Source organism: Poecilia reticulata, chromosome 13, assembly GCF_904066995.2.
Source record: "Poecilia reticulata chromosome 13, P_reticulata-male-v2, whole genome shotgun sequence".
Taxonomy (NCBI): Eukaryota; Metazoa; Chordata; class Actinopteri; order Cyprinodontiformes; family Poeciliidae; genus Poecilia; species Poecilia reticulata.
This window is the reverse complement of record NC_088842.1, coordinates 29,557,021-29,701,199: the sequence shown is the minus strand read 5'-3', so window position 1 is coordinate 29,701,199 and position 144,179 is coordinate 29,557,021. Positions and strand designations below refer to the sequence as shown.

General features: G+C 40.2%; 2 protein-coding genes and 2 long non-coding RNA genes across 5 annotated transcripts; 2 read left to right on the top strand and 2 right to left on the bottom strand.

The window, feature by feature from the left end:
* Positions 1–3,701: 3,701 nt before the first annotated feature.
* Positions 3,702–5,693, bottom strand: LOC145554707 (uncharacterized). The gene is made up of 2 exons (XR_014090693.1): positions 5,152–5,693; positions 3,702–4,645 (listed from the first exon to the last, which is right to left on the bottom strand). It is a non-coding gene; the product is annotated as an uncharacterized LOC145554707 (long non-coding RNA).
* A 9,676-nt stretch (positions 5,694–15,369) lies between these two features.
* LOC103475055 (uncharacterized) lies at positions 15,370–54,133 on the top strand. Of its 2 annotated transcripts, none has more exons than XR_535277.2 (2): positions 15,370–15,415; positions 53,742–54,133. It is a non-coding gene; the product is annotated as an uncharacterized LOC103475055 (long non-coding RNA). The 2 variants fall into 2 exon arrangements; XR_014090718.1 differs by lacking the exon at positions 15,370–15,415 and adding an exon at positions 18,011–18,502.
* An 8,550-nt stretch (positions 54,134–62,683) lies between these two features.
* Positions 62,684–125,979, top strand: cdon (cell adhesion associated, oncogene regulated). The gene is made up of 19 exons (XM_008426440.3): positions 62,684–63,191; positions 94,091–94,223; positions 96,209–96,487; positions 98,424–98,570; positions 99,561–99,704; positions 99,787–100,074; positions 100,928–101,197; positions 105,600–105,862; positions 107,553–107,727; positions 109,115–109,234; positions 110,364–110,567; positions 111,265–111,446; positions 113,115–113,220; positions 117,461–117,583; positions 117,676–117,867; positions 119,127–119,407; positions 119,493–119,572; positions 123,251–123,474; positions 125,418–125,979. Exons 2-19 carry the CDS (start codon positions 94,157–94,159, stop codon positions 125,576–125,578), a joined length of 3,306 nt encoding a protein of 1,101 aa, XP_008424662.1. The 5' UTR covers positions 62,684–63,191; positions 94,091–94,156; the 3' UTR covers positions 125,579–125,979.
* A 6,390-nt stretch (positions 125,980–132,369) lies between these two features.
* Positions 132,370–134,356, bottom strand: LOC145554497 (V-set and immunoglobulin domain-containing protein 10-like 2). Its single transcript, XM_081614357.1, has 2 exons — positions 133,959–134,356; positions 132,370–132,734 (listed from the first exon to the last, which is right to left on the bottom strand). The coding sequence occupies exons 1-2, from the start codon at positions 134,032–134,034 to the stop codon at positions 132,373–132,375; spliced, it is 438 nt and encodes a 145-aa protein (XP_081470483.1). The 5' UTR covers positions 134,035–134,356; the 3' UTR covers positions 132,370–132,372.
* Positions 134,357–144,179: the final 9,823 nt, after the last annotated feature.

Below are 144,179 nucleotides of genomic sequence, written 5' to 3'. Positions count from 1 at the left end.
TGCACAAAAACTAACATACTTGGTAAGATTTTTGGTTTTTGCAATGTTGTTGACTGTGCTGGAGGCTCTACTTCTGCTTTTCTAAGATGTGTGGTTCTATAATTGCATTTATTTGGATTTAAGGTGACAGAGACCCTACATCAGCTCATTCTGAAAGGAGCTCAACATTGGAAGAACTGAGCATTGTCAAAGAATTATTTTGTTCAGAAAATGTAATGAACATGTTTTGTATAGGCCATAGACCTATCCTAACCTGTTCAAGGAAGCATAACAGGGTCACCTTTAACACAAATTCATGAGAAATGAGCTGGTGTAGGTCAGAGGTCCATTGTCCGAACTTGCATCTTTGCAAGTCGATCAAACTGAACTTAAATGAACCAGGCGCGAACATCGTCACGGTTGGCCGGGTCGCGGCTGCCCAGATCTCTTCCTGTTCAGTGAATTGGCTGAATCAGAAATGAGGCTGAGCCTGTCAGATATGTCACGACAAGTTACAGGAGAAAAGGGAGGTTCTGCAGATTGTTTTCCACCAGCAAAAGCAGTAAAACAGAAGGAGGCCTGGGGTGATGCTGAATGCACGTTTGGTACCCCCACCCAACCCCTTCCGCCTCACCCCTTCACACCCGCCCCGGTTCTCCCTCTTTCTGCTGGGCCTTTGTTCGCGAGTCCCCGACCTCCCCGTCTTCCGGCTGGGACTGAAGTAGTTCCCGATGGCCGCAAACAGGATTAGGAGCTCCCATGGCTGTGGTCATTCTCTGCGGATTTGGGAGGGTTACTGCAGCTTGGCTGGGCTATGGTGCTTTAATTAACCTGCCACCAGGGGGCCTCAGAGCGGCCCGGCGGGTAACAAGCCGGGGTGGTGGGGGGGGGAGCTTCTGTCTTTACATGGGAATAATCCCAGAGCCCTTCTCATCAGGTCAGCTCACACTAAGCCCTGACAGCCATTTTAACCTTGACTGCACGGCTTTAGTGCCAAGTGTACCTCAGTTCGCTCAACTCTATTTCTATGTTGCTTTAATTTGGTGTTGGGACCTGATTAAAATCTTTAGTCAAGTTTATTCCAAGAACTGTAGTCAATAACTATACATTGACAAAATAAGCAATACTTTTAATCCAAAAACCGGTCTTAGTGCTAAATAATTGAATAAATAGATATGAGTTCACAACAGAGATATTTATTGTTTTTAATCTGTTACTTAGGCTTTGTTCACACAAGTCCTGTTTAATCCGCTTTAATCAAGCTCCACTTTGCTTGTCTTGAAAGTAAAGTTTGTTTGTGGAGGTGTGAATACGCAATCAAACTGATTTGAGCCAATAAAGCGGATTCTGGTCGCTTGAAAAAAAGCAGGAAGTGAACTACAGTGCAGGGCATTCTGGGTAAATACAACCAAAACAACGCATGAGTCTAGCGATAGCGGAAGAAACAGCTCATGTTTTTTTTACAACTGCTAAAATTTGATGCTACTCCATATTTGTTTATATTTTGTGAAGAAAGAAGTTACATTCAATGTCTTCTTCAGAGGTTTTTATGTCATTTCTGTCAGTAGTTCTTGGTGCAGCGCCCTCACAGGCGAGGAGGGGAATGGCTTTTCCACCAGGTTTCGTTTGTTTGACAGTGCAGTGTGAAAAAGAACCACATCATCTGAAAATGTAACAAATGTTGCAACTTTGGTCCCCAGTTGAACTGGACCGGTTATTCAACCATCAGATTGGTGCAAAGTGCAACCAAACACATTCAACTTCCAAGGATTTCAGGATCCCATGATCATCCATGGAGCTTCTTTAGAAATGTGGACGGTGGCATTAGCATCGGGGACGTCTGCTGCTCCTACATGCTTAACATTGAAATGGTATTTTAGGCTTCAATAGCTTAGCTACTAGGATAACTCCTATTTATGAAGCAACAATTTACTTCCAATGGACCAAAATAAGCAGCTTTGTCGTCCATCACTGTTATTAATGGAAGCACCAGAAACAAACGACTACATTTTGTATCAAATAGCATTTTGTATGAAAAAAGTGCAATAAAAATTTTTTACAAGTTAAAATCTACGTAATTAATGAATCAAAATTAACACATTAAAGTTGTGGCTGTAATTTATATTACATTTAGATTCATTTCCAACAGAAAGTCTCTGTGTTTCTAGGCCACATCAGCAGACTTTGTACACCTGGAAACATTCCCAGAGCTTTATGGCCAACATTTGTGTCACAACCAAATAAATTTAATGCATTTTATGAAGTATTTTTTTATATAGAAATAGAAAATTGGGAGCGAAAGGAAAAATATGGCCCAGAGTGCAAACATCTGGCCTCAGCCTAATCCCCCTGATTGCCATGTGTGCGACTGCCTTCGTGCGTCTCTCAGAGTGTGACGGCCGCTACGAAAATGGGAGTGTGTGCTTTTCTCGGAGAGCACGGGTACAGACAAAGGTAGGCCTGTGTGCCCGTTCCACTGACGACCTGTGGAAAATTCCCTGTCAGCGCCGTGCCAAGGCGCCTGGCCCTGTGAGGCGGGACTCCGGAGGAATGCCTGATCGGGAGAGCCAACATTTATCCAAGGCCAGAGAGGGTGTGAGGGGGTGTTGATCAGCGTATGAATCGCCAGGTTTTTAACTTTGCAGCTCACTTTGGCAGGAAATACTGTGAAGTAAGTCTGAAGTCCATTAAAAAGGCAGGTGGTAACATCTGGCTTAGGATTACAACGAGTAAAGATGTGAAAGATGCCAGTGTAGCATGGCATACAAGCTAATTGATCCACTCCGGACCGCAAGAGAGGTCCAGCGTGACGACAACAACAGCAGAACAAGACAACATTTACTGGTTTCTGCATGACATCTGGCAGATGACTCTCTGGCTTCCAGCTGTGTGGGCCGGGCAAAAATAATAAACCAGCCTAATTATCTCCAAAGGTTCCTGGAAGCAACTCAGGTTCTGCAGTGACAGGGCTCACCTTGTTTTGGTGGATGTACCTGTGCGGTAAACCTAATTTCTTATTAAAACTGGACAGAATCAATCAATTTGACCATTTATTTGGATTTTATCAACAACCACAGGTGGGTGGAGTAGCCAAAAAATGTACTCGGGTAAGAGTAGCACTTATTTACACATTTTTAATCAAGTAAAAGTAAAAAGCTAACGTTAAAAATAAGTTAGAGTAAAACAGTATTTGGTAAAAAATCTACTCTAGTACTGAATAACCAATCCAATTATCAATCATTTAATATTTACATCAGATGGACCAAAATATAAAGTTAAGTGGAAATTTTGGCATTTTAAGAACCAAAATGTCAATAATTCATATTAGTAACAAAAAATAACAAAATCAGACAAAAGACCATGTGTCCAAATCACTGCAGGTTTGTGTCTGTGTCTGTGGTGAATTTTTGGTTCAAACATGTTTTTTATTCAGTGGGTAGAAAATCCAGAAATTTTACTCAAGTAAGAGCAGAAATACTTCATGATAAAATTACTCAAGTAAAAGTAAAAAGAACAGAGTAAATAAAATAAAAAAATGCTGAAGTAAATGTGATTGAGTAAATGTAACTAATTACTACCCAACTCTGGCAACGAGGTAGATCAAAATGCTTTATGTTGTAAAAACACAAAAATAAAAAGCCAATCTAAACACCATGCAGTCGACAACTGAGAGACCAGAACATTTTGACGAGTGCCATCATCAAAATCATCAACACATCAAATATATTGATCGATGTTGAGTTTATTGTGGTTCAAAAGAACCTAAACAGGTGGGCTTTTAGTCTTGATTTAAAGGAACTCAGTGTTTCAGCTGTTTTGCAGTTTTCTGGAAATTTGTTCCAGATCTAGAATGGTACATGAAGTTCTCGTTTAATTAAATTGGGTTTGGGGTTGTGTTTTGGACTTTAGGCAGGTTTTGTACGGGTGTTTGGAAACCTTGAAAATGCTTGAATTTCACTTGAAGTTTTCTGAAGGTTTGGAAAGAGTTTGATTTGTATATAAAAGTACTCAAGTAGTTTTGGTCAAGTTTCTAGAGGAAGGATCTTACTAGATTACAACATTTCAGCAGGAGCTTGTTTTAAGTAAATAATTACTGAATATAAATTTTAAAACGTTCAAGATCCAATGGTAGATTAATTCCCTTATAACAAGACATTTTACCATGTTATAAATTTAATATTCTGCCAGTAGAACTAATACTTTTCTATCAACATTAAGGAATTGTTGATGTAAAACAAGCTCCTATATCTTGATAAAAAGTTACTTGTAAATTAGTTTTATCTTATTTCAAGTATACCAAGACAACTAGATCAATATACTTGGTAAGATTTGGTGTTTTTGGAGTGTTGTTATATCTCCACAGTTTTGTAATAAAGTTGTAAGGAGTTTAAAAATGTGAATGTCATCATCGGTATCCGTTTACCCGCTTCTAACCAAAAACCCCTTCCATCATTATGGCCTCATTTTAGCCACCTGTCCTGCAGCAGTTCACCTGGCTGCACGGCCTCAGGGTGTCATTCTAGACCAGGTGTCCTCTTCCACCAACTGCCCCTCTGTTGAGGCATGTTTGACCCACAGGACATTTTCAAAATACCCCGCCGCATCAGAACAGGAGTCATGCGATTCCTCCAACTGCAGGTGATGGCTGGGAGACGAGCTGCAGTGACTGCAAGCGACCAGGAACAGAACAGTGAGAATAGATGGACGTTAATAATGAGCAATGATTAGGGATGCAAGTTACCGTTTAATGAGCAAAATAATTTCTTAAAGACCATAGTTTTCTCTTGCATCAAGAAAACCAGTCATTCAAAACATAAGTGACTAAAATTTTCATAATATTCTAAGTAAAAAAAAACAAACATTAAATTTTAAAATTATTTTCCATCAGTTGCTCAAAATACTGGCAAAATATACAGAAAATTCTGACTTTCTTACATTATTAACTTATAAAAATCTATAAAATATAACAAAACAAGAACCTCTTAGGCTGCTGAATAGACAAATAAAAGATGAAAAGAGCAAAAATATCTGTAAAACCTAATTCCCCATGAACACAGAGAAACGTTCATATATAAGTATAGTCTCTTGGAGGAACGTTAAAACTTGGATCCATGAAGTGCTTTAACTCACAACAGAATTCAAAATCAATTGTATGCTTTTTCGTCATTTGACAATTTTCTCTGTTATCTTCCTCGTAGCACATCATTACTTTTCGGTTGATAAAGTTGACTGTGTTCCGTCGTGCAGCTCGGCTGAATAAAGCGCTATTAAAGGTGAAACTTACGGAGAAGGTCGAGTGTTTGTATTTCAAAACAAAGCCGCATAAAGTACATTTTTCATCTCACACCGCGCTCCGTTTGGAAGGTTTGTCTTTCCCGTTCTGTTCGCGCCGCCATCTTCGTTTCTGTGTCAACGGTCGGCTCGGCTTCAGGATGACCAGCGGCGCCCTCTGCTGGATGGCGGCCAAACTACAACACTGGTAAAAGGTCTCAGCGGAAACCAAGCGGTTATTTACGACTCGAAGTTTGAGATTAATCTCAGAAATATTTTAGAAAAAAAACCGTGCATATTTCTGAGCATCAAAAGTCGAACATTTTCAATTTCAAGGAAATTTTCAGAGTTTCAGGAGTCAAAAAATGTTGACTTTTGAAACTGAAAGATTTCCAAGATTTTTTCTAGAAAAAAACAAATTTGTAACTTTCAAATCCAGACATGTCCATGTTTATATTTATGTTACGTTTTTTAGATTAATCTAAAAATGTATGAGTTTTTTAAAGCAAACTAATTTTCAGACTCAGAAATTTCCAGATTTTTATTTATTATTTGGCAGAAATGTACTTCTTTTTAAAAAAAATGTCTATCTACAATGGCCATAATATGTTGTTGTGGTTACTAGTTAGCTGATAAAAACGAATTTTAATCTAATAAGCCACCAATCAACAGTATCTGATCAATTATTGTAGCTGCACATTGATTAGGAAGCCAATCGGAGGCCTGAGTTTGGTAAAGTTTCTGTTGTGATGAAAACGGTCCTACCTCCTGCACCTCTGCAGACTCCAGATAAGTTTGCCAAGCCTCCACCAGCCTGGCTTGAACTTTGCATCTGGTCCCGTTTAGAGCCTCCTCCAAATCATTTGCTTTAGCTCCAGGTTTCTGCTTTGGTGATGCTCCAGAAGGGCGCTAAGAAAAACTGATGGGTGCATAAAACCGTACGAAAATAAACACACGCACCTTCACAATAGAGAAGGGAAAAGGTCAGCTCTGCATTGCCCCCTCTCTTGAAGACATTCCTGCAGCACCTGCACTCACTTAATGTTTTGGCAAGAGTGGAGTAAAAAAAAAGAAAAAGAAACACTCCTCTGCTCAGCGCCTGTCATGTTTGTTCACTGAAGGAAACAAGGTTGGTTTTAATTAGAATCCCTGCCAACGACTGAGGTAATTGCTACACTGTATGTCTACGTTTCTTTTTCAAAATCTCCCCTCCTTGTTGTAGTTTCATATTTTTGAACTTGACTCATGCTCCAGAAGTAACAAAAAATATCAGAGAACGTGTTCGTGCATCTAAGCTTGATACAAAACTTGGATGATCGAGCGCTTCTTGGTAATTTGGATAATTGTTGTTATCCGGAATCCGCCTGCTTGAATCTGCATAGATCAGACTCTACTGTTTTTTTTTTAAAATAATTCCTGGGTGAGATTTTATCCTGAAGGGGTCCAAGGATCTTCTCACAGCCATGCATCCACCCAGCTTCTCCGCACCTGTATCCCAGCTGTAGCTCTGAGCAGCTCGTGAAAATTCCCACCAAATTATTCAGACAAAACTCCAACATCTGCTGTGGGAAGACACCGCCACCCCTCCGCCCCACTGCATCACACACACAAAAAACTCAGTCCATTAGAGTAATTAGTGCATATTCAACTCTGTTTATCTGGGGGATTATTTACATAAAGCCCACAGCTCAGCTTATTATACAAGATCTAAAATGTAATGCTAACCAAGTACCTCGTTGCTGCTTCAGTAGGGTTTTAATAGGGCCAGAGATTTATCATTAAATGTATTTGAGTGATCTGGAACACAATGCAACATGGACAGACATCAGCAATTACCATAACAAAACCATTTTTACTGTCCAGCTGTGGGCACCGCTAGCTAAAACGTTAGTTGTTGTTAGTTGTGCTAAACCTGAAGCACAAATCATTAGCATTAGCTCTGCGGTAATGTTAGGCTTAGGGGGTTAGGGTAGCATAGTATTTAGTGGAAGCTAATGCTACAGCAATAATCATTACCATTAATTCTAGTAACGTTAAAGCACTACACCAGTGTCGTATTTTGTGGAAGGTAAGGCTAAAACTAACAGATTAATCATAAACAATAGTTTTGCTAATGCTAAAGCACTACACAAGTATAGTTTTTAGTGGAAGCTAATGCTAAAGCTAAAGCACTAATTATAAAGATTAGTTTTGCTAAGGCACTAATCATACACATTAGTTCTGCTAATGCTAAAGCACTAGACAAGTATAGTTTTAGTGGAAGCTAGTGCTAATGCTAAAGCACTAATCATAAACTGCTATTTTGCTTTTTATAAAAAGACCTTAGCACACTACTTACCAGGCAGAGTGGTGGAGGAGTGATGGTGTGGGCTGTGTTTTCCAGCCTCAATCCTTATCACTTTGCAGCCATTTAGTCCTCCAAAATCCCCCTGAAAATTCAACCTAAGGAAAGGTTGTGCAACAGAAATAAGGGCAACAAGAAAGAGACTGAACACGCACGGCTTGTTTGGCAGGGTTGTCATGGAGACGCCTCTTCCCTCTTCCCTGAACATGAGAGCATGACTTTTACACATCTGCAGCATGAATAAACCACAACATCTGGTACAAATGATAACAAATTAGAGATGCTTGGCTATAATTAGCACCATGAAAAAACAAACAAACAAAAACACATCATGCCAAATGGTGGAGGAGGGGTAATGATTTTTTACCTGTTTTGGAGCCAGAGGACGCGGGTATCTTCTGTCTTTGAGTCGACCATGAAGCCTTTAATCTGTCTGATAGCTGGGAAAGTTATAATTAGGATTGGACCAGAATTCCCCCATGATGATAGGAGAGACAATGAAGGAAGTTAGTGAAGTTTAGTATTGAGTCTTTGCAACTGTGTCACCTAACCACAAAGCAGCTCACTCAGTTGGAGCTTATATGGGGCTAAATTGGAGCCATAAAGTTTGTTCAAGAGAAAAAAAAATCAAACTGAAAGATATTTTCAAAACTACAGATTCAAGGTTTATTTCCCCCCCAGATTTTTCTTTCTACTGAACAAGCTTTATGACCCCAATTTAGCTCCATACTCATAGACAGCAATAATTACAAATGTAACTAATTTGGAAACATTTTCTTTTGCCTGATTTTTTTGTGTCATTTATATGGATTATTGTCAAAATTTCCACAAAATTTTATATTTTGATCCATCGGATGATGTAATTTAAAAAAAATAATTGATTCATAATTTGATCAGTTACTCAGTACTTGAGTAGACTGAATATTTTTTTACTCTAATTTAAGTAATTTCTTGGATGGCTACGTTTTACTTTTACTTGAGTAAAAATAAGTAGAAGTAGTGATACCCTTACTTCAGTACCCACCTCTCCCTATGACCATTTTTAAAGTGAAATCACCAAAATAAACGTGATATTAGGCGACCAACTACTTTCTCATGTGTATAAAGTCAATAGAGAAGTGATCAGCGACGCTTAGGAAAGTTTAACGTATCGATGTTTTATTCCTTAATTTTACAGAGTCCTACCTCATCACACTTACTCCACCATGGCATTGCTTCAGGCATTTTTGATTTGTGGACCCCTCAATATCTGGATGAAGATTTCTTTTACATTTTTCTCTGTTTGTTCTCGATGGAGCCTCGGATGACTTGAGCACATGCTGAGCCTTTCAGAAAGGCTTTTATTTTTTTATTTGCACCAGCAGGGGATGGAATGGAGCCTGCTTGGTCTCCATCCATCCAGGCCCCTGCAGACCCATTAGACGTGATCTGCAGTCCAGAGATGAGACGCCACAAAGCTGATTTACTATTCACAGATTATTCATCGCCTGTGGATAAAAAAAAAAACAACAACTCCAAAACAATAATTGAATTTTGCTGCTGGAACAGCAAAAGCTTGGCAGGAACGCTTCAGGAAGTAAACTGAGAGCGAAAGACGGGTAAAAACAAACAGAAGAGACGACAGATCGGTCTGATTGTTCTGCCTGATTTCCAGTTTCTCTGATCGGGTTTCAGCGCAGATCAAAAACAGAGACAGCAGAGATTTTTTTCCTTACAGTAGGCTGATTTTCTCTCAGATATGAACTAAAATCTATCTATCTATCTATCTATCTATCTATCTATCTATCTATCTATCTATCTATCTATCTATCTATCTATCTATCTATCTATCTATCCATCCATCCATCCATCCATCCATCCATCCATCCATCCATCCATCCATCCATCCATCCATCCATCCATCCATCCATCCATCTATCGAAATTAGCGAGACAGACAGATAGATATGAACTCTGCCCGTCACATAAAGACAGTTACAAAGTTGGCCTTCTGTCACCTGAAGAACATTTCCAGCATTAGAGGATTAATGTCTCAGAAAGATCTAGAGAAACTCATCTTTACTGCAACAGTGTCTTCACTTTCTATTAAAAACACTTTAAAATACTTTCGTCAGTTCATAAATCACTGAACGGATTAGCACCACAACACATTAAAGATCTGCTGTTGTTGTAACAACCTTCCAGACCTGTCAGGTCTTCTGGTTCTGCTCTGCATCCCCAGATCCAGAACCAAACCTGGAGAAGCAGCGTTCAGCTTCTATGCTCCACAAATCTGAAACTAGACTAAAACCCTACCATTTTCGAGTTTCATTTGAATCATACTTGGAACATTTATCAACATATTTGATCATATTTCTTCATGTTTATTGCCAGTTTCATAACTGTCTACTGGATGATGTTTTTATGATGTAAAGCACTGTGAACTGCCTTGTTGATGAAATGTGCTATACAAATAAACTTCACAACATTAGCATCATGATGACCAAGAAACACAACAAATATGTATTAATGTATTTCAAATATTGCATAGAGTAAGCCAAAGTGGTTAAATGCCCCAACATTTTGTCATTTCTTCTTACCTGGTGCATTTTAAATCGATTCTAAAGTACAGAAAGATCAGATAAACTGGCTCCTGTAACTAAAGCTACATTCACACTGCAGGCCTTAATGCTCAATTCCGATTTTTATTTTTGCAAAATCAGATTTTTTGTATTTCCAAATAATGTGATCTGTGTGAACTGCACGCGCCTAAATGAGTCCCGCATGCGCAGTAGAGGGCGCAATAGTCACACACAGAGAGCGTAGAAGAAGTACTCAGTGTTTGCGGAAGTAAACGTGGATGCTAACGGTGTAGCATAGCTTTGAAGTTGTTGGTCAACCGGAGCCAACACGTTAACAACTTACTCCCCATTATAGTCCGCCATTGTTGTTTTTCTTCCTGCTTGCGAGTATCAGGACGCAGAATAGTGACGTTTGTCTTGTTTCAATGACGTTCAGGTCATTGAAACAATGACGGCGGGCTGGCCGTTCAGATTCAGGTCACATTTGAAAAGATCAGAAGCGGATCGGATATCCAAATCCGATATGTGTTGACATGAAAAAAATTAGATACAGGTCGCATTTAGGCGAAAAAAAAGGAAAAGAAAAAATCGGATTTGGATCACTTCAGGCCGCATTGTGAAGGCAGCCTAAATGATTTCTCTTGGTATGTACTTTGTGTATTTGGTTGTATTCTTGTAGTTTGGATCTGTTGTATGTATGTATGCATGTATGTAATAGTCAGAATATAATAATAATCAGAACATAATATAATAATTACAATAATTGTTAGCTGTGGCTCCAGTATGGCGGGCTGCACAGTGGCGCAGTTGGCACAGTGGCGCAGTTGGTAGAGCTGTTGCCTTGCAGCAAGAAGGTTCTGGGTTCGATTCCCGGCCCTGGTCTTTCTGCAGTTTGCATGTTCTCCCTGTCCATGCGTGGGTTTTCAGTCCAAAAACATGACTGTCAGGTTAATTGGCCTCTCCAAATTGCCCCTAGGTGTGAGTGTGTGTGTGCATGGTTGTGTGTCCTGTGTGTCTCTGTGTTGCCCTGCGACAGACTGGCGACCAGACTAGGGTGAACCCCGCCTCTCGCCCGGAACCTTAGCTGGAGAGGCACCAGCAACCCCCCCGACCCCACTGAGGGACAAGGGTGAAAGGAAATGGATGGATGGGCTCCAGTATGATTTACTTAATTTAAATTGCTCTTTTTTTTATGTATTCAGAGTTGTTGTGATCAGAGTTGTTGTGATTAGAGCCGTATAAATTAGAGCCGTTTATCTGGGAGTCAGTCAGTCGCTGCTCTCACGTCTGCAGCTGGTTCAGAATGCAGCTGCAAGACTTTTGACAGGAACTCGGAAGAGGGAGCATGTGACCCCTGTCCTGGCCTCACTTCACTGGCTGCCTGTATATTTTAGGATTCATTTTAAAATTCTTTTGTTTGTTTTTAAATCACTGCATAATCTTGCCCCGGCTTACCTCTCTGAGCTTCTTCACCCCTACGTACCCCATCGGTCACTCAGGTCAGCAGATCAGCTGCTCTTGGAGGTACCAAGATCCAGGAGGAAGCTCAGAGGGGACAGGTCAGAGAGGCCCCTTCACTGTCCACTTTTAAAGTTCGTCTTAAAACCCATTTATTTTACTTGGCTTTTAACTCCTGCGGGATCTAGTTTTAGAGTGTATGTTTTTGTTTTTAAACTGTAAGAGTTTTTATTTTTATTTTTATTATGCTGTGTTTTAATGTACAGCACTTTGTATCAGCTGTGGTTGTTTTAAAGTGCTTTATAAATAAAGTTGGTATGGTATGGTATGGTAAATGTAATTTAACCACATCTTTTTCATTTTTTCACCACAGTTGCTTTTTGCATAGACTGTTTAGTCGTGGCCACACCTCCCTCTGCAAATATGGTACACACAGGCTGCCTATTTTCTGCTTGCATGTCATGTTTGTAAGCTGTCCAACATATATACTGCTGCTGCTTCTGCGATGACGCAAGAATGACGTTTGGTCTGAAGGCCTAAAACCAGGGTTAAACACCCAGCTGTAAAGGAGTTTCTCAGAGCCTTGATATGATGTCATTCTGTTTTGAGTTTGTTTTGCTTAAAAATGAAGCAGTAATTTTACGGTCTACCTGTTTGCAAATGATTTCATGCGACAGGAGAAGGTCAGTCTGTGCAGGATTTGCGGCTTTGCTCTCCATCGGCGCTGCAGAAATGTGTATGCCAGATGAACGGAGGTGTTGGCAGGACATCGCTCATCTCTGAAGGACGGGGATGTTATACCCATTTCCTACCACCTGTGTGAACTCTGCGACGATAAATCCAAAACGCACATTGAAATCTCGGTACACACGCAAAAAAGATGTTTTTTAAAAAACATCAACAAATTGGAAAAACATTCAACAGCACAAACCGTTCCGTTGAGTCCGTTGGGTGGCCTTTTGCTCAGGGGGTGGCCCACGTTGGCAGTGTTGATGTGAGTATCAATTGTAGCGCCCCTTGGTGAACATGACCCCCGCCGCCTCACATCCAAGGACACAGAAGGTGAGCTGGACGGCGGCCCGTATCAACGTGCCGCCTGTTCCAGCTGGGGTTGTGTCAGGATCTCCTGGGCGGTGCAGAACAGGCCCGTCTTTATCCAACAGGAGCTGCGTGTGGTTCGCTATCTTAAGAGAGTCATAATCACGTCGGTGATTGGGGTGTTAACGGGCCTCCACAGCTGTTGGAGAGCAGGGAACCATGGGAAAGCATAACCAACCGCTGGCTGGTTACAGTACGTGCTAATCTCTGCAAACACACACAGGGCACATGTGTGTTTGTCCCTCTGGATACCTCAGTTTCTCACTGCATTCTGACATTCTTAGTTTTGTGCAACAAAAAAAAAAAGTAAACTATGCTTTTTTTTCCTTGTGGTTTTCTTCCAAGGAGACTTCTTATAATATGTATTTTCCAAGTCACATAGTCCCATTTTATTGCACAATCAAGGAGATATTTTACCTTCAGTTAGTATGAAAAGGCTGTATATGTCAAAAACAACTTGAACATTTTTTTATTTCACATCACAACCGTATGGGATTGTTGTAATTTTAAAATACTACTATATAGTGACACCTGATAAACCAGTTAATTTTGATGTTACATTTGACAGATACTAGACTTTATGTGTTATTCTGGCAGCTATTTTGATATAATTTTTCTATGAACACTTTATAAAAATTTGCCAGATGTTGTTGAATTTTAACAACAAACCTAAAGTTGTTTTTATCCAGGCTAACATATTCAAAAGGAGCCAGATTGGGTGGATACCTGCCCAATCTGGCAACACTGAAACGCTGACAGCGTTAAAACCAGCTGTGTCGTAGCTCTGCCTGAGTTGCTAGGTAACGGGTCTCGGGTTGCTAAGTAACGGCAGAAAATCGGGAGGTTTTCGAAACGACTCATTCTCAGGCATAAAACACACGAACTTATTGCCAAATAATGTCTTGGTGTTTTAAAAAAAAAAATTTTTATAAGCACTTGGACTGTTTAGGCTACTTTTTACTTACTTGAGTATAATTTTTGGGTACTTTACTCACCTCTACTTTCTAGCTAAACGAGCTGGAGTCCAATTAAAGCGGACTAAACGGGGATTTTCAGCTTCCAATTTTTAAGGCCTTTTGATTTTGGATCCTAAATTAGCTGAGAAGATCTGGAGGTTGTTTCAGAGAAAAGTGTTCATGACCCGGATGTGCTGATCAGGGTTAATCCCTTCAGAGTAAATATCAGCTTCCCAGTTTGTTGCTGTCAGCAGCTGCTTTTGCATTCAGAGGATCCCAGAGAGAGAGAGAGCAGGATCTGCAGTGATGTCACAGAGATGATACGGCCCGGCTCGGCCCGGCCCGGCCCGTGCCAGGCCGTTTCCAGGCAGGCAGCGCAGGCCTGGTGGTCCAGCCATGTTTACCCCTCCAGCTCCAAGCGCAGGCTTGTTTAAACAAAGTGGATGCCTTCACTCGGCCCGCGGACGTCATCAGGTCCGCCGAGCGTTGATGTGGCCTTTCTCTGGAGCACCGAGAGAGCAAGAGAGAGATGCTGGCAGCTGAGAAAATCAAACCGCAGCAGCCCGTCGTCCCAGTTGTTGGAACAGATAGATGTGGGCCAAAAACGATGGTGGAGCGGCATCAAAATCCTCCTGGCAGGCCGGACCAGCATTTTGGAACTCGGAGGCGAGTCCGGCTGCCAGGGATTCAGCATTCTTCCTCTCCAGATATCCCCAGCTCCTGCTGTTTTTCCTGTAGATTCATCACCTGTTGCCTGCGAGTAAACTCAATTCTAACTCAGAAAAACGTCGAGCGAAATTCAAGGAAATAAAATAAAAATCATAACATGAATCTGTAAAACTGCTTAAAAATCAGTTAAACTATTTCAGATGGAAGAAATATCTGCTTTAGTTGTCTTCATTGGACTGAATATAATCTTCCGGTTTTTTATTTTTGCATAACTTTGTTTTGATAGAAATAGCACAAAAGCCAGATTGCTTGCTGATGTATTTCGTGGGTGAATTTAAATTATGTTCTTCTTGAAATCTTTGATTTGCCTTTTATACGGGGGAAGAGGGGTAACCAGAGACCTAAAGATAGACTTGAGCAATAACCGAAAATTAACCGAAATTTATAACAATGACCGACGCCATTAATAATATAAATAAATTAAAAATAAATAAGTGGGCTGTACAGTGGCGCAGTTGGTAGAGTTGTTGCCTTGCAGCAAGAAGGTTCTGGGTTCGATTCCCGGAGTATGGAGCATGGAGTTTGCATGTTCTCCCTGTGCATGTGTGGGTTTTCTCCGGGTACTCCGGTTTCCTCCCACAGTCCAAAAACATGACTGTTAGGTTAATTGGCCTCTCTAAATTGCCCCTAGGTGTGAGTGTGTGTGTGCATGGTTGTTTGTCCTGTGTATCTCTGTGTTGCCCTGCGACAGACTGGCGACCTGTCCAGGGTGACCCCGCCTCTCGCCCAGAACGTTAGCTGGAGATGGGCACCAGCAACCCTCCTGACCCCACTGAGGGACAAGGGTGAAAGGAAATGGATAGATAAAAATAAATAAAAAACTAAGAAAAGTTGTTCTCTCTGTAGAGGTGTGTACAACAACGTTTTATAGTCGTAGATAGAAAAAAAGCTAAAAAAACAAAAAAAAAACCTCACAAATGTTGAGATTAATCTCAGATAATTAAGGAAATAAAAACAAGGATTTATCTGAGCTATCATTTCCAAAAACTGTGTCTACATTTTGGGTTCAGCAAGGACGTTGTAAGTTAAGTTATTTAATACTTTTGAACTCTTTCGGTTGTGTGTAATTGTTCAATAACTCTCAACTAAAAGTACACATTTTCTTCAAACACTGTAATTATAAAGTATATTAAAGTGATAATGAAAATAATTGTGAAACGTGAAACACGTTATTGAGATGAATTGCTCCATATAACTACAGGAGTAAAACCAGCTGACCAAACATGCTGGAGCTCCTTGGGTTGCTAGGTGATGGGCTGGACTTGGATGAGGTTGGTAGGTAACATTGTAGTGCCTGTTTAATGTGATTTTACTATCAGGAGATTTTTGATGTAGCTCATTTTCCTGACACCAAAAAGTATTAATTTGTTGCCAAAAAATGACTGTGTCTATTTTTTAAGCACTTGGAATGTTTTTAAAAGCAGTAGAGATCCAAACGGAAGTACAAAACGTCCAAAATGTGAATTTAGCTTAATAGGTCCAGTTTAGATTCTTGGAAGGGGAAAATTAGGACAAAAATCGGCATAAAGTCTTGCTGGGAGACCTATCCATTACGAGAACAAAGACAATTCCATTATTCCAATTTAATCTTGTTCAATCTAATTAAATAAACTCACGTAAAGTTCATTTTAACCATCTAAGTTTAAATAAGAATATTTCATAGAACCCAGCAAAGCTTGATGTTTTACATTTGATGTTTAACCAGTTGCCTGCTTAGGAAACTTAATAAATTACCTTTGCTTCCTTCCTTCTTGGACTATGATCTCATGTACTATTTAAACCATTTAGCAAGGAATTTAATCCTTGGAAAATCTCCTGGTGGGCCGGTACCGTCACCGATACAGACCTCATCCATATCAGTCAAGAGCGACTGATTGACTCGTTAGTTGCTGCCATTAATGCCACTTAGATGTTTGTTAATCAAAGCTCAGCTTCCCTTAATGGTGAGCAACGGAGTGTAGCAAGTGGTGCTATCAGAGTGCTTTGATCAAACGTCTGCCTGTTCTCTATCACCCGTTTGGCCCCAGGTGACCTCGTGTGGCCTGGTGGCGCTGGCCCGGTCAGGTCCTACGGGACTGGGTTTTAAAAAGCACAGATATCTCAGATGTTCTTCCTTCCTCCTGCCTCTCCAGCACATGAAAGCCAACAGAGGGCACACTGGTCTGATCCCAGCCACCAACATGAATTTTTGATCAATGGCTGGTGCCTCTGAAGGGCCTTTTCCAACACGGCTGCTCTCACCAGCCTCCCCCCCACGTACTCCTCCCCTTTCCTCTCAGTCTAAAGCTCAAGCAACTCCAAATGTCAGTGATGTTAGTTTAGCCATTGTACATGGCTGACCGCATCTGAATGGGTGACTTGTCCCCAGGCCAGCCCCCTACAATGGCCTCCTTTCTCAGACAGACTTGTTCTCAGCATTTTTGCCCCCTTCATGAGGAGAGGTTTCTCCCTCTGCTCTCAAAGATTTTTGGCTCTGAGGAGGATGCTGGAGCCAAAGTAGAGGCGAAGGAGCTCTGGATCAAGAGAAAGAGCCTAGAGAGAAAGAAGGTGTAGCTGAGGTAGGAAAGAGGTGCTAAAGACGACCCATTATGCTTCCCTGAGCAGGTTAGGATGGGTCTATGGACTAAACAAAACACATTCATTAATTTTTTCTCTGCACGAAATCATTCTTAGAAAATGAGATTTTAGTCTGATCAGTTCTGCCTATTTTGCATTTATGAAGATGGCTGCAAACAGAAGCGCAATTATACAACCGTACATTTTTGAAAAGCAGAAGTGGAGCCTCCTGCTCAACCAACAAGAAGACAGCAAGTGGACAACATTTGTCTTTTTCAACAGGCGCTGTACACCATCTAACCAAACATGCTGACACTCGGCTTGGGTTGCTAGGTGATGGACTGGGCTTTGCTGGGGTTGCTAGGTAACAGGCTGGGGTTGCTAGGTGACCTCCTTATTTGTGACGTCACATTCAGGAGGTTTTTTGAAACGCCTCATTTTCCAGACACCATAAAACATTAATTGCCAAAGAAACTTTTTCCATTTATTTTTTAAGCACCAGGGCTGTTTTTAGAAGTAGAGGAAAACCCAAATGGACGTACGAAAACGTCCCAAATGTGAATTTTGCATAATCCATTTAATTCAAGGAAGAATTCTCATTTCCTGCAGTTTAAGAATAACAAGTGTGAAAAAGTGTGAGAAGTAAACGTTAGGTGAAAAAGAAAGTATGTCCTCTTTAAATACAAAGTGGTTGCATATCATGATCTGGTCTTTACCAGGTTGTAAAATTTAAACAATTTATTTAAGGCTTGAGTGTACAAAAACACAAAACAGACTCTGCACTGTCATTGTTTATTAAACAAAGATGAAGCCAAAGGGAAAAAGCTGTGTGTGCTAACTACATGACATGACTTAGCAGCTCTTAGAACCACCTTCAGTAGCAATAACTTGAAATAGTAATTTTAGGATGACTTTATCACTCCCTGACATCTGTGTGGAAAACGTTTGGTCTTCCACACATGACCTACTTTGAGCTTCAGAGTTTAAATCTAAAATACTTTCAGATGAATTTATGGCTCTGTATTGTCAAGTTTCACTCTAGTTGGTTCCTGTTTTGTCAGTACCAGCCATGTTGGGTGAGTCTCCATTGGTATTGTGTTCCTCACTATGTGGGTGTGAATATGGGCTCTGATGATGTCATTTTGGGCCACCAGTTTCTTAGAAATCTCTTGGCATATGTGTTGGTGGTGGGTTGCCCAGTCCAGCTGATGCTGTATGCGGTCTTCATGCCACAATTGACATGATGCCGGCTCCGCCCACTTGCAGAAGTAGAGCAAACCAAGACAAACTGTTATTATGGCAGAGGTAACGGAACTCAATGCGTTACCCGAGACATTTTGTTTTAGTCATTTTTGCCTCGTAAACCAACACTGAGGCAAAGACGGTAGGCAAGAAAATTCTCTAACGAGTCCTACATCAGGTCTGTAAGGTTATTAGCCGGAAACAAAGGAGAAATAAACGATAAAGCCCAAGAGGGAAACCGATAAGGGACACAAAGTCTGGTTCGATGTGAGTGAACGCTGTCACACGCATTTTGCACATACAAAATGGGTGAGTAATGACTTAAATAGTATCAGCTTGTGAAAATCTGCCTTCAGGAAAATGCTTAAACATAAAAAGTAGCATAAAACGGTGCTTAAATGTAAATACAGCAGTTACTGCAGTCTGTTTTCATGTTGCCATAGAGCTACCGTTGGAATCATAAAATCCATCATAACTTCACTTATTGATCTGGAAATGATTAAATGTTTAGCATTGTTATTTTAATCACACTGAGCTGTGTTTATTTGACACTTAGCCATCAGTCTTGAGCTATGGGCTAACGTGATCCGGGCTAACGTGATCCGTTAGCCGATAGCATGGAGCTCTTAAGCTGTTAGCCAGATTACTTCCAGATAATATAGTACATTGTTTAGGTTAAAGCAGCATTCATGACAAAGGGGATACCTAAGTATAGTTTTCTTTACTCACCGCTACAGAGCTTTATTTTGTCGTTATGACAAAAATAGGATGTTTACTACCAGTTACCTTCCTGCTGGCTAACTTGTGGTAGTTCCCATCGATTAGTTCCATTCAGCTGGACATGAGGTGGGCTGCGGTCCATGATCCATTTCTTGTGTTATTCCAGACTCCTTTTTGGTTTTGGAAATGTAATGAATTGTATTCCATTCCACCCTCTACATGTTCTGGAAAACGGCTGTCTGGATTGCATATTCCCCACTGACAACTTGGACTGAGATTATCTATTATTTCCCTAAAAATCTCTCTGACCGCAACGTGTTTGCCGTGATAAATACTGTCAATATTGTCTGAGATGAGGGTCATGCACTTGCGACGCTGATTGGTCAGTTGCTGACTAATGCCCTGGAATGACTGGGGGAGGATTGCTCTACGTCAGCATGGGGGCTAAAACGTTCAGACCTCAAGGTTTGACCATGGAATAAATTGTTTAGCAACTTGCCATCTTAACTACTACGGTCTTCTTTCAGATTGAAAATGGTTGTTGAGATGTTGTTCTTCTTGGAGTTTTGCCAGTACCGTCTTCGCTCAGTGACGTAAATCGATGGGTCAGTCAACAAATGCAATCTACTGGCAATCAAATTGTTTGTGTACAACAGCCTATTGTACCACCAGTGAGGTTGTTCTAACACATGGGAAAGATCAAATGGAGACAAATCTGGCTGGAGCTAACTGGGGAAAAATTGTTAAAAGGGCCTAAAGAGCCTGCAAAACAAGCCCGCATCATCAATCCTCCACCACCACTCTTGATAGTTGATATGACCACATGCACTGTGCACCATGCTCCACTTTGGTCTACCTAAAGGACATTACTCCTGAATGTAATGGAGTACATTCTGGTGTACTCCATTGTCAGGTTGACTTTAACCTTCTCTCACTTTGTTGTGAATTAATTTTTGCCAACTCTTCTTGTCTCAGTGCATGAATGACCCAGTTTTGGTCAATCAGTTTACAGTAGAGATGGTGGTCCACTTAATGACTTCAAGGTGCCCAAGTCCCCTGGTCGCAATACAGACTTAAACTTTGTAATAGAAGTTACTTGTTACCAGTTAGCATTATAAACTGCATTTGACTGGAGTGCATTACTAAAACAAACAGGAATTCCTATAAAAGAGCTTGCATCTGTCAATGTAATTGGGTTGTATTGGACTGAAACTTTTATAAACATGAAATCTGGGTCTGGTTGTCTTGAAAAGTGCCTTCTGATGACATTTGTTGTAACTTGGCACTATATAAATAAACTAAGTTCAATTTGCTCTGGTTTTCTCCAAACATTGTGCTGCGCATCATGACCGTCTCATCTGTCTAAAGGACATTGTTGCTGAAGTCCTGTGGTTCATTCAGACACAACGTTGCAAACCTAAGCCATTCTGTGGTATTTTCTGTAGAGACAACGATTTCTCCTGGCAACCTTTTCAATAAAGCAAAACTTGTTCAGTTTTTTTCTAGCTTGACTATCGTGACCTTTAATATCATCTGATCTTAGATTGAATTTACAAGGACATTTGCTCCTGGTTTGATTGGCAGTTATCTTAAATGTTTTGTGAATATTCCTTCTCAGGCAAATCGGGACAAAAATTGGCATAAGTATCTCGCCCTGTGAACTGCGTATTAGAGATCTGCTGTCGGTTGAGTTGGTTCAGGCAGCTGGGCGTCTCCTTTTGGAGGTTTTCTGGGCATGTCCCACTGGGAGGAGAACCCAGGGAAGACCCAGCACTCAGTGGAGGGTCTATGTGTCTAGTCTGGCCTGGGAATACCCGCAGGTTGCTGCTGGACGCGGGTTGTTTGCTTTTTCTCTCTTTAACTCCTTATGGTAACCACTGCTGTATATCAATTAGTTTCTTTGCTACATCCCATAATAAGGATGGAGTTTGCATATTCTGCTGAATGTACCAATGAGCAGTGATTTATCTTCCTGGGACTTTTGCTTCCTTTACTCCCATGACCCGGAAATCCCTCTCCATCATTCTGCAGGAGCTAAAGAGGGATAAGGCCTCTGGAAAGAGCTGCGTTCTTCCAAGCGTCGCTCTGGATGGTTTTCATTATCACAGTGTGCCTCTGTGCTTCCTTTACTCATCCATTTCTCCTGCATTTCAAGGCTTCAGAGAAAACTGTTGAAGGGCTGTAACTTCTCTCTGTCAGCTGCTTCAAAGCCACATTTTGGGACTTGGATGCTGTTTGAAAGGTTATATTTTAGTTTCTGTTGTCACTACCAGCCTAAAGACAACATTCAAAGATTTGTTTAGGGTCTCTGGTTAAAATGTGCTGCTCGGTTAAGATTTGCAGATGATAAAAGCAGTTTAACCTATCAGTCTTTATTGATGGATCACTTCTTATGGAGTCAGGTGAAACTCAAAGTAGTTTACAGACGTTAAAAACAGAAGGAAAAACTTTTAATTATTTCAAATCCAGCAAAGTAAGTCACAATGTTACCTGACACACTAATATCTGGCGTTTGCAAAACAGCCAATTCATGAGCGCCATTTATTGACCTTGGTGCTGATTGGCTGAACCTTCAGGAAGACTGTAGATGTTAGCTTCTGCTGTGCTAGGACGGTTTCCATTGTGGGTATTATTGCATATTAAGGTATATTTGGTTCTTGAACTGTTAAAATAGGCAACCATGAGTTTAAAGTATTATTAAAGTAGGTCCAGTAAATATATATATTTTATAACGTTTTTTAACTGGAGCCCATTTTTATGTCATTGTCTGTCAAAGCAGGTAGAAAGTAAAAGTTGGCGAGTGGTCGGTACAAAATGTTCTGCAGCATTACGCTCCATTCTGCATATGCCATCAGAATGATTTGACTTTGTATTCAGAATAATAATCAATAATGTTTCATTGGGATTCATGACTCACTCTAAAAATTTTGAACTTGAATATAGAAATCTTCTGCCAAATCATACACTCTGAATTGAAAACAGAGCATAATTTATACCTTCTACAACACTTGTAAAGTCAGCGATGCATGAAGATTTTCTCCTGCATCCAAAATTATTCTGAACATAATAATCTTTAAAAATATTCACATGCCAAGATTGGGTAAATATATATTACAGTGACACACGATTGAAAACGTTATATTTCCAATTATGGAAGAGGCAGAAAGTTTTGTGGTCGATCCAATCTGCCTCCCAGTACAGAACAATCAGAGTGTTTGCACAAGCTGCTAGAAATATTTAACTTTAAATTCTCAGTTAACTTTTAAAACACTTTGGAGTTTTCCTTCTTAAAACTGAACTGTGGTTAGAAACCAGCAGAGTTAGATTAAACTTGTTAGACATATTATTAGGAAATAAGAAGAATAAGTTACTTAAAATATTTATTATTGCTTTCCATTTTCCAGGTTCATAAAATGTATTTTTACGTCATTGTGAAAATAAGAAATCTGTCCATCTGCACCAACTGTCTCTTCTGATGGGCCACATGTCATGACTGTAGTTATTTTTTAGACACCATTTCCTAATCTTCCATTCCCAATACATCTGCCTCAATTGACTGGCATGCTCTCTAGCATTTCCCATTTTGATATGTGGCTGAGAGAAATGGTTCTATTTCTCCAATTAAATTTGCACCCCAGGGAAACAGGAATTTATGGATTACCAATTTAAAGTCCTTGATAGTTTACTTGTTGCTTATGGTATAGCAAATTTACTCTTTTTTTTCCTCAAAATTACTCCTTTTCACTCAAAACCTTTGTTTATGTAACTTGTGACTTTTTTAAAAAAAATCTGTAAATGAATGAAATGAACAAATATCCATCCATCCATCCATTTTCTAACACGTTTGTCCCTCAGTGGGGTTGGGAGGGTTGCTGGTGCATCTCCAGCTACGTACCGGGCGAGAGGCGGGGTCACCCTAGTCTGGTCGCCAGTCTGTCGCAGGGCAACACAGAGACACACAGGACACACAACCATGCACACACACTCACACCTAGGGGCAATTTGGAGAGGCCAATTAACCTGACAGTCATGTTTTTGGACTGTGGGAGGAAACCGGAGTACCTGGAGAAAACCCACCATGCACAGGGAGAACATGCAAACTCCATGCAGAAAGACCGGGGCCGGGAATCAAACCCAGAACCTTCTTGCTGCAAGGCAACAGCTCTATCAACTGCGCCACTGTGCAGCCGAAATGAACAAATAAATACAGATAAAAGATAATATTCTGCATTTTAAAAAAAGTTGATCATGTTGCTGAAAGTGCTGATTCTGGATGACAAGTCAACAACAAAACTTATCTTTTCAAGCAGCCATTGTACAGGGCATAAAACTGATCAAATGTGCTGGAACTCTGCTGGGGTTGCCTCTAACAAAAATTCTTAAAAGATTAACTTAGTTTTTTGAGGTCTTGAGTTGTTTTTAGAAGCAGGAGAAACCCAAATGGAAGTATAAAAACGTGGAAAATGTGAGTTATGCATAATGGGTCCACCTTTAACTTTGGGAAAAGTACCAAAAACAAAAAACTTGAAATGCTATTTAAAATGCAGTTCTATTTTTATCTTAAATAAAATTTGGTGTTTGTGGGTGAGCCTGGGGTGCTGCCATCTGCTGAGCGGTCTGGGTTTTAGCTGCAGCGGCGGGGTCAGATGCGTCAACATCTGGAGGACACATGGTTAGTGAAGACAGATGCATGAGGGGTGAGAGGTCATCCTGGCTCTTTAATCCAGAGTGAAGATGAAAAGTGAAGAACAACAGACATGAACAAACGTCTGGAGTGGCTCCAGGGGAGAAGAGCGTCTGATCTGCTGCTATCGGGTCAGGATGCCATCATGTTAGCAGAGAAATAGGAGAAAAATCGCCCAGGTAGCTCAACAAATGGTTTATTCTTATTTTCTATGAATTACAATAATATATTAAATGTACTTGGTAAGCTAGCATGCTTGCGTCTGGCCTTTTTTCCCCTTTCCTCCTCACTCTGCTCAGACATGTTTCCCTCTCCCTCCCTAAAATTCCCTTCTTTCAGGGAGAGGTCACGGGGTCAGGAACTTCGACCTACCCTGGGGGCAACTGCAGGACCCCCACCCTCCCATCCCTCCTTAAGATAGGGGAAGTGGCTGCCCATTTCTTTATTTTGTACACACCTGAGTCCGTTGTTCCTCCTTGGATCGCCTGACAGAGTGCAGAAAGAGCTGCTGGATCCGGTTTCCGACTCTGTTTTGGATCGTTAGGACGGATCAGTTAGCTTTAGCGTGTGGATTCGTTGTGCAGGTGGAGGGAAAACACTGGGAAAATGTAGAAATGTCCCTCAAAAATCAGATTTTGCATTAAAAATCAAACCAATATAAAGATTATAGTTTCGTCACTTTATTTTTGGGGAATTAAATCAGGAAAAATGAAGGTGGGTGAGCCAGTTGCTTCCAAATAATTCCAAGTTTTTTCTTGCCAATTTCATTTTAAATGAAGTACTTTTTTAAATGAACTATGTAAAGTAACAAGTATTAATAGTTGTTGGTTTTAATTTGACATAATTACATTTTAAGTTGGCAAAAAATGTTATTTTACTGGGTTTTTATGTAAAATGTTTTTATGTAAAATATCAACGAGGCTCTTTTTGTAGTCCATGTCATGTCTGAAGTAAAATATCCCCTCAGCATGACAGTGTGGTGCTGCCACCACCATGTTTGGCAGTGGGAAAGGTGTGTTCAAAGGTTTGTGTAGCTCAAAAGTTAAAAGGGGCACCACAAAGTGCCATTTTGTAGCACAATCAAGTAACATTTTTACCTCCAGTTGTTGTCAAACACGACTTGAAAAAATTTACTTTGCAATTTGATGCCTTGAAATTGGGTCTCTGTCTCTTTAAGAAGCTCATGCTCTTTGTGACATTTCAGACATTTCAGCATATCATCACTTTGCTCCCTATTGTGCCGTTTACAACCGTTCTCTGAAAAGTAGTTCATATGAAGATCTCTCCAGACTCGCAGTTCTGACAGGTGTTTGCTAATTGCTGCTGCCGCTAGTCTGGAGGAGCTGTAGCTTTGCTCACATCTGATCTTTCACATTTTATTTAGTTTTACAACCTGTCTCTGTTTTAAACTTCTCCATCTCCATCTCTGCACATTTAAATCTGCTTTCCGGTGTTTTCTCTGATCTTCATGATGCTGTTTGTTCATTAATTTCCTCTAAAAATCTTCTGAAACCTTCACTAACAGCTGGATATACACTGAGAAGACCTGTGAAAACAAAAAGTTAAATTTTTTTTAGGGCTATCGGAGAAAAACTTCATGGCAAACATGGAGAACTAGCACTCCAGATGAGCTGGATCACACATCCTCAATGTGAAACACAGTGGTGGCAGCATCAGGATGTGGGGATAGTCTTCAGGAGTAACTGGGAAGCTGGACAGAGAAAATGAGAAGATGAGTGGAGTTAAAAACACTATGAAAACCTGTAAAAGCTTTGAGACTAGGTTGGTGATTAATACACATTCATATTTTAATATGACCTAGTCAAAGTCCAGTTCTACATCCAATTAAGAATCTGAAGCGAGACTTGATAATTTATATTTACTGATTCTGTGTATCAAATGGGACTAATGGTATAAAACAAATTGAGGCGTTTTAAACATTTGTTGCAGTGGAACTTTTTGTTGGGTCAAACTGAAAGTTTCTGTTTGGTTCGGTTTCTCCTGGTTTTCCTCTCTGTCTGGCCGTCGGTGTGTTTGTTCCACCGCTGGCTCGGCGTCAGAACCGTGTCGCCATGCGCTGCCTGCAGGGGCCAAGAAGAGCTTGTTCTCTTTGTTGAAGAGCTGAGGAGCTGTCTGTCTGTCTGTCTGTCTGTCTTTTGAGCTCGGATTTCAAAGGGCGGGTGCGATAAGACTCATCGCTGAGGATCCCTTTTGCTTTTTATTGCATGTTTTTCTGTTTATTCCCAGAGCAGGAGCTTTGAAACGGTTCGATGAACTAATAAGAAAACAAAAATGTCCCTGTAAACGTCTGACTTTAGGTGGTTTAGCAGGACTTTAAGCTGGATATGAGATTCCAGCCCTCAGTCGGTGGCATTCCTTTCTTCCTAAAATTCAATTATCTTTTCCCATTTCGCTGTTTTTGTTTTCCCTTATACGCTCATTTCCTGTTTTTGAGCCACACCAGACAATCAGCAAACCCCCCGATAAGTATGAGAGTATATGTGCTATTTACAGCCCCAGGGGGATACCTGTCCTCCCTCAGTGCTCCATTGTGATTACCGCAGTGACACCAGAATACCACAGAGCCGAGGTCCCGACCTCCTCCTGCCGCACCATGAAAGCCCTGACCTTTAACCTCTGCACCTGGAGATGAAGGTCACAAAACCTACAGCCGTCGATTAGAAAGTGGAGGAGGAGATGGTGGAAAAGCTGGCAGAGGTGGCTTTTAGTTATTGGCTCTTGCCCAGGGCAGCACCTCAACGGGGGAAACCAGCAGAACTATGCATCTCTACTTTTAAGCAGACCTCAGCTAAATCATTCAAAAGCTATGGCTGTCGATTAGGAAGTGAAGGAGGAGATGTTGAAATGGTAAAGAAGCAGGCAGAAGTGGTTTTTAGATATGTGGGAGATGGCTCTAGCCCAGGGCGGCACTGCCTAGTGGCTGAAGGGGTGGCTGAAACAATGCACCTTTTTTTTTTTTTTACCAAAGTTCTAAGTTGATCAAACATACTTTACACCTTAATTTGATGTTTGTAAAACTTTCATTGTATGTGTAAAAGGAGTTTTCATCGGTTCGTTAGCCTAGCAACCCCCGCTGGATTTAAGGCTCAGTAAATTGACCCAGCTTTTTCTACAGTGAGTTTTGGTTTAAAACAGAGATGGCATCTAACAAAAGCAGCTAAACTGGAGTGATTTGCATTTGAGCAAGATTGGAATCAAAATGTATGAAATTACGTTTCACGTTGACACATTTAGAATTTAAAAAATATAAAATGAATTGATTTTTCCAAGACGTTTATTCTTAAATTTTTCCAAAAAAGTTACTAATAACTGTCCATCCACTCATCTATATGTTCCCTAGTGGGTTTGTTTTGGTTGTTGGTAGGGTGGACAGGTCATGCTAGACTGCCACTGCAAAAAAAGATAAAAGTAATAACATAGAACTAATATAAATAGTAAGAGCCTGGAGACACATTTCTTTTCCATTCTTCATTTTCTTCATGTCATCCTGGAAAATCACTTATAAAACATCCCTCCCAACCCTGCTACACAGCTAAAAACAGTCAAAGTGTTTTGCTTGAAATAAAGAAAATTCATGAACCGTGAATAACATCATCCGAGGACGTCTTGTTAGCACAGCAGCGGATTAATTTACAGCGCCGGTTCCTCAAGCCGATCACATGTCAGGCTGTTGTTACAGAAATAAAAACCTCAGCACTCTCAGGCGTTGGGGAAGCAGACTCGCCGTAATCGAGCTTCCAGCTTCTTAAGCTGCTTTAGTCCATAATTACACAGCTTTAATGTTTTTACTCAAATTTAGCCGCGTAATGGTCCAGCTGGTGCCTGAGTGTAACCGAGGAAGGTGATCTGTGTGTGCAGAGGGACGGCTGCCTTTATTAGCTTGACTGACGAGAACATCACAGAATCACTCAGCGGGGACCTGATAGTCAAATTCCACTTTTTCATGTTTTTATCCTTCCATTTGGGTTTCTAAAAACAACCCAAATATTTAAAAAAAAAGGTATCTTTTTAAGTACTTATTTTAAAAAATAATATTTGGTGTATTTCCAGATACCAAATGTTTTTTGATATCTGGAAAGTAAGCCGTTTCAAAAACCTCCCAAATGTTGAGTCAGATTTAACGGGAACTGTGCCGTAACCTAGCAACCCCAGCAGAGCTGAGCTTCGTTACCTAGCAACCAAAGCTGAGTTCCAGAACTTTTGGTCACCTTGTTTTTCACTGCTGTAAGCGCTGTACAATGGCTGCTGGAAAAGACAAGTGTTCTTTTTTTGTTGACGTACCATCCAGAAACCACTTCTTGCATTCTTGTTGGTTGTGCAGGAGGCTCCACATCTGCTTTTCAAAGATGTATGGTTGTATAATTGTGCATCTGTTGTTTGAGAGATTTGAATTAATAGTTATGTTACTCTAACTTCTCATTAAATTCACTGTTTTAATGTGAATTAAAACTCATGTGTTTAAACTGTTTTAAGTGTTAAAACAGAAACTGTTGTAACTTTTCTAAATTAGGAGAATGTCATCTCAAGGCATTAATGCTCAGTATCAAAACATCGGCACTTACGGAATCATGCATTTTCCTCTTGTTTTCTCGCTTTCTTTTCTAAAAGAAGTTCCAAATGAGAAAAAATCTTTAAAAAGTGGCTTTTATTTCAGTCATCTCTTCTGTGAATTGTTTGACAGAGAATTAGTGCCAGGCTATGAACATTTTTGTTTTAATTACAAGACTGTAGTCATAATATTAGCAGAGGAAAGGCACAGTTTTACCACAACGTCTTAACATTATGAGAAAACGTCTTTTCATAAGAATAAAGCTTGGCTAACTAGAACTGGTTCCCGCCCAGGGGCCCTTAACCTTCTAACTCCGGCCCTGCGCGTGAAGACCAACCAGATTCTCTACTTAGTCAAACTGTTTTCAAACCCATCTGTTGCAAGAATAAACTTTACATTTCCAAAGTTTTTCTCCCCACTGGAACAACTGGTGTTCCTTCTGGTTTCCATCTAAGTGAGCCGACGTTGTTTGCTTTGCGCTGTCAGTCGGACGCTTGGTGCCAAGGTGCCAGTTTGAAGCGTCCGCTGCCGCTCTCCGGCTGATTGTCTGCCTGGCAACGGCCCTCCGAGACGCCCACCTGTCCATCACTGTTTGTTTGCCTGTCCTCTGGCCTGGTGGCTGTTGGCCAAACCAAAACCATCTGCCCTGCGCCTGGCCCCCGTCCCGTCTAACTGTTATTGCAGTGTAAACCACGGAAACCCCGGCGCTCTGGCACACTTCTGCATTGTATCGGAGGCGTGAAAGGAGCTCGACTGGACCGGAGATTCTCCTGCATGCTTCAGAGAATCAGGTCATTGAGCCCTGAATGGATCTTTTTCCATAAAAGACACTTAAATGTATTTCTAACTCACTTCCACATTGATAAAAACTAAAAACTGCACATTTCTGTACTGCTGTCCAGCTTTATACTACAGGAAGACTCGATGCTTTGGCAAAATAAAGTTTTTACACCTGACAGTCCGATAGTTATTGAAATAACAGCAAAAAAGGACAACATAAGTAAGCAGGGAACAGTATACAATATGTCTGACTGCATGACAGTCGAGGGTCATTTTAAGTAAATGCTGTTTAAATTGGGGTACAGATTATGTTTTGAAACCTGGAGTTGTATGGATCTATGCAGCAATCGTAAATCCTGCAAGTCCTGGTTTTAGTTTCTTTGTGCAGAATTGTTTTTATTTAAAAATTTCCCAGAAAGACGAAGAAGAAAAGGAGACCTGAAGTTTTGTTGATAAAGTGATTCTTTACTAATTTATCACAGATCATATCACACTGATCGTCTACAGTTGGGATGTTTTGCTGCTGCAGTTTGCTTTCACGCTTCTCTGTGTCAAACAAACCAGACTCTTTAATGAATCTGTTTCTCTCCTCGCCTGCGGGGGGCGCTGCAACAAACACTACTGAAAGAAGCAACAGAAAAACCTCTGAAGAAGACACTAAGCGTAACTTTCTTCTTCGCAAAATGTAAACACAAATGGAGCGACGTCAGATTTTAGCAGTTGTAGGATTTCTCTTTTATCTTTGGCAAACACAAGAAGCCATTTGTCCAGCCAGTGATAAACTAGCATGTTTGTTTTGGTTGTATTTACCCAGAATTCCCTGCGTTGTAGTCGACTTCCGGTGTAATTATACAACGGTTGAGTTCACTTCAACCGAATTGAGACCCAGGTTTCTAAGACCAGAATTAGCTTTTTTCTGTCCAAACTGGTGGTACAGATTTAGACGTAAAAAAAAGAAAAAAAAAGCTTTAATGAGAAAGAAGGTTTAATTTTTCTGTACGTATGAAACGGGTCATAATAGGTGATGATGAATTAACTAGTTTTCAGGTGTCAAAGCTTCCAGTTGCAAATGTTTCTTCTTTTGAGTAAAAACCTTAATTGGCTTTTTTCTAAGTTCCTGGTAACTTTTGGATTAATTATTTTTCTCTCTACCAAATGCAAAAGTAAAGTTGTCCCTTTTTTTAACTTTAAATCTCTCCATCGCCTTCTCTTCACAAACTGCCCAACTGGACTCTCTCTTTTTTTAAAATTTTTGCTCTTCTCTCCTCACTTGTCTTTGTTTGAAAACATCTTTCAATTTCCTGGGCAGCGGCCTTCAAAGGGAGCCGGCGGGAGGGAGCTGGGGGCTGAGTGGGATGCCAGAGGCTCGGTGACAGCTGGGAGGCAGGAGACTCCGAGTCGAGATCAGAGGGTTTGAGTTTCTGACCGCCGCAGACACACTGTCATTCGCCGGGCTGCTGCCCCCGCTGCTTTCTCACACACACACACACACACACACACACACACACACACACACACACAGAAAGTGAGAACTAACAGATGAGACCAGGCACTCGGGCACAATTTCATCTGATCAACTACCGTTAGCCTTTAGCTGCAATAATTGTGTGAAAGCAATGCAGTTGCAGCAATGCTGCTACTTTTGCTACCTTTATCACTTTGGAAGTGGTAAACAAAGTAAAAACCTTAAAGGAGTCACATTCATTAGAGATACTAAGGACAGTGTATTTATATATTAAGACGTCAAACTTTACTGTTCATTAGTTACGTACCGAAGTTTAAACCCTTCTGAGCTAATTGCACAGCAGAGTTTTAGTTTAGCGCTTTAGCTAGCTTTTACTAAATGTTTAGCACATTTAACTTCCCCCCCAAACTTTTCCTGATCAATTATGTAGCTGTAATTTACTTGACTGTTTGGTAATGTTCACTTGAATAAAGTGAACATTACCAAACAGACCAGACTATAAAGCTGGAAGTTGATATTTATGCTCTTATTTTGAAGTCTGGACTCTCTACCCAGCCGTTCTGTTTCCCCTCCTCATATTCTCTCTTTTTTCCTTTTATTTCTTCTTTATTTACTCCAGCAACCTATTATGGGAAGCTTCCAGGGAGGAACAATCGCTGCTTTTTCTTATCTTTTTCTTTGTTGGATTCTCTGAAGTTTGCCTTGGCGGTTTGACCATCTAAAATGCTGCTGTAATTTCAATAAAAGTTTTCATCACGTCGCTCCCATGGAGCAAAATCCTTCTCAGAAACACCTGTGCTGACTCCACGCCCTTCATCGCGCCGCCAAAGGTCTTCTGAGGCTGCAGGGCGACTTGCAACCTCCAGCTTTTATTCCCAGCTGATGATGTAAGTGTTGAGGGAAGAGTGAAAATAATCTTATTCAATTTACATAATGTGTTGACTTTGGAAGCGAAACCGTTCTGCTGGAAGGACCGCAGAACCTTCTCTCTGGCAGCGCTCTCGCTCAACACATTTTAGTGATTAATGTCCTCAAACAGACTTGAAACATCTGTCCCACTTTCCCATCCAACTGTGTTTGGCTGCTGCATATGGCTCTGCAGCTTTAAAGGTGACCTATTATCCTTCCTTGAACATGTAGGATGTATCTGTGGACTATTCAGAACATGTTTGGACAAAATCTTTTTGATAATGAGATTATAGTCTGCTCAGTTCTGCTTATTTTGAACCATTTTAGGGTCTCTGTCACTTTAAATCCAAATAATCTGCTACTGGCCACGCCCCCCCAATTCATCGTAGCATCGGCTAATTTGCACATGTGCTAAATGAAGTAATACCAAGGATGGGTTTTTTTTATTACTTTTTGTATGTCACTGTAATTGTAAAAATATTGATTTAAAGAGAATGACAAGAAGTAAAGAAACCATTTAAATGTATTTTTGATAGATTTTAAAGTAAATGTATGTGACTGTGTGAAGAAAGATGGCGTTATTAATGTTTTCCATTAATATAGTGAGTTCTGCAATCACACTTTTAGTTAATCTCATAAAACATCAGATTATCTTTTAAAAACGTCTCTTTTTTTTGTCTGTGAGCCCATGCTGATTGTGCATTGACAGACCAGTCCACAATTTATTACTGAATTATCATCTATGAACTACATTCCATCATTAAAAGAATTGTAACATTGTCTCGGAAAGTAGGTATACTTGTAACAATAATATTTTTAGTTATAGAAATAAATATACTTAGAATTTGTTGATGTAAATTTTAGGAATAATCCATCAGTATTTCTTCATACAGCGGTAAAACCAGCTAACTAAACGTCCTGGAACTCTGCTTGGGTTGCTAGGTGACGGGCGGAACTCTGCTGGAGTTGCTAGGTTACCTAGCCCTGCCTGTTGCTAGGTAACAGGCAAGGGCCTGCTGATTTTTTGCGTTACATTTTTGAAATGACTCGTCTTCCAGACACAAAAAAACATTAACTTTTTTAAGCACTCGGGTTGTTTTTAGAAGCAGTTGAGACCCAAATGGGAGAATAAAAACTTGAATTTCGCATAATAGGTCCCCTTTATAAAAGGCTGAGTTTGTCTTCCGGACCAGGTAATCACAGCTTTATAGCATTTGAAGGTGCAGGAACCACTTTAAAGCAGTGAATCTGTTCTGAACGGCTCAAACAAATACCCCCAGCGGTGGGTAAAGTGTTGCCAGGTCGTTCCAACGCTGCTGTAAAATGACATCAGCAACCACAGATCTCTGGTTTGCCCACGTGAAAGTGAGCCGGGATAAACCGAGGATCTGTTCAGAAGGGCTCAGAAACCTGCGCATTCCCCATGCATCTCGCTCTCTCAAGGAAAAATATGCAGGAGAAGCCTAAAGTTAGGAATGAAAGAGAGAGAGAGACAGAGGGGGAAGTAGAGCTGGAAAGGAAGAAAGGAAGAAAAAAGTAGGTGAGCGAAAGACGGGCAGAGAAAGAGAAGGGGGGAATGGTCTTTGTTAAGTCCTCCACATCTGGCTTCTATTAGGTTGTGGGGGCCGCTAAAATAATGTTTTTCACCCGACAAGCCTTTCTGTGCTATAAATTACCCAGCAGCCACTGTGCCTTCCTGGCTGAAACTCTTTCAGAGGGCCAGTTTTTGTTTCTCAGGCGGTCCAGCCCCCCTCCCCAGCCTCGCTCTCACCCTGTCGGCTGACTCCATCTCAAAACTCCCTCTCAGCTCCACCATGCTTCCTGTCTAGTTCTCAAACTTTACTGTTCTCATATTTTGGATTATTTACATCCTTGTGGGTCAGAATGCTGAGTTTGTGCCGCAGTAAAGCAGAGAAATGCAGCATTGAGACTGTTTAACAAGATTCCCCTGGATTCGTACAATCATGTTGCAGAACAAAGATCCTGCCGTCAAAGAAACAACAAAAATGTGTTTTTTGGCTGTAATTACCACTAATACAAGGAGGAAGCTTTAATAATATCATCCCAACTGTGAAGCACAGGGTGGCTGCATCAGACTTGTACACTTTACAAAATAAATTACAACATAACAACACTAATCATAAATATTAGCCCTGCTAATGCTAACGTGCTATACCACCATTGTATTTAAAGGAAGCTAATGCTAAAGCGCTAACTTCAATTCGAATTATAGGACTACAACCAAGGAGCACCAATTTAATTTGACTTTTAATAATTCGGTGCTTTAATTTGGAGAGGAAATGCAACTGCTGCATAAACAGCCTTTACCTCCTTCAAAATAAGAGCATGAATGTGAACATCTAACTACATGAACCATTCTTCAGTCTCTAACTAAAGCTTTAACACGGATGTCAAACTTTATTCAAATGAAAGTAAAAAAAAAAGACAAGTAAATTTTCCAGCTAAGCTAAGTGTGCTAGACATTTTAAAAGTTACAAAACCACTAAACAAAAAATTAGCTTTTCTATTAGCGCATTAGCAGAAGTGTGTAGTTAGGACTAAAGACTTTTATTTATCCCTCTAAATATATAATTTTTAGTCCAAAATGATTTTTTTTTATTGAGAAATGCACTTTATACTCCATGTTTTGCATTTTATTTTTCATCTTTTATCATGATCATGATTTCCCCTGGAAAAAAACATGCAGAAAATAAAAATATTACTACTATCTTCTTTGGACTGTAGTTATTTTCTAAATAATAAATGTAACCGACACGTGTTGGTTGTTTATAAGTGTTTTTGACTTCCTGCTTCCCTGGGCTGTAAATATGACGCATTTCCTACTATCTGGTTATTTATTTTGCAGATCAATACCCATTTTTGCTTTTGTTGGTATCTAGTGTTTACACTAATTGGTGAATAATTTTCTTTTAAAAGGACACATTTCTCCTCAAAAATAGGAAAGACAAGAGAACATTCCATTTAAACTAGGCAAATGTGTGTTGCTCTACATAAGGAAGAGATTTTGCAGCATAATGGCAACAAGAAATGCATAATTTTGCACAGGCTTACAGTTGGAGAAACAGATAAATCATTAAAAAATCTAGGAATGTGGCAAATGAGGATCTATGTTTATCTTACCGCCAGTTCAGATGACTATAAGGGAGGCAAACAAATCTGCACTTGTGAATTTAGAGAGAAAGTATCACCTTAACTTCTAGTTTGGACTTGTATCTCACAGCGTTTAAAATCCACACGAGGATACGTAAAAAAGTGAAGAAAAGAGAAACACCTCATTTACATCCCGTTTCATAAACAGACCTTAAACTTCACTGCTTGCATCAGATTGTGTCGTATTTCACCCGCTCAGTCTGGTCCTGTCGAGTCCGATCATTACCAGGGGTGAAGCAGAGTTCAGTGTGCAGAAGCGCATAAAATTAGTGCAGGTATGGAGCCGGAGCCATGAGGTCTAAGGGCCACTGAGGGGGCCACAGGCGGGAGGAAGCAGCTCTGGGCGGCGGGTCAGTGCTTCTTCACCAGGAGAACCAATTAGATGAATCAGAGCTGACAGCCAGAGGATGAAAGGAAGACGCCTCACTGATGTGCAAATTCAAGAAGTAACACTGACCTCACCAAACTTGATTTTGCAGCCATTAACCACCTGCTCCATGGTGCGGCAGAGGCTTCCTCAGGTGACCCCCGACTGAGCAGCACATCTGCTCTGAAACCAGAGACCACCGGGATGTGGTAGACGTCCTCCAGAAGACGAGTCGACCAGAAACACGACTGGAGAGGTTTTATGGTTGCGCTGATTGCTTCGGGTTTTTGGTGCAAAAACACAAAATTTTGCCAAATATTTTTGGTCTAGTCAAAAAGCTCAGTACCCTTAAAATAAGAACTTTTCAACAAGATCTAGGAGTTTCTTCTACATCAACAATTCCTTACATGTTTCCTTGAACAGGTTGGGAAAGGTCTATTGATTTATTACACTTTTTGAACAAAATCATTCTTAGATAATGAGATTTTAGTCTGGTCAGTTCTCCTTTCAGAATGAGCTGCTTTAAGGCGTATTGTCTCTTTAAATCCCAATAAGCTGCTGCTGGCGACGCCCCCAACTCAACCTTAGCAGACGAGCACCTACTGTTACTTTTATTTTACCTCAAACTCTCAAAAAGCAACTGTGAATAGGAACCTTTTGCCTTCTGCTATTACATTTATTTTTGTTTTTGTAACATTTAAAAAGAACCTTAATCTATTATGAAATAATACTGAATTGAAGGAATGGATGAATTTTTACTCAAAATGAAAATTGTTTGGTTTTCATTTATCTTTAAAATTGTTGAAATTGGGTGTTTGTTAAATTTTTTCACAAAATTATTCTTGGATAATAAGATTTCAATGAGCTTATTGAGTCAACAACATTACAGCAGCCATTACACAGCACATACAAAAGGAAAACCAGCTGACCAAACATGCTAGAGCCCAGTTTTCGTTGCTAGGCGACGGGTAGAGCTCCACTGGGGAATGCATCAAGTGGTTTCTGGATGGTAAGTCAGCAACAAAACACTTGTTGCTGACTTGTACAGTTCATGCAACGGGAAAACAAGCTGAACGAATGTCCTGGAACTCAGCGGGGGTTGCTAGGTAACCGGCTGGGCTTTACTGGGTTGCTAGGTAACGGGCTGGGCTTTACTGGGTTGCTAGGTAACCTGCTGGGCTTTACTGGGTCGCTAGGTAACCGGCGGGGCTTCACTGGGTCGCTAGGTAACCGGCGGGGCTTCACTGGGTCGCTGGGTAACCGGCTGGGCCTACTAATTTGTGACGTTACATTCCGCAGGTTTTTGAAACGGCTCATTTTCCAGACACCAAAAAACACATCAGCTTATTGAAAAAAAATGTCTGGGTGTTTTCTTTTAAGCGTTTTAGAAGCAGTAGAAACACAAATGGAAGTACAAAACTGTACCAAACGTTGCAGTTGATTACAGTATTTTCTTTAGAGGTAATAGAGTAAAGCCTTGTAATTTGCACCAGTTTGTGCTTGTTTTTGTCTAGAATCCCAATGAGTCACATTAAAGTTTGAGATTGTAACATGAAATAAAAACAATGTACTGCTTCAACAGGCCAACCAACTCCTGAAAACTTACGATGTTCTAAATCATCTTGAGTTGTTAATTTATATATTTCTGTTTGTCTTGATGGACGTAGGATACCCTGAGGTGAATCGGTGACTGAAATGAACCTGTGGACACATTTCAGCACGTTGTAATTCTAGCCGGTCACGGCCTGTTATCTGGGCCAAGGGGATGTCATCCCTCCGTGGGCACCGGTGCCCCAACTGTCTGTGTCTCTATTACTCCATCCCATAATTACCTTCTGAACTCCCGCCAGATGTTGAAAGAGAACCTGTTCAGATGGGCTGGCCGTCTGGAAGCCGATCTGCTCCGGTCTGAGAAACTGTTCTCCACGACTCATAACTTTACCGGCAGTGATTTATGGCGTTGCATATCTGCGGTGTCCTTATCTGGCACTGGAAAACAGCCGTTGCTTTGGCTATCTGCTATCGGGACGCCTGTGTATCCTCCGGCTGCCAGAGTTTATCTCGGCTTACAGCGGGAATGTCTAGATAACAGATGAGGAACAAGATAGACAGTTTGGATGCTGGGCTATCTCTGAGCTCGTCCCAGTTTATCCAGTTAAAAACGACCTGTCGAAGACCAGATGTGCCGTTTACCTCCATAATTCTGGAGCCCGCATTGGAAAGCACTCAGACTCGAGTAAAAGTACAAATAAACAGACAAAAATGTTCTTTAGTGAGAGTAAAAGTACCACATTAACATTACTTGAGTAAAAAAGTAAAAGTGTTCTTACTGTTTGTATATGTAGATTAAAAGTGTGCCATTTTAGTTAGCAATGCTGTAGATAATTCCTGTTCTGATTGTTTATAATCTGGGAACTGTTTACACTTGCAGTTGCATTTTGGACCAGTTAGCTTGAATAACTCACTGATTACTTTCAAACTAATAAATGGAAGAAATAAAATCCCAATGACGTGAATGTAAAAGTCAAAAGTACACACAATTAAATCCACTTTAAGTGAACGTAAAATTCACATTTGGTACTTTTTTTTAAAAATTTCCTTTTCTAGAAAAGCTCAAATGCTTTGAAAAAAAAAAACACAGAGCTGATTTTTGGCAGTAAGTTAATGTTTTTTGGTGTCTGGAAAATGAGCCATTTCAAAAACTTTCAGAATGTAAATTCACAATTCAGCAGGCACTGCCCGTTACTTAGCAACCTCTGCTGAAACCACCCAGTCACTTAGCAACGCAAGCAAAGCTCCAGTACGTTTGCTCAGCTGGTTTTACCTGCTGTACAATGGCTGCTGGAAGACACAAGTGTTTTGTTGCTGACTTACCTTCCAGAAACCACTTGTTGCATTCTTGTTGGTTGTGGAGAAGGCTCTACTAATGCTTTTCAAGGATGTATGGTTGTGTAATTATGCATCTGCTTGGAGCCATTTTTATGTGTGAGTGTAAACGTTGAGTTGGGGGGCGTGGCCCTAAAACAGGATGAAGTGAGCAGACTATAATCTATATTTAAGAATAATTTTGTACTAAAAGTGTAATGAACATGTTTTGTTTAGGCCATAGACCAGTGGTCCCCAAACTACGGCCCGCGGACCGGATCCGGCCCACCTCCACATTTGGTCCAGCCCCCTGAACAATACCAGAGAGCATTCAGATTTTTTTTTTCCATATATTGTATTTTCCGGTTTATATGTGGATTTTTCTTCAGCCACCAGGGGGCTCTTTAGCAGTAAGAGTGTCCTGTAAACTGTGGGTGTTTTGTTTTGCATGGCGCATTGCTGTTGGACTTTTAGGGAACTGCTTGACTTTTATGTTATTTAATCAGTAGGGTTGTTTGCTAGCGGTAGAGCAGATGAACACACGTGTTTGTTATGAACGCAGCATTCCAGGTTGAATTCTTCGAAGAAATGCCTGTAAGTAGCAGCTTATACTTCAAAACGAGCCTTTATGTTAACATATGAGGAATTCATATGTTAAAGTTACTTTCCCTCAATGGAATATATACTAGTCAGTCCCAGTGACCGTTTCACTAACGTTTTTTGCCCATGTGCTTTCTGGGTAAAAATCAATCGAGAAACGCGCTCCCCGCTCCCCGTCGTCAATTTCCGGCAGCGCAGGTGATAAACGTGCAACACTTTTTCTGTTACAAACTGACTCCGGCCCCCCACCAGAGAAGGGAAAAGTTAGGCGGCCCTCACAGGAAAAAGTTTGGGGACCACTGCCATAGACTCATCCTAACCTGTTCCAGGGAGCTTAGGTCACCTTTAAGTAAAGTACAGACATATGAAAATGTACTTAAGTACAGTTAAGAAGTATTTCGCTGCATCCCACCACCGACTCTGTCATTTGAAATGGAGATGGTGTGTGTGTGTGTGTGAGCAGGGAAAGCTACTCCTCCATGCAGGGGTCTAAGATATCAAAGCAGAGGGCTGAGGAAGGGTGGATGCAGCGGGCGGTTTCTCTAGGCGGGGGTGGGCTTTTGTCTCCAGGCCTCCACCAGGACGCCTTGAAAAGATCGCCGAACAGACGCATTCGTCGCGGCTCCCAGCTCTGCCCGTCTGATTGGCTGCGGCGGCCGGGCAGATGTTGGAGCGACAGCAGGGGGTTCGGATGATTCCAGCTCCTCGCTCTCACACCACGGGACGGTCATGCAGCTCCGCCGGCTCCCTCTCTCTCAAACGCAACCTGCCGGAGCCGGGGGCTCAACGCTCGCTTGAGTGACTCTCAAAGACAGATGCGCATTTGCCACTTCGTCTTCCTCGCATCAAAGATGAGCGTAAACGCTTCGGCTCGGAGCAAGTCTGCAGCTGAATTTTATTATGTGTGTTAACTGACCATGTGTGGAGCCACTTGAAGGTCCTATTGACAGACTAAACATGCTGTCAGGGGTCACAGCTCTGCGCTGTCACTGAAAACAGATTACAACGTCACATGGCGTTATCAAGATAAAGTTGGCTCCCAATTCAGGGAAATGACTAACGTTTGATCCCACCTGAGTTTTCACTAGCTTCAGCGTCTTTTATCTGCCCTAAAAAGGAATTTTAAACCTAAAGAACTGAAAATTAAACGGCTGATATTAAGTCCCAAAGTTCATGACAAACATTCTCCTTCCGCAGAGTGAAAATCTGACATGCTTGGACCTCGGCACTTATTGGCAGTTCAGTATTCACAGATCTTTCCGTATGACCCAGCTTCAAGTTACTGCCGTGTCTAAGGATATTTTCACACCCGATAGTCTGGTAGATTCAGGACGATTCGAGACCAAAATTGCAACTTTAGTTACATTTTCCACTGCTGCGGGTTCCTTTCTCACTGCACTGTGTCAAACAAATTGAAAAACCTGTTTCCCTCCTCGCCTGTGGTGGCGCTGCATCAAGATCCACTGAAGAAAATGGCAAAACCCTCTGAAGACGACACTGAGTGCAACTTCCTTCTTCACAAAATGCGAATAAAAATGGAGTGGCGTCAGATTTTAACGGTTGGGGTATTTCTTTCTTGGGTCTCTTTCGTTTGTTTTGGTTGTATTTACCCAGAATGCCCTGCACTGCAGTCCACTTCCTGCTCTCACAGTATTCTTCGGTCCACTTAGTGTTCACATACGCATCCAAACTGCACCAGAGTTCACTTCAACTGAACTGAGACCAAGGTTTTTAGGCAGACTAGAGTTTTCTTTTTGGTACGCATCAGAGTTTGATTACGCATTTACTCCTCTAGTAAACTAATATATTTGGACTAAAAACTAAACAAAAATATTTGGTAGGATTTTGTGTTTTTGCACTGTACAGTCTTTTAAATCAAACAGTAAAGCTCTTTTAACCATAAAGAAACAAGACTGTGAATTTATGGTATAAATCAATGTCTTCAAGTATGTTTTTCAGTACATAATGAAACTATATAATCATTTAAGTTGAATTTTTACTGACTTATGGTCATTAGTTTGAAATGCATTTACATCTGTACAAACAGCTATATTCCTAATTCCTTAATATTTTCTCATTCTTTGAACTTTGCTTTCTTCACAGTTGGATTTGCCATCACTTTTTGTTGAAGTTTTTTGAAGCCCTTTGTAAATTTGGCACTCAGTGTTGAGCGCATAGCACACCTCTACGAGCTCAAAGTTGGAAAATATTTGTCGGAAAGAGTTTGTTCCTCTTTTTTAATCGGACCACAAAAAAAGAAAAACAAAAAATTCTCAGACTTGTTAGGCATTTGGGGATTTTGAGCACCAGTCACAGCAGAGTTGTAGATAAATTAAGCTACAACCCGGATTTGAGCCCTGAGCCCAGGCTGTTATTTCCTTGACATTCCTGTTTGAGGTGCAGTGACGTTTAAGGGCCCGGAGATCAGGAGCATCCAGTAGAGCTTTACGGCCTTGACACTTATGCACAGCGATTGTTCCAGATTCTCTGAATCTGCTGATGATGTTATGCACGGTTGATGATGATAACTTAAAAGTCTTTGCCATTTTACGCTGGGTAGCACCATTCTGGTATTGCTGCACTTTCTTTCTGCCCAATATTGGTGGAATTGGTGATCCTCTTACCATCAGAGAGACACCGTCACTCTAAGAAGCTCTTTTTATACCCAATCATGTTGTCAATTGAGCTAATTAGTGTTAATTGGTCTCCCAGCTGTTTGTTATATGTTCAATTTCCTTTTTCCAGCCACTTATTGCTACTTGTCCCAATTTTTTTGGGATTTGTAGACACTGTGAAATTTTGAATCAACATATTTTCCTTTAAAATGTTACATTTACTCAGATTAAACTTTTGATCTGCCATCTATGTTTTATTACAAATAAAATATTGACATTTGCCATCTCCACATCATTGCATTCAGTTTTTATTCACCATTTGTTTAGTGTCCCAACTTTTTTGGAATCCGGTTTGTATTTTGGGATCAACTAAGATCCAAAAACTTGGCTATAAAATACTAAAAAGTGTAAAAATTTAGCTTTTTTGCTATTTTACTGAGACTGATTCAGAGAAATGACTGATATTTTTGTAATTGGTTGTAAAAATCAATAAACAAGAGATGGTATAAAGCTAAGTTTGGACCAGTGGCACATTGGGTGCCACTGGTCCAATTGGAACAGCCAGTAGCTACAATGTTATAAAAGAAGTGGCTTTTAATTGTGTTTTTTCAAAATCCACCTGCTTCCATTCTGCAAATTTATTTTCATGATTCTAGTTTGAGCTACTGTATGTTTACCAATCATTCATGCAGTCCAGCAGCACCAAAACGAACTTAAGGAAACACAAACAACAAAAATGAACGGCTGAAGAATAATTTAAAGAATGATCACGGTTTCTCTTGGGGTTTGTGTTTTTTCACCAATACGGCTAACTGGCAGAGATTAAAGGAGAAATGATGTCTCAAGGCTAATGCTCCTGACCTCACCTCTCTTTGAGTGAACTAATTGGTGTGATTAGAGCAAAGATTACTCCTCTGCGTGTCGTCGGAGTGATCCTGTCTCCCATCTCGGTAGCTCTGTTGCTCTTTATCCCTATCTGTGGCTGGGCTGCGGCGGGAGATAAGAGTACAGCACATACATAGTGGTCTTGTGATGCGGAGTCGAACCGGGCAGGAATTGTAATTACTCTGCTTTGCATCAGCAGACTGATTCCTGCTGAAGGGTCTGGGCCCCTCGCAAAACCCTTTCTGGCTGAGTTCAAGAGGCAGATAGGCTATCTGGAAAATCTGCAGGCTGCTGGGTTGGAAAACAGTTCCCATATTGTCCCCTGATGGTGAAAGTCAGGGAATAAACTCTCTTCATTTCCATTAAGCTGCAACGACACAGGTTTAACAAACAACTACAGATTAAAGGAAGGACTTAATTTTTAATCCCATGAAAGGAAACAGCTCCTGGTTGTTTTTTAGTCAACCAGGATCGTCTGAACACAAACCAAAGACCTAGAAAACCAAAGGGACGTCTTTGAACGGGTTACAATGGGCCTAAGGCCTATACAAAACATTTTCTGCACAGAATCATTCTTGTATAATAAGATTTTAGTCTTAAATACTGCCTGTTTTGAGCTGTTGTAGGGTCTCCTAACTCCTGTTTAGTCCACTTTTATGAACTATGGTTCGTTTGGGGGGGTGAGAATGTGGAATCGAGTTCTAATGTGGACTAAGAAAACAGCTTTGTTTCGCCTACAAACCTCGGTCTCGGTTCGGTTGAAGTGAACTGTGATGCGGTTTGAATCCATATGTGAACGCCAAGCGGAACAGAGACCGCTCCAAAATCAGGAAGTGGACTACAGTGCAGGGCATTCTGGGTAAAAACAACCAAAAAAAACATGTGAAATTTACTTTGCAAAAGATCAGAGAAATCCTACAACTGCTAAAATCTGACACTTATCCATTTTTATTTACATTTCATAAAGAAGGAAGTTGCTCTCGGTTTCTTCTTCAGAGGTTTTTGTGTCGTTTCCTTCAGTGATTCTTGGTGCAGCGCCCCCACAGGCGAGGAGGGAAACTGGGTTTATTTTTCGCAGGGCAGTGAGAAACTGAAACGCAGCAGCTGAAAATGTAACAAATGTTGCAGTTTTGGTTCCCAATCGACCCGAATCCACTTCACTGTAAGGTGTGAAAACCCTAAACATCAAAAGACCGACTGATCAATGCACATTGTTGGGTTTTTCTTTTGCAGAAACGAAACAGATGTGAGTCTATCCCGATGGGAAAAAACGTTTTATTGACAGTATGACTCGGCGAGCCGGGAATATTTCAGCCCGAACTTGGACCGGCGCCGTCAGAAATGAGGAGCAGCAGTTTGGCTTCTTGCGGCTTCGTTCGGTCGATGCCTTCATGGCCGTCTCTTTCTGCTTTACGCTGCGCGTTTTCTCCTGCCATGATTTAAAGCAGGAGGCGGGGAGGGATTTCAGAGTAATATAAATTGTTGTCAGTGCCGAAGCTGTGGAGGTTAAAGGGCACCGCTTCACAAAAAACAGACAGCAGTTGTCTTATCGAGTTGAGGATCAGCCTGCTGAGGCTCTGAAGTGCCTTTGAAGCGCGGCGCTCCCGTAGGTTCAGCATGGCGTGACTCGAGCCGAACGGGCTGAGCAGAACCATGACGGGGGAGGGGGACGGTTCTGGTTGTGGTTATCGGATGCCGGCGCAGCGAGTTGGAGAGATAACAAACCCGGAGGAGGGCGAGAAAGTCGAAATGTCCGACTTTCCGAGCGGCCCTCCAACCGAAGGTCTGAGCCAGCGATGCACATCTGTGCCTTATTTCACTGCTGGTTCAGCGTTGCGCCGGTAAACAAACCCGAGCGGACTCACAGAGGCACGCATCACGCAGAACGCAAAGGTGCAGATCTTATATTGAAGCTGCATTCCTGTCTGGCCCCCATGGGGTACATGACAGGGCTTTACATGAAAGAGAAAAGGGAGACTGCAAGTCTGAGGAGGATATTAGAAAAATACATTGGAAAAAGTTGCCTCTGGCAATTTCTTTCACTTTCAGGAACAATTTTGTACCTTTACTTCAGAGGGGGACGTGTGTTCAGGAGAGGGGGAGGAAGAACAGGAGGGCTAATGTAATGAAAACCAACTGGCAGGCCGTCACTATCTATCCATCCCGGTCCAGGGGTGCCTGGACATGGAGAGGAAAAACAGGCCCTCTGCTAATCCAGTCCAGTCTGCTCCTTCACTCTGCTCTCCGTTTCCCTCCGTCTATTTTAAATTCAGCAGAGAAATGTTTCTAAAACAAGAAGCATCTGATGGGGTGGTTCACTGAGTTTATCTCCCTGCAAAGGAAAAAAAAGCACCAAAAACATCTTAACAAGTATTTTTTTGATCTAGTTTCTAGTGCAAATATATTAGTGCACTTGCAATAAGACTAACTAAAAATAACAATATGGTTTTTTCCTTTTTATAAGTGAAATTTTCTGCCGGTGGAACTTGAACTTTTTCATCATTATTAAGGAATTATTGACTCAAAACACACCTGCTGACACACCTCTCTACCAGAGGGGGTAGTAACTAGTTACTTTTACTTGAGTAAATTTGGGGAGAAAAAATACCTTTGGGAGAACAAGAAAAAGTTGAAATTTTTCAACTGTCAAACTCTGAAATTTTCCATTTTTTCTAGAAAATTTCTGATATTAATCTCTGTACTTCTGAGTTTTTTCAAGCAAATGTTTGACTTTTCAAACTCTGAAATTTTCTTTATTATTTTTACATTTCTGATGGTTTTTTTCAGCTAGCTGTACTTTTTACTTTTACCCGAGTAGTTTTATTTATGAAGTATTTCTACTCTTGAGGAAAATTTCTGGATTTTCTTCCCATCCATCCATTTCCTTTACACCCTTGTCCCTCAGTGGGGTCGGGAGGGTTGCTGATGCCCATCTCCAGCTAGTGTACCGGGTGAGAGGCGGGGTTCACCCTGGACAGGTCGCCAGTCTGTCGCAGGGCAACACAGAGATACACAACCATGCACACACACACACTCACACCTAGGGGCAATTTGGAGAGGCCAATTAACCTGACAGTCATGTTTTTGGACTGTGGGAGGAAACCGGAGTACCTGGAGAAAACCCACGCATAGACAGGGAGAACATGCAAACTCCATGCAGAAAGACCAGGACCGGGAATCGAACCCAGAACCTTCTTGCTGCAAGGCAACAGCTCTACCAACTGCACCACTGTGCAGCCTGGATTTTCTTCCCACTGAATGAAAAACAAACATGTTTTAACCCGAAACTCACCAGACACAGACACACACCTGCAGTTTTTGTTAAAGTTTCATCAGTTTTTTTATTGAAAGAAACTGATTTGGAAACATTTAATTTTGCCTGATTTTATTTTTTGTTACTTATATGAATTATTGTCATTTTCATTCTTAAGATACCAAAATTTCCACTTGACTTTACAATCTGATTATGTAATTTTTAAATATCAAATAACTAATAATTTGATCAGTTACTCTGTGCTTTCGTAGACTTTTCACCAAATATTTTTTTACTCTTAATTGAGTAATTTCTTGGCCGACTTCTTATTCCTTGATTAAAATATGTTGAAGCAGTTCTGCTTTTACTTGAGTACGGTGTTTGGGTTCCCTGGCCGCCTCGGCTCATTACCCCATTGGGTTTGACAGGCAGGGCGAGCCGTTCGTTCTCACCACGTTTATTACCGGCTGCCTTAATGAGCACTTTGGAGCGCCACCTTCACGCTGTGATTTACAGCTTTCTCCAGCCCAGATCAGAGGCCGCGGCCCGTTGCCACGCCTGTGGAACCGGCAGCCTTTCCTGACACTTTGGGCCGGCCCGGGCAGACCGGGTTCACAGCTGGGCCCAACATGGGGGAAGGTGTGAAGAGCCGGGTTTTAATGAGCCGATGGGAGAGGCTGACTGGGAGCGATGGGCGCTTTATCGCTTCAGACGGCAGAAATTACTTTCATAAACTGAAATCATTAGGTTTTTGATTAAAAACTAAGAGCTGAGGGAAAATAAAGCTGTAACAGTGTCAATATCAAGTTTATTACAACAACCTGAGCTGATCAAAGTGCTTCAAAGCAATCACAACATCGCAGGTAGATAAAAAATGTGTCGAATAAGTAATAAAATGACTCTAGTGCTTGTTTGTTTTCATTATTTCTATGCCCACTTTGTTCAAATTTTTTTTACATTTGACACGGTTTTGCTTTACACTTTAAAATCCTTGAAAAATGTTTAATTGCCCATTTTAATATAGATCAAAAACCGAATATAAGTTAATATGCATCAATATACACAGAGGAAACCATCTACTGCAGAAGCCAACATCTGCAGTATTCCTTATTTTCGCAGTGGTCCATTTTGATTCGCCTTTCCTCACATGATTACGAGATCTGCAGAATCAAAAAATCTCTTAAGTAGAACCTGTGTGATGGCATGAAGTAGGCTGAGAAATCTCAAAAAGCAAACGTTATGCAAAAATCTAAAGGACCATAAAACAGTGGTGGCCTTTCTACCGTTAATACTGCAAGTTTCCACCAACCTTCATGATGATCCTCCAAGAGTTTTGGGAAAATATCCACATGATTTTTGTTTTATTTTTTGCCTTTGTTGTTTTATGTATAGACTTGGGATTTTGGTGCTTAAATAAAAACAAAAAGTTGCACTGAGTGTTAACCAAGACATCATCTGTGAGGTTTTATTGCATTTAAAGATGTCGTAAAAGAGACAAGGTCGCTTGTACCTGAACCATGAAAAGGCCTCTGAAATGAGATGGTTATGATGGGAAAGGCGGCATATCCCCCCGTCAGGTCAGGGTCATGTTAGCCATGCTCCCCCGCTGCCCTGACCCTGCAAACAGATCCGCCCTGAGCACCTGGGTCAATCCATTAGTCACTATCGAACCGTTTCACAAAGCCAGAAAGATATACACCTGCGGCGGCAGTTGGCGCTCTGCCGCATCCACCCGCCCTGAGGGACTTCATTCCTCCACTCGATTTGTCCCGGCTTCTTCGGTTTCATTCATTTCTAACTGACAAAACACATGTTGTTTACCTCATCTGCCTTCGCCTGAAAGTAGAACTGAAGCTTCTTTCCTTCGTCAATTTCAGACATTTCTCAAAATGGACGATAAATACCACAATATACGAAGCTAGTAAAATGTGAAAATGTGGTTTTTACTGCTTTTGAAACTACTAATAATTTTTTGGTGCCTGGAAAAGGAGCCGCTTCAAAAATCTCCAGAATATAAAGTCACAAATCAGCAGGTGCTGCCCGTTACCTAGCAACCTCATCCCGTTACCTAGCAACCCAGCCGGAGTTCAAGCATGTTTGGTCAGCTGGTTTACCTCTGTAAGCACTGTACAATGGAAAAAGACAGGTGTCCTATTGACTTTCCATCCAGAAACCACTTGCTGCATCGCTGTTGGTTTTGCAGGAGGCTCCACTTCTGCTTGTCATGATCGTGTTTCTGTGTATTTATTTTTAGAGTTTTTTGTGTTCAGTTTGCTTCCTGTGTCTCCGTCTCTGGGTCTTCCCCGTTGATTGTCTCCCAGGTGTGTCTCGTTGCCTTGATTACCCCGTGTGTGTTTAGTCTCACCTGTTGTCTGTGTTCTTCGTCGGGTCCTTGTCAAACGCATGTCTAACGCTGTCGAAGTTGGTCTTTCGTGTATGGTATGTCAGTAGTCGTCCTAGCTCTCCAGTCGTACTGTTAAGTCCTGGTTTGCTCAGCTCCTTGTTCAGTCTTCGTGTCAGTGCTACCGGTAACTAGCCGTGTACTATCGTTCTCTGCCGTGCTGCCTGTCCTGATCTGTCGACCTATCTTCTAATAAATCACCATCTTCTTCATCTTACCTGGGTCTCAGCGTTCTCTCCTCACCACAACCATCACCACTTATGACACTGCTTTTCAATGATGTACAGTTGTGTAATTGCTCATCTGTTTGTAGCCATTTTCACGTAAAAATGTGTTTATTTAAGGATCCCCATTAGTCTCTACCATAAAGACTATACTTCCTTTGCTCCAAACCACAAACATTACAATAAAATCATTATTTTACAAACATTACAAAAAAGATAAATACCTTAACAAAACAAACAAAATCAAACTACAAAGTTAAAATTGATCACCTCAACAACAGTTAACATTTCCAAACCTTAAAACACACAAAATAAAAACATTTCAACAATTTCAAAGATAAAAACAAACGGTAACAATCTTCACTTTGCATATAAATTCATCCATTATTCCAATATTATTTCATAATCTATTCTAGACTTTTGAAAGGTTATTTTTAAATGTTATATAATCAGAAATTAAGACAGAAGGCAACATGTTTCTCTACACAGCTGTTTTACAGTAACATCTAGTTGAGTTGGGGGCGTGGCCAGGAGTAGCTTATTGGCATTTAAAGAGACAGCGCCCTAAAACGGCTCATTCTGAAAGGTGCGGAATAGAGCCACAGCTGAGCAGAATGAAATCTCATTATCTAAGAACAAATATGTGCAAAAAGTGTAGTAAACATATTTTGTATAGACCATAGACTTACCCTAACCTGTTCAATGAAGAATAATCGGGTCACTTCTAGCTAAAGTAGACATTTCTATCCCACCTACACCTACATTCTCCAATAAAAGGTCGCCTATTTCATGGTGAGTCCACCGCTGAGAAGGTTATTGAGTTCATCCGACAACATGATAGAGGAAGTTCACCGACCTCCTGCTGTGCTGGGACGTTAACTGGAGTAACACAAGAGCCATTAAATATATGCCTCCAAAGAGAAACGCTTTATTTGCCTTTAACAGGCCAGTAAACCGACTTTCCGATCAGGGGACCACCAGCTTCATCGGCCTCAACCAACCAACCAACCAACCGGCTGTCCGTCTTCTGGCCGAAGGAAAACTCTGCAGTGCTACAGAGCTTCAGCCTTGATTTAAGATTTGTCCAGCGAATGTAACTTGAAGCAGTCGACTTTTCAGACAGCTTTATTTTGCTCCCGTCTGACCGGTCTTCCCCAAGGGGATCTGAGATTTATGGAACCGGGAGGGACAAGGAGACCTGCGGGATGGAGCAAATTGTTCACGGATCTCTGGCCTGTCTGTTGGGAAATGGAGAACCTTATGGAGACATAAAAATTTCCAATCATATAATCCAGATTTTATACACTATCCTCTGTTTCTATGTTCTCTGATTGGATGGCAGTAATTATGTTTCCATTACTTTGTCGATATTTCACCATTTCACAGTTGTTGTGTTTCCACTACATAAGAAATGCAGTTAAAATAGTGATGATGTGTTTGTTGGTGGAGCCAAAATGCAGATCGGAGCTGGGAGCATGAATGGGTCATAATGAATCTTCTTTAATAAAACTGAAAACTTACAAACATCACGGGGAACACAGGGAGCCAGAGTCAAACCAAAAACAGGAATCCAGGGGAAAATGACTGCAGGGAAATTACGAGAGCTGACAAAAGGGACCAGCGAGGAGAAACTGAGAATGAATTTTATTGATAAACAAAAATGAAACAAACAGGTTGATTAGAAACGGGTTGAAAGTGTGACGGGAGAGAGAGAGAGTGCCTCAGGGGCGAGAAAATAAATCAAACACTAAACCCAAGAAACATAGTTAAACTACAGCAACAAGGAATAACTAGAGACAAGAAATAAATAGATTTAAAAACACTAAGAAGGACGGAACTAAAGTAAGACAGAACCTGATCTGACCAAAGAAAGTCACCAAGGAACTCAAAATAATCAAACTAGAAGGAAATAATCAAAACAATCTAAGATTATAACAAAAATCACACGTGAATAAGTTTGTTCACGCAAAAAAACATTAAAAATAAACTGCACCATCATCCTCCTACCACTTCCTGTTTGTCTTCTTTGTCATTTCCGCCAGAAGTAACATCAGGTAGTTGATCTCATGACTTGTGTGGTGCGAAAAAAAGAGTTGCAGTTTTGTGAAATACACCAATTTCCATACATTTTTTTAAATTCCTGTGCTCACCTTAAGTAAATTTATTTTCAGAATTATAATTTGTGCAACTATATGGTGAATGGAAACGTTTAAGAATAATTAATGGAGTTCAGTAGCAGCAAAATTAATTTAATGAGAAATAAAACAACAAAAACAAAGATTGATGAATAATTTAAAGAATGATTAAGGTTTCTTGTGGGATTTGTTTTTTTATGTTTTTGAAATTGTGTTTCTATAATTGCTTATTTTAGTTTTATTTTGTTGTGATGTTCTAATTCAGTTAGTTTTGAAGTGTATTTGCTAGTTTTTAGAAGATATTAATTATTAAGGTTTAGTTTTAGTTTGGTTTTTATTAGTTTCAGTGGTAGTTTTAGTTTTTTCCCACTTTGGTTAAGTTTTAGGTGCAGAATTAAAACAGGTCCAAATGTGATTATGTTTACATCGATTGGGTAACGAATCCTCAACAGAAGATACAATTTCCCAAAAATGTATTCAGTTATTCTTGAACAACCAACTGAATCTGGTGTTTTTTCCAAACTTTTGCAGACAAGCATATCTGCAGGAGTATGGAGCGCTTAATTTACTGACAGCTGACGTAAAAACATCCATTTCAAATCAGTTCAGAAAGCTAATAAATAGATTAATAAAGACAAAAATGACGCAGATTGTATCTGTAATTTCAGTATGTTTCAGCTATAATTGCAGTTTTTTAGTTTTTTCCCCCATTAATTACTGTTTTTATTTCAGTTAACGTTTTCTCAATTTCTGTTTTTGTTGTTTTGCTAGTTTTAATTAACTGTACTAACCTTTAATTAGCACAACTTATGCATTTCTAATCCTATTCTCTGACAATTCAGTTTCTCTTGGTCCACTCCAGGCGGCAGCTCTAAACGATCACAAAGATTGCTAATAACTTAAAAAAGTTAAATGAATACTTCTCATAAGGTAGCAGTAGAATAAATAAATGATATTTTGTCACGCCTTGTCCTCCAGTAAACACCAGCCTCGTTATCTCTGCCCAGAAAACCAAACCAGCATGATGGCACGCCTGAAACATGATGCAGAGATTACGACCTGGGATGAAGCTTTGTTCCTGGATTATTTTAACACCTGTGGGAATGCCTGCCATTTCCAGAGGCCACAATGAGATAAGTTTAAACGTTCAAACATTTTGGGCATGCGCTCCGCTCCAAGCGGACAAATGCGATCTTAAAAATCTGCTGTTGTGAGGAATGCACGCTGACAACTTGGTGCCCTTGTCTGAAACAGACGCAGCATGACGGACGGCGCGTCCTTATTGACAACGCCAACTGGAAGACGTTTGTGTATTTATGAATATAAAAGTTGGAGTTTGATATTTCAGAAGTTTGTTTTGGTTATTTCTCCATCTAGAAACCATGTTAACCAGTGTTATAGATGAAATAAAGGATTTTTCTAAACCGTATGGGAAAATAATAATGTCGACTGTCGCAGTTAAAGTAAAAATATTTGGGACCTAAACCAATTGGTGGTATTTTCAAAACCAAACCAGTAGCAGAAATTTGACTTTTCTTTATCTGGTGTACGTTTATTGTCAGATGGTAACTCCTCCAGCCTCCCTAAACATTGGTAGTTAGAAAAACTCCACTAATTCAGAAATAAAAATATATATATATTTCATGATGTTTCATGGAGAGAGGTTTCCAGGAATGTGTTGCAGTCGGTTAAGTTATAATTGTTCTGTCATTTCAACTAGTACTGGCAAAGTTACATGCATTAACTCTATTTCTGGGGGGGAAATGGTCTGTAAAATGGTGACTTACGTTAATTAATTTTACATTTGATCTGTTTTTGTTTTTCTGAACACTCTTCTGTTGAGTACTCAACATAATACTTTGACCTTCAAAAAAATTTGACAAAACTACTACTATAACTAATAAAAACTAAGTTACACTTAAGCAATATTTAACCAGTAATAGCTAATAAAAACTAGCATACCCACTCTAAAAACTGATTAAAACTAACTAAATTAGACAAATAGTGAAAATGAAAGTATAATGAAAAACCCAAAACTTTAATACCTCTGAAAAAATCTGGAAAAGAAACTTATGAGAATAATATAGTTTGGCATTTCTTATTTAATAAGAGTTTTGTCATTAAAGACAAAAAGAAATGATTAAGGATGCAGCTAATTGGCTTTTCGCGCCCTGCTGATTGATATTTGCAGTCAGAAACCAAAACATGAGGGAGTGGTCACCGCACTGGAAACACGCTGTTTGCTGCACTGAGGCTCGGCTTCAGAGTGTGAAGGTTATATGAGCAGGCGGGGTGGGAGTGAAAGCGTGTGGTGACCTGGAACAGCTTCATGACTCCAGCCTGACGGCTTTTAAAAATCCACACGCCGCGGCTCTTGATTGAACCCCGCTTGACTACCGACAGCCCCGATGGGAAAGCGATTGTTTATTTAATGACTGTTATAAGGAAAACCTGGGGACAGGAAGCCCTTAAAACAGCAGAGGTTGCTGTTTATACTGGCCCTTGTGGAGGTAAACAAGCTCCCGGCCGCTCCTTCCCGCTTCAGACGCCCTGCCGTTGAGGAATGCGCCCATTCACAAGCTGGCGGCCATCTTGGAAGTTTGCCGCTAGCTTCCTGTTTCCATGGTTACACTCCAGTGCCGCCGGAGACGATAAGGACTCGGAGGTTTAATCCTCCTCATCTGGCTCATTTTCTACATCGCTTCATGCCACTTGGACTGAACTGGAAAAGCCAGTTAGCCGCAACAAGCGTTGCTTTTTTTCTTTTTTTTTTTTTTTTTTTCTTTTTACTTCACAGACTGAATCAAACAAAAAATGTGAATAAATGTGGCCACAGGCTGAAAACATTTAATCTGCTGGTCTGGTGAAGTTAAATTGGAGATGTAATCTGCAGAGAAAATCAAAAGGGCATCATGAGCCTCTGGGAGGAGAAGAAGAACTGGAGGGATGGAGTTTCATCTCTCCGCCCAGTCATGAATAAAGAGCCACCCAACCAGTTTGGGCAGTTTTAAAATGATTTAAAAACAGTTTTACAGGTTGTTTAACTGATACAAAAATAAATTAAAGAAGCATAATCCGTCTTCTTCTCTTTTTAGTGCATTATGAAGATGCATATTTTCACTCTCATAATGTAACAAAATCAATTTAGCGGATTAATTAACACTTTTTTTACTGAATTGTTAAATAAAGCAAAGAGATTTTTGTTAATTTTTTGGAATCGTTTAAATTATTAGAGAAAGGGCAATAGTTCAAGAGAGCAATATTTACATGTACAATAATTAAAAACAAGCTGGAAATGCATCACAAAGATTGAATAATCTGTTAAATCCAATAAAATATGATTAATAAAATATAAATATTAAAAATAAAATATACTTATGTATTGATTTATATAAAATATAGTTATTTAAATCATATGTAAATAAATTTAAAACGAATAAAATTAAATATGTATATTATGAATATTTATGTATTTAAAGTATAATGTATCTTTATAATGTGTTATAAGTATATATATTTACTAAAAAATTATAACATATCCAAATATGTATTTATTTTATATACGTAAATATATTTATCTTATAAAATATAAAAATATATATTTATGTATAATATAAACATGCTTTTATTTGTATTATACAAGTTTTTATATCAATACAAATATTGACATAAAATCTAAATAAATATTAATAAACTTTGTAGTCATTGTGTTTGCATGTTACTAGCGTTTATATTTGGTTAAATGTTAAAATATATTTAAAATGCTTATATAATCATACTGGGTTGTAAATATTACATCCATATTTATTTTTAAAAATTATTTATTACTAAGCTGAGAATTTTTGCTGTCTATCCCTAGTTTGTAACATTTTCTTTTTTTTTTTGACATAATCTTTTCTCCCAGTGAATCCAGTGAAGTTTCCCTCAGGCGTTTTTGACAGAAACAGCTTATTTATGAGAGACTGATGTGGAGATGGTCAGAGGATGTGCCGGGTCGCCGCCGAGCCAACAGGGACCCGGACTGATCTACTGTATGCGGAAAAGCTCTGGGAGACGTGTGAATAAGTGAGACGTTACAGACTGATGGGATTCCCAGAGAGCCAACAAACGGACAACGTGATGCAGAAAACAGATGGAGACGGCGCCGCCTCCCTCGTCTTTTACACATCCGTGAAAACACACCAATGAACGCAACACAGAGAGACACACACCTGCCTCAGCTGGATGATCTATGAGCCTCTGAAGGGAAATTTGTTTAACCTATCCTGTAAAATAATGTGATTTTTCTCACCCACATATATGTTTCCTCGCCTGAACAAAGTTTTACTTGTCTTGTGAAAACATTCACAGCACCCTGCATAGTATTGGCACCCCTGGTGACAACGAAGCTGTAAAATAAATGAATCATTTATAAGAAAAATTATTCCTGTAGTTTGTAAAACACGTAATCTCTTCAGATTATAACAGGTCTATGGTTTACATTTGAGGAAAAGCCTCAGGAAAAGACATAAATACAAAAACTTAAAGCATGAAAGAACATCTAAGCATTGTGACAGTGGTGAGCGCCACTAGCTAAAAAAAGTTATTGCTAATCATAAATATTAGTTTCACTAAAGCTAAAGCACTACAAGAACACAATATTCAGCAGAAGCTAATGCTAACTCGATAACTTCAATTCAAATTATATCTGTCCTTAAAAGACCCAAGCACCAATTTAATTTTGACATAATTTAATCTCATGCTATGCTACGCAAACACTCTGTCTGCACTGAAGAAGAATTAGTCCCTTCAAGGGAACTACAGACATGGTATCTAATTAATTTGGTTAATAATTATCCAAATTAATTAGGATAATTCATATAGCATTGAGCTTTCATTGCTTATTTACTTTTTTAAATCCAAAAATACTTTACTGATCTCAAAGGGAAAGTGACAAATTTTTCTTTTCCGTGTTTTTTTTTATCAAGGTTGCCAAAAATAACTACTCTTGAAATAAAACGGTAACAATATGCATCGCGATAAAGACGTGACTGATATCAATAGATATTCATTCTGGAGGATCTAGGCAGAACCTTGTTGGCCAAGCTAGGTTGGAGGAATCAACAGCGTCGCTCGCTCACTCTGGTTACCTAGCAACTCAATAATTCTCTGGTTACCTAGCAACGACCTGTTGAGTAACTGACGGAGCAGCAGTTTAAGGTTCTGCCTCTCTGTGTCATAACTGCTTAGAAATACAACAAACAACCCGTAGAGTGAAAACTCCTGGATAAAACAGGAAGGTTATGCCACCAGTTTGGCAGCATGTCATATATTTAAAACAATAAACTAATCAGTAATAATGGATATCGACTGATATGAAACCTTAGTATTGCGATACTTTTTTTAGCCATATCGTCCAGGCCTACGTTCAGACGACGTCAGAAGTGTGCACCTTTTCCAGACAGACAAAAATCAGAGATTTGTTGGGGTGGGGGGGAAAACAGCCATAAAGTTTTAAATATATTTTTCTCTGAAGTAAAAATTGTTCCCTCCATAACAAAACGCCCCTTAGTGTAAACACATTGGCTGTTATGTATTAATTAGAGAATATCTGATTAGTTCCTCACTAGTTTAACTAAGTTGATTTAGTTATCTGTTCTTTTAAATATTACCCAGAAGAAGCCTAAAGTAATAAATAATTATTGATATTGATTAATAAGAAACCATTATATCGCGATACATTTTGAGTATCGTTTTCATCCAGCCCTGTTTAGTACTGTAATTTTTTCCCCTTTGCTGAATAAACACATTTAAATAAACACGCTTCATTTTCCCCAAATTTACGTGGAACACTATAAAAGATTAATATAACTTAAGATTTTTACATGTTTACCAGAGTAGGTAGTAACTAGCTACATTTACTCAATTACTTTACTTGAGTAACTTTTCTAAAAATTACTTTTAGGAGTATTTTTATCATGGTGAACTTTTTACTTTTACTTGAGTTATTAAGTATTTCTACTCTTACTTGAGTCAAATTTCTGGGTTTTCTACCCACTGAATGAAAAGCAAACATGTTTTAACCAATAGTTCACCAGACACACACCTGCAGTTTTTATTAAAGGTTCATAATTTTTTTTAAAGATACTGACTTGGAAACATTTTCTTTTGCCTATTTTTTTTTATTTTTGTGCTACCTACATGAACTATTGTCGTTTTGGACTTTAAAATAGAAACATTTCCACTTCACTCTGCATTTTGGTTCATCTGATGATGTAGTTTTTAAATATTAAATGATTTATCAGTTACGTGGGTAAACTTTCTACCAAATATTTTTGTAATGTTGAGTAATTTCTTAGACGGCTACTTTTTACTTTTACTTCAGTACAGTTTTTGGTACTTTACCCCCTCTGACCAGGATTGACATTTATAGAGGAGAGATACTGACAAATTGTTTCATTTCATGTTAAAGGTTTCTGATTTGATATCATTAACAGAATCTGCGAACATAAAAACTTTGCTGTAGTATTTTGTCCCGCTGGGTAACTAATAAACGTTTAGTGAAAGAGTCTGTTTTTGTTCTTATCTGAAAGTGTCTTTTAATAGCTCTGAGGGAGTCGAGCGTCACTCGGCCTCCTGCTGTCAGAGCCAACAGACGGCGCTCTGCTTCACAGGCCATAAACACTCTGGTGACAGTGGTCAGGCTTATTATCCTCACACCCAGCCACAACAAGCTGGATGTCCCAACTTCAAACCGCCCAGCCCGCAGAGCTCAAATCCCTTGTTAGCGTGGCTCCTCAGCCAGGTGCAGAAAGTCGGTATTTTAGTGTGAGCTGCTTGCGTCTTCCAGCCAGACGTCAACAAGTAATCTCATATTGGCTAAACGTGCTGGAATCTTTCTGATCAGGACGGAGGACATGTTGGAGGCCCGTATGGGTTGAGTTTGCGGGTCAGGAGTCGGTGCTGCTTTGCCTGGGGAATGTTTCTGCTGCTATCCGAGGCGAGCTGCGCTGGACCCCAGGGGGCCAGAGACAGCCGGGCTCTGAGTGGATGAGAAGTGTCTGCGCTGTCAGCTCTGGTTCCCAGCGTGGCCTTTCTCCCCTCCTGCCCCCACAGCGCCACTCCGCTGCCGCTTTTGTGTGTGGACCGTGCTCCCTGCGGACTCGCCGCTCTCTCTGGCCTTTCACATGCGACTGTGTCCAATCACCCGGCGCTCCCTCCTCCTCTGGATCTGGAGCCTCTGTCTCCATCTCCAACCAGCGCCTGACCCGATACACTGCCAGAGAGCTGAATACCTGCCTGAAGAGAAACTGGTATGTTGGCCAGGAAATTAAATTGTGACAACATGCAAACCGGACTTTCCTCAAGGTTTCAGATGTTTGTGGGAATCTTTGACTTTTCTTCCAGAAACACGTTTGTGAGATCAAACACCAGCTGTATGGGTAAAGCTGTTGCCTTGCAGCAAGAAGGCTCTGGGTTCGATTCCCGGCCTCGGTCTTTCTGCATGGAGTTTGCATGTTCTCCCTGTGCATGGTGGGTTTTCTCCTGGTACTCCGGTTTCCTCCCACAGTCCAAAAACATGACTGTCAGGTTAATTGGCCTCTCTAAGTTGTCCCTAGGTGTGAGTGTTTGTGTGCATGGTTGTTTGTCCTGTGTGTCTCTGTGTTGCCCTGCGACAGACTGGTGACCTGTCCAGGGTGAACCCGCCTCTCGCCCGGAATGTTAGCTGGAGAGGCACCAGCACCTCCTGACCCACTGAGGGACAAGGGTGCAAGAAAATGGATGGCTGGATGGAACACCAGCTGCATTTTCATCATAATTGTGCAAATCTTTGTCTACATTCTGCTAATGTTGAAAGAACTGCATGTTGATTCAACCATCATCTAAGTTTTGATCTATTTTAGTTTATTTTATATTGAATCAAAGCTTAAGAATCAACACTGATTCCTTAAAATATTCATCTTTTCTAAAGTAACTTACTATGTAAAGCCCATTAGAAGAGTTTTTTACCATTGAGTTTATGCTGCTGGGTACAGTTATCTTTGTCTATATTCTGTTAACATAAAACAGAAAAAACACATTTTTGCCATTTTGGTGTTTCCATATTATTTACATATTTGCTCAAACTGTCACCATGTCATGGCAGTAAAACATTAGCCAGATAATCTGTAAAAACATCCATCTCATCTCTGAGCTGCTACAGAACAAAAACAACCAATCAGACCCAGGAAAAGGGGCTTAGCGCTGTCAATCATTCTCGTAAACACGCTGCTAAATGTGCAAATTGCACAGAAACAACTTACTGTTACAAGAATACAATTGATATGGTTCATTGGTGGCTACGCTAACAGGCTATGGAAGCTACTATGTATGCAGCGTTTTGGAGAAATTGTATTTGATTTTACAGAAGAGCTTTGGATTCAACACGTTCGAAAGATACACAACGTTTTATGAACTGTGCGATGCTGTGAGGGGTCTGGTGGAGCCGGCTGCACGTTGTCCAAAAAAAAAAAAAACCCACCATCCTTCCGCCACTTCCTGTTGTCTTTTTTGTCGTTTTCACCAGTAGCAACATCCGGCTGTTGTGGATGTTGATTTGTGAAAAAATGTGTTTGCTTCAATAATTTCTTAACATTGATGACAAAGTGCTACAACATGGGAAAATGTCTTGTTATAAGAGAAATAATCTGCCAGGGGAACCAGCAGCTTTTCATCAATACTGAGGAATTATTGATTAAAACAAGCTCCTGTTTCTTTTCTTCAAAAGTTACTTGTAAGTTAGTTTGGTCTCATTTCAAGTGAACTAAAATATTTGCACTAGAAACTAGACCTAAAATACTTGGTAAGATTTTGTGTTTTTGCAGTGAAGGTTCATAAGCAGCCAGATGAGTTTAGCAGGAGGGCAGAATAAATGAGTTTTTACTTTAATATACATAAACAAACCTTTATGCAAGCTATCAAATATGGTAACCGTGTTTATTAATGCAAAATAAAAGATAAGGATGTAAACAGACATACAGAGGCCATTTAAAATGATCAGTTTCTCTGATTTTACTCTCTATAGGTTCATGTTTGAGTAAAATGAAGTTTGTTCTTTTATTCTATGAAGTACTGACAACATGTCTGAAATTCTAAGCAGAAGTTTTGTATTTATTTGCAGAAAATGCTTTCATACCTCAAACAATGCAAAGAAAAACAAGTTCATATTCGTTTAGAAGCAACAATACCTCAGAAATCAGTATTTGGTGGAGGAACCAGGAGGTTTCCAGTGCAGTGGGCTCTGTATGTCCTCCATCCATAACGTTGTTTCCCAAAACCTTTCTGTGCCTGAAGGTTTGCTGAATTTGGCCTTGGCCAACCGAAGCCCCCCAGTGAGTTCGTCTAACATGTGCAGGACGAGCTGCCACCTTGCAGGAGGCTCCTCTGTCAGACGGCGAGCTGCACCTGCAGCCTGCAGCAGGGTGGGCCACCAAGCACACACTGGAACACATAAGTGCTTCTTCAGAGCTGATTATGCTGTTTACTCATGCCCATACGCACAGCAGATGACTGTTTGCCTCCGACTGCTCCCTCTCTGCTGCATTTCTGAGCAGGCGTCTCTCCAAGTCAGGGGAATGGTTTGCAGAACACTCAGGCTGTCTAAACAGCAGAGGACTTTTCAGAAACACAGTTTATTTTGTTGAGCTGTTCTCAAAAAGAAACAGATTATTCCACATTAAATAAAGATGACGCCAATCTTTGATGCAGTGTTTGTAACTGGGGTCTTAAACAGAAAGTGTTTCAACTTAGCAGAAGTCCTGAGTCATCAATTTTTCATTTTGTATTACGACCTTCAGGCTTTCTGAAGGTCTTTTCAGGTCTTTTCTTTTGTTGTTTTTCTTTGGGTTTTAGCTTGTTATCCATGTATTTTCAGTTTATGACCTGACTGGACTGAGATTGAAGTTTTCGTTTGTTTACCTGATAACCTGCTTAACTTATTATATATATAGTTATTTAGAGAAAGAAGACTCCAAAGTAAAATGAATGAACCAGTGTCATATTTAAACATCCATCCATTTTCTTTACACCCTTGTCCCTTGGTGGGTCGTGAGGGTTGCTGGTGCCTCTCCAGCTAACGTTCTGGGCGAGAGGCTGGGTCACCCTGGACAGGTCGCCTGTCTGTCGCAGGGCAACACAGAGACACACAACCATGCACACACACACTCACACCTAGGGGCAATTTGGAGAGGCCAATTAACCTGACAGTCATGTTTTTGGACTGTGGGAGGAAACCGGAGTACCCGGAGAAAACCCACCATGCAAAGGGAGAACATGCAAACTCCATGCAGAAAGACCAGGAATCGAACCCAGAACCTTCTTGCTGCAAGGCAAGCATTAAGACGCTACCTTCAATGAAGACGTCATAATTTAACAGGAATGTTTACGTGTTTCAATAGAAAGTCACTAAAATGGTTTTAAACATAGCAAAAAAACCAAACAAAAAAACCCAACTTATTTTAAATCATTTCTTTAAACACACACTGCACAACTTGGACTGAAACTGGAAACTCTCTGAGACTTAAAAAACGCCTGGAGGTCAAACACAGTTCACAAAACTACAAGAAGTCAAATAATTTAAAGGCCAAACAATCTTGAAGGAATATATTTCCAAATTTCGCACTAAAGATATTTAATTTTGCTAAACATTCTAATTCCTACTGTTATATCAGTTTTCAAATGCATTTGTTGAGATTTTTACACAAAAAATAAAACTTGTCTAGCATCAGACAAAAAACTGACAAGATAAAAATGTAAATAAAATCTTAACTATGCAAAGTAATTTCTTGAAAAACAAGAAAAAGTGAAAGATTACAGCAAAATAATTTATTTCAAAGTGGAATATGTAAAAAATAATTAAAACATGACATTTTGTATCTGAATTGTTAAAATAAAAATATAACAATTAAGAAAAACTAAACAGAAGTAATATTTATATTATTTTCATAAAAGCAGACCGCAAAAATTACCCAATAACCCCAATGCTTAATCTCAATCCAAGTTATGCAGACACTTTGTCTGCGCTATTGAAAATTCCATCCGTCTGAGATTAGCCTGGCCATGTACCAATACTTTTTTACTATTTTATTATCTAAGTGTGATATATTGTCAAACTTCTGGACTTTGGGAGACTTTGTGGTGTTTTTAATGACACATTTACACAATAAACTCGGGAGTCCATTGTTCTCTAAGTAAACAAAGGGCACAAAGTTTCCATTTGAGAGAAAATCTAAGCAAAATACTTTTTATGGCAGAGTTTAGAAACTACAATGCAAAAGTAAAACAAAATTTCAAAAAGGAATCGGAAACTAAAGTATCGATCTGATATTGATACCGATTTGGTATCAATATTATTGATCCACCCTCCTCTAACGGTCAGTTAATCTTTAGACGTGAAGGAAAACAAACATTGATAAAATGATGACGTCACAGCAAAAGTATGGACCCTGTCCTGGCACATTGTTGATCCTAACACACGCGCACGCACACACACACACACACACACACACACACACACACACACACACACACACACGCACACACACACACGCACACACACTATTTACTCTGTGTGTAAATGTGTTAGCTCACATTTGTAGCTAACACTGACACACCTGCAGATCAACAATGTATTTATTGGACTAATTCAGTAGACTTTTCTTGATTTTACACCCGGCAACAGAAGTATTACTTCTCAGATTTTTAAATTGAGTTTTTTATTTTAAGTTTTCGACTGGGTTGTTTAATATCGATTTGATTATTGGTGGGGAATTTTATATTGATCTTTTTAAAATGCTTTGGTCACATGTGTTAAACTCAAGGTCCAGGGGCCAAATCTGGCCCGCCACAGCTTTTTATGTGACCCTACAGAATCCAGACACTAAATTACATCAAGTGCCTTAACTCTGTCAATCAACCCTGTGTATGTGATGCTAAAGTTGCTAATGGCAGACAAAGAACTTATCATTCAAAACCATTTCTCAGCCGTCATCAGTGGCTATGCTAACTAGCCTTAGCATTCATGGCAGGTTCTGACCTGGGGAACTAGCTGTTGCTTAGCATAGAGAAAAGGGAAGGGTGTGAGCAGCACATACACAAGTATAATTAGCAGTGAGAAAATCTGTGATTTTGACTGGAAGAAGTCACAAAAACAATCGTGAAACCGTGGAGACACTGATGAATCTAAAAGAAGTTCAGTGTTAGTTTGGAAGATGACCCAAAATGTCCTAGTAAAAGTAAAAAGTATCCGTCCAAGAAACGACTCCAGTAGAAAGTTATTTGTTAAAAAGGCGACCCAAGTGCAGAGAGATGATCAAATTAACACTTTTAATATTTAAAAATTACATCATCAAACCAAACAAAATATAAAATTAAGTGGATTTGAAATAACAAAATCAGGCGAATAAATGTTTCCAGATCCGTTTCTTTCAAGAAAAAAAGTTTTGAAACTTTAACAGGAACTGCAGGTGTGTGTCTGAGTCTGGTGAATGTTTGGTTGAAACATCTTTGATTTTCATTCAGTGGGTAAAAAAATCCAGAAATTTTACTCAAGTAAGAGCAGAAAGTAGTAGAAATTCTCCTAAAAGTACTTTTTTCTAAAAAGTTACTCGTGTAAATGTAACTGAGTAAATGTTACCACCCAACTCTCAGTACTTACGGGCCGCAGGGATACTGAGGTTCTACTTTGTGTCACTTGGACCTGTTTGTTACGCGGTTCTTGAAAACATTCGTGATCTTGATTCGGCCCAAAATGAAAATGAGTTTGACACCCGGGCTTAGGCGATTCCTTAACGATGTCCACACGTGTGCTCAGAGGGGGGAAGGAGGAAGTTATTTTCTCGTTAGATTGTAAAACTTGTTAATGCACAGCTCCTTCCCTCCTGCCTCCTCCCGCCCCTCTCCAGGAGCCGTGCCGAGCTGCGGGGCTGGGACATTCCTGGTTTGACGAGCAGCCTGGTCGCTGCCATGATTTGCTGAGCAACTCGACACTGACTGCCTTCAAAGATGCGTGTGTGGAAGAGGCAGCAGTAAGAGACGGGGAGCTTTAGAAGTTGCACTTAACGGGACAGGAACAAGAGGTTTCGGCCCGAAAAACTCGAGCCCAGAACCAGACTGGGGGAAGTTGGCGCACCTTGGCCGCCGAAGCCGATCGCTGCTTTACGGGTCTTAAAGAAAAACAAAAGTTTCCACCTCCGAGAGTTCTCATGTTCCTCCCGTCACCGCGCACTTTGAGCCCGTTTCTAATGGAGGGCCCCGCACGGATTTGGGATCAGAATAATGCGTTTTGCCGCTGCTGAGGGACCCGACGCGTCGCAGCTTTCGCCCTCCTGGAAGAGAGGTAAGGCAGGCGGACAGGGCTCGGGGGAAGGGTCGGTGTGCGCACCGGGGCCGGAGGAGCCTGAGTGGGAATAACAAAAGAAAGGTGACGCTAAAAGGAGCGGTGGTTGCGGTGTTTGGTTAACTCTGGTGAACGGGGGCGCCCCTGCACGGCTCCGAGTTAATACACAGTTTGTGTATGAAGCCACGGCGCAGCATTATGGACTCTGCCTCTGAATGCATGCATTATGCGCCGAGCTGGCCTGGTTTTCTGCGTTATGTTTGCGTTTCGGCACTGCTGGAAACAAGTCCTTCATCTTACAAGGAAATAATGCTGATTTGGAAAAGTTCTGATCAGGAATGACGTGAACTGATCGCGTTAAGATAAATCTGACTGATGGTTTAAAACAGAAAAGCAAGTATGTTCATCTCCAATATGCCTTTATTTTGCTTTTGACGCAAATATTAAAGATACAAAAACAAACGCTTGTTTGAAGCTTAGTTGCTGAATATGAAAAATTTTTGCATTTTTTTGCTTTTCCGGAATATGAAAAGATAACATTATGATATCTGATGATTAATTAGTCAGGCTATCTGCTCAGGTAGTCCAGTTGCAGCTTTAGTTTTAAAACATCCCCCAAACTGATTGGTGTTCCTCCATTAGTTTATAAACAAACACCTGTTTGTATTGTTTAATTAACAGAATCTGAACCTTTTCTGCTGTTCTTTGCTCTTCTGGAGTTTGACAAAAAGATGATATGATGAGTAATTAGTCAGGCTGTCTGCTCAGGTAGTCAGTCCAGTCGCAGCTTTAGTTTTAAAACATTCCCAAAACCTCCATTAGATTTCACGCTTTGTGTTTTTTACCATGGGGAATGTTTCCAAACATGAGATTTAGTTTTCTTTTACACAAAGGAAATGTTTCAGCCAGCGGACTGGCAGTGCACAGCATCAAGAGGGGAAGGTTGGTGTATTTTTTATGCTCCATATAAACAGAGAAGACGCCCACAGAGTCTCTGGCATCCAGTTGGGCTTATAATAGAAAAGTTGATCAACTTTAAAACTGCTTTAAATCTGTTTTATCCCTTGATATTGGCGTTTGGTCCTTTAAACAAATTCATAAGCTTAAAATTTAGATGCAACTTCTTGCTGCTCTCTCTGGGGCGACTTAAATGAAAACAAAAGCTTAAATAAATATTCCATAAACGGCTCTATTGAGTCGTGAACAGTCGCCTTGCACCCTGGTAGAAAGCAGATTTCCTGCAGGCTGTTTTTCTGTTTAAAAAGGACAAACATGTCGCCCTGAACACACCAGTGTTACCTTTACATTTCATCACAACACCAAACACAAAGTTTGGGTTTTTTCCCAAATCTCCTCCAGAGATGGAAAACTTTTTAACCTTTCAGATAAATACTTTGATGATGTCACAAAAGGTGCAAAAAGTAGCGCATTAAGAACGCTACCTTCACTGAAGACGTCATAATTTAACAGGAATGTTTGCGTGTTTAAATAGAAAGTCACTAAAATGGTTTTAAAATCTTGTTTTTTAGACCAGAAAAAGGTTTTAACGGTTATTTTCCAATCTGTTTGAGATTTAATTGTAAGATTCCTAGCACAAATCTTACACTCAGTGATTTTAAACACTTGCTCACTCGTGTCGTCATTTACGTTGATTTTTGTCCCGCATTGCTGGAGTCTGGGGGACGTTTTCAGAGAGACGGACACCCTGAGACGGTTTTGGACCTGGAGTCTGTCTCTTTCTCTCTCACATGCGTGACATGCAGTCAGTGGGACACACATGGCTGCTCTCAGATCAAATCCCTCCCCAAGTTCAAACAGTTGCACATGCATTGTTGCGTCGGCTGCGGGACAGGAAGACGCTTCCGATGGCTTTCAGATCCCTGCGCCGCTTTCGACCAACGCAGAGAGGCTCACTCCTCAGGTCCAGCGTCACGTTTTGGTGCAAAGTGCTTTTGTTTTTGCAGTAATTTGCTTTTTTTTTTTTTAGTTTCTCTCCCTCAGTTTACCTCACTTTAACTTAATTGACTTGATAATGTTGCTAAATTACTGAGCATTTCTCGCTTGCAGCTGTTTTTTCCTCTATTTATGCTTCTATGAAAGCCTCTCAACAAATTGTGAGTACAGATACTTTTGTAAACTTTAACATGTTGTCATGAAAAACAGGACGTATGTAAAAAAAATCTGAATTATTTCAACAATAGCTGCCTTATTCTCAACCCAGTAAACCAGCTAGTTGAGTATTTTTGTCTTAATTGTTTCCTCCTCAGTAAGTCTAAGTTTTCATGACGCTGATTGAATGAGATGTCAGAGTATTTTTTATTTTTTTTAAACTGTTTTTAAAGCATTTTTTTCTCTTTTTTTGGGGGGGAATTAATAAACCATTAGTGGCCCTGGCTCTTATCAGGCCGACCCGCACAAAGCACAACCGCGCCATTAAGAGGGCCTGAATAATCTTTGAGCTATTAGGGCGCTCGTTAATGATAAACACATGTTGCTGTAGGAAAACTATGTTAAGTGGGCAATTTGAATGTAAGCATGTGTAATGATACCAGCCTCTGCTCTCATAATGGCTCTCTTGATTTTTTTCCTAATGTTCGAGAAGCCACATGCACACCAGCAACGACAAATTATGGCTGAGGTTTCATTTAAGGTAAAAAATAAATAAAAAAACAGGAAGTGAGGTCATAGGTGAGTTGTAATCTTGTAGTTATGGCTTCTACACTGTCTGTGCCTTTCTTGGTTAATGTCAAAAAAGAGGAAAAAATGTCAATAAGTGTATTTTTGGGTGATGTAATTGTCACTTTTTTATAATAACCTTAATTACCTCTTTGTTTTAATAATGCGTGATGGATTAGAGGCTGAAGACCAGGTGTGTCAAATGAGAGATAAAAGTTCAGCAATAATTTGGGGAAAACTAAAACTTCTCCAAACAGAGTGATACAGATTTTTATATACTGAAGTCCAGCTCTGACAAGTCTATATGTTGCGTTTTTTACATGGTCATAACGCCAATAAAGCAGCATTAATGTCCCATTTTTATGTTTTCACAAATTAAATTAAGATTTAATAAAGTTTTAAAAGCTCTCCGTTCAGTGTAGAGTTATAGAGATCAAGTCTGGCCAATGTTTTTGTAGTTTTTAAACTAGAGATGATCAAATCCAGTCCAGACTCTTAAACAGCTGTAAACTAACCCTAAGATTGAATCAGATGCTAACTGTAAGCTAACTGTGTTTTTACAGTGCTTACAAACCATTTGAATTCTTCCTGTCATTGTTTTGTTACTCTTTTCTTCCTGGTATCTTGAACACTCTGCACAAACAATTAAACTTTTTAAAAGAGACTCCAGTATTTATGTAACCCAGCATAACGTGCTAGGCTAATGAGACGTCCTTATTAGCCGACTGTCAACACAACAAAGTCAGCTATTTTGTGAGCATATTATCTTGTGAATTTCTTGCCTTATCATTAGGATATGATTAGAAATTTAGTACATCTCACAGTACTAGCATCACTGTAATTAGATCCAGACGATCAAACGCAGTCCAAACTTTGTAGAAACTGTAAAATAGCTCATTAGTGCAGACAAGATTCCTCAACACAGATGCTAACTGTTAGCTGCTAACAACTAGCCAGTCAGGGTTTTCTTACGTTGCTTGGATTTTGGATCTTTTTTATTTTATCTTATTAATTGTTGTTCCTTTTTCTCTGTCTATGCAACAAGATGCGGTAAAATGTGTTTCAGTGTCGTTGATAAATGAAATGGTGGCATAAGTTGATTCCACCAAGAAGCTTGAAAGCTGATGCTAACAGTGAGCAGCTAACGATTAGCTGGTGACGATATTCTCACAAATGATTTAAGATGGAAATCAGTGAGTCTGACTGATAATTTCTCTTAATTTTTCAAGCCATTAGGCAAACCTGAATGCTCATCCTAATGTGAATGGATTTGAATTTTCCAAATTGTGTTTTGCTTCTTTATTTTATTATGGCGTCAAATTCAACAGCAGCTTGTGAAACTGGCCATTATTTCAAGGACCTGCACTGTTCTTCATAGAAATGGACCGAGTTCAGGTTTTCGTCTGGATGGCTGATTAGTTTCTGATTTTTATTTAACTCATGAAAAATAAAAAATGTGCTCCACTTTTCTAGAGCCTGTAGTTTTGAATCTGATGCAAAATAAACTTTTCTGATATTTATGCTGTTATAATGTTATTCCCTCATCAAAAACAAACCTAATGTTGCTGCTTTGATTCCTTCATGCATGCATATGCATATCGGCTGTAAACGGCATAATGAGGAGCATGGTTGTGATGACCTGCTGAAGGCGAAGTGTCGTTAAGAGCAGGAGCTTCTTAAAGAGACGGACGTGAGATATCTTTTAAAGTTATGCTTGACATATACAGCTTTTCTTTTAAGGTCTTGTTGGCTCTAGGGGCCTTTATTTTGAAGGTCGTTCAACAGGAAGGAGAGGGGAAGACATGCGGCAGGCCGGGAGTCAAGCCTGCGACCACCGGCGTGACTAAGACCTCAATATGTGGGCTGTGCTTTGCCCCTGCGCCACCACAGCGCCTCCTTGCATACAGCTTTTTTATAACTGAATGAAACATATAGTTACTTGATTGTCCTGTAAAATAACATGATGCGCCTGGAAAACTCTTCATACTGCCCCTTTAAGAGTGGTTGTCGTTCATCAAAACGTGTCTCCTTAACCCTTATGATTTTATTATGTTTACCCGCAGTGCATCGGCGTACGTCCTGTTTATTTACTAAAGTGTCTGGAGTTCTTAGTTGGGATCCATGTAATTAACAAGAGGGGGAACTCGATCTCTGACGGGCAGAGAGCTCAGATACAACACAGAGGAATTTAGAGGCTTGTTTTATGGCTGGTGTTTGACCTTCCAGCCAGTCATTCCCAAACTTAAAAACCCGGCGTGGTTTGAACTTCTGACGCCTCTCATTGCTCTGCGATTGAGTCACGCTGCTGTAGTTTCTAACAGTGCTGGGGAGAAACAGTGTACAAGTAAAACTACAAGTAAACAGGTAACAATGTACTCTAGTAAAAGTGCCACATAAATATTTTACCTGAATAAAGTAAATACTTTCTTTTAAGAATAATCAGTATTGGAAGTAAGATGAAAATGTAACAAATGTTGTAATTTTGAACCGACTCTACCGGACGGTCAGGTGTGAAAACACCCTAAATGTGATATTCAGAAAAGTCAAAAGTACCCACAAGTACATATACATGAAAAATGTACTTAAGTACAGTAACAGAGTACTTATACTTTGCTTCATCCCACCAGGGGATGAAACGACTAATCAGATTTATCAGATTAATTGTTAACCCACATCACCAACCTAATGAACAAATCATCTTTTTTGGTGCTTTTGCTCATTAGCTGCCACATCAAAGTAGGGATGAAACAATCAGTCAAGTTGTGATTAATCAAGATAATTGTGTTTAATCAATTATTTAAATAATCACATACTAACTCGTTAATCAATTAATCGTTAACTGGGGTATATAGACTATTTAAACAGGCATCTAAGATAAAAACACCTTCGTCTAAATATGATAAATAGTCAAAACTCTTCAAGTGGTTTAGTTTTAGGTTCACCGGGTTCAGATTTACCAAGCAATAAAAAGTTTATTATTTAAAAAAGGAATTGAATTATTTATTTCCATCTTTTCATGTATTTCTAATAGAAAAGGCTTAAGAGGTTAAATGAGAAAGCTGTAAACTGTGCAAATTTTATTCGATTAATCGTTAAGAGTAATCGATTAATCGATATTACAATGATTGTTGGCTGCAGCCCTAACTGGTTTCTAACGCTGACATTGGTTCTGTTGGTTACTGGTGAGTGATACTTGAACCTGAGGGTCGTTTCAGACGGCCAGCGTTGGGCAGCGGGGCAGGGTGCTGATTGACAACACCCAGCAGCCTTGAGACGGGGGTCACTGGGAAAGATGTGCTGGTGACTTGAGACTGTGAGCGCTGGACTGAAAGCAGTAGCTGAATGTTTACGTGTCTCTGTCATTAGTAGCACTTCTTATCAGCTCAGAACTCGCAGCGTGGTTATTTTAACTGGGCAACACATTTCTCTCCTTCAAAACTCCTCAGTGTTTCCTCCCTCGCCCCCATCCGAGTCTGACAGACGATCCAAACAGCTTCGCGTTGAGTCTCCAAGTCGGGTTTTCAGACGACCCGTGGTCTTCGTCTGAACCCTCGCTGAAATGTCAGCGGCGTCCTCTAACCGCCTGTTCCCAACACACGACTGGATCGAGTTTCTGAAGGTTTGGAGCAGAAAAGGACCTGAAACCGGGTAATGGCTTTCAAAAGATTGGAGAAATGAAATGAGAAACATCGGGCCGTAATTGTTAAAACAAACAAACAGTTTTTGGTGCAGCAGAAACAGATGTTGGGAGGCAGCCACTGAAAGGCAGCGGAGGCAAACTGTTTGCTTCTTCTCTGAAAGATGGGTTGGTTTGTGTTAATGTAGTGGGAATACAGGCTCCTGCTGTGTGTGTGTGTGTGTGTCCCCAGCATGATAAGGGAATGTGGATCAGTACCACACACACGGCTGCTATGAAGAAGAATAAACCATCCAGGCAGCTTTAGATAATGAAAATGCTGGAACGTTTTAGTTGACGCAGTGGGGGATGATGCTGCAGCCACTGTTGTTGCTGCTGCTGCTGCTTCTGCTGCTTCTTCTTCTTCTGCTGCTTCTGCTTCTTCTGCTGCTTCTGCTGCTTCTTCTTCTTCTGCTGCTTCTGCTTCTTCTTCCAACCATTGGAAAATAGAAATCTGTCCTCTTTTATGTTTCTGGTCAGAATAAAACTCATCTGCTTCTATAAACATTTAAATCTAGTCCACACTGCAGCAGATTCTCTACTGACGATATTTATTAAACAGAGAGGGAAAATGTGTTCTGAAAACTAAGTACACCCCCACTGCTTCCATGGAGTTCACCATTTAAACTCGCTAATTGGTACCAGCTAACTGGTACCAATTAGCTGCGTTTATTAAGTGGTCATCATGAGTTTGACTTTCTATAAAAGCAACAGGTTTTACTTTGGAAACGAAGGTTTCCAAAGGACATCATCGATCTGGAAGGGGTTATTAGGACTTTTAAAACTATTTCCAGTCAACGGATGTCGAGCACGGTGGTGGAAGATTGATGATGTGGGCTTAATCAGCAGCAGGAGCTAGGTAGACTAAAAATCAACCACAAGCTCCTTTGTATGTGAATTTAAGTCAAATTTGAGTCTGATGACTGAAGCTTGACCCAAACTGGAGGAGCTACATTGGCCTAGTCAAAGTCCAAACCTGAATCTAATGATATGGGTTGAAAAAAATACCTCAACTGCTGAAGTTAAACCCCCCACAGTCCTGCGCTGCATTATCACGGTCACATGACCAGACAAATGACACCAACTTCCTCCACCAGAAACGAGTAAAATAGAAATAAATATCGGTTGATGATGTCGATACAGTTTTATTTATTGGACCGATACTGATGTGCTTAAAACAATAACAAACATCTGCCAATCCCGATGCTAGTGCTGATATATGCATCCCTAAAATCTGTTTGAGGTTGGATTACAGGAGGACTGAAACGATTAATCGATGACTGAAATAATCATTTAGTAATCAATTAATCGTCAACTGTCTGCATTTAATTGAGTTTTGCCTTTTCTTGGCCAATTCAGATACTACTCATATTGAGAGCATTATTTAAGCCAAAACTTTACAAAATACAAAAACCTTTTGCATTCAAGATAAGAACAACTTTGTCTTTAAATGTGTTTTACACAAAACTCAACAAGTAGCAAAGTTTTAGCTTCACTCGGTTCAAATTCAAGAAATGGAAACTATATTATTGCATTTTAAGCAATAAAATACTTATTTCTTCTTTAAAAAGAAATGTATTTGTTATTTTTTAATGTATTCCCAATATTGTATAAAAATGAAAAATCTGCAGAATGTGCCAGTTTTTGTCCGATTAATCGATTAATCACCTGGATAATCGATGGCTAAAATAATCGTCAGTGCAACTAGATTACATACATTTAATACCCTGTTTGAAATGGGAAATAATTCAGTTTATTTGCCTCTTTTAATGCATTTCCAATATTGTATAAAAAGGTTAAGAGGTGAATGTGCAGAATGTGCCAATTTAGCCCAAAATTGTATCCGATTAATCGTCATAATAATTGATTTACTGAAATGATCATTTGTTATTTCTCTAGATTCCATGCATTTAAGACTTGGTAAAGACCAGAGTTTTCATTAATATACCCTGACACATAAAACATTTGGTACCAAAAGAGGGTGCACTGTCTCTTTCCGTGTTTTTATGTTGGTCGGATCTTGACCCGAACTTTGCGGTTCTGCCAGAATCAAACTGAAGTCGTCCAAAAGACGACCGATGGCCGCCATTGTTCTGTCGTTTTCTTAGCTTCTCCCCTCCAGGAAGGAGAAACTCTGGCGCTGAACTTGTGAACCAGAGGAGATGTGAAGCGATTTTTCTTTCTTCTGCATTCTTTGGCTTTTCCTGTTTGCAGTATTCATTTCTGTTTCCCTTCCTGTAAGTGACCCCGTTCAGTCGGTCCGTCACCTCAGCGCCGAGGCCCCCAGGAGCCCGCCCGCCTGCCCGCCTCCTCCTTCTGGAAACCCGCGGGCGACCGCAGCTCTCTACTCCCAAAACGCCGAACCAATGAGTGCCATCTGACTGGGGCGGGTTTTCGGCAGGGACAGGAATGCCTGTGCCGCTCTGGAAGCCGACGCACAGATCAGCGAGACTATATTAAGGGCCAGCGCATGCAGGGCCTGGCTCTCCCCTTTTAGCTGACAAACAGGCTTCTTGTTTGAAGGGCTGTTTTCCTCCCAGATCAGAGCGAGAGGCAGCGTGGAGACCGCCGCTGCCTGCCTCTGGTTCTGTGGTTGCGGCTGCCATTTTGGGCCTCCCCTCCACCAACATGTGGCCCTTCAGGGAGCAGCAGAAACCCCTATTTATAAAAGATATTTAAAGTGAGCAGAATAATCTAATTCAGACTGGTTCTGCACTGCGAAAACACAAAGTCTCACCAAGTATTTTTGGTCTAGTTTTGGAACCCTTGAAACGAGACAAAACCAACTTACAAGTTACAGGATACAAGAGCTTGTTTCAAATAAATAACGACCCGTTTTGCCTCCTTGAACAGGTTAGGACAGGAATATAATCAACACAAAACGACTGCAAGCCAGCAGCTAAACCTTTGTCTGTTCCAGCAGCCATTGTACAGCGGATATAGGAACCAGCTGACTGAACGTGCTGGAACTCAGTTTGGGTTGCTAGGTGACGGGCGGCGTTCCACTCTGGTTGCTAGGCAACGGTCTGTGGTTACTAGGTGACCTGTAGTTCCTGCCGACTTGCGACATTGCATTCGGTTTTTGAAACGATTCATTTTCCAGACACCAAAAAACACTAATTTACTGCCGAAACAAAAACCAGATGGGTGTTTCTTTTTAAAACACTTGGAATGTTTTCAGAAGCAGTGGAAACCAAAAAATGTGCAAAATGTGAATTTTGCATGATATGTGCCCTTCAGTGCTGAATCAGAAATAGAACTAGTTCCAGATTATTTCACTCATCAGACACTTTCCCCATGTTATAACTGAATAATCTCTCCAGTACTTCTTCATGAGTATTAAAGTTTGTTTTTTCTTACGGACCAGAAACCAGACCAAAAATATTTGGCAGGATTTTGCGTTTTTTTGTAGCAGACACTCCTACCTCGCGGACAAAGCTGGTCGATATCTGTAAGAGATGCAACGTTTGCCGTTTCTGCTGCGTCGGTTTCTTGTGGTTGTTTCTTCCGCAGAAAACTCCTCTCGCATCAGAAACGGGTTTCCAAGGAGTTCCGTCTTTATTTTAGGGGCCAGATGTGTGGATTTATCGCCCTCTGAGTTTGTTTTGCAATCGCCGCACGCACAACAAGCGAGACATGCTACAAATGGAGACGGATAAACATTTAGACAGCCTAAATAAAGTGTTCACACTTTCTGTTTAGGAGCAAGTATTTATCTTGAGGTCCTCAGGCTTGTAAGACAGCTGGTTTGTTTGCAAAAGATTTGTGGATTCGGTGAAGAAGACTAATTATATTTTAACTTTTTTTCTTTCTTTTTTTTCTGCGTGTTTGTTTTGGTTGAGCCGTCTGCTTGTGGGGGTTCAAGTTTTCCAGTCACATAAATCCTCCCCTCCATGGATCTACAGCCGCTGCTTCAGCTTTATCATACTTTCAGAGTCCATTTATCACGCAGACGACTGAAAAGTTCTTTCTTTCTCACGCCTGCCGAGCAACAAACAAAACGGCAAAAGCAACAGTTTCATCTCTGCAGGCGTTTCAGAGCCGCTGCACTGCTTGGATGCTCATCGTTTTGCTGCACAGGTTTAAAAAAGTTCATAAAGGTTTATTTTATCTCATTTCACTCATTTTTAACACAATAGTTTCAGCTTAATAAACTAATTTGATATTTGAATTTTCTCCCATATACCGACCAGTTTATTATATGAATCTTTGGAGCCATTTTGATATTTTTAAAGTTGTTTTTTTATTTTTTTACAGTGTTTCCAAGTTTCTTCTGCAACAGGGTTCATGCATTTTTAAAAAGTCTAAAATTAAGACCTTAAAATGTCTAAAACTTAATGCGTTCATCACATCACAGGCTGCACATTTTGCTGTGGAAGAACTATTTCATCTTTTGTTTTCTATGTAGTTCTAAATTATTCCTTTCTTTCTTAATTTTTTCTCTCAGGAAACTCGTATGTCTTCAAATCTGTTGAGGCTACTGCTAGCTAGATGCTAACATAACCTTCCTAGCTAGCCAGCTAGTTTTATGGGGGTTTTTTCCCGTCTGTTATGGTTTAAGTGCAAATTTATCGTTTATTGTTGGATTTCCTCCAAACTATATGATGCTAAAAGCTTAGCACAGAAAACAGTTAGCATTGCTACTGCATTGATGTAAGTTCAGCTTTTGGTGCGACATAAACTTGTAAACACGGTGATCAAGCTCCAGTTTAAGAAATTTATTTCAACAAAGTTGTTACTCTGAAGGGAGACGAAGCTGAAAAGGAGGAACCAAAGAGAACAGAGCTGCAGCTTTCATCACTTCTTTTTATTTTGTTTTTTAATTATGTAAAGCACCTTGAAATGCCTTGCTGCTGAAATTTGCTATACAGATAAAATTTGATTGATTGATTTTGATTCTGTTGCCATAGATAAATTTAATTCATAATGGTCTTAGAAAGTCTTAAATTTGAGTTGGTGATGCTTTTTAAGTTCTGTATTTCAGAATATTTGACTAAGCCCCTCCAAAACCTTCATTTTACACTATAAAGATAACAAACTCTTACCAAGTATATTTTATCTAGTTTCTAGTGGAAATATTTTTCCACTAGAAAATAATTATTTTCTTGTTTCAAGAAAATAATTATTGACTGTTCCAAGATGAGACAGTCGAAGAAATAATGTGCAGTGGAAACGGTTCTTTTTTAAAATCAATAATAAGGAATGATTTACTTAAAACAAGCTCTTATATTTTGCCATATTTCTACCAATAATTGGCCAATAAAGTCGTCAGTTTGGTGTTTTTTTCCTCAACCAGCTCCTTTTGTTTTGTCTACAAAGACTTTATAATTCATTTTATTTGTTGTTTTGTGTATTTATTTAAAATGTTTTCCATTTCCAGTGTTAAATGTTCACTAGAACTGAAAGTTTATTAATCTTTGAGAATCTGATCATTATTAATCCATTATTACTATTATTATATAAAATGGTGTCAAAACAGCCACATTATCGTTTATTGTGATAAAGTCTGGGACGGTTTATCACCCAGTGAATGTTGTTTTCCTGTCTGATTTTCTGGTTCAGATGCTGCGGCTGCAGCAGAGCCGGCCCGGATCACCACTCTGCCTCCGCCGTGTTCCCAGATCACCACTCTGCCTCCGCCGTGTTCGGCTCTTTGTCTGAATTGTTGGTTTAACCAACGGCTGACGCGTTGCAGGATGCTCTACCTTGTGCGTTCATGGAGTCTGTTCGCATCTCCTCAGATGGTCCAGATGTTTGTGGGGATGTGAATGTGGCCTTTGTGTTCTTTCCGGTCGGCAGAGTCTGTTTTTGCAGAACCAGTCTTCTGTTTTCTCCCCGCCTGTCTCGGCGTTGAACCGTGGACGCTGACCGAAGCGATTTAGTGGCTTTGGTTGAACAGCCAGTTCTTAGGAAGGTTTTCCGCTGTTTCATATTTTGTGAGTAATGGCTCTCGCTGGGGTTGGAAGCGGCTTTGTGAGGCTCTTATAGATCAGTGTCATCCAGTCTTAAATGATTCATTGCTTTTTGTTTTTCTGTGCCTACTTCATGCCGTCGTTCAAGTCCTTTATGGTTTCCTGTTTCTTAAGTCTGGCAATCATCAGAATTAAGAAAACGATGATTAGCCACCATAGCGATGACATAACCAGGGTGGAAACACCAGTCCAGACTTTCGACAACAAAAAATGAGGCTTGTGATTAACATGTTTTAGGCCAAATTACATTTTTTATGAATTTAGCATATTTTAAGATATTAATTTTAGAAAATTATTGATTTTTTTCTGTTTGATATTGTTTTGTTTGTTATTTTAAGACGTGGAGTCGACTTCTACAAGTTTTTAAATAATTTTTCTGAAATCTTTTTTTTGTTGTTTTTTGCATGGTTATTCATTCTTTTAATGAAACGCAACAGCAATCAAACTTCTGTGTGAACGGTTGACGAAGCGCGCAGAAGAAGAACGCTGACGTCACACAGCAGCACTTTGTTTATGACGGGCGCCGCGTCTGGATCCATTTTTAAATTGTTGCGCAACTGGAGTCGACATTTTTGTCACACAATCAGAACAATATGAAGGAAGCTGAGAAGAAAAAGTGAACCTCCAGCCTGCTTGGATGTCAGAACTCGGTGTGATTGTGACCTGATGCGGTTCTTTCATTATTCGGATTTTCAGTCGTTTACGTCCCGATTTATCGTGTCTGACTTCTTCTGGTGCAAAATTACGATGCGGGTCTCACGTCAACGACGTAAAAATCAGCTAAAATGCGACATGACTGGGTGTGCTGTGGTGGCGCAGCGGTTCAGCACAACCACATATGGAGGCCTGAGTCCTCGTTGCAGCTGTCGCAGGTTCGATTCCCGGCCTGGCCGCCTTTACCGCATGTCTTCTCCTCTTATTAACCACTTTCCTGTCAATTAACTATCAAATAAAGGCCACTAGAGCCAATAAAACCTTAAAATAAAAAATGCGACATGACCGTTCAGACTGTTGAAGCCAGTCGGATTAGTTCAAACTAGAACCACATATGAAAGTAGAACAAGTCTGACATTGTCGGGGTGATGGGATTGGAATCGAGCCGTTTCAGATCGATAAGAAGACTTTGGATTTGGTTGCACTGGTGTCTTAATGGACCGGTGGATTCAGGTCTTTTCTGCAGTAATTCAGAGCTGAAAAATCAATTTACTGGTCTTCAACTCGTCTTTTTTGCTGCTTTTGTTCTTTGGCCGCCACATCAATTTTAATTGGATTAGTCGCGATTAATTGATTATTGAAATAACCGTCAACTAACTTTGGAATCGATTAATCGTTAACTGGATTACAGAAACTGAAAAAAGGCCGTTTGCTGAGAGAACATTTAGATTTGATTAAATGTTCTGAGCAGTAATTAAGCTGAAACTGTGCAACATACAAATTCACTCTGCATTTCAGATAAAAACATCTTTGTCTAAGCAAATATTTTACCCAAAACATTTTCACCTGGTTAAAGTTCACTGAAGGAAAGCTATATTGCTACATTTTGTTTGTTTTTTATTTATAAAAGGGGATTTACTTATGTATTTGCCTCTTTAGATTTATTTGTAATATTGCTTTATAAATCTTAAGCTAAATGAAAAAATCTGGAAAATGAATTTTTCATCCAACGAATCATCAGAAATAACTGATTTCTAATATTATTGCTTTTTGCATCCTGAAATTACATTAAGTTCTTGTTTGCAAAAGTAATTTATTGCTTAGTATATTTCATTATTAATTTGCATATTGTAATGTATTTCTAATATTGTATAAAAAAAACCTTAAGAAGTTTAAGGTCTTTAAGGAAAAGAGCCTTAATTGGACGGTGCCAATTTTATTAACCAATTAATCGTCAGAATAATCGATTACAAAAATAATCATTAGTTGCACCCCTACATACATTTGAAACCTTATTTTAAAAAAGACCTTAATTGTTTATTTTACTCTTTCAATGTATTTCCAATATTGTGTAAAAAAATTGAGGCTAAATTACATTTTTCTTTATCTGATTGATCATCAGAAAAATCGGTTACTAAAATAGTCGTTAGGGTAACTGAAGTACTACCTGTGGGACCGGTACCGCAGTTTGAGAACCTTTTTGTTTGTGGCGTCGGGAACCAATCAGGAAGAAGCTGAACGGAGCTTGTTGCCGTGGTTACGATGGAACCCATCGTAACCACGGCAGCTGGATCCGATCTCTTTGTTTTGATCGTTTTGGTTAACTTTGATAACTTCTGTTCGTATTCAGTTAAAACGATCACAATTTGGACCAGATTCTGTTTGAAGAAACTAATTTTAACCCACTCCAAAACGGTTATAAAGTTACAAGACAGTCAAATTCAGTTGATTTTTGTAGCGATGAAACGATTAATTGTGATTAATTGATTATTGAGTCAACAGAATTTAAAAAAAGGCAAGTTGCTTAAAAACCCCCAACATATTTAGAGCAGTAATTAAACCAAAAATAATAAAATTTTAAGTTTTTTAAGATAAAAACCCTTCTTTCTAATTAATCTGATTGATTGTTTACATATTGTAATCCTTTACACACTTTGGTACAAGGCAGTGAAATTCTGTTGATTTTTGTATGAATGAACGAAACAATCAGATTAATCGTGATTTATTTTTATTAATCAATTTTTTAAAATAATTGTCACCTAATTCAGGAGCAGATTAATTGTTAACTGGGGAATACAAACTCAAAAAGGGCAATTTACTGAAAAAACAACATATTCAGAGAAGTAAATGAGTCAAAACTGAATAAAAAATTTATAAATTTTGTATTTAAGATAATAAAAACAAACTTGTTTTTCTCAAAACTCCTCAAGTGACATTTTAGCTTAACTTGGTTCACATTATGTAAGAAAAAATGCCTGTTAAGCACATTTTCTAATAAATTATTAATTGGTTAATCCAAAAACCAATTAAAGACATGATAGCTACGTCTTTGTAGCATGGCTATAATTTCAGTAAGTTTTACATTTATAAACGCACAATGTATTCCAGTTATAGTTTTTCCCCATTAATTACCGTTTTTATTACATTTTTTGTCATTGTGTTCGTTTTGGTGAACTAACTTTGGTTGGAACGGGCCAAGAAGGGCCCACAGACGTTCCTGCCATCCCTCAGCATTACCTTTCTGTCTGCGCTGAAAGGCCTGTGAAATCAGCTGGAAGCGCCCAGAGGGCCTAGACAAAGGCCCAGGGTTGTTAGTTACATGCGCTTTGCAAAAGGTCTTGAAGGTGGCCTTGTTTGGCGGCGATACTCGGAGATCTGTTTCCAGTGTCCGAGGCGCTATTGAGTTTCCTCCCCGCGGTTAATCCCCGCTGTTCAGGACCTTGGGAAACAACCGGGCCGCCTCGCAGATTCCCAGGAAAAACAAGACGTTCCAGAACAATCGCCAATTAAGACGGGGTTTCACATACTGTACCATTCAGCGGCTCCGTCTCCCTTTCTCTGCGCCTCAGGCTGGAATTAGCGCCGTCTCCCAGGTCCCGGCCCTGGCACTCGGGGAGAGTCGGGCTTTAGGGTGAACAGAGGCGCTGCTGGGAGGAGGCGGGGGTGTGTGTGTCCTTGGTAAACAGGGCTTTGTGGGATGTGACTGTCTGATCCCCGAGGGCCTCGCCTTTCATTCCTCCGCCTGTCTGATCCCACTCCACGGCAGCGGACGCAGGGACTGTGGCGTCAGAGCGCTCTGGGGCCGCCTTGGCCTCTTTGTCACCTCCAGGACGGCTGATGCTCCGTCCGGACACCAAACACATGCTTCCATTGTCTGAGGCACCGACGCTTCTTATCGATTAATGATTAAATCTGACGTTGGTTGATCTTAAAAACCTGAGTTTTCTCCTATTTCAAGAGGGTTGACCATCTTTCCAGAACATAAGGAGTTTAATTCCTTCCCTTCTTTGGCTGAAAATCTTATCACGATAAAAACATTTTAGATTAGTCAATATTGATAATTAACGATTAGTTTTTTGTTTTAAATATCTGAAATACAGCCAGACTGGTGGTGTGACCTTTCCTGTTTTATCCAGTTTTCACTCCACACTGTTATTAATTTTCAAGAGGCAGAGCGGCAAAACCTTAAACTGCTGCTGCGTCAGTTACTCGGTAGGTTGTTGCTAGGCAACAGAAGAGTGAGTGGGTTGTTAGGCAACAGAAGAGTGAGTGAGTTGCTAGGTAACAGAAGAGTGAGTGAGTTGGTTGATTCCAGCAACCTGGTTTGCTAGCTGTGAGCGGTTGAGTGGCTAAAGCCTTGGCTCTGCCTACATCTCCCAGAATGCTGTGCGGTTCTGGATCGGAGTCCAGTAAATATTCTATGTATTTAATATTCTATTGGACCGTTTATCTATTGACATGATAACACGTCTGTGGTTATATATAGTGTTATTGACTTTATGTAGGCAGATGGAAAACGCCAACTAGCTCTCTCTCTCTCTCTCTCTCTCTCTCCGGTTACCTAGAAACTCACTCATTCCTTGGTTGCCTAGCAACAGCCTTTTGAGTGGCTGGCGCTGCAGCAGTTTAATGTTTCTCCACTGTTGCCTCATAACTGCTTGAAAACAAAAAATACAACGTCATGGATCAAAAAGTGTGGATAAAACGGGAAAGGTGACGACACCAGGCTGGCAGTATTTCAGAGATTTAGAATCAAAAAACTAATCAATAATTATTGATATCGACTGATATGAAATGATTATCGCGATGCATTTAAGGGGAACATGAACAGCTGGGAAAAAGAGGACGTTGTTGTTGTTTGTCCAAACAAGAAAGCAGCTAGCTTTTGCATTGTGGTTTCTACCTCTGTTGGATAAAATTTCTCTGCTTTCTCGTCCCAACTCCCTTCACCTCTTTCCAACTCCAACCGTCTTCCTCTCCCTCCCTCCCTCCCTTTCTGTCCTCCTTTAATAAAGTCTTTAATCAGACGGAGTTGAAGATCTGTGTCTCCACTCATTAGTTTCCTCCCAGATGGATTCAAGAAGCCCATAATCAGCCCCTCCAGGATGTTGCAACGTTTTTTTTATTCTTTCACAATAAAATTACTGATTTTGTGAAGCCCTTTTCAAAAAGTTGCAGTCAAAATTGCTAATTTTTTTAATCGTTTTTGCTAGAAAGTTTAAGTTGCTTCTTGAGGAAGTTGTTGTACCTGAAGAATTGTAAATAAAAATGAAGTTGAGCCATAATAAGAAAAAAAAATTTTTAAATAAAATTTCAAGAGTAAAGTGGAAATAATACAAATATAAGATTAAAATCATATTAGGAAAATAAATTTATAATATAAGAATTACATCATTATGGAAAAACAGTAAAAATATTACCAGAATAAAGTTCTAGTAATGCCAAAAATAGTTATATTACAAGAATAGTCAAAATAATACGAGGATAAAGTCATGTTACCATAATAATGATATTAGTACCATAAAGTTTATTCTCACATTGACTTTATTGTCATTCATGTTTCTTTATAATTTTATTAAAAGTTTTCTGAGTGGTTCTGATTCTCTGAGCTCAATTAAAAGCGAAGGATGAGGAAATCGAGGCGTGGATGTTTGCCCTCTTTTTACCGTTTGCCCTCCTTTTACCCGTTAGCCCTCTTTTTATCGTTTGCCCTCTTTTTATCGTTTGCCCTCTTTTTACCCGTTCGCCCTCCTTTTACCCTTTTGCCCTCCTTTTACCCGTTTGCCCTCTTTTTACCGTTTGCCCTCTTTTTACCGTTTGCCCTCTTTTTACCCGTTCGCCCTCCTTTTACCCTTTTGCCCTCCTTTTACCCGTTTGCCCTCTTTTTACCGTTTGCCCTCTTTTTACCATTTGCCCTCCTTTTACCATTTGCCCTCTTTTTACCGTTTGCCCTCTTTTTATTGTTTGCCCTCTTTTTATCGTTTGCCCTCTTTTTATCGTTTGCCCTCTTTTTATCGTTTGCCCTCCTTTTACCCGTTTGCCCTCCTTTTACCCGTTTGCCCTCCTTTTACCCGTTTGCCCTCCTTTTACCCATTTGCTCTCCGTTTACCGTTTGCCCTCCGTTTACTGTTTGCCCTCCTTTTACCCGTTTGCCCTCCTTTTACCCGTTTGCCCTCCTTTTACCGTTTGCCCTCCTTTTACCCGTTTGCCCTCCTTTTACCCGTTTGCCCTCTTTTTACCATTTGCCCTCCTTTTACCCATTTGCCCTCTTTTTACCGTTTGCCCTCCTTTTACCCGTTTGCCCTCTTTTTATTGTTTGCCCTCTTTTTATCGTTTGCCCTCTTTTTATCGTTTGCCCTCTTTTTATCATTTGCCCTCCTTTTACCCGTTTGCCCTCCTTTTACCCGTTTGCCCTCCTTTTACCCATTTGCCCTCCGTTTACCGTTTGCCCTCCGTTTACTGTTTGCCCTCCTTTTACCCGTTTGCCCTCCTTTTACCCGTTTGCCCTCCTTTTACCGTTTGCCCTCCTTTTACCCGTTAGCCCTCTTTTTATCGTTTGCCCTCCTTTTACCCGTTTGCCCTCTTTTTATCGTTTGCCCTCTTTTTATCGTTTGCCCTCCTTTTACCCGTTTGCCCTCCTTTTACCCGTTTGCCCTCCTTTTACCCGTCTTCCCTCCTTTTACCCGTTTGCCCTCCTTTTACCCGTTTGCCCTGCTTTTACCCGTCTTCCCTCCTTTTACCCGTTTGCCCTCCTTTTACCCGTTTGCCCTCCTTTTACCCGTTTGCCCTCCTTTTACCCGTTTGCCCTCCTTTTACCCGTTTGCCCTCCTTTTACCCGTTTGCCCTCCTTTTACCCGTCTTCCCTCCTTTTACCCGTTTGCCCTCCTTTTACCCATTTGTCCTCTTTTTACCCGTCTTCCCTCCTTTTACCCGTTTGCCCTGCTTTTACCCGTTTGCCCTCTGTTTACCCGTCTGCCCTCTGTTTACCCGTCTTCCCTCCTTTTACCCGTTTGCCCTCCTTTTACCCATTTGCCCTCCTTTTACCCATTTGCCCTGCTTTTACCCATTTTCCCTCCTTTTACCCATTTGCCCTCCTTTTACCCGTTTGCCCTCTTTTTACCCGTTCGCCCTCTTTTTACCCATCTGCCCCGTCGCCTCCCGTCCCTCCGTGCTGAACTACCTGCCGTCTCTTTCGGGTTTCTGCTCCTCGTCTCTCTGTGGATCGGAGGAATGTGTTCGCTGCGGATCGCCGGTCGCTGAGACGCGGGGCGAGTGCCGACAGGTTCAGTGTGTGAATCACGGGTCAGATTAGACCACCGTTTCAGAAAAGACTTGCTCCGTCTCTTCTGCCCCGCTGATCTGCTTCGCCCTGCTGTTTTTACATGAATCCCCGGTTTAATTTGGACCCGATCGGTGTCAGTAATCAAATCCATGAGCTTCTGTTTGCTTTCGGCGCGGCGTTGTGCAGCGAACAGGCCGGGCCCCCTGCACCAAGTTGTGACCTGTTCTTCCTCTGCCCTCCGGCTCTTTGATGCTTTTGTCCCCATTTACCCAGTACGACAGGGATGTGGGCCCTGCCCCACATGACGGGGGTAAATGGGGCTTTAAGTAGTTCCTACAGGCTGGAGGGTTAAAAAAGAAAAACAAAGCGCAGGTGCTACCCGCCTGATGACTCCGATCTGTTTCCCTCCCCTGAGGGGATCCAGGCTTTGTGTTTATTTTCTCCTGTGTCATCACCAGGGATCCCGTCGGGTTCCTAGATTTTAAGATGATTTCCTAGATGCAGGTTGGATTTTAGTGCCTGAAATCCTTAAAAAAAAATTTTTTCAAGGTTTGGAAAGGTTTGATATTCTGTAAAGACTCCTGAGAGAAAGTCAGGTGATTATGTTGTGCATAAAGGTGTCCTTTTATGTTTCCATGAATAGGTTAGGATAGATTTGTGGGCTAAAGAATTACATTTTTCTACAAAATCATTCTTATATGATGAGATTTGAATCAGCTTCTCAAGCTCCTTTCAGAATGAGATGCTTTACAGTCTCCTGTCACTTTAAATCCAAATGAGCTGTTCCTTCCTGGCCACGCCCCCAACTCGATGTTTACACTCTCCTGTAAAAATGGCTGCAAACAAATGAGCCATTATACAACCGTACATCTTTGAAAAGCATTAATAGAGGCTTCTGTGCAATCAACAAGAATGCAGCAAGTGGTTTTTGTTAAGTCAGCAACAAAATGTAGCCACTAAACGGCACATAAAAACTAGTTGGCCAAACATGCTGGAGCTCACGTTGGGTTGCTAGGGAACGGGCGGAACTCTGCTGTGGTTGCTAGGTAACGGTGCAGTGCCTGCTGATTTGTGACGTTGAATTCAGATGATTTTTGAAGCGACTCATTTTCCAGACACCAAAAGGTATGATTGTTTTTCTAAGTGCTTGGATTACTTTTAGAAGCGGGAAAGACCCAAATGGAAGTACAAAACCGTGTAAAAATGTAACATTTTCATAATACTTGCACGTTTAATTTGACCAGGAAGATAATTTACCTCAACACAAGCTGTTTTGTTCACTGTAATGAATATTTATTATTCCTCATAGCTCAATGACCTTGATCTGTGTAGTTTAAAATAAGGTGGTCTCATATTTTATGTTAGTTTTTGTTATTGGGATATTTTTGTTAACAGTAATGGCAGTAAGAAATGATGTCACATAATAAAATGAAACTGTCTTCAGTTTTATTTTACCTCCAAAGGGAAGCGCTGGAAAGATTTGAAAAGTAACGCAGCTTGAATTTACTGTGAAAAGCTCAGAGACTTGATGTAGATCAGTGGTTCTTAACCTGGGTTCGATCGAACCCCAGGGGTTCGGTGAGTCAGTCTCAGGGGTTCGGCGGAGCCTCTGCCACTTGTGTAAAGTCGTGATGACGCGCCGCTTTGCCATCACTTGCTCCAGAGGACCGCGTTACATTGCTTAGCCAATCAGAGCTGCGGAGCAGCCCAAAGAGCTCCACTCTCAACCTGAGTGAAGTTGGCCCCGCCACCTTCTTCAAATCAGACAAAATTGGTGTCAAACGTTTGTGCTACGTTTGTGCTGGTTTGTGCAGCAAAAATTTTCGTTTGTGCCACTATCATTTTAAAGATATAAAGAAATGTTTTTAGAGGTCATCCAAGGTCAACCCCTCCCCCACCTTCTTCAAATCAGACAAAATGGGTGTCAATTAACTCGGCTACGTTTGTGCTGGTTTGTGCAGCAAACATTTTTTGTTTGTGCTGCTTTGGCTTTGAAGATATTAATGAAAGTGTAAAGGTCAAAAGGTCAACCAGCCCCATAGCTTTTATGAAATCCAACTTTCTTTATATCTTTAAAATGATAGCGACACAAACGAAAATTTTTGCTGCACAAACCAGCACAAACGTAGCACTAACATTTGACACTAATTTTGTTTGATTTCATAAAAGTGGGGGGGCTGGTTGACCTTTTGACCTTTACACTTTCATTAATATCTTCAAAGCCAAAGCAGCACAAACGAACATTTTTGCTGCACAAACGAAGCCTAGTTGATTGACATCCATTTTGTCTGATTTGAAGAAGGTGGGGGGCTGGTTGACCTTGGATGACCTCTAGAAACATTTCTTTATATCTTTAAAATGATAGCGGCACAAACGAAAATTTTTGCTGCACAAACCAGCACAAACGTAGCACAACGTTTGACACCAATTTTGTCTGATTTGAAGAAGGTGGGGCGGCCAACTTCACTCAGGTCCACTCTCACCATGAATTTGAGCTTATGTCTTTCAGCAAAACTCACAGTTTTTACCAAATTCTATAGTCTAAATCTGCTCCTTTTCGGGGTTGCTACTGCCTCTAGTGGCGTGGGGGTGGTAACACAGCTAATATAATTACATTACTAAATCAGAATACCGCAAAGTATTTTGTGTGTCGGGGTATAAGAAGGGTTCAGTGAATGCGCATATGAAACTGGGGGGTTTCGGTACCTCAAATTAGGTTAAGAACCACTGATGTAGATGGAGACTTTTTATTGTGATGAGGGTGAAATTATAACAAACATAATTTTCTTCCAACAAGCCAAAGTATTGTGTTTTTTTAATATAATAGCAGCTTTTATAATAAATAGAACTATGTCTGTTGCTAAAATTGTGACTTTGCTGCTTCCAAATCAACTTTAATCCAATTTATTAAACTTGGGTAAATGCAGTAAAATTTTTAACAGAAAGTGACGCAACTAGATGCATTAAATAGAGCAAACATGCAAAATCCTGTTTAAATTTTTGGATTTACCGCTACTACAAAAAATGACTACTTCATTTGATTGACTTTACTTATTTATTTTTTTCATCTACTTTTGACTTGACGATTTTGGCCCATGTGACATAAAGTTTGGACATTAATGCACCGAGTAGTGAACTGTGTCCTGGTAGGAGACGGGAGGCAGCTTGTCCACATCATCTGATATCTATCTCATGATGGTTGATCCTGACAGCAGCCATTTTGTTCATATTTCTCTTGCACATTGGTCAAGAGCGCCAATATACAGGTCTAGAAAAAACTAAGAGCTCAGAAAACCTCCTGGTTCTTCCACCAAATGTTGATTTCTGAACTCCTGAGTTAAAACATTCATATTGTTCTTCCTAAATGAATATGAACTTGTTTTCTTTGCATCATTTGAGGTCTGAAAGCGCCGAATCTTTTCCGTTATTTTGACCATTTCTCCTTTTCTGCAAATAAATACAAAATTTTCTGCTTGGCATTTCGGAGACATGTTGTCAGTAGTTTATAGAATAAAAGAAAGATGTTCATTTTACTCAAACATAGACCTATAAAAAGTAAAATCAGAGAAACTGGTGATTTTAAGTGTCTCTTAATGTCCACCAGAGCTGTAATTTCTCTTTGTTGGTCTGGAAGTCGTGGCTCATCTAAGCTTTGCGCTGTGCTTTCCTACCAAGATGGCGCGGGGCACTTCCTGTTCAGACTTGTGAGAAATATGTTGGTTGTTGAAAATTACATTTCAAAATAAGAGCATCAACATAAATTACACTGAGATTCAGAGATGTTTATAAGTAGAGATAGCTGAAAGTTGATGCCTTGCATTAAGTAAACAGAAATCCGTTTTAGTTGGCAAACATTTGGCGTTGAGACAGAAGATGGTGCACTTAACTTTTTTTTAACTTTTGAACGCAGTCACCACACAGATCAATTATTTCTGTAAGATTTTACTGCTGGAACTAACTGATCAGTGTGGAAAAACCCACTGTGACCCCGCCCACCCCACTTAGCCACACCCCCTAGGGTTTATTGGCTCCACCCACTTTGGAGTTTTTCAAACTTTGTCAGTGACGAGGCTTTGCTAGCTACACTTTAAAACATTAGCAGCACTTGGTTCATCCTTTGGGTTCCTTTATTTAAAAGCCACTCCGAGTTTAGTCTTGAGAGGAAGCGTGGGTTTCTTTTTGCTGCGGCGGCTGTCGCCTTCAGAGGGGTCGGTCTCATGGTGTCTGTCTCCACTGAGCAGGACGCTTCATGGTGGCGGATGTCACAGGAAAAAACCAACCAGATAAGAACCAGGAATGATGCCCCTTTGTTTCCTCGTTGCGGCAGATCGACCGGCCCGATAAGGCAGCTGTGTGTGTTTACACAAGGGCATCCATTTGGAAGTTCACGGCCCAACGGATGTACGAGCCGAGATGAGAGTAGAAATAAGAGTCGGATACAGAATCATCTCCGGTGTCTTACTGTACCTTGTGCCAAAGTGCCCATGCTTGGCAGTGCATTGTTCCAGCACTGTTGTTATCATTGTAATTATATATCATTATTCCGGCAGAGGCAGGAGTTTCCAGCGCTGACATGGGGGCAGCGTGCAGAGCTTGTTGCGACCTGTGAGATGGAGAAACGCCAGCCTCTGTCTGATGTGGGTTGATGTGCCTGACTGAGCATGCTCACATTTAAACCTGAGCTGGAAATGCAAAGAATATACATCCTGAGGTGTGACTCTGAGCCCAAGCATCAAATTTCCAGATACTTGGTCAATAATGATAGGTTTCGGTGTACGAGAGGGGGTTGCATTTCCATTTTGATCAGCTTTCTTGTCTCTTTTTGAGTCAAATGTTCTGCACTGTTTGGAGATGCAACAGCTGGAATTTTGCACTTTATTTCCCAACTGTTGGACTTTTTGTAAAGCTCTTGCTTCCCGACACTAATTTTGAGAGATTATCTTTAAGAGCTGCGATAAAACATTCAAAGCAGTGGTGGTTTTCTAGCTTTGCTGGAGTAAGCCGTCTGACTTTGTTGCTGAAAGAGGTGATGTCACACCATGTGTAAGAAAGAGCAGTCACTGTAAAACTCTGGTTTACTCTTTAAAAACAGGAAAAATACATTTTAATACAATTATTAGCTTCCTGTAGTTAGCACAGGTAGCATCAGAGAGCATATTTTGTTTTTTGTGAAGCTTTTGCCTCCAGATACTAATTTTCAGATTTCTCTTTAAGACCCATAATTTAAGAGGATAATCTAACATTAAAACTAGCAGCAGTTTTCTAGCTTCCATGTCATCATTTTTTAAAATTGAAATAAAGTCTAATGTCACACCAGGAGTTTAGAAAAAACCGTCACTATAAAACGCTGTTTAAAAACCAAGACAAAATGATCATGGAGTTGTCATTTTAACCCATTCTTTAGCTTCTTGGGGTTAGCACTGTTAGCACGGTGCTACCTGCTAACTCAGTTTTGGACGTATTGTGGGAGTTCAAGCATCAGCAAATTTTGTCGCTCATTTCCCAAGATTATTTTTAAGAGCCGTAATATAAAAGGATAAAATAATGTGAAAACTAGCAATAGTTTTCTAGCCTTGCTGAAGTAAGTGGACTTTTTTTTTTTTTACATTTAGACTTTATTTTTTATTGAAAGGCTAACGTCAAACCCTGTGTTAGAATAAACAGTCACTAAACCTCTGTTTACTCTTTTAAAACCAAGAAGAATGGTCATGGAGTTGACATTTTAACCCCATCCTTAGCTTCTTGGGGTTAGCACAGTTAGCATCTTTAGCTTGTATGGGTTAACACTTTTGCCTCCAGATTCTAGCTTTGACAAATTCAGATTTCTATTTGAGTCATTTACACGAGAATAAACCAACATTCAAACTAGCAGTAGTTTATTAGCCTTCCTGGAGTAGGTGGTCTTTTTTATGTTGAAAGAAAGGATGATGTCACACCATGTGTAAGAAATAGTCTCTCTAAAACACTGTTTTACTCTTTAAAATCAAGAGAAATGATCAGGGAGTTGACATTTTAACCCCATCCTTAGCTTCTTGAGGTTAGCACAGTTAGCATCTTTAGCTTGTATGGGTTAACACTGCTAACATAAATTTCGTAGCTCATTTTCCATGTATGGTTTTTGTAAAGCTTTTGCCTCCAGATTCTAGCTTTGACAAATTCAGATTTCTATTTGAGTAATTTACACAAGGATAAACCAACATTCAAACTAGCAGTAGTTTATTACCCTTCCTGGAGTAGGTGGTCTTTTTTATGTTGAAAGAAAGGATGATGTCACACCATGTGTAAGAAATAGTCTCTCTAAAACACTGTTTTACTCTTTAAAATCAAGAGAAATGATCAGGGAGTTGACATTTTAATACCATTGTTAGCTTGTTGGGGTTAAAACAGCACAGATAGCATCACTAAGCAAATGTTTTGTAGCTGATTTTCCCACTTATGGGTTTTCTAAAGCTTTTTCCTCCTGATACTGACTCTGACAGATTCTCTTTAAAAGCCACAACATAAGTGGATACAACATTAGCATTTGTTGTTGTTGAAAGTATGACAACACACCATGTTTTAGTATAAACAGTCGCTATAGCGACTGATTTTTATAGAGAAATTAACTTTTAATGCCTTTTTTAGCTTCTTTAGGTCAGCACAGACTGATTCGTTTTTTAGTTTTAAGCAGTTATGAAGCACAGTGGCAAAACTTTATACTGCTCCCGCACAAGTTGCTCAACAAGTTGTTGCTAGGGAATCAGAGAGTGAGAGGGTTGCTAGGTAACGAAAGAGTGAGTGAGTGAGTTAGTTCCACCAACCTTTCTTAGCTCACTCTGAGAGGTTGATCAGCTAAACTCTTTCCTCTGTCTTCATCCCCCAGAATGCTGTGTGGTTTAGTGACTGTTTCATATATTAAATATTCTATTATCTGCTGATATTGCGATATTTTATTTATTTATTGTCCAGCCCTTCAGTTAGTGTTGATAACTGGCAGGTTTTGCTCACCAGTCTGTGTGTTAAAATGGGGATAAAAGGCTGGTTTGTGATTGAAACAGTAAGAAGCGAGGGTGACCCGGGGTCACCAGACACCCGCTGGTTTGTCCTCTCCCTCTGCTCTTTCTTGACCCCTGACCCCGGAGTGAGAAGGGGGCGTGAGCCAGGAGCTGGAAGAGTTTATTATTTCCTGCCTCCTCCTCCTCTTCTCTGTCAGGTTTCCGATGAAGAGACGGAGTCGGGTGACATCAATAAGGCTGAAGTTTTGACATTTAAACTAATTAGCATTAGAATTAAACTGTGCAGTTTAAACAGCACGACATGCTGATTCTGCTGTTCATTGGAGGATTTTAAAAAAACACTAAATCTTATCAAGCATTTTTCATCTGGTTTGTTGTGTAAATATCTTGGTACACTTGAAATAAGACAAAACTGACTCATAAGTAACTTTCAGTAAGATATACGAGCTTGTTTTAGGTCAATACTTTCTTAATATTGGTGAAAAATGGGGAAAATAATCTGTCTTTGGTACTAGAAGTTATTCATCAATATTATGAATTATTGACCTAAACAAACTCCTATATTTTGCTACAAATTAATTTAGTCTTATTTCAAGTGTACTAAGGTATTTGCTCTGGAACACGTGTCAAACTCAAGGTCCGGGGGCCAAATCTGGCCCGCCTTAACTTTTTATGTGGCCCTTTAGACTCCAATTTACATCAGTTAGTCTGCAAAATTCACACAAAATCAATGGATCCCAACATTTTTTTCAGATTTTTACTGCAATTTTTTCCTGAAGTTGGTGAAAAACATTGGGTCTGAGTGACTGCTGCCTCAGCCTTACCTGATGTAAAGTTACAGTCCGTGACCGATACGGCGATTGATAAAAAGTCACGTTTAACACCATACATTAGCGTAAATATAATAAAAATTCCTTACAAATATTTTTTAAATTAGCATCAGAAAATCTGTGATTTTGATTGCAAAAAAAAAAAAAAATCACTGAGTGTGAAAAGATTTTCAATATTATTTAATTTTAAGAAACACTTATTGAATCCTGAAACAAACAGCTGTTTATTGATATTTTAACAGTTTAGTGGGTTTTATCAATACATTTTGACCCTTTAAAAACATTCAGATTTTTGATACGACCCAACATGAAAATGAGTTTGACACACCTGCTCTAGAAACTAGACCAAAAATACTTTTGGGTTTTTGCAGTGTACTTACTCTACCAAGCTGCAAAAAGACAAAATCTTACCAACTAGTTTTGGTCTAGTTTATAGTGCAAATATCTTGGCACGTTTGAAATAAGACAAAACTAACTTATAATTCACTTTTCGGTGAGATTTAGGAGCTTGTTTCAAACCAATTCTTTAATATTGATGAAAAGGTTTTAGTTACATAAGCAGATAATTTCACTAAAATAAAGAAATTTTTCCCATGTTTAAGTGAAAAACTGTTTTTGTGTACTAAGACATCCACAGTAGACAGCAGACTAAAAATACTGGGTAGTAATTTGTTTTTGCAGTGTACTTTCTCTAACAAGCTGTGTTTACTTTATTCACTGCAAAAACTCAAAATCTTACCAAGTAGTTTTGGTTTAGTTTCCAGTGCAAATATCTTATTACATCTGAATAAGAAAAATCTAACTTACAAGTAACTTTTCAGTAAGATAGAAGATTGATTCAAGTAAATAATTCCTTAATATTTTTTTTAAATACTGGCTACATTGGCAGATTATTTCATTTTAAAAAAAATTATCCGATGTCAACAGTGAAATATTCTGTGATTTTCATAAATATTAAAGAATTAAAACAAGCTCCCATATCTTTCTACGTTAGTTTAGTCTTATTTAAAGTGTATTAAGACTTTTTGCACCAAACACACTTGGTAATATTTTGTGTTCTGTTCTCTATATTTGCTTTAAATTCCTATCAGTTGAGTTTTTCTCCGTCGGAACTGAAAATGAGCTCCTGCTCTCCGCCGGGAGGCTAAGCAAACTGACCTGACTGACTGTCAGGTGTTTGAAACAACTTCTCAGCCTGAAGAATGAGGGTTAGAAACCTGCTCACCTCCTGCCATCCCACCCAGGCGCCGCGCTTTTCCCCTCTGACCCCCCTCGGCCCCGAACGCCGGTGGCTGCGAGCCGCCGGAGCATCAGCGTGAATGTCACAGCTGGGCGGCCATTGTCTGAGCCGCCTGAGGCTCCGGGCCCGGTTACCAACCAGGAGCAGGGGATCAAAGCCGGGAGGAGGAGGAGCTTTCAGAGGGTTTGAGTTGAAAAGGATGGAGGAATGCTCCTAATTACGCGCCTCCTCTCATCCTCTGGCTGGTGAGGAGAAACTCGGTGGGACAAGAGGGGATATTAGAAGTGAGGAGACTCTTTATGGCTGCGTTCACACTGCAGCCTGAAGTGACCCAATTCCGATTTTTTTTTTTTTTTTTACGTAATGTGACCTGTATCCGATCTTTTCATGGCAGTGTGAACAACACAGGTCAGATTCTTTTTCGAATGTGACCCATATCCGATACGTATCCGATTCAAATGCGACTTAACGTCCTGGCTGCATTCATCCGAACTGAACGTCACTGATTCTCAACAAATCTCACTATTCTGCTCCTGATACGCGCAAGTGGGAAGAAAAACAACAACCATGACGAACTATATGAGGATCAAGTTGTTAATTTGCTGCTCCGGCCGGATAACAACTTCAAATGTAAGCTATGCTCCACCGTTAGCCTCCATGTTTACTTCCTCAAACACTGAGCTCTTCTTCTTCTTTTTATGGCGGTTGGCAGAACGCTGAGAACGTTGACGCTATGGCGCCCTCTACTGCGCATGCGGGACACTTTCAGGTCGTTTGCCCGTTTTCACTGCAGAACACATACAGGTCGCATTTACTGGCAGTGTGAACGACCCCGGCAAAAAAATCGGAATTGAGTCACTTCAGGCTGCAGTGTGAATGCACCCTATATCCTCACTTATTGTATCATTTATATTAACATTTATTTTTACTCATTGACCTTCAACCCAACTCAGACGTGACTTTACGTAATAAAAAACGTTTTTTTGTCTGTGTAATTTTACTGATGTTCTTCACTTTGTTTCTGCTGTTTCTGGTGTTAAACCGATTTATAAGTAAAGCTGATGATGATTTATCGTTAAACATTTCTTACAAGACTTTTGATTTACTGTATTCTTGGTGTGTTAAATTTGACTTATTGATGTTAAATAAAAAACGAAACAAAACTGACAGAGCTGTAGCCTCACAACCTCTAGAAAAGTTGGAGGAATCAGCTCACTCACTCACTCACTCACTCACTCACTCACTCACTCACTCACTCACTCACTCACTCACTCACTCACTCACTCACTCACTCACTCACTCACTCACTCACTCACTCACTCACTCACTCACTCACTCACTCTTTGGTTACCTAGCAACCCACCCATTCTTTGGTTGCCTGGCAACAACCTGTTGAGTAACTTACAGCAGCAGTTTAAGGTTTCCTCTCTGTTCCTTATAACTGATTAAAAATAAAAAAAATAGTGTGGAGTGAAAACTGGGGCTGCACAGTGGCGCAGTTGGTAGAACTGTTGTCTTGCAGCAAGAAGGTTCTGGGTTCGATTCCCGGCCCCGGTCTTTCTGCATGGAGTTTGCATGTTCTCCCTGTGCATGCGTCGGTTTTCTCCGGGTTCTCCGGTTTCCTCCCACAGTCCAAAAACATGACCGTCAGGTTAACTGGCCTCTCCAAATTGCCCCTAGCTGTGAGTGTGTGTGCATGGTTGTGTGTCCTGTGTTGCCCTGCGACGGACTGGCGACCTGTCCACGGTGACCCCGCCTCTCGCCCGGCACGCCAGCTGGAGATGGGCACCAGCAACCCTCCCGACCCCACCGAGGGACGAGGGTGCAAGAAAATGGATGGATGGATGGATGGAGTGAAAACTGTGGATAGAACAGGAAATGTCGCCCCCGTCCAGCAGTATTTCAGATATTTAAAACAAAAAACTAATTAGTAATTATAATATATCGACTGATATGAAATGCTTGTATCGTGATACTTTTTCAGCCATATCGTCCAGGCTAAACTGACATTTGGATTGGAAATATTATTTTTGGGTTTACCGTTACATTTCCACCAGAGCATCTATAAATATCACTAAATTCAACAATATGATTAAATGCAGTTTTTGTGTGCAGCTTAATGTAATAAATCACATTTTTAATTTAGTGACCTCCAGATTAAGCCTATTAAAATGGGAATGTTTTACAAGAACAAGATGTGTGTAATAAAATCAGTTTTCCAGCTATAAAGTCGCACCTTTTTTCTGCTTTTTAAATTTATCTAGTGTGTCTGCTTCTCTCTGCGTTTGTTTCAGGTTTTCTAAGCGGGCGAGGACGCGCGCTCCAGGCAACACGGCCGCTGGCTGGGGTCAAAGGCCGCCATGGACAGTGGCCTAAGGGTCCTCCTGTCCACTGTGCTGTGGCTCAGCCAGATTATCAGCTGCTCAAGTAAGTTTGAACTATTCTTCCCTTAAATCAGTGTTTCTCAATTCCGGTCCTCGCACCTCCCCGCCCTGCATGTTTTAGGTGTTTCCCTTCTGCCACACACCTGAATTGTATCTGTGGGTGATTAACAGGCTTCTGCAGTACCTGATGGTCATGAAATCATTTGAATCAGCTGCTCTGGAATAGAGGCACATCTCAAACATGCAGAGCCGCGGGGCGATGAGGACCAGGGCTGAGAAACTCTGCCTTAAATTAATCAAAACTGAAAATTCCCACTGTTTTTGTTCTTTAAATGCATCAGTGACAACCCGGCCCTTTAACTTACTTTCCTTTTTTTATGGTGTCTTTATAAAAACATCTGAATTATTAAGAGAAAAAAAAATCCCCTTTTTTTAGGTGTATCTTCTCTAATATATTTTTTATTAAATCTATAAATCCTTTAAGATCTAAAATTTAAAAAAATCGGTTTTAGACAAGAAAAACGGACAATATTCAAATATTCAGTTTTTAAAAAATATTTTGTTGGCCAAATTTTGATTTGACCGATCAAAACCATTTCAGGGGGCATAAATGGCCCGTAGGCCACACTTTGGACACACCTGATCTAAAGCTTAAAATGCAAAAATAAATAAATAAAATAAATACAAAATAGAAACCAGAACAGGCAGAAAACAATCAGATTGTTGTCTCTTTTGTCATTTTTTCCACATTGTCTCAGTGGGAAATCTGTGTTTAGCATTTTGAGAAAAGAGATTAAATCAATACAATTTGAAATGAGGCTGTAAAGTCACAAAATGTGGAAAAATTATAAGAATATTTTCCACATTTGGCATCCAGCAGAGAATCTGTATATTTAATTAGGGCTACAACTAACAATTATTTTACAACTTCATTATCTATCAATTATTCTGGCGATTAATCGATTAATTGTACTTTTAAAAATTGTTTTGAGATTTTTTATTTAACCACTTAGGCCTTTTTTTAATGCAACATTAGAAATGCATAAAAATATAAACAAAGTATTTCATTCCTTTTTTTAAAAGTGAAAATAAATGTTTTATTGCCTAAAATGGAATAGCAGCATTTCTTTAGAGAACGTTTTGATCATCTGCAGCTAAGAAAAATATTTACAATATGTGAAAAGCTCAGTGGTTTCTGCTTGACTTCATACAACGTGGAACAGATCTGTATATTAACTGATTAATAATTGGATATGCTTAACAGGAGGCGTTTATTTTTACAGAATTTGAACCAGGTGAAGTTAAAGTTATTCAACTTGAGGAGTTCTGGGTAGAAATTATTTACAGACAAACATGTTTTTTAATCTTAAATGCAAATTTTCATATTTTTAGGACAGTTTTGGCTTAATTACTGCTTTGAATAAGTTGTCCTTTCAACAAATACCCTCTTTTTGAGTCTTTATACTGCAATTACTGCAATCAATTATTGCAATCGATACTGCAATCGATTACTAAATGAGTTGACAATTATCTTAATAATTGATTAATCACGATTAATCGATAATTTTAATATTTTTGGTCTAGTTTCTAGTCCAAATATCTTGGTACACTTGAAATAAGAGAAACTAACGTAGAAGTATCTTTTCAACAGGAAACCTGAGCTTGTTTTACGTTTTAAGTTGACTTAATATTGATGAAAAGTGCTCTTTTTTTTCACTACCATCAGTTTTTAAACGGTGACAACATTTAATGTACCACTGCTAACTGGTGTTTGCTGCTTTTTTGTGGCACATTTGGATTTTTTTATTTTTTTTACTTTGCAGGAATAATTTAAAAACCAAATGAACTGTTAATCATCTCCAAATGGCTCCAGTTCTTAGTATTCGTAAGGAAAAGCATGTTGCCGAGTGTCGGAGCCTCCCAGTGTTGATGTTATTAGTGATAAATCCCAGACTGCATGTCGTAATGCGGTGCAAACGGATGATTCACGTTTCTGGACCCGTTTCTCCTGTCATGGTTTTTCTCCAGCTCAGTATCCGTCTCTCCGCTCTGAGCCAACCTCTGTGGTCCAGAGTCCAGGTTCTGCGGTCCGTCTGCAGTGCTCAGCGAGCCCTCCGTCGGCGGCGGTTTCCTGGCGCTTCCGAGGCCGTCCCCTGGACCTGGACACGCTGCCTGGGGTGGAGCTTGGCCGCGGCTCCCTGGTCATCTCCAGCCTCACACCCGACCACGTCGGCGTCTATCAGTGTGTGGCGCGCTCAGGGCGCGGGCCGACCATCGCCAGCCGCCTCGCCCGGGTGGCTCTAGCAGGTACGGGTTAGAGCTGGGTGGTAAATCGATTTTATTGTTTGAAAATGGGACCTCTTGTACATAATTCACATTTTATATGTTTTTGTTCTTTAGCTGCTTTTAAAAACAGCCAAAGCTCTTAACAAAACAAACACACAGCCAGTTTCTGGTGTCTTGAAAAGGAGCAGTTTCAAAATCTTACCGATTGTTAAGACACATTCAAGGGCCGTTGTTCCGTTATCTAGCAACCTCAGCTGAACCCACCCCGTCACCTAGCAATGCAAGCAAAGCTCCAGTACGTTTGGTCAGCTGGTTTCACCATTGTATGCACTGTACAATGGCTGCTGGAAAAGAGAACAGTGTTTTGTTGTTGACTTGCCATTCAGAAACCACTTGCTGCATTCTGATTGGTTGTGTAGGAAGCTCTACTAACGCTTTTCAAAGATGTACAGTTGTATAATTGCACATCTGTTTGCAATCATTTTCATGCGTGAGAGTAAACATTGAGTTGGGGACGTGGCCAGCAGCAGCTAATTTTGATTTAAAGCGACAGAAACCCTAAAACAACTCAATCTGAAAGGAGTCCAAAACTGATCAGACAAAAAAAAAACTTATTTAAGAATGATTTTGTGCAAAAAATATAATGAATATATATTTTTATAAAACCTTAGACTTATGCCAACCCGTTCAGTGTCTTTAGTCAGAAGCTTCAACACAGACTGCTACAGGAGATTTTTCCTGCTTCGCCATTTACTGTAATTCTTTGAAGACTTCTGAGTTAACGACATCTGGGCCTGTCACAGTAACACATTTTCTGGACAATAAATTGCCCCAGAAGTTATTTCAATAAACATTAATATTGTTGTTTTGAGATCATTTTCAAGTATTCTAATGGTAATAGTGCAAGAACACGGTTTCAAAGATCAATAAACTTTAAATTCTAACACTGCAACTGGAAGACATTTTACATATCCAAAATAAATAAACTAAACAGAAACAAAAAATAAAATGAATTATTAAGTCTGTAAACAAAATTATCCTTCAAAAAAAAAAAAGCACTTGAATGAAGACCCCCGCGACCCGACCCCGGATAAGCGGAAGAAAATGGATGGATGGAATGAAGACTTTAGTCATCCAACCTTTGGTAGAAAGAGAGAGATTATTGAGCTTGTTTTAATTTATTTATTGCTTATTGTGACCTGCCTAACCACATGATTTAGTTTCTCTTTAGGATTAATATTAGTATTTTTGTATTTCAGAATTTTTAAGAAAGCACAGAGTGCTGGAACTCAGCTTGGGTTGCTAGGCGATGGGTGGAGTTCCGCTGGGGTTGCTAGGTAACGGAGCCGATTTGTGACTTTACATTGGGGATATTTTTCAAACGGCTCCAGGCACCAGAAAACGTTAACTTATTGCCAAAAATCAGCTGGGTGTTTCTTTTTTCTTCTTTTGTTAAGTGTTTGGGTTGATTTTAGACCCAAATGGAGGAATAAAAAAGGCGCTACGTATCGCCCGGCCTCAACACGGATCATAATCCCGCTCTGCACACTTCACTTCAAAGAGCGTGGAAGAAAGAGAGGAAGCATCCTTGAGTAAAGGAAGTCCATTTATGCGTTTCGAACAAGTAGAAAGGAAGCGTAGCCTCGGCTGCCGGCCGCTGAGTGACGGACGGGAAGGAAGCAGTTGGAGTTTTAGTCAGGCAGCCGTCCAGATGCCTCTTGTCTGCTATCCTTAATGAGCCGTGGGCTTTCCTGTGTGGAAGCGTGTTATGCTCCTGCTGGGACGCTACTTTCTCTTGGCCTCCACGTTAAGTGCTTGACCCCGATCGGAAGCCGTATCAGGCACGAACCGAATCCCTCTCTGCAACAATAAACAAACCCGGCGATCCAACACAAACAGCTTCACTTCAAGTAGCGCCGCTGCTCACTGAGTGTTTTCCTCTCTCCGCTTCATGCAGAAATATCAGAATATGAAGCCGGACGACGGCCGGCGGTGTCGGCGCAGGAAGGCGGCACGGCGGTCATAGAGTGTCCGCTGCCGCGCAGCGCTCCGCCGGCTCGGCCCAAACTGAGAGTCAGAGGCGACTGGATCGAAGAGTCAAGAGGTTTGTTTGAAACTACGTAAACACGGGACATTTTAACTTTAATAATGATTTATTTAGTCTGTTTCATGGAGAGCCAGACCTCTCACTGCTCTCTGCTAAACAAATGTGTTCCAGTTCATAAAAGTTTGAGTTTTTGATTCTATTTTAGTTTCATTTTGTTGTGACTTTTTGTTTGTTTAATTTAGTTGGTTTTAGAGTGTTTGCTTGTTATTATTAGTTAAATACGTTTAGATTTATTAGTTATAGACATAATTTGTGTTTTTATGCTCTCGCTTAACTTTTATGTGGAGAATTCGTAATCATATTGTGATTGTTTACTTTTAATAATGATTACTGAAATAATAAACAAATTTAGTAATTGATCAATTAATCAATTACTCATAAAAAGGCAAACTGCTTAAAAACGGCATTCAGAGCAGTAATTAAACCAAAACTGTACAAAAAAAATTATATTTCACATTTCAAATAAAAACCCTTCTCTCTATGTAAATAGAATGATTAATCGATTAATCACATTTAGATATGATTAATCGATTTACATATCAGAATCCGATTCACACTTTGGTACAGGACAGTCAAATGCAGTTGATCGTTGTAGGGACGAAACAGTCATGATTAATCTATTATTGAAATAATCGTTAACTAATTTAGCAATCAATTAATCGAGTATAGACTCAAAAAAGGCAAATTGATAAATAAATAAATAAATAACATATACCAGAATGAATCCAAAACTGTACAAAAGTTACTGACAGCAGCAGGTCTGTCTTCTTTTTTTAATTTTTAATTAAATTATGTTTTACTTGCAAACATCCCGTCTTATAATAAAATCTAAAATAGTCATAACTGTAAAGTATGGATCGGTTATCAAAGGGAGGTGAAAGTTTGTTTGTGCTGCATAAAAAGGAGAAATTTTCCACCCTGCTCTGTGTTTTTGTTACATGTAACCCATTAAACGCTGTAACTGAATGTGCTGTTCTCCCTTTTCAGATAACTATTTATTGCTTCCATCCGGCAACCTGCAGATTGTCTCGGTGTCGGCCCAACACCAGGGCATGTACAAGTGCGGCGCCATGAACCCCGTTACCGGGGAAACCGTTGTTCAGTCCCACGGCGTCAAGCTGCTAGTCAAACGTCAGTAAAGCTCGTAAAAAGATGCAGATTTCTGTTGTTTTTACTACTTAATGTTAGTGACTCGTTACCTGTTTGTGTACAGGATCCTCTTCCTCCTCGGTTCGGATAGTTTATCCCACCGCTCCGGTGTCGGTTTCGATGCTGCATTCAGAGCCGCTGACGTTGGAGTGCGTCGTCTCCGGGAGTCCTGCGTCTGTAGCCACGTGGTTTAAGAACGGTCAGGAGGTCGCATCCGGGCCCTCGCTGCTGAGACGAAGCAACAACCTGGAGTTCAGCCGGCTGACGAGGAGCGATGAAGGGCGCTACAGCTGCAGGGTCGAGACCGAGCGGGGCGCCGTGATCGGACCCGACTACACTGTAAACGTCCTCGGTAAGAACGAGAAATAAAACTAGGGCTGTCAAAGTTAACGTGGTAAAACAACGGGATATGTGGACCATTGTAGATTAAAAAAGGAGTAAATTTCTGCCAGAAAACACAGAATTTTTTTTTTTCTAGAATATTTCTGAGTTTGAAAAGTCAAAAATGAGCTTCTATTTCCCTATAAAATGTAAGCGTTTCAAAAAGTGGAAATAATTTCGTAGTTTTTTTCTCACAAATTTTCAATTTTTCAAACTTGGATATTTTCTAGAAAAAACCTGCAAAATTTCTGAGGTTAATCTAAAAATTTCTGAGTTTTTTCTTGCACTTTTTCAATTTTTCAAAAGTTCAACTCAGAAATTTTTGAAAAGTTTATAATTTTTTTCTCAAAAAAAGTTTGAGTTTAATTTTTGAGTTTCTTCTCTCTCTTTTCGACTTTTCAAACTCACCAATTTCCATGTTCTTTTTCTAGAAAATATGAGATTAATTTCACTTTCTGAGGTTTTTTTTCAGGGAAATTTTCAACTTTTAGAGCTCAGAAATGTCCTTGTTTTTTTTTTCTCTAAGAAAATGTATGAGATTAATCTAAATATCTCGAGTTTTTGGCAAAAATTTACTTTTTTTATCGTATGCCTTTAATCAGAAGATGCTTATTTTGATGCTTATTTTACATAATGCAGACAATTACATAATTGTCCATAATTGTAATTGATTGATTTTGATTGAAGTGTGGCAGAAGGAGGTGATTAATAGGTAGAGTGTGATTAAGAGTAATTTTTTTAATTGCTTGACGACACTAAAGAAAACCCAGGACGTCTGCAGACTTTTTGGTGCTGATGATGGTCTGACTGTGTTTCTCTAACAGAACCCGCCTCCATCGTCGACGGTCCGGGTGACCAGCTTGTTCCTCTGGGCTCTTCTGCTCGTTTCACCTGCTCAGCGAGAGGAAACCCATCCCCGAACGTCACCTGGCTGTTCAACGCCGAGCCCGTCGCTCCATCTCTACGCCTACAAATCTCCGGGTCCTCGCTCATGGTGTCAGACGCGACGCCGCAGGACGAAGGCGTATACCAGTGTCTGCTGGACAACGGCATCGGCTCGGCGCAGGCGCATGGGATCCTCACGATACAGCCAGGTACGGGAGCTTCGGCTGACCTCAACTCTCTCAACTAATGGAAAGTTCTCAAACCCTGGTGATGTTCAGCTCTTATTTCCAGGTTAAGACATTAAAGATTCAACTGAAGGTTGAGGATTTTTTCCCCTATAATTCAGCTCATGTGGTGAAAATGTTTATTTTAGGATGCACATTTGTTTGTTTTTCCTCTACCTGTCACGGTCGCATACAAGAAGCAACAAACTTTAACCTGGTTTGAATTCATATGTGAATGTCAGGCGATAGCATTTCACATCGATCGATATCAATAATTATTGATTAGTACTTTTGCTTTAAATTTCTGAAATTCTGAGACGCGTGACGTTTCCTGTTTCATCCAGTCTTTACTCCATGTTGTTTATTTTTAAGTAGAAATGAGGCACAGTGGAGAAAACTTGAACTGCTACTGTGCCAGTTAACCAGGCAGGGGTTGCTAGGTAACCAAAGAGTGAGTGAGTTGCTAGGTAACCAAAGAGTGAGTGAGTTAGCTGATTTCACCAAACTGGCTTAGCCAGAATGCTGTGCGGTTCCGGATTGAACTTCTGTGAAATTACTGAATATTCTATCAGACGTATCATCTATTTATATTGATCATGTATCTATCACAACATATATTGTTATTGATTTATTGTCCAGCCCTCTGTGAATCCCAATTGGACATGAAAACCTCTGAAGAAGAGACTGAGCGCAACTTCCTTCTTCGCAAAATGTAAGCAAAAATGTTGTAGGGTTTGATTTTAGCAGTTCTCTTTTGTATCTGGTAAAACACCACGACCCATTTCTCCCTAAAGTGTTAGACTTTTGGCTCTATTTACCCAGAATGCCCTGGACTGTAGTTTGCTTCCTGCTTTTGGAGAGGTCGCCAGTCCGCTTAAAACCACACGGCGCCAGAGTTCAGCTCAACTGAACCAAGACTTGGGTTTTCAAGACCAAAGTTGGCGTTTTTTGGTCAGAATCAGAGTTAGATTGGAAGCGAAAGCAGACTACAGCGCACGGCATTCTGGGTAAACATAACTAAAACAAACGTGTGTCTAGAGCTAGCGGGAAAAATAACTTGTTTTTAGAGAAATCCTACAACTGCTAAAATCTGACAACACTCAATTTTTGTGTACATTTCGTGAGGAAGGAAGTTGCGCTCAGTGTCTTCTTCAGAGATTTTTGTCGTTTCCTTCAGTGGTTCTTGCTACAGCGCCCCCCCAAAGGCGAGGAGGGGAACAGATTTTTCAATTAGTTTGGTTTGTTTGACAGTGCAGTGTGAACATGAACCACCACAGCTGAAAATGTAGCAAATATTGCAATTTTGTCTCAAATCAGTTTGTGTTGGCTCTCTGCAGGTCTGCTCATACAGTATCTGCAGGGCGTCCTTGCTCTCTGTGGGACTCTGTGTGTGTCTGTAGGAGGGTCGGGGAGGTGCAGGCCAAAGCCAAGGCCGCCTCCTCCTGAGCCTTGAACTGAGCGTGAGAGTGAGCTTTGTGCGCACCGTCGGGGATAAGCCCCGGACGCAGGAATGTAAGGAGTAGTCGCGGAGGGCTATGACGAGGTCCAGACCACCCAGCTGTCAACATCGTACACAACTGCCTTTTATTTATTAACACATCACAGCCCTCCTCCTCCTCCCGATCCTCTCCCGTGCCAAGGCCTCGCTCCTTGGCTGATTAATGCCGAGACACGGGGAGTTCAGATCAGACAGGATCCCCTCCACAAACCGCACCAGGAAGAGTTGGGATCAGTCTCCGCAGACCACCTTCATACGCAGAAGCCAGGGCCGACTATCAGGAGATGTAGTAAACACTCTGCGGTACCAGGCGCAGAGCTTATCGAGCCCTTCGTAGTCAGAGTAAACTGTTATTGCAACGAATCAGGGGAAACGATCTGAAATGGGTTGTTTTTGAGTTCCGTATGAATGTTTTCCATCACCATGAAAAGGACGCCCTCAATACTTTGAGGGCGTTTCTTGACGTTTCTTCCGTTTTTTGGTACGGAAGAAAATTAGGGTCACTGAAAAAAAAAAAAAAAGAAAATTCTAGCTTTTTTCTCAGAATTCAGAAGTTTCTAGTCAGAATTCTGAGAATAAAAATCAGAATTCTGAGATTAACTCTAGAATTCTAAGAAAAAAAAGAAGAAAAGTCTCAATTTGTTTTTTTCAATGGCCTCAATCCTCTTGTGTAGTTTTCAGAAGAGGATTGAGAATCTAGTCGTCTTAATCCTCCCAGGACTATTACTACAGATTATATTGGTTAGATTATCTGTGAAAATGTATTTTTATGCAACTTTATTGTTGTAAAAACATTTCTGTCTATAAGTATGAGACTACTGACGGAAATTAGCATTCTGCATTTTGTTTAATCTGGTATTTTTACAACATTGTACGTATTCAGCATTCAGTTGTTTTGCTGCGATCCTTAAAGAGGCGGTACGATCCTTAAAGAGGCGGTACGATCCTTAAAGAGGCGGTACGATCCTTAAAGAGGCGGTACGATCCTTAAAGAGGCGGTACGATCCTTAAAGAGGCGGTACGATGTATTTTCCAGGCACACATCACCATTTTACAGCACAACCAAGTAACTGTGCTGCCTTCAGTTGTCATCAATTGCAGTTGCAGATTAATCAATTGCTAACTTGTGGCGCCTCGCCTATGGAATGAGCTACCTTGCACCATTCGATCTCTACATTGTATAGACACTTTCAGGAAACAACTTAAGACCCACTTTTTTAAACTTGCTTTTTAGTGTAATATTGTGTTTTATTGTTTGTATGTTGTTTTAAATTGTTTTATTTTTACACTTTGTGCAGCACTTTGTGACCCTGGTCTGTGAAAAGTGCTATAGAAATAAAGCTTACTTACTTACTTACTTACTTACTTACTTAATCAATTAATCACGATTAATCGTTTCAGCCCTACAAACCAAAGTGAGCTTTAGGTGTTTACCATCCATGTGCATCTCCCTAATGAACCATGATTGTCTCTCCGAGCCGCTCGGGTCCGATTCTCTCCGGTGTTTTACTGGTCGGTGTGTGGAATGTGCGGCAGCCGGCCGCGGTCCGGGAATCAGGTCTAGTGTTACCAGCTTCAGGCCTGTTTGTTTTACAAAGCGGACCGGTGCGCCAGCGGCAGAGCGGACCGGTGCGCCAGTGGCAGAGCGGACCGGTGCGCCAGTGGCAGAGCGGACCGGTGCGCAGCGGCAGAGCGGACCGGTGTGCAGCGGCAGAGCGGACCGGTGCGCCAGTGGCAGAGCGGACCGGTGCGCAGCGGCAGAGCGGACCGGTGCGCCAGCGGCAGAGCGGACCGGTGCGCCAGTGGCAGAGCGGACCGGTGCGCAGCGGCAGAGCGGACCGGTGCGCCAGCGGCAGAGCGGACCGGTGCGCCAGTGGCAGAGCGGACCGGTGCGCAGCGGCAGAGCGGACCGGTGCGCAGCGGCAGAGCGGACCGGTGCGCAGCGGCAGAGCGGACCGGTGCGCCAGCGGCAGAGCGGACCGGTGCGCAGCGGCAGAGCGGACCGGTGCGCCAGCGGCAGCAAGAGCTTGTTACAGGACACTGAGCCCTGAAATGTGGAAAACCTCCCACAGCTCCCAGTTCAGCTCCCAGTTCAGCTCTGACCTCAGCGTCCAGTTCATGTCGGCTGTTTGGATTCTCCGAGCCGCAGCAGATTGGAGGAGACAGAAAGATTATTATTTTGTGTTTCATCATTTGTCTGCCTGTGATGCTGTTTTGTTGTGAAGCACAGCTGAGGCTGCTGTAAATGTTCTGCAACTTTAAACGGATCAAAATCTAGATTAAGCTTCAGATTCTGATGATGCATAAATCTCAGCAGAGGATCTGTCATAATTTCCTCCTAAAATGTTGTTTTGTAATAGAAGCTAACTTTTCTTTCACTTTATTTTTTTTATGTTTCAGGGTTTATTTTACTTTTTTCTCTTGATCCATTTTTTAAAAGACAAAAATGTAATAATGCTGTTGGCTTTACATTAATTTATATATTTAAATCACACATTTTTCATTAATTATCTATTTCACAACTGGTTTTTAAGACCTGCATTTAGTTTTTTCACTTCCTGATCATCAAAGATAAGGGAAAAAAATCGAGCTTTTCTCCTTTTTTCACTCACTGGACAACTTTAAAACTTAACATTTCAGGGTTTTAGCTGAAATTTACTCCTTATTTATGTTCTGTCTACAAAGACCCAAATACACGACTGTAATTCTGAGATTAAAATGAATGTTTTTCATCAGTAGATCTAATCCTCTTCCGTACTTTTTTGATGTTCGGTTTAGAGTTTGGACCTTAAGTTTTGATACATCCAGTAAGTGAGCAGCTTTCGATTCGTGTGATTTATCTCAGATTTTGTCTCCTCTGACGTAGATCTGATATTTTTTCCCTCGCAGATCCACAGTTGGGATCCACAGCCGTTCTGCTGCCCCAGGCTTCACCGTCGTTTCATCCGATTCAAAGCGACGAGAGCTTCCTGACCGAAGACGACGACCCGTTTAACGCGCCGGCCGACCGGAGCGGCGACCGGCCCACTCCGGAGGCGCCGATCATCACCAGCCCGCCGCAGACGCACAAACCGGACGTTTACGACCTGGAGTGGAGAGCGGGCCGAGACGGAGGCAGCCCCATCAGCGCTTACTTTGTTAAATACCGCAAGGTGAGAAATGTTTCTGCTGCCATTTTTATTCCCTGTTTGAACTGAAGTGACTGCAGCGAGTGAATCAAAAATGTAAGGAGGTGGCTGATGGCTTTTTAAAGTAAAAATATTAAGGAAATGTTAAGTGCTGCACAAAGTGCACTGCAAAAACACAAAATCTTACCAAGTATTCCACTGCAAATATCTTAAAATAGGGCAAAACTAATGAGTAACTTTCAGCAAGATATTGAGACTTGTTTTAAGTCAATTATTCCTTAATATTGATGAAAAAGTTCTTGTTCCATAGACATTTTTCCCATTGGCAGTTAATTTATCTCCCAGTGGTACAAAAATTTCTTTTAAATAAATATTAAGAAATTATTGACTTTAACAAGCCTCAATCTTGTTGAAAAGTTGCTTTTAAGTTAGTTTGTCTTATTTCAAGTATATTAAGATATGTGCACTAAAGACTAGACCAAAATTAGTTGGCAAGATTTTGTGTTTTAGCAGCGTATTCATATTTTTACAACCAAATTTTTAAAATAAATGGAATCACATCTATCCAGAGACATTAAGTGAAAAGCCAACTTTGCAGCCAAATCAGCTTCTATTTAAATGATTAAACTTGGCTGAATATAGCAAGTGTTTTGCAAGAAAGTTGCTCAAATGCTGCTTTTAAAAAAAAAGACGGCACATTTGTTCAGTCAGATCCAAAATAATTTGAAAACTAGGAGTTTTTATTGAAGTACTACAGCAATAAAGTAATTTTTAAGCTTGAGTCTACAATAGAGCTGAGAAATAAACCAATAATAATAAATATCATAACACGTAACAAATATGATACGTCTGATATCATTTTAAATAGTCAACATTTAAAATAGCTAAGCAAGATTGTTGGCACCAACTAACTCACTCTGGTTACCTAGCAACTCGTTCATTCTCTGGTTACCTAGCAACAGCCTGCTGAGTAACCAACTAACTGCCAATTTGTCTCATAACTGCTTAAAAATAAAAAAAACAATGAGGTGGAGTGAGAACCAGGACAGGTCAAGTCTTCAGTTTGGCAGTATTTCAGGTATTTAAAAAAAAAAACTAATCAATAATTATGGATACTAACTGATATGAAACCAAATATGTTCACTACACAGCAAAAACACAAAATCTTGCCAAGTATTTTTGGTCTAATTTAACAAGGGAATAATGTCTTTTTTTAATGGTATACTTTTTTAAAAAAAATCAATACTATGGAATTATTTTATTATTTTTTTACTTATCTAAAACATACAACTAATCAATAATCATTGATATCGACTGATAAGAAATGCTTATATTGTGATACATTTCTCAGCCTTATTGCCCAGACCTAATCCATGATGATATTTTGTGCAACAAAAAAACTACGCTATTTGCTTGATTTTAGTTTCTTCTGGTAATTTTGACCTGGCAGTTTTGGCTCATGTGACAAAAACTTTGGACACCCCTTCAGTACTTATTTCCTCTTTAAAAAACGTTCTGATCCAACAGCCATCTCACTGTAAAACTGCAGCAAAACCACTAAGGACAGCATTGGCAGCAGCACTCAGTTTTGCTAAAGTTGGAAATTGTGACATAAATCTCCCAGGCCTTGTTTCTGAGCTTTAAAAAAAAATATGCTGACCTGAAAAAAGCAAATTCCCTGTTGCTTACAGGCATCTGTGTGTTTCTGCATCAGGTGGACGACATGGGAGCAGTGGTGGGAAGCTGGCAGACGGTCCGAGTCCCCGGCAGCGAGAAAACCCTGCGGCTGTCGGAGCTGGAGCCCTCCAGCCTCTACGAGGTCCTGATGGTGGCTCGGAGCGCAGCGGGCGAGGGTCAGCCGGCCATGCTCACGTTCCGCACCGGAAAAGGTCGGTCCAGCTAACAAAACACGCTTTTAACAGTGAATAAACTGGTTTCAACACGTGTTTTTGGTCTAGTTTTCACTGCAGATATGAAATAAGACAAAACTAACTTGCAAGTAACTTTCCAGAAAGATAAAGGAGATTGTTTTAAGTAAACAATTCCTTGAGATTTCAAGAAAAGTACTATCACAGGCAGATTTTCTCACTTATGACAACACATTTTCCCATGATAAACTAAACCAAACATACTTGGTGAGGCATGTTTGGTGTTTTTGCTGCACTGTGAAAATATTTGGTTTAAATTAGTGCTGGTTGATATGGCTGAAAAACGGATCGCGGTAAAAGTAGTTTAAATAACTCGATATCCATATTTATTGATTTTTTTTTTGTTTTGTTTTAAATATCTGAAATACTGACAAACTGGTGGTGTTAATTTTTACTTTTAAGCAGCTATGAGTCACTGAGTGGTGAAAACTGAAACTGCTGCTGCGCAAGTTAATCAGCAGGTTGTTGCTAGGAAACCAAAGAATGGATGAGTTGCTAGGTAACCAAAGAGTGCGTGACTAACTTTTCTTAGCTAGCCACTGTAGGTTTAGCAGCTAAAGCCTTTTCCTCTGCCTACATCACCCAGAATGCTGTGTGGTTCTGGGTCAGAATTCGGTGAAATTATTGAAATTTCCATCAGTCGTATTATCTAATTATATTATGAGTCTATCATAACATATACTATTATTGATTTATTATCCAGTCCTAGTTTAGATACATGAAAAGAACAACAATGTTATTGTTGTGTTACAAAGTTTTCCAGAGTCAGAAACTTTTAAGACTTTTATGACTATCAATGTTCAGGTTCATTAAAAAATGTCACTTCTTTTTTTTTTTTTTTTTTTTTTAATGGTTATATTGTCTGTATTTGAATGGAAAATATTAGCATGTGAAAAGAATCTCAAACGGTTTTTGAGCAGCTGTAAAAAAACTGAACATCAGCATCTGTCTCAGGCTTCCATACGTTCAAACTAATGTAAAGAAATCAATGTTGAAATTTCTCTAATTCCAGCTATTTGATCACTCGAAGGCATCCATTGAATATTAAAAATTTCCTCACAGATGATCTTCTTCATAGTAACAGCAACATCTCTTGATTCCACACACTTCATCCCAATAAAGATGCTCTATTCAGAACAGGAGTTCATCAAAAGACACTTCAAACATGGGAGAAATTTCTGATGAAGATGAAAATTACATTCATCTTCTCACATTTACACCCATTTACCTTTTAAAACTCCAGGATACACAGCAAGATAGAAAAATGTTCATCAACTTTAAATCTGCAGCTGGTTCCTGCTGCTAATGTTGACTCACTGCCAGCTTTTATTTTTCATATTTTTTCCAGAAAAGACCATCTCTCCCAGTAATAAGAATCCTTCCAAGCCTTCCAGCATCCCAATTCCACCCAAGGTTCCAGAGGACCGACCCACAAAGACCAACTACGGCGTCGTCCTCCATGACAGACGTAGGTGTAGACCAGATCAGAATGACAGAATCATTCCCATCATTCTGGATTCTGCAGACTTACTGGAAGAGAGGGACTGGGTCTAGTTACACACATCTCAGCGCTAATGCTTAAAAAGAAAGAAAGAAAGAAAGAAAGAAAGAAAGAAAGAAAGAAAGAAAGAAAGAAAGAAAGAAAGAAAGAAAGAAAGAAAGAAAGAAAGAAAGAAAGAAAGAAAGAAAGAAAGAAAGAAAGAAAGAAAGAAAGAAAGAAAGATCTCTGCTTTGTTTCGCATGGAAGCACAAACAGTGAACCAGCAGCTGACAGCATGTAACGACTCCTTGGAAGAGAAATGCTGTAAGCAGAAAATGTGTCAGTCTGCACACAGCATTGGGGTCACATTGTATGCATGTTTTACTCACTTTGCTACTAAACTTTTTGCTTGGAGGTTCGTCTCTTTCTTCAGCTAACCCTCTTTTCCTTCCACCCCTTCTGCCTCTGTCTCTGTGACTAAGAGCCGTAATAGTGAGTATGCATCTTTCAAAGTTTCATACATTCTTTTGTACTCATAACTAAAAATTACAGGGTGTAAGCTAACATTAGCCATAAAGCTAATGTTAGCTTAAATCTTTTCATTATCATGTTGGCTTCCACTAACATTAAGGGTAACATTAACTTAATCTGCTCTTGAAGTTCACTTTAGCTTTGGAGTTGACATTAGCTAGGAAGCTAGCGTTAGCTTAAATTCTTTCATTATCATGTTGGCTTATAATAATTGGTACTTTTATCTTAATTCATTCAGTAATAGAATAAAGTCATAATTTTAGAGAAACTTTATACTTTATACCAAGCTTATAATGAGGAATACTGAGCATCTTGTGACATTATAGTTGGTATCAAAAGGTAAAGTCCACTTTAGTATTGGAGTCCAAATTAGCTAAGAAGCTAATGTTAGCTTAACATTATGGGTAACATTACGTTAATCCTTTCTGTAAGTAAACTTGAGCTTTTATGTGTAAATTAGCCAGGAAGCTAATGTTAGCTTAAAGACTATCCTGATCATGTTCACTTATGTTAGCCTGTTGGGTAACAGAGTAAAGACAGCAATTCTGTCTTCATGAGTCCTGATGTTCATTTGATTCGTTCACAGTCCCAGAAGCTCCCGACCGTCCAACCATCTCCATGGCAACCGACAGTTCGGTCTACGTGGCATGGATCCCTCGAGCCAACGGCGGCTCCCCAGTCACAGCGTTTCGAGTGGAGTACAGGCGCGGCCGCAGCGCGGAGTGGATCGTGGCGGCGGATAACATCTCACCTCTGAAGCTGTCGGTGGAAATCCGCAATCTGGAGCCTGGTGAGGCTTCATGTTAGTCAGGAAAATCTAAATTAATCCAGCCAGATTTTCTCCTACAGCAACAACTCTTAGCAGAATGGGGTGGAGAAGCCAAAAAATGACTCAAGTAGGAGTAGAACAAATTTTTACTAGAGTAAAAGTAAAATGTAAGCCATCCAAGAAATAACTTGAGTAAAAAAATTATTTTGTAAAAAGGCGACTCAACTGATCAAATTATCAATCATTTAATATTCAAAAATTACATCATCAGACAGATCAAAATATAAAGTTACGTGGAAACTTTGGTATGTTAAAGATCAAAATGAAAATAATTTACATAAATAATAAACACAAAATAAAAAATTCATTATCAATTTCTTTAAAAATACAACTTATGAAATTTTAACAAAAACTGCAGGTGTGTGTCTATATCTGGGGAATTTTTAGTTAAAACGGCGTGCAAAGTATCCAGAAATATTTACTGACGTTCATAATAAAATTATTCAAGTAAAAATAAAAAGTAAAAATACTCCAAAAAGTACATTTATTTTCCACAAATTAACTAGTTACTTCCCCACTCTGCTTCTTACCATCTTTCCTGCCATCTCCATCTACAATGGCACTTTGAAGAATCTGAATTAATATGAGTTGAGAAAACATTAAATTTCCGTTTGGGATCAAAAACGTATTTTTCAATCTGAATGTTTTCGTGCGGCAGGGTCCACCTACAAGTTCCGGGTCCTGGCTTCGAACACGTACGGCGACAGCCTGCCCAGCACGCCCTCCAAGCCGTACCAGGTCCCCAACGCCAGCCCCCGCAAGGCCGACCGGCCCGTGGTCGGACCGCACATCCTGGCCACGGACGCCATCAGCGACACGCAGATCATGCTGCGCTGGACCGTGAGTCGACCAAAACAAACACTTTGGTTTACAACTATTTTTGTTTAGTTTCTAGTTAAAATGTCTTGTTGCACTTGAAATAAGACAAAATTAAGTGACTTTTCAGCAACACATAGGAGCTTAAGTTAATAATTCCTTAATATTTATGAGAAAAGTACAATTTCCACTGGCAAATAAGTTATTTTTCACATGTTATAAGTGAAATAATCAGCGAATAATATTGATAAAAAATACTTGTTTCATTGGTAGATTACTTCAGAGAAAAAATGTCTTGTTATAAATAAAATAGGTAACACTTTATTTGAAGGAGGGTGATTAAGACTGTCATAAACATGTCATAAACACCTGTTATTAACATGAATAAGCCTTCATGACTATTTATGACTGTTGTCATAAAAGCGTCATTCAGTAAATGATGACACTTTTAATACTAAGTTGACATTATTCAAAATGTCTTTGTTATGACAACTTAACATTAACCAAGAAATCATTACTGTTTAAACTTTACCTGTAATAACATAAAGTTACCTCATTTTTTAAAGTGCAATCAGTAAAACTTTTATAACAAATTTACATCAGTAATGATTTCTTGGTTAATGTCAAGTTGTCATAACAGACATTTTGAATAATGTCAACTTTGTATTAAAAGTGTTACCATTTACCGAATGACGTTTTATGACAACAGTCATAAATATTCATGAAGGCTTATTCATGTTAATAACAGGTGTTATGACATGTTTATGACAGTCTTATTCACCCCCTTCAAATAAAGTGTTACCATAAAATAATCTGCTACTGGAACTATTACTTTCTCCATCAATGTTAAGTAATTATTGGCTTAAGATAAATTATTTATGTCCAGCTTAAATAGTTACTTCTACGTTAGTTTTGTCTGTTTGAAATGACGACAGAAAAGATGAAAATAAGATGGATTTCTGTCTTTTGGAGAAACTAAGAGAGAAACTTGCTTTCATACAGCTGAATGAAACCGAGGCGTTTTGAAACAGTAAAACACTCTGACCTTTTTATTATTCTTGGTTCGTTCTTCTCCTACATTAGAAAAAAAAAAAGTATTAAGCCTCCAAACTGATAGAGAGTAAGTGAAGAAGACATGTGAGGACCACTGTGTCGTTCAGATTCTCCCATGTTTTAGTATTTTCATCATATTTAAAAACAAATAAATAAAATATAGACGCTTTGGAAACATATACTGTATGAAAAATAAAATGTTTTACAGAGATTAAAGAGGATTATTCCTGGTATTAACTAACCAACAAGGAATGTAAAAAAGCTAACAGCATTAGTATTATTGTTCTAGAACTGAATTGCAAAATTTTGAGAATTTTGCGTTAATATTTACGATGTTAACTTCCTGTATGGAGTGAATACCAGTTTCCTGCTTCCTGTGGCAGCTGAGATCAGATGTTTTCTGATTAAAGAAGAAATGTCCCTCTTTGTTCTGATTCTGCTGTTGAAGCTGCAGATGGATGCAGATACTTCCCCTCATTTTCTCCTCTTGATTTCAGCCGGCCTCATTATTTCCCCGAGCTTCGGGCAGACGGCAATCATCATGCGCCGATAACGAGGCCCGCCATTAGCCGCGGGGGAAAAATGGCCCCGCTTTGGGTCGTAATTGCCCGCTGATTTACTGTGTTTTTTTCCTGCCAGTACGACCCCTCGAGTAACAACAACACTCCGATCCAAGGCTTCTACATCTACTACCGACCCACGGACAGCGACAACGACAGCGACTACAAAAGAGACGTGGTGGAAGGTGAGGGAACCAGGGAGCTTACAGCAGACATATTGTGTAAAATTCGCATTTTGCACGTTTTTGTACTTCCATCTGGGTCTCTACTCCCTCTAAAAACAATCCAGACAATTTAAAAATACAACTTTAAAAAAAAAAAAAAAGTTTATGTGTTTTGGTGTTTGAAATATAAGCTTTCTGAATATAACACCACAAATAAGCAGGCACGACCTCTCACCTAGTAACCCCAGCATAGCCCAGCGCGTTACCTAGCAACCCCAGCAAAGTCAAGCCCGTTGCTTAGCAACCCAACATGATACAGTTTACGCAGCAGTTCGAGCTCCAGCACGTTTGTTCAGCTGGTTTTACCGCTGTTCAGTGTTTGGCATACTATTAAGGCCATAGTGAGAAAAAAAAAGATAAAATTATGAGAATAAAGTCATTCAAGAATAAAGTAGAATAAAATCATATTAATGAGAATAGCCATATTTCTACGAGGATAAAGACGTATCGTTATGAATCTATTCTCGCAATATAATTTTTTTTATTTTCACAGCGTGGCCCTAATGCTCTATAACAATGGCTGCTGGAAAAGACAAGTGCTTCGTTGTTGACTCGCCATCCAGAATCCACATTCTGCATTTTGGTTGGTTGTTCAGGAGGCTCTACTTCTGCTTTTCAAAGATCTACAGTTATATTATTGTGCCACTGAGTCACTCAGCTTCTCTAAATTGCTCTAATGTTGGTAGACGGCTGCATCACCGACTGGAACCACTGGACTTCAACCATTCCAAACTTTGAGACCTTAATTTACTAATGAAATACAAACTTTACCTACCTTCCAATCAACGTTCTGAGATATGAATGGATGCAAAACTATTTGCAGTTATTTTATGTGCGTGTGTAAACGTTGATTTATTTGTTGAATTCCAACAAGCAGCAGCTTATTAAAGTGACAAGAAGCCCTAAAACAACCCAAATAGGCAGAACTGAGCAGGTTAAAATCTCATTATCTAAGAATTATTTTGTACCAAAACAATATGCTGGACATGTTTTGTATAACACCATAAACCCTTTCTAACCTGTACAAGGAAGCATAACGGGTAACTTTTAAAGCACGCCGTAGATTGAGTTCACAGAGTGTTTGTCGACAGCCTTGTCCTGCCGTAGATGTAACCTCGGAGTGTCCAGATAAACTGGGAGCTGGAAACGTAACGGATACTGGGAGCAGTGAAGAGGGGACGTCTCTCTCCGTCTGATTTATAGAGACAGGGTGTCTTCTGGGGTCTGTTTTTAATAAACGGTTGCCTGCTAATGGTACCGGGCTGAAACCGGAGCCCGTTCAGAGGAAAGGGGCTCAGGTTGCTGCCTGGAATGCTAACAGTTGAGCCTGCTGCAGGAAGGGAAGGAGAGGCATCTATTTACCCAACACGACTCTGCAACATCTGAGCGTTTGGCTTCCCAAACCCGCCGCCTGGCTGGGCTCCAAAATATCAAAACAGCTGAAAATGTCACTCCAAGTTCAGAACATTAAACAAACTGCAGCCATATTCAGAGGATTTCTGTCCAACTTGTGGACAATTTCTGGGTTTTCCAACCTCCTCTACGTATATTTCTGAATTTGAAATAATTAAAATGCTAATTTCAGCATTTTAAAGACGGCGTACAAAAAACAGATGTTTATCAAAACCACTGGGGTCATTTATCAGAAGAAATTTGCTTCTACCTAATCTGATAATGTACTAACGCTAATAATATCAATGCCAGATATGTAGCTATCTGAAAACTCAGTAGCTTTGCATTGAAGTAACTTAATAAAATCGATGTTGTTGCTTATTTTACCGAATTGAACTCCGTATGGCTTTTGTCAGAAATCAGTACATTTTAAGCTATTTACTGTAGAACTACACAGCAATGCATTCTGGGTACAGAGTAAACGTATCGCATTAAGGGTGGAGGACATGAGGAGACAAACCAGAAATGCTGCGTAAACGATCTTCACTCATTTCAAAATAAAAGCGCGAATATAAACGTCTATCTACTTGGAGAATTCTTAACAGTCGACAAACAAAATTTCCACACAAATGTTGAACTTTATTCAACCTAAAGTTTAAAATTGAGCCAAGTCAATTAGCGAAAAATTTGCTTCGCTGCTGGCGCATTAGTAGATTAGAGTGCCCACCTGGTTCTCTGTCTGGTTTTATTTTGTCCCTGGAAGTTTCTTTGAAATAAAGTTTAAAGAAAAAGGAGACAGATTGTGAGGAGAGGAAACAGAACTAGACGGTCTTTAGGGAAAACTAAGTGTGGTAAACATTTTCAAAATCAGCATAAACGCTGCTAACATGCTAACTTAACTCCACTAAAGGCGCAGTAGCGGAAGCGTGGCGTGACTGCGCCAAACCAAAAACCAAGTCTCCGCCGGTCAGGCTGGCTGATGATGTTTGGAAAACGAGCCGTTTCAAAACTCTTATGTATGTAATAATCAGCAGTTAGTAACTTAGTAACCCCAGGAAAAAGCCCAGCCTGTTACCTAGCAACCCCAGCAGAGCTCTGACCGTCACCTAGCAACCCCAACTGAGTTCTATCATCTTAGGTCAGCTGGTTTTACCGCTGTATGCGCTGAACAAAGCTGCTGGAAAATACATTTGTTGCTTTTCTTTCATAAAACAACAAATTTTAAATATTTTAATCCAAACTTTATGCAATAAAAAGATATTTTTATACAGATTTAAGTTATTCCAATCGGTCCTTCTCCTTTTTTATTATGATTAAAGATAAAATTGTGGTCTGTACATCACTAATTAACTTACATATTTACTCCCATCACTCAGCCCTCGTACGTTCAGGCAGCAGCATGTTTTCAGAAGGTCACTTTGCACCACTCGGACCATAAGCAGCAGCTTATTTCAGCCTCATTTGCTGGAAATGTAGCGTTTCCACATCCACAGGCCGTTGTCTGGTGTGTGATTCTGCAGCGCGCTGCTGCGGTGTGACAGTGTGCGGTTGTTGAGCCGTGGGGAATGTACGTAGTGGGAATACTGGAGGCCAGCCAGAGCAAACATGAAGCGGCCATATATGGAGCTGGAACAGAGCGATGCGACCGTCTGGGTCCCGCCTGGTCTGCTGTTGTGGTTGTGAACAGGGACTGCACTGAAAATGAGACCAGGGGAAAACTCTTGGTTAACAAATCCTGGCTCCTTGGAGGGGAAATTTACAGAGATGTGGTTTTAATTTCTCCACCACACTCAAGGCTGAATACCTGAAACGGCACAGAACTTGATGTTTCCAGGTGTAAGGAATGAAAACACGGAAATAGACAAAATATGTTTCCAGACTTCATTATTCCAAAAAAATGTCTTTCCCTCCTTCCTTAGTCACATTGTCTTTCAGAATCGGTTTTATTTATCAGGTTTCTGCACCAAGACATTTGAATTTCCTCCTTCGTTTTGTTTCCTTAATTGGTTTTCTTGTGTTTTTATTCCATCTTTTTTCTCTGTTTATTCTTCATTCCTTCATTGGTCTCCTACTCTGCTTCCTTCCTTGGTCTTCATGTCTTTCCTTACTAGCTTGGTAAAGAAAGCTAGTTTCCTTTATTTCTCCCCTGGACTCCTTGTGTCCTTCCTTCAATCCTTGCTCTCTCTGTGCCCTTTCTTCCTACCTTAGTCTCCTTGTAGGCTTTTTTCCCTTCTTGTTTTCCTTGTATACTTCTTTCATTTCCAATTCTCAATGTGTTCTTCCTTCCCTGGTTTCCTTGTTTTTTCTTTTCTACCTTGGTCTTCGTGTCCTTCATTCATTCCATCCTTTTGCTCTATGTGTCCTTCCTTCCTTACTTCATCTTCTTGTATGCTTCCTTTGTTGGTTTCCTTGAGTAGTTCATTCTTTCGTTGGTTTCCTTGTGTCCTTCATTCCTTCCCTGGTCTCATTGTGTCCTTCCTTCCTTGGTTTTCTTCATCCTTCATTGGTCTCCTAGTATCCTTTATACCATCTCTGGTCTCATTGTGTTCTACCTTCTTACCTTTGCCTCCTTCCTCCCTTCCTAGTTCCTGATGTGTCTTTCATTCCCTCTTTGGTTTTCTTCCTTTATCTCCTTGTTTCTTAATTTCCTTCCTTCCTTGGTCTACTCGTTTCCTTCCCTTGGTGTCCTTCCTTGCTTCCTTTAATTTAACAATGATCTAAAACTACTTAGTAAATGTGATTCCTCGTCCTTAAAGCAACCCGACCGCATCTTCATGCGTATCTCTGACTTCCTGTCTCGTCGTCTCAGGTGTGAAAACCTGGCACATGATTGGCCACCTGCAGCCAGAGACGTCCTATGACATCAAAATGCAGTGCTTCAACGGCGGTGGGGAGAGCGACTACAGCAACGTGATGATCTGTGAGACCAGAGGTGAGAGTTTCAGCCTCTAGTGTCGATGATGATGATGTCATCAGCAAACGCTTGTCCTCTGAAGCCGCCGCTCCTCTTCTTCTTCCCTGCAGCTCGTCAGTCTCCGGATTCGCCCAGTCAGCACCCCTTCACCCCGCCCGGCCCGCACCCTACGGACCCCCAGACGTCGCCCGGCAGCCTGCTGTACCTGATCGTCGGCTGCATGCTGGGAGTGATGTTGCTCATCCTGCTGTCCTTCATCGCCATGTGTCTGTGGAGGAACCGGCAACAGAACAACATGCACAGTGAGACCAACAACTGATTATGCAAAACTCACATTTTGCACATTTTTGTACTTCAATTTGGGTCTCAACTGCTTCTGAAAACCTTTTAAAAGAGCAGATTTTTGACAATAAACAGCAGATCTTGATGCTCAATTCTCTTTTTTTTTATGTGCTAAAATCCAATTTTTCTTTATTCTGTGAGTGATTCTTCATACTACTAAATGTAATATCACAAATCAGCAGGCACTGCCCCTCACCTACTAACCCAGCCAAGCCCAGCCCGTTACCTAGCAACCCAGCCAGAGCTCCAGCGTGATTGGTCAGCTGGTTTTACCGCTACATGCGCTGCACAATTGCTGCTGAAACGGCGAGTTTTGTTGTTGACTTGCAGTCCAGAAAAGGTTTATGTAACATTCAAAGACGGTTGTATACTTACACATCTGTTTACACCCATATGTGAAAACGGCTGCAAACGTCAAGTTAGGGGGCGTGGCTAACAGCAGACACCTGGAAACGGCTCATTCTGAAAAGAAGACCTGACCAGACTATAATTTCATTATCCATGAATATTGTTGTGCTAATAAGAATGTATTTATCATGTTTTATATGGCCTATAGATCTATCCAACCTGTTCAGGGAAACATAACGGGTCACCTTTAGTAATTGTTGGCTCCGCGGCAGCTTGTGAGTCATATTCCAGTGCATGTACATGTCCCGAGGTGCTTGCAAAACTGTTGGCTTATGGTTCAGTACGTTCGCTCCTTGACCTTCTGGATGTGGAAATAGTTGTGGGTTTTAAAGCTTTGGAGGAAATTTGAAAAAGAGTCAGAGGTCTATGCTTTCTGCAGCCTTTTTCCCATCATTCATTGGGGTTTCTCAGGTGAACTAAAGGGTTTTTTTTTTACTGGAAAATGAACTTTGTTTGGTCAGTGAGAATAAATAAACCTTACATTTTATTATAGATTAATCAGTTTGGTGAGATCAATATTTCAACCTGTTGGTTTTAATAAGATACATCAATAACAACCTCTGTTGTGGTTGCTAGGTAACAGTGCAGAGCCTGCTGATTTGTGATGTTGCATTTCAAATGTTTTTAAAATGGCAAATTTTTCAGACACCAACAAACATTAACTTGTTGCAAAAAACAGCTGGCTTGGGTTGAGTTGTTTTTAGAAGCAGTTGAAACCCAAATGGAAATATAAAAAGTGAATTTTGCACAATAAGACTTGAATTTAAGGTTTAAAGGGGCTAAAGCTCTCAGTTTATGCCCCGCCTTGCAGAGTATGACCCTCCTGGCTACCTGTACCAGCCGGCGGACCTGAACGGCCACGTGCTCGAGTACACCACGCTGACGGCGGGCGGCGGGCGCGTGAACGGAGGCGTTCACGGCGGCTACGGCGGCCAGATGTTGCCTCAAGGCTGCCATCACCTCCACCACAAACTCCCCAACGGCTTGGCGTTGCTCAACGGCTCCGGCGGCTTCGTCCCACACAGCCACGACGGCACCCTGCCCCACAGCACCCACGAGTGCGAGCACCCGCACCTCCACCACCACCTGAACGTGAGTTCTCCGCCGGCGGCCGGAGCAGGCGGCTCTGTGCACTGTTCTTTGGAGGCTAACTCGGATGTTGGTGTTGTGTTGTCAGGGTGGGAGTTTGTACACGGCTCTTCCTCAGAAAGAGACATCGGAGTGTATGAGCTGCCAGAACCTCTGCAACAACAACAGGTGGGAGGAAGTTCGTAAAGACAATGGAGATTCTTCTGTTCAGACTGCCTTCCTTCATTCCTGTTTTTCTTTCTTACTCTTTCTTCTTCTTTCCTTCCATGGCCTCTTTGTCTCCTTCAATCCTCCCCTCCCTCCTTCCCTCCTTCATTTCTTCCTAGGTTTCCTTGTGACCTTTCACTCTACGCTGTTGTTTTTTATTTTTAAGCAGTTATGAGGAATGGTGGGGAAACCTTAAACTGCTGCTGCTGCACAAGTTACTTAACAGGTTGTTGCTAGGTAACCAAAGAATGGATGAGTTGCTAGGTAACCAAAGAGTGAGTTAGTTGCTAGGTAACCAAAGAATGGATGAGTTGCTAGGTAACCAAAGAGTAAGTTAGTTGATTCCACCAACCTAGCTGAGCTAGCCTTGAGAGGCTGCGCAGCTAAAGCCTTTCCTCTGCCTACATCCCCCAGAATGCTGTGCGGTTCTGGAAGGAGTTCAGTGAAATTATTGAATATGATTCAATCATTTCATGTTGAATACTTGAATCATATTTAGTATTAAATAACTGGACAACTCACAGAAGAGATTATTGGAAATAAGTCACTAATAGGAAAAAAAAACACTAATAGGAAAAAACATTAAAATCAGAAATGGAAATCGCCCAGCAGTAGGTCAGGCTATTTCTGAGTTACATTATTATTGGGCATGCTATGCTAGGTTAATATCAAGATGCTTACACTCTTTTTTTTAAACACCGGTCTGAATTGCATGTAGACAATTATTAGAAACAAAAACTTGCTGCTTTTAACACTAAAAGTTTCGGGTAACATTGGGAGAGGAAAATATTAAAGTCCAATGGAGCCGCTTTTTAAGAGCAGCCTTTCCCCCTGGCATTGGTCGAAGTATAGTTTTCAACTGGTATCACAAAATCTTAAAACTGGTTTTGATTTGTTTGAAGAAGGTGGTTTTATGTCTTTTAGGCAAATACAAATTAAGCATGATGTTTTACAGAAGGACTTCTTTAGTTTTCTCCAACTAAGACATTTTGTGCAATCATCACTTACTTTTCCAGATGACCAGCCAAGCTTAAATCCCGTAGAACATTTTCTTAAATTTAATGAGCGTCCCAACCATAAAAAGAAATTGATTTCTTTTTTTTATGGGCAACTAATGATGCTAAATCCTCTTCCAAATGAAAAGTCCAAAACCCACTGGGAAACGGATTTGCGCGTTGAGATTAACAGCGAAGCATGGTCAAGGGCCATTTCACAAACAAAAAAACATGTTTTTCTGCAACAAAGGGAAAACAGAAGCATAATCCACACAGGCTACAACGTACCACACAGTTTATGCAGAAACTTCACCCTCATTGTTCAGCTCTCTATAAAAGCAATTCAAACGTGGGCAACTCATGTCATTGTATTGGGCTTTGTGCGTTTAGAAAACAAACACGCTGAGCTCCGTTTCGACGATTCCTACGGACAAACCTACATAGTTTCTTTATTTGGATTGTCTCCAATGCGAACTTCAATATCTATCAAGACGTTGGATTCAGTTACAGTGGATCCAGGGACAGCCGCCTTCGGTGACCAAAACTGGAACATTTGTTACATTTTCAGTTGGTTTGATTCCCTTTTGAAAAACCTGTTTCCCTCCTCGACTGTGGTGGCGCTGCACCAAGAACTAATGAAGGAAATGAAAAAAATAAACATCTGAAGACGACACTGAGCGCAACTTCCTTCTTCATGAAATGTACAAAAATGGAGTGGCGTCAGATTTTAGCAGTTGTAGGATTTCTCCATTTTTCGTTTGGTAAAAAAACCACAATCTACTCCTGCTAGCGCTAGACTCTCAAGTTTGTTTTGTATTTACCCAGAATGCCCTGCGCTGTAGTTCACTTCCTGCTTTTGGAGCAGTGTTTAGTCCGCTTGATGTTCACATCAGCATTCAAACCGCACCAGAATGTCAACAAACCCGACATCTAGGTTTGTAGCCGGACTAGAGTTTGCTTTTTTTGGTCGGTATCAGATTGATTACATATTCACACCTCGTCAAAGAAACCGGACCTTCTAGACAAATGAGCTAAAGGTAGATTAAAGTGAACTAAACAAATGCGTTAGCCTAGCGCTAGCAGGAGAAATGGCTCGTTGTCCTTTACCAAAGACAAAACAGATATTCTACAACTGCTAAAATCTGACACCACTCAATTTTTATACATTTCATGAAGAAGGAAGTTGCGCTCAGTGTCGTCTTCAGATGTTTTTATGTAATTTGCTTCAGTGGTTTTTGGTGCAGCGCCCCCACAGGTGAGGAGGGGAATAGATTTCTTTGAAGGGTTTTGTTCATTTGACACTGTGCAGAGAGAAAGAGAAGCACAGCAACTGAAAACGTAACCAATGTTGCAACTAGCAGACTACCGACTGTGAAAACACCCTGAGATACAATGGAAGAAAAATGTTAATGAAGTGAGAAGTAGGGCGGTTATGCTAGTTGACTTTGACATCCTAACACGTACATGTGATTTTCAATTCTGTTTCAAAATAAGGCAACTCTCACCATCTTGTGACAGATCATCAATGGAACAGGTGTTTAAATTGGCAAATTTAAAGTGAAAGTAGTCTCTGCTGCTATGAAAGCTAGTCGAACTGCTGCCAGTTGGTTGCCATGGCAAAGGATGTGCATGTGGAGGGAAGCCAACACAGAGGGAACGAGTAAACAGAGGCATATTGAATTGTTCTCCACCAGTTTTTCTGCGTTATTTTTCCTTTGTTGTGGACGAACTGCAGCCACGGTAGTTTCTGGAAAATCAACAAACGACAAAAACGGGACTAATTGCCTCGTTTGTCATCAAATAAGATACAATACATCATAAAGTATTGAACGAACTATGGCTCCTAAAGCGGCAATTAGGTGAAATTAAATTAATAATCTGAAATAAATTAGGAATTTTTTAAATCTTCAGTTGCATCTTAAGAAAACTGACAGAAGCTGAACAGTTTATAGATTTATGTCTAATACATATTTTAAACACCAAACATCTGAAATATTCTTCATTTTTTATAGAAATCAAATAAGAAATAAGTGACAGATGCTTCCCATTTGTAATTGCGCTTGCAGATGCTCGTCGCTAGCATTAGCGGCTAATTGGGCCCCGTCTAATTCGGTAATATATACTGACGTACAGGAGACCATGCCACACTTTTCAGATTTAAAATATTTGGTCTGCAACTTCAAATCTCCACATTGTCTGATGGTTTGCAGTTTTACCGGGGAAAAATAAATAATCTGAAAACGTTTAAATGATGCAGAACTGTTAGTCTTGGTTAAGATTTTAAACATTCCTCACATTTTATAATGCGGAGCTGACAGATTGGGCTTCTGAGGCCCAAACGGACTCGCGCACCAGACAGAGATGCAGCTCCGGCCTCCTGTTTGCCCTGTTTATGTGTTTAAGAGTCTCCAGCATCACAGTTTACTCTGTGTGCATCCAGCCGGTGGACCTAATGAGCTCTGTGTTTATTTACCTCCGGCTGCTGGGGAGTCGGAGGGGGCGGCGTCACAATCACATCGTGTACCGATGAAGCGCCGTCGAGCTCGGAAACTTAGAAACCACAACGTGTCACGGTTTGGTCAGCGGGGTTGGATCCGTTCCTGATTAGTTTTGGTATTGATCCCGTCTCTCCGTCTCCGACCAGATGCTACAATAAAACCAACGGCGCTGCGCCGCTGATGCACCGCGTGGCGCCGTGCCACCAGGACGGGCTGGAGATGGTTCCGCTGGGCCAGGTTTCCCCGCAGTGCCGCGGGTCCGACCCCGGCGCCGGCTTCCAGCCGCCGGACGGGAACAGAGGGTCCTCGCCTTCCCAGCATTCCTGCTGTCTGATCCGGAACACTGAAAACTCTCCGGGGGACAGCACCGGTGACTCATTTATTATTATTATTATTATTATTATTATTATTATTATTTTAAAGCATATTTGTTCAAATTCAATAATATTTCAATGATCCTGAAGGGAAATTAAATAAAATGTTGTCCATCTGGGCTCAGATTGGTGAAGAAAGTGGATCAGAAACTATAAAGTAGACATATATGATACGATATTAATATCTGTGTCGGTTCGATATTGGAAAAAATATTCTAGATCTGCCGGCTGTGACAATAGGCAGATCTATTCAGTCTAATTCTATGCTTTATTATTTAATAAACTTTTTATTTAGAATTCCTAATTGTTCTTTCTGAACCATTTGATTCAGGGTTTTTTTTTTTTTTTACACGTTTGACCAATAGGAACATTTTTGTCAGTTTCAGTTTTATTTATTTTACATTTCTAAAAGCACTTTGGTCTGTCATGGCTGGGTCCCAGAAGTTATACGATAATATTGTCGTTTTGAGACAATTTTCAAGTAATATAATGGTAATAGAGGCATAATAACACAAGAACACAATCTCCAAGACCAATAAACTTTAAATCCTACTGAACATTTAACACTGGAACTGGACGACATTTTAAATATCCAAAATAAATCAACGGAACAGCAAATAAAATTAATTATTAAGTTTCTGTAAACAAAATTATCCTTTGAAATAAAGTTGAGACCAAAACACCACAGTGAAGACTTTGTCCACAGCTAATGCCAACACACTGCATTCATGTTTGTTGTGAAGGGTGTAAATACTTTTCAATGTTAGTCTAAAACTGCTGTTTTAAAGGGGAAGCATTATGTCTTTTCCAGTGCCATGTTGTAGCTCGATAAAGTATCTATTTTACCTTCAGGTTATGTACATATCAAATATGACTTAAAAGAAATTTTCCTTCCTGATTTAATGCCTTGAAATTGGGCCTCTGTCTCTTTAAAAACTCCATCCCAACATGGCTCCTCTACTAACCCTTTAACATTTTTCCAGCGTTTCAGTGAGAAGTAGCTCCACTAATTGCTGCTGGCTAGTCTGAAGGAGCCGAGTGGGTGTGGAGTTTGGACCAATCAGGCGTTTTGCACGGCTGAATGTTTGCCGTGGAGATTAAAGTATGTCTAACACATGCAGGAAAGAATCAAAACAACACTCCATGTTTGTTTCAGATGAGGGAATAACATTAGCATGAAGTAAAGCGCAAAAGAAGTTGATTTTTTTTTATTTTTATGACGCCGCCCCTTTAAGAGCTACAAGGCTCTCATAGTTCAGCAGTGAACTGTCACCACTGCGGTTTTATATCAGCATTTCTCATGTTTGCAGACAAACTTTGCAGCAAAGCCACAAATTGCACCATGAGCTTCTCCAGAATCCGTCCTCTTTTCTCCAGTGCTCACAGAACAAACTTTACAGAGCAACAAAAAGATCTACAAAGTAGGAGAAACAAAAACAAACAAAAACAAAATAAACAAATCAAAACAAGGAGGCATATATTAAATGGATGCAAAAAACAAAACATAATCAAATGTTGTGACAAGAAAAACAATTAAATAAAATCGTTTCTTTTAATATTTGGAGTTATTTTTTGATTTGCTGTAGATATATATATATATATACACTGCTCGAAAAAATAAAGGGAACACTTAAACAACACAATATAACTCCAAGTAAATCAAACTTCTGTGAAATCAAACTGTCCACTTAGGAAGCAACACTGATTGACAACAGGGACCCTCGTCGGGTCAATCAGTGCTGCTTCCCAAGTGGACAGTTTGATTTCACAGAAGTTTGATTTACTTGGAGTTATATTGTGTTGTTTAAGTGTTCCCTTTATTTTTTTGAGCAGTATATATTAATTTTTTATTTATTTTTTATTTAATTAATTTTTTTTTTTTTTTTGAAGTACAAACTGGAAGCCGTCTCACCTCCCTCTCTGTTTGCGGTTTCTGCAGCGGAGGACGAGCCGGAGGACAGCGTGGAGACGGAGGACCAGGTGGTGTCCTCCTGGGACGGGCTGGGCCTGCCGGACCTGGACTGCGACGAGAAGCCCGGCTGGATCTCCAGCAGCAGCCTGGTGGGAGAGCTGATCCCGGCCGGCCCGCAGGAGGCCTGAGCCCAGCCGGCGGGAACACTGGGAGGACTGGGAGGAAGACAGAGACACTAAATGTGACGGTGAAACGGGACTGAGACAAAATGGATGTTAAGGATTGAAAAGACTCGGAGATGGAAACGAAACAAAAACTCCTAATCCCACCCGAGGGAAAACCCATGAAACACCAAGAACTCTTTAGAAGACTTATTTATTTTTTGTAGTAGTAAAATATTATTTCATATGAATGTATCTGTTTAAAAGAAAAAAGTTTGCCTTTTATATTATTTATGCCTTTTGGATGAGAAATACTTTTTATTTTTGTTGTTTTGTCCCTTTGTGTCCCGCTCCAAGCTGTGGAGATTAGCGACTGTTTGTGTAAAGTTTTGTAATAATATAAAAAGAAGATATGGGAGACAAACGTCCGTCCTCTCAGAATGTCCTTCTGTCCCCGGCCTCGGTCCAGGCCTTTGATGCGGTGACCTTTGAACTCCGGGAACACTCCCTGCTCTGTTCGGGTCCGGCGAGCTGCACCGCGCTTCGCCGGATACTCGATAGCTCATCACTTTCCGCAAAACGCACGGCGGCTTTGAGAGCAGCGCTGACCTTTTGACCCCAATCTGTTGCAGAAGTGGAGCGGTTGCGCTAACAGTGAAGCCCAATGTCTGATGCTAATCTGGAGTTTTACAGGATGTAATCTCTGTTTACACGGCAAATCTGCAACCAGCGGACGGAAAGACCGCAAATTAAGTATGAAGATTTTACAGAAGAGGATTAGGACCACTGACAGAAAAAAATATGATTTTAATCTCAGAAATCTGGCTTCCACTGTCCAAATTCTCCCTTTTAATCTCAAAATTTTGACTCCCACAAATTCTTACGTCAATTCACTTCAAAAATACTGCATTGATCCCAAAGGGAAACTAAATGTTGTTGTAACTCGTATGAATTCAAATTCTTCAAACATCTCCTGTAGCAGTCTGTGTCAGAGTGAATCTGAGGAAGCCTCTGACTGAACACTCTGTTTTCCTAAGAAGCAGGGTCTTGATTTTATGGAGAATCCTTTATATTATCACATCGAGAGGTTCCACAGCCATTGACTGCAATCTCAGTATTCTGACTTTTTTTCTCCAGAATTCTGATTTTGATCTCGGAGCTCAGGGGAAAAAAATCAGAATTAAGATTTTTTTTCCCGTAATAACTTTGACTGTAATTTCAGAATTTTAAAATAGTTTTTCCAGAATTTTGACCTGTTTTTCCCCCCAGAATTCTAATTTTTAATCTTTGAATTCGAACTTTAATTTTAGTATTTTGACTTTTTTTCCTGTCAGAAATCTGACTTTAAACTTAAAGTCAAAATTTGACCTTATTCTTTATTTGAGAATTCTGAGATTTTCCCCAAGAATTTATTTATTTAGTATTAAAATTTCTTTTTTCACCTATAATTCTGGTTTTTAATCTGGAAAGTCACATTTTTAATTTCAGTATTTTGTCTTTTTTTTTTTTTTTGCCACCATTGTATATTTTTAGCCCCAGAAATCTGAGTTTAAGTTTCATAATTCTCAGATTAAAAAATCTGAATTCTGGTGGGGGAAAAAAAAAAATCTAAATTCTCATATCACTGTCAAAATTTTGTTTAATTTCTCAAAATAATTTTATTCCCATAATTCTCTTTCCTCAGTATGCCAACTTATATTCTTTAATCTCAGAATGATGGAGAAATCTTTCACCCTAAATTTCTAATTTTTTCCACCAGTTTTGTTCCCTTCTATAGGTTGAGAATCTTGATGCGGTGACCTTTGAACTTGAGATACTGTAAACAAACCCACTCTACTAGAGTAGCACACCACTCCCATTGTCAAACAAGGACGTGGCAGCATCATGGTAGGGTAATAAGTGAACTTACCCTTTAAAAAAAACTCTCAAACTTGATTTTTTTGCCTGCAGTGTGATGATAGACCTCGCTGTGCTTCACTGAGGACGACCGCGGTTCGGGCTTTCCAAACGCTCGGAGCCTGTCTGCCCCGGTTCGGTGCCAGACCCGGCTCGCCTGGCATCCTCTCCCCTCAGTCATGGTACATATTCCTGGACAGACTGTGCTGTGGCGCGGCGCGGTCTCTTCCGGCTGTTATTTTCAGATCTGATGGCGGCGGCAGCAGCGGTGCCATTAGGGCTGGAAGGGGAAAACAAAACAAAACACACAAAAAAACTTTTCTTCCCCAGGAACTGAAGGATTCAGTTCTGAAATGTTTTTTACATACTTCAGCCTTAAGTGACACAAATCCGATTGTTAACCTGTATCTGATCTTTTCATCAGTCTGAAAAACACAGATGGGATTTTTGATAGTATCTGATCTTTTCGACGGGGTCGAATTCACCCGATCTTTACGTCATTGATACTCGACGTCGAGTATAAATGACGTCGTTCGGCGTCCTGATATACGGAAGCGGGAAGAAAAACAACAATCATAAAGAATGATAATGCGGGTCAAGTTGTTCATGTGCTGGACAACAACTCTAAAATCGTAAACTACGCTCCACCGTTACAATCCATGTTTACTTCCGCAAACACTGAGCACGCGCGCGACGTGTGACGTTACTGCGTCCTCTACTGCGCATGCGGGACACTTGTAGATTGTTTGCGATTCACACAGTAAATCTTTTTAGTATTTATGAATTTAAACATGTACAATCAACATCAAAAATGTGCCATAGCGTATACATTATGCTTTTACTCTTCTTTTTTTTTTGTTTTTTTTAAAGAGAACAAACAAAAAAATCCCCAAATGTATAAAAAAAATGGCGGGGGGGCTCTACTACACACACTGGACACTTTGAGGATTGTTCGTGGTTCACTCAGGCAATTTTTAAAAAATCATTTATTAATATAAACGTATACAATCAACATTTAAAAATGTGCCATAACATATAAAGTATGTGTTCAAACTACATTTTTGCAGTGAAACAAGAACAAAACAAAATGAATTGTAAAATTTTCAAGCATTTTTTTGACTTCACAAAAAAATAAGGACAAATTTAACTAATTCTTTCACTGTATAAAGTTAGGGATGGTTTTAAAGAAGGGACATTTGTGTAATTAATGTTTGACTAACGAGAGAACATTATTTATACTATTGTCAATGTTACGATCATTACATAAAGACTCAAAATTTAACACAGGAAATGGCATATATTTGGAAATGTGAACGACCGCTCACAAAAAACGAACAATGAGGTCAAAAATGGAGCCAGAAATGAAAGAAAAATGGTCTGAGAAAGGGAAGATGCTGAAAGATGCAGCGCGGCCTGATGAGACCGAGATAAGGCCCGAGGTTGTCTCCAAAATGAGCCGCTTCTCCATCTCCCACATCCGTCAGTCGGCACTCTGCTTCAGCCCTGCATGCCCCCCTCCACCCACACGGCTACACCCCTTCATTAAGAAGCCCAGTGGAACAAGAAAACTCATTGTCCGGACAGGAATTTTGCCCCCTTGTGCTGCATATCCGACCTGTTAACACCAGTCCGCCCACCATTCTCTTCCCAGCACGCCCAGAATGAATGAATGAATGAATGAATGAAAGAAACCCATGAATCCACCAGTCTGTCGCTGGCTTTCCAGATTTAACGTTTTTTATTTCCTTGACGCGTCCCAAACCACAAAAAAAAAAAACATGTTGGTGTTGGATAAAAGCCAAGCACTAAAAACCATAGAGCTGAATTGATGAATCATGATTAATCGATTGTTGAATTGTCAACTAATTGTTAACTATAGTTTACAGACTCAAAAAAGGCCATTTGCTAAAAGAACAGTCAGAGCAGTAATTAAGCCAAAAGTGTCCAAAAACATTTTGTAATTGAGATTTTAAAAATTCTCTACATTTTAATAAATTAATGACATTTAAATTAGGACTGAGACGGTTAAGCACGATAAATTGGTCACTGAAACCTTCAATAAACTGATGACACATTATTATTCATGATTAATCGATAAATGAAATAATTGTCATTTAATTTAGTAACCGATGAAGTTACAGACTCAGAAAAACAAATTTGATAAAAGAACAAACTTATTTGTCATCTCTTGTGATCCTGTTATTAATTGGTTAATCTAAAAAATAATCAGATTAATACAGATTACAACACAGATTACAACACAGCCTTTACGTTAAGTGAAGCAGAAAGGCTGGACTTTTCATGTTCTTTTCTCAAAGTTTTAAGTTACAAAGCATTCACTGAAGGAACGCTAAGTTTATTTTCTAACTTTAAATAATGTTTCAATTATTTATTTTCATCTTTTCATGTATTTCTTACATTGCATAAAAAAGGCTTAATTGAAATATCTGCGGGCTGCACAGTGGCGCAGTTGGTAGAGCTGTTGCCTTGCAGCAAGAAGGTTCTGGGTTCGATTCCCGGCCTGGGTCTTTCTGCATGGAGTTTGCATGTTCTCCCTGTGCATGGTGGGTTTTTTCCGGGTACTCCGGTTTCCTCCCACAGTCCAAAAACATGACTGTCAGGTTAATTGGCCTCTCCAAATTGCCCCTAGGTGTGAGTGTGTGTGTGCATGGTTGTGTGTCCTGTGTGTCTCTGTGTTGCCCTGCGACAGACTGGCAACCTGTCCAGGGTGACCCCGCCTCTCGCCCGAAACGTTAGCTGGAGATGGGCACCAGCAACCCTCCCGGCCCCAATAAGGGACAAGGGTGTAAGAAAATGGATGGATGGATGAAATATCTGCAGAATGTGGTAATTGTTGTCTGATTGTCAGAATTATCGTCCATAATCAGGCTGATTAAACGATGCATAAATGTGTCGCCTGTAATCCCAGTGACCTTCAGTATCAAGTTCATGAAGTGATCAACTTTAAGCCTTTATTTCAATAAATTCTGATGATTCTGGTTTGGAGCTAATGAAAAGGCAACATTCAAATCCTATATAAATATAAAAAACCTAAAGACTTTTTATTTTTCACATTTATTTATTCACTCATCACAAAAATAAGCAACAGTTTATGTAAAACACACTAATTGCTCAGGAAAACATTTGTGTTGTGTGCAAAGATTTCCGTCAGCATGCATTATCAAAAAGTTTCCAGAATTTGGTTTCTTCAGATTAAATCTCAACTACAATGAATGTTACAACATTCAGTCAAACACATAAAAAAAACAGACACTGCAGAGCGATTAGGACAAAAAAGCACTAATGAGCGGTATGTATGTGTGGAAAACAACAGTCTTCTCTAATGAATCCACCGTCCAGGTGGTTTCAATAGTCAGGACTGGGAAAAGCTTTGAAACTGAAACCACAACCTGCATGTCTGCAGGAGACAATAGTGCAGTCTTCACTGATCAAAGCGCGTCAGTCTGCATTAAGCTTCAGCTAGCAGGACGTTTAACGCAAGTCTTTCTTTACAAAGCCAGACCCATATTTTCCATGATTTAGCTGCTTTCAACAGATGTGTAAACATCCAGGAAAAAGCCATAAAAACTGCATTCAGAGATTAATTAATCACTTTAAAGGAAAATAGATTGTCACCACACCCTTAAACTTAAATTCTGGCTCCGTTTAATGTTGCTTCAGATAGCTCAAGTAAAAAAAATGTTTAAAAATACGGCTCAAGAGGAGCTGTGCTTCTACATTGTGTTTCGGTTTGAAGTTTTTTTGGTGCTTGTTTGTCTTTTGATGCAGCACTGGGGAGATTCCCAGAGCTGAACACTGATCTAGACGAATTATGATCTTTTCAAACTGAAGCGGAAACAAATTTGAGTCTACTTTGTTCAGTTTGTGTGAATTAACTGCAGATTCAACTGCAGACACGTTGCAGCGTGACGTCAAAACTAGCCGACGATGACTAGCATTGGTTTTAGCTGTTGTCAACATAACGACCTAAATCCTTAATATACACATAATGTACAAGAATAATGGATGTAGTGCTTTTCTACTAATTGTCAACACTATGACAACTAGATAAGGTCAGGAAAAAGTTTTAATTGCAAACAAAGGCGAGTTAGAGGGAAATATTTCAGGTATGCTAGCTTGACTTTGACAACTTTAACATATAGATGTGCTGTGGAACTCTGTGGTTTCAGTTCATTTAGAAAACATAATTAAAAAGGCGACAAAAGGACAAATTTTCCAACAGGTCATCAGCCAAGCACATGTTTAAATTAGCTAATCAACCACTACCAACCACAACCGCTACCGTTGTTGTTAGCTTTGCTAACAGCAACGGTAGCTAATCTACCACAGAGATAATTTATTAATAATAAAACATCAAGTCTGAAAACATCAAACTGAAACGAACTGAATGATCTGCTTTGTCTGGGAAATGTTTGAGTGTTTTTTGATGTTGAGTACTGATACATTAGCGCCGTTGTTGTCAGTCAGTTGCTATGGCAACGGGTCTGCATAGCGTAGCCGACACAGAGAGAAAAGAAGAATACTGAGAGGTTTTGAGTTCTTTTTCAGTGATTTTTTTCTGCGTTATTTTCCTGTTTGCTGTGGCGCACTGCACTAAGTTAACCATACCACCATCTACAGGTTTCATTTAGTTCACGGTTTTGTTTTACTGTGGCAGCGCGGCTATGGGCGGCACGTAAAAGGATTTGTCTTTTTGCTCTCTGTGCGCAAGTGCAGAATCTCTGCAAGCAACGTGTCTATAAAGTTTCTTTTTTTTTTTTTTAACCAGTTTTCCACCTCCACAAACTGCTCAAGCAGTCTTCAATTTTTGAGTTAAGGGGTCTTCATCGCCTTTAGTCACCTGCCGGCTCTTTAAATGCTTTACAATGTGACCAAGCTTTGCTTGTTGATGTTGGGGAAACTCGTTATTGGTCCTCCACCTCCAGTCGGGTGAAGTAGAAGGTAATCCTGGCTCCTTCGTCGGTGTCGTACAGAGCCTGGCAGGTGTACATCCCGGCTGCGTCCTTCTGCAGGTCCTCTACCACCAAAGCGGGGGCGTCATCCCGCAGCTGGATGCTGCCCAGGCTGCCGGCCTGCGGCTGGACCTTGGGGCCCTGTCCGTAGTTGTGTGCCACCGCCACGTTGTTGTCGGTTCCCGGTTTGGTGAACCCCCAGATGTAGATGGCGGGCATAACGGAGCCGCAGTCCAAGGTGACCGAGCCTCCTGCAGTCCCAGTGGCGTTGGAGCGAATGTATTCCACCTCCTCCGGGTCAAATATCTTCAAACCTGCAAGACAAGATGGCTGGAGTCAATTACTGTAATTATCAACAAAGAAAGACAAGAAAACAGCCTCCGGATTGACAGGTTTATTCACTTCTGTGTTTCGGGACGAACAACAGGAACTTAAAGACAGTTTTCAGCCTCTGGGATCTTTGATGGGGTGAATTTTATGACTCTCTCTGGCTTCACTCAGCAGTCTGACAAAATAATAATACCAATCAAGGAAAAAAAACAAATACCAGTTTCAGCTTGTCTCCAGCTGAAGCTCTTTGTTATCAGTGATCTATTATGCTTATGCCAACAGGTTAGGATAGGTATTTAGGTGATACAAAATATGTTTTTACATTTTTTACACACACTCATTCTTAGATAATAAAATTTCAGTCTGGTCAGTTCTGCCTATTTTGAGCTGTTTTGTCACTTTAAATCCAAATAACTTGCTGCTGGCTACACCCTTAACATTTACACTGGCATATGACAATGGCTGCTGGATTACAAAATGTACATCTTTAAAAAGCATTAGTAGAGCCTCCTGCACAAGCAACAAGAAAGTGGCAAGTGGTTTCTGGATGGTAAGTCAACAAAACACTTCTCTTTCTAGCAGACATACGGTGATAAAAACCAGCTGACCAAATGTTCTGGAGCTTAGCTTAGGTTGCTACGTAACGGGCAGGGCTTCCCTGCTTTTGCTAGGTAACAAGCTGGGCAGAGTCTGCTGGCTGTTACATTTCTACAATGATTTATTAAGGCCATTAATATGACTTAATTTCTGTTAAGAATCTCTGAAATTTTCTAGAAAACTTTGAAATTTCTGTAAAAGCTTAGGAAAAAACTTTAAAAATTCAGTTATTTCCAAGTTTTTTTCTAGAAACGTTCTGAGATTAAGCTCAAAATTCCTGAGTTTTTTTCTCGCAAATTTTCGTCTTTTTGAGCTCGTAAATATCCTTGTTTTTTCTAGAAAACTTCTCACAAAATTTCAGAGTTTTTTAGTGGAAATGTACTAATTTTTTTCAATATAAAATGGCCCTAATATACCATCGTACATTCCTGAAGTTTTGGAAATGGCTCATTTTTCAGACACCATAACCATTAACCACCATTAACGTTTTGCTAAAAAAAAAAAGGCTGCGTGGTTTTTAAGCTCTTCAGATGTTTTTGTGAACCATTAGAAACGCAAATCAAACTACAAAAACATGCAAAATATGAGTTTTCTCAACAAAGAGCCTTTACCTTGTAGAGGAAGTGCGAGGCAGCAGAGGAGGAAGCAGACATATGGAGTCGTCCTAAAGGCTTTGAGTGATGCCATCGCTGGTAGCCTGGAATCAGAAGCGCTGGTAGCGTTTCCCCTTTCCGGTCTTCGCTGCTGGTCTCACCGAGAAGGACTGAAAGCAGCTGGAGCACCAGCGGGGAGAAATTCAGTCAAACTACACTTTAAATTATTCATCTGCGTTTCCACCTCCTCGCTGGCGCTCCACCGGGCGAATGGCTGAATCTGAGAGAGGGACGTATACGGTGTCAGGATGATGTCGCTGCTTCATCTATTATTGAAGTTGCAGGCTGAGGGGAAACTTTTTAGAAATTCCATCACTTCCAAGAAAATTGAAAACGAAGGCCAGGCAAGGTCAAGACCTCTGAGTTTCCCCAGAAACAAACGAAACAAGAAAACAAAACTCATAACACGAAAGTGTCACAACAAGCAAAAAGTAACAACCGAGTTCCCTCCGACAAGCTGGAACCATAAACTTCAACATTTTGGATAAGATTCTCAGTTTCCAGGACTTGAACGTTTTAAATCAAGATGTTTCGACTCTTAGTAAAGAGGCTTTTACAACTTAAAAGCTGCTAATGAGGCCATTTTTATTACCAGCTGTGGGCACCATTTTGCTAAAGCGCTAACCGTGGAGCTAATCTTTCATTTAGCGCTTTCTGCTAACTTTGAAAACATTTAGCGCACCTAGCTTCTCCTAATTTACTTGGCTGATTTCTAAACTTTTAGTTGAATAAAGTTCAACATCTGTGTTGAAGTTTTGGTGATCGACTGTTAAGAATTCCTCAGGCGGTTGGATGTTTATATTCATGCTCTTATTTTGAAGTGGGTGAAGACACATGCAGCAGCTCCATTTCCTCTCCTCAGTTCTCTGTACTTTTCCCGCCCAAAAACTTCATTTCAACCAAGAAACAATACAGGAACCAAATAAAACACAGACGACAGAGAACAAGATATAAATACAATATATAAAGACATTGTAGAACATGGGTATAAACGTGGTTGGAGTTAGCATTTTAGCATTAGCTTCCGCTAAATAATGTGCTGGCGTAGCGCTTTAACTTTGGCAGAGCAGATTATTTATGATGCTTTAGGGTTAGCGCAACTAACTTTTTAAGCTATTAAGCCTGTCACTTGCTATCACTATATGTTAGCACTTATGCTAACATTAGCTTTTTAGCTAATTTGAATTCAAAAACTTAAATCATATTACTGAATCGAGTAAGTTAACAAGATATAAACATGAATACAATACATAAAGACATTATAGAACATGGGTGTAAGCATAGTTTAAGTTAGCATTTTAGCATTAGCTTCTGCTAAATAATGTGTTAGTGTAGTGCTTTGACATTAGCAGACTGTTTGTTTATAATGCTTTAGGGTTAGAGTAACTAAATTTTTAGCTAGCGTGCCCTCACCATTTATCACTAAATGTTAGCATTTTGGCTAACATTATCTTTATAGCTAGTATGGATTAAGTTAATGTTACTCAACATGCGTCAACACAATAATGATAGATTAGCTAATGCTAGACTTTCAGCTAATTTGTCTCTGGACTCTATTCTGTTCCCTTTTGGTTTTCTTTGAGTTTCCTGATAAAATACTTAAAAAATACATTAAAGTTTATATTGTAATATGATCATGTTTAAATATTTTGAGAATGTTTGAAAAGCATTGCGGCTCAATTGTTTTCCTGGTTTTTCAGTAATTTTCTATCTTTGCAGAAACCATTTAAAAAGTCAGACAGAAATATGAAGTGTCTTAAAACTTTTGCACACTACTGTATGTCCATGAGAACTGTGCACCAGATGTGCAAAGTCACAGACCTGTATCACATTCAGTGGGGAAAAAAAGCTTCTGCAGTGAAATCTGGCAGATTTTCGGGCCTGCAGGCTGCACCATTAGAGGCCGAGGCTCAGCGCTGCCGCCATGCATGCAGTCCATAAACTTGCGCTTATACTGGAGGCAACCCCAGACTGACGAGAAACCTCTAATTAGTAACAGCTTTAAACGTAGCTCGTTTTTTTTCTTCGCTGAATCAGAGGAAAGTGCTAAATTTAGGATTCAGCTGGACGACAAACAGATGTAATATGAACTGCAGAATAAGACAACATTGAGGGCAGAGTGAAGTGATGTGTTAAATTAAAAGATGTTAACACAGATATTTCCCGATAAGACAGCCAAGAAGCGTGTATTTAAAAAAAACAAACAGTTTTACTGCTTCATAAAACGACATGAGTCCCACCGCCGCCATGATGTAATACGGAGGTCCAGCACGAAAAGAACGAGCTCAGAACATTTTAACTGGATGTTTCTGGAAACCTCAGCTTGTCATGTGAAGATTTATGGATATACTTCTTAATATTTTGGAAAGAAATTATGGTTTTTCTTAAAAAACAAAAAAGAAAAGTTGAGTTCTCTGCTTGGTTCAGTTTTTTCTTTGCGGCTTTGAGCCGTAATTGGGGAAATCAAAGTTGTAGCTTCCATCGGGTTCAAGAGAAACCTCTAAATTAGGAGTGTCCAAACTTTTTGTCACATCAAGTTTAAAAGACTTGTGGGCCAACCAAAGTAAGGAAGAAAAAAATAAATACTGTGTGTGTTTTTGTATTTACTCAACAATAAAGGCTGCAAAGCTGTAATTAAATGAGAAAAGTACTGAAGTTAAATGGTTTGTTGGAAAACGATGTGACTTATTGGTAGATCCAAAACATATAAATTTGGAAATAATAGAAATTGTTTTTGTCAATAAAGCAAAACTATTTTTTTATTGGATGCAGCTGGGGAAGAGAGCAGGTAAGGGAAAATCAATAACAGCTAAAATGGGAGCCATTTCTTCTGCTAGCGCTAGACATGTTGGGTCGTTTTTACCCAGAATGCCCTGCGCTGTAGTCCACTTCCTGCTATTGGAGCCGTCTAACTCTGGTCCTGTCTTGATTCAGTTGAAGTGAACTCTGGTTCGGTTTGAATGCATTGGTGAACGCCAAACGAACCGGAGACCGCTCCAAAAGCAGGAAGTGGACTTCTACGCAAGGCATTCTGGGTAAACACAACCAAAACAAACGTGGGAGAAAGGACCAAAGAGAAATCCTACAACCCCTAAAATCTGACGCCACTTTGTGTTCACAGTTTGTGAAGGAAGTTGCGCTCAGTGTCGTCTTCAGAGGTTTCTGCGTTGTTTCCGTCAGTGGTTCTTAATGCAGCGCCCCCACAGGCGAGGAGGGGAACAGGTTTTTCAAAAGGTTCGGTTTTTTGAACCGCAGCAGCTGAAAATGTAACAAATGTAGCAACTTCTACCAGACTGTGAATACTCTCTTAATGTCTGCAAACCTCAATGAAGTGAAGCAGACCAGATATCCTCCACAAAGGGATGAATGAAGCCAGACTGAGAACATCTGCTGAAAGCTGAAAGGTGGCTCCACAAACTCCTGAATCACAGGGTGGAGCAGGAGTTTCCCACGACTGGCAGACAGTGACTGGAAACTGATTAAAGTCCCAAACTTTGAAGAAGACATTTGAACTTGGCCTCCAAGTCATTCTGTTTTACGCCATCCTAGATGAGACGAACTGCAAAAACAAGCATGGCGCGGCGTGAATGAGACCATGAAGGACGGACGGTTCTGCTGCGTGGAGACAGAGTTGACCACATTCTTGTCTGGTGAAGCACATCCTCTCTGAAATGCCGCAGTCCTGCCACATCTGCTGGCCGCCCGCCTGGTTGTCCTCGGGGGGAAGAGTGGCTGGAAAATGTGAGCTGTTTGAAAAACAGAATGTTTTGGAGTTGGGCGAAAGCGGGGAGCTTCATCTCTTATCTGGTTTGGTAAAAGCTTTCAGGTTCCGCGGTCAGTTCGGCCGACTTCTTGCGGTTTCTCCTTCATCTTTGGCAGCAGATAAGAGGTCAGAATCGGATCCAGAAAGCCGAGGCTGGTCCACATTACTGCCACCCGGCCAGACTGCGAACTGTTGGCAGCGCTGGCAGAACAGGTGGGACCTCTGAGCGCGCCTGTAATTGGATCAGTCGTTACCACAGTGGCATTGTTGAAAGCTCAGCTAACCTCTAATTTCTGCGGACCACCAGTTTGGGAGCATGCTGCTAAGGTTTAAAGGTTGTTACGTCCCCCAGGGACTCAACATATTCAGGGACACGAGACAAACGAAAATGAGGGTTAAACAGGATTTTATTTGTAATTTTTCTTCCTCCTGGGTCTTTTTGTCTCCTGTGGAGAAGACAAGAGTTTAAAAAAAAACAACCCTCAAATCCCGTGTCCAAAAAAATAAAAGAAACCCAAAAGTAGCAACGAAAAGGTGGACCTGGTGAGCCGGTTAAAAAGAAACAAAACGGCACCGCAGAGGGCCAACCCTATACAGGGCCGTCGAAGCCTCTGCGGATACCGGACTAAGAAAAGGAAAAGAATCTACTTCAAAAAAAAGAATCGAAAACAGGACAACCGGTCACACCAGGCCAAAATCAAAAGAAGAACAAGATTAACAAAATTACCCTAAACGGCTGTGGCCCGCGGCGGCCAGACCGGTCAGCATCGTTCCGGGGTCTGAGACAAACAAACGAGCGAGAGGGAAGGCGGAGACGCCACGATGCCATCAGCCCACCTATATATAGGCGGGCCAACAGCGCCCCTAATTAACATAACTAATTAATACAAAACAAAACATTACGCAAGCCCTATCGTATTAACAAAAGATCACTAACGTCTCCATAAACATAAATAAATAAACATAAATCATATTGTGCCCAAGCACATAACAAGGTGGCATATCATGCAAAATTCACGTTTTTATACACTGCTCAAAAAAATAAAGGGAACACTTCAACAACACAATATAACTCCAAGTAAATCAAACTTCTGTAAAATCAAACTGTCCACTTAGGAAGCAACACTGATTGACAACAGGGACCCTCATCGGGTCAATCAGTGCTGCTTCCCAAGTGGACAGTTTGATTTCACAGAAGTTTGATTTACTTGGAGTTATATTGTGTTGTTGAAGTGTTCCCTTTATTTTTTTTGAGCAGTGTACTTGCGTCTGGGTCTCACTTGCTTCCAAAAACAGTTTCTTGGCTGTAAGTCTGGGAAACTAAGGCTGTTGCTGCCCATTGCATCTTGTCAAATGCTGTTGTTAAAATCATCAATGCACATCAAATATGTTGGTCAATATTTCATATACTATCGTTCAAAAGCAATTCTAAACGGGTGAATTTGATTCAGCTGATTTCTGGATTCTCTACTCACCATCAGTAACTTCACTGAATGAAGAAAAACCTTATTTTAACCAGAAATTCACCAGAAACGGAGACACACTTAAAGTTTCAGGAATTTTATATTGAAAGAAAATCATTTATGTTTTTCCTTTTGCCTGACTTTATTTTGTAAATATGTTATTTATGTGAATTATTTTCATTACCAACATTTCCATAACTTCATATTTTGGTCCATCTCATGATGTAACTTTTCAATATTAAATAATTGATGTTTTGATCAGTTGCTCATTACTTGAGTCCCCATTTTTAACAAATACTGTTTTACTATTGAGTCATTTCTTAGACGGCTACTTTTTTCTTGAGTATAGATATGCTGAATTAGTGCTACTCCTACTTCTGTACAATTTTTGGGTACTCTACCCGCTTCTATCGCTGTATGTGCTGTACAATGGCTGCTGGAAAATACGAGTGTTTTGCTGTTGACTTACCATCCAGAAACCACTTTCTGCATTTTTGTTGCTTGTGCAGGAGGCTCCACTCCTGCTTTTCAAAGACAATCGGTTGTATAATTTTGCAACTGTTTGCAGGCATTCACACACAGGTGAGTGTATACGTTGAGTTGGGGGCGTGGCTAGAAGTGTAAAGGAGTTAAAGTGACAAGAGACCAGAAACCACCTGCTGCATTTTTGTTTCTTGTGCAGGAGGCTCCACTTCTCCTTTTCAAAGACAAAATGGTTGAATAAAACAGCTCAAAACAGGCAGAACTGAGCAGATTGAAATCTCATCATCTAAGAATTATTTTGTGCCAAAGAAATGTAATGAACTTGTTTTGAATTTCCCACAGACTTCTAACAGGTCACCTTTAACAGAAGATGATTTAGGATGAGAAAAATAATCTGCGCTGGTTTCCAGTGAGAATGTGTGTTTCCACTTACGGCCTAACGAGATTCTGATTTCGCTCCATTTTTCCTTCTCTGACAGAAACTGCTGTCCGACCTCTTTGTTTTTCTTTCTCATGAGAATGGCTTGGCCGTTCTCCAGTAATGTAGACTTCCTCTGACTTTAAAGACCGCCACAACTCTGTTCCTCCCCCCACTCGGCTGCGGAGTGACGGACCACACATTGAGCAGGTGAAGGCTGTTTTTCCTCTGCTGCACAGGCTAGCATCTTGCATCCCAGCCAGAGTAACATAATTTCAGCCGGGCAAACAGCCATGCAGACGTTTGGTCTTGTGAAAAACACAGAAGCATCCTCCTCCTCCTCCCCCTCACCTTGCCATGTCAGCCTTGACTGCAGAGCAAAGCCACAGCTGACTGGCCTTGGGACAAGGGAGGCAGGAAGGGGCCTCTTCCCTCCACGGAGCCCCAGGAGCACAAAATATTGTTTAGGAGATATTTTACGTTTACTTCTGCTTTTGTCAGAAGTCTGGGTCAGGATTGAAAAGAAACAAAATGCAATTTATGTATAAAGAGGCAGCAGTATGTGTTTTCCAGCCACAAAGTGCCATTTTATAGCAACTCTGGTATCCAGACGTGAGTTAAAGGACATTTAGTCTCTGTTATTTTTTACATATTTGTCAAAATGTTTTGATATTTTAACATGAGACGGATAATCAGAAAAAATCTATTTCTTCTTCATCTTGTTGTGAAGGATGAAATACATTATTCTTTGTCAGAAACAACCAATCAGAACCAAGGGGAGGGTCCGATGTCTGTCAATCAGCCTTGTGTATGCGTTGCTCACACTCTCCCCGTCTTTCTGTTATGCTAAAGCTTCTTCCTGAATGCTAAGGCTAATTAGCATGGCCACTGATGATGACAGAGAAAACAAGATTTTACAGTTTTTAGTTTTTGTCTCATGTTTTTTTTTAATTAAAACTTTATTATTCTGCCTTGTTTTTGCTTTTTTACAATCAGTAAATCCTGGAGCAGGAGTTTGAGTCCAGCTTGTGGAGGATTCGGCGGAGCAGCATTTTTTACAGCGTGCTGGTTGAAGCGTGGCTCGCAGCGGTCCAGTTTGGGTATTTAAAAACCACAGGACAACACACGGTCTGGCTGTTTCCCCCTCTGGTGAAACTGAGCGCAGGTCCATGTCAGGCAGCGTTTGCACAGTCCTGGCTGAGCTGACCTGCAAAGAGCCAGATGAGGATCGGGGTTTTAGCACCGCAGAGGCCTTCTGCAAACAACATGTGGAAAGGCTTTGGTGGCTAATGTAGCGTGGAGTATTTATATACTGAGCAAAGACCTGACCACTGTCCGTCAGGATCCAGGCAGCAGTTAGGCTGCGTTCAGCTCTGACCTCTGCAGTGATTTCCTCTGGAGCATCTTGTCCTGCCAATCCGCTGCCCCGACGGGACGCGCAGGCTGCTCAAAATTATTCTTAGATAATGAGATTTACTAGTTTGAGGTGTTTTCACTTTAAATGCAACTGAGCTGCTCCTGGCCACGTCCCACCCCAGCTCAACGATTACACTCGCATGTGAAAAAGGCTGCAAACAGATGCTCTATTATACAACCATACATCTTTGAAAAGCAGAAGTGGAGCCTCCTGCACAATCAACAAGAATGACCACTGCAAAAACGCAGAATCTTACGAAGTATTTTTGTGTAGTTTCTAGTGCAAATATTTTAGTGCACTTGAAATAAGACAAAACTTATTTTACTGGGTAAATGTTGTGTTATAAATTATATTACCAAAAGAATTTGTACTTTTTAATCAATATTAAGGAATTATTGGCTTAAAACAAGCCCCTATATCTTTCTGAAAAGTTACTTGTCAGTTAGTTTTGTCTTATTTCAAGTGTAATAAGATATTTGCACTAGAAACTATACCAGAACAACTTGGTGCGATTTTGTGTTTTTACAGTGGAGCAAGTGGTTTCTGGATGATAAGTCAATAATTGTACAACTGTTGTGTTTTCCAGCAGCCATTGTACAGCAGTAAAACCAGCTGACCAAATGTGCAGGAGTTCAGCTTAGGTTGCTACGTAACGGGGAGCAGTCATACTTTTCAATTCATATATCTGTTGTTTTTAAAGTTTTACCACTAACTTTTTAGTGTTCAGTAGCAGCTAGTGCTCTTCTTAGCTACAGTTAGCATCGCTTTAGCTAAGGACCTTTAGCTTTAGTTGATTTGTTTTTGCTTTTTGGGGTTAAAGAGATGTTTTAAAGTCTAAAAACTACTGAATACTTTCAATTATTCACTTTAACTTCCATCACAGTATGGATAAAGTAAAAAACAGCTTTAAATGAATTTTATTTCTACAGTCAGCTGACTAATTTCACTGTCACTTCTCCTAGTCAAGCTATTAGTGCTGCGGCTTTCTGTTATTATCCAATTTATCCCCACATTGTGATGTTGACAAGCTAATTGTTGAGATGTTTCCATGAAACCAGAAAAAAAAGCCTTCACCAGTGTTTTGGTGAAATTACTGTTGAGTTTCCCAGTGGCGTAATGGGAATGTCAAACATAGTTTAACTCCTTCGTGTTCTTGGGATGACACATTTGGTGTGTAATTCACAAGCTCGCTTCTGAATTGGAAATATACATGTAATTCTGGTTGGCAGGCTGTTTATTCAAATCGCAGATGTAAAAAACTTGACGATACAGCAGAGTTTGTCCATGAGGTCTATGGTTCTGCAGGCTAAAACGGCTCATGAGATGTTAATTTACGACATTTCAGAATAAAATAATACTTTATTTTAATCATCTAAACAAGCTAAAGTTCTGGGAGGCTGTTTACCACTGAGATCAACTTTTTCTGAGCATGAAATTTCAAAGTGTGCCTTCTTCCAGACATTCTCCTTGCATTTTCCTTCCAGTGTTTGAAGTGACAGCGCTGGAATCCACAGTTGTTTTGAAATTGTTCCAAGAGACATTCCTGGCTGTGCGGCAAAGGCTTGGGAAAGTTATCCTCTTTGTGCGATCTGAACTGAGCTCATTAGATTGCCCTATTTTAAGCTGTGTTGATCAGGCAAAAGGGTTCTGTCTGAAAAACCATTTATGCTGGAAACATAAATTAAATCTTTGACTAATTGAATATGGCTGCTTACAGTGTTATTTTTTCATTCATATATCTGTTATTTTTGAAAGATTTACCACTAACCTTTTAGACACTTTGCGTTTTGGCAGTAACTCCATAAAATTTAAAGGTGAACATTCAGTGAAGATATGAAGACTGGTTCAATCCAGTGGGCTCATCTTAAAGCTAGCATTTTTAATGCTGAGTTTTCTACCAACAGCTAACAACAGGGTTTGTTTTTAGGCTACATTTGGGTTTATTATTAAACAAAAGAAAATGCTGTGTCATTTTCTTAAGTTTGCCATTTGTTCCACTTAGCCCTTTTAAGGTTAAATGGAAGCTACGTTTCATGCTATGCTATGCTATGCTATGCTATGCTAGGTTTTGACCCTTCGCAACTACGTCACTTAATCATTTAAGGCGCCATGATGGACGTCGGAAGTGAACTGAGCTTCTGAAGTTGTTTTCCCAAGTTGTTTTTGTCAGTTTATTCATGGCTTCCACTTGTTCCAGTCATTTTATTTTGCCTTTGAACGTAACACACCTGGTTGGGGCTCAGAGACGGCAGCTAGAAACATCTAGCTTAGAAACCGACCCGAACCTCCTCCCTCCTGACGTGTTCATCAAATTATCAACTTTGCCTGAATTCACACCACATTATTTATATCATTGTCATAAACGGCATTTCCCCTTATACCAGAGGAGCATTAAAAACGTGCAAAAACCGAGTTTTTTTTTGTTTGTTTTTTATATTAGGCTGCATGACGGTGCAGCATTGTACTAACAATTAGACGCTCACCTTCTCCATAATGCGATATTTAATATCTTTCTAATCAAATTTACTTATAAACTATATGAACGTTAGTCTAATTACCTTGTGGAAAGTGTTCGCTGCAAATCCGTGATTACACCGAGAGCTGCCAGTCATGAGGTTTGACTGCTGCTGATATC

Coding starts and splice junctions, on each gene's coding strand:
- cdon (XM_008426440.3), top strand. CDS start 94,157: ATGGACAGTGGCCTAAGGGTCCTCCTGTCCACTGTGCTGTGGCTCAGC. Junction 107,728..109,114: donor CACGTTCCGCACCGGAAAAG/GTCGGTCCAGCT, acceptor TATTTTTTCCAG/AAAAGACCATCTCTCCCAGT. Junction 109,235..110,363: donor CGTCGTCCTCCATGACAGAC/GTAGGTGTAGAC, acceptor ATTCGTTCACAG/TCCCAGAAGCTCCCGACCGT.
- LOC145554497 (XM_081614357.1), bottom strand. CDS start 134,034: ATGGCATCACTCAAAGCCTTTAGGACGACTCCATATGTCTGCTTCCTC. Junction 132,735..133,958: donor CCTCGCACTTCCTCTACAAG/GTAAAGGCTCTT, acceptor CTTGTCTTGCAG/GTTTGAAGATATTTGACCCG.